The 107,933-nt window shown below is 41.7% G+C and overlaps 3 protein-coding genes and 1 pseudogene across 4 annotated transcripts; 1 reads left to right on the top strand and 3 right to left on the bottom strand.

Annotated features, from left to right (window-relative positions):
• The first annotated feature begins 10,890 nt into the window (after nt 1-10,890).
• LOC139331997 (THAP domain-containing protein 3-like) lies at nt 10,891-25,673 on the top strand. Its single transcript, XM_070963647.1, has 4 exons — nt 10,891-10,971; nt 23,895-24,092; nt 24,228-24,329; nt 24,741-25,673. Exons 1-4 carry the CDS (start codon nt 10,891-10,893, stop codon nt 24,852-24,854), a joined length of 495 nt encoding a protein of 164 aa, XP_070819748.1. The 3' UTR covers nt 24,855-25,673.
• A 2,581-nt stretch (nt 25,674-28,254) lies between these two features.
• Nucleotides 28,255-30,907, bottom strand: LOC139332542 (uncharacterized; annotated as a pseudogene).
• A 2,489-nt stretch (nt 30,908-33,396) lies between these two features.
• On the bottom strand, nt 33,397-97,202 carry LOC139331993 (dual specificity testis-specific protein kinase 1). 2 transcript variants are annotated; one of them, XM_070963642.1, is made up of 10 exons: nt 96,839-97,071; nt 95,081-95,153; nt 73,583-73,776; nt 72,302-72,423; nt 69,170-69,218; nt 67,167-67,316; nt 45,503-45,676; nt 43,527-43,610; nt 36,327-36,413; nt 33,397-35,316 (listed from the first exon to the last, which is right to left on the bottom strand). In XM_070963642.1, exons 2-10 carry the CDS (start codon nt 95,109-95,111, stop codon nt 35,212-35,214), a joined length of 996 nt encoding a protein of 331 aa, XP_070819743.1. In that variant the 5' UTR covers nt 95,112-95,153; nt 96,839-97,071; the 3' UTR covers nt 33,397-35,211. The 2 variants fall into 2 exon arrangements, with proteins under 2 accessions (XP_070819743.1, XP_070819744.1); XM_070963643.1 differs by lacking the exon at nt 95,081-95,153 and having other exon boundaries at nt 96,839-97,202.
• A 6,371-nt stretch (nt 97,203-103,573) lies between these two features.
• b3galt8 (beta-1,3-galactosyltransferase 8) lies at nt 103,574-106,220 on the bottom strand. The gene has a single exon (XM_070964775.1). The coding sequence runs from the start codon at nt 106,033-106,035 to the stop codon at nt 105,070-105,072; it is 966 nt and encodes a 321-aa protein (XP_070820876.1). The 5' UTR covers nt 106,036-106,220; the 3' UTR covers nt 103,574-105,069.
• Nucleotides 106,221-107,933: the final 1,713 nt, after the last annotated feature.

Here is a 107,933-nt window from a genome sequence, read left to right as displayed (position 1 = left end):
CTTCCAACTCCACAGTGACTGGGGACACAAAGACGTCAACTACTTTTTCACAAGTCTGTTAAAATATTTACTTAAATAAACAGATAAAACTGTACTTTACCGGTCTCCTCTGTGGCCTCTGCCAAATCGGTGTCTCCTTCCTTCTATGAAACTATGCCATACACGCTGGCCGTACCAAGGATCAAGGCTATCTTGGTGTCCAGCGTTGTGGGCTCAGGTGCGCCCTTGCCCCCACCAGGAGCAGATGCATTTCGACAGTGCCATGCCAAATTCTTCTTGGCCTCCACCTTCAAATCCGACCACTTCTTTTTAATTTCTGCCACAGATCGCTCTGTGGCACTGGAACTATTCAATTCAATTCAATTCAATTCAATTCAATTCAATTCAATTCAATTCAATTCAATTCAATTTTATTTGTATAGCGCCAAATCACAACAGAAGTTGTCTCAGGACACTTTCCATATAGAGCTGGTAGAGACCAAGCTCTTTTATCTACAAAGAAACCAACAATTCCCCCATGAGCAAGCACTTGGCGACAGTGGCGAGGAAAAACTTCCTTTTAACAGGCAGAAACCTCGAGCAGAACCAGACTCTGGGTGGGCGGCCATCTGCCTCGACCGGTTGGGTGAGAGAGGAAGAGCAAGAGAGGGAGAGTGAGACAGACAGACACACAGACAGACAGACAGACAGACAGACAGACAGAAAAGCAGTCAGAGAGAGAGAGAGAGAGAGAGAGAGAGAGACAGAGACAGAGACAGAGACAGAGAGACAGACACGCAGTCACAGTAACAGTGACAGTGGATGTAATAATAGCAGTAGCAGTTGCAGTGGATGTCAGGCAGGGCCAAGGCAGGAGATGCAGCTGAAATCCACAATCCAGATTCAGCCACTGTCCATGGGAACCTGCAAGACGACAAAGCACAGAGACTCCGGGGAAGGAGCTAAGTTAGTAACACGCCGTGGTAGGACATGAGAGCGTGCGGATGGAGAGGGACAGAAGGACGGAGGAGCTCGGTGTATCTTTGGATGTCCCCCGACAGTCTAATCCTATAGCAGCATAACTAGGGGCTGGTCCAGGACAAGCCTGAGCCAGCCCTAACTATAAGCTTTATCAAAAAGGAAAGTTTTAAGCCTACTCTTAAATGTAGAGACAGTGTCTGCCTCCCGGACAAAGACTGGAAGATGGTTCCACAGGAGAGGAGCTTGATAGCTAAATGCTCTGACTCCTGTTCTGCTTTTTGAGACTTTAGGAACCGTAAGTAGACCTGCATTCTGGGAACGCAGTGTTCGAGTAGGGCAATAAGGTACTATGAGCTCTTTAAGATAAGAAGGTGCCTGGCCATTTATGGCTTTGTAAGTAAGGAGGAGAATTTTAAACTCTATTCTAAACTTTACAGGGAGCCAGTGCAAAGTGGCGAGTATTGGAGAAATATGATCTCGCTTCCTGGTTTTTGTCAGAACACGTGCTGCAGCGTTCTGGAGCAACTGGAGAATATTCAGCAACGAATTTGGGCAGCCTGATAGTAAAGAATTGCAATAATCCAGCCTGGAAGTTACGAATGCATGGACTAGTTTTTCTGCATCATTTTGAGATAAAATATGCCTGATTTTTGCGATATTACGTAGGTGAAAAAAGGCAGTCCTTGAAATTTGTTTTACATGGGAGTGAAAGGACATGTCTTGGTCAAAGATAACTCCCAGATTCTTTACAGTGGTGCTGGAGGCCAGCGCAATGCCATCCATAACTCCTATGTCATCAGAAAGTGACTTTCTAAGATGTTTAGGGCCTACTACTATAACTTCAGTTTTGTCCGAGTTTAGCATCAGAAAATTGCAGGTCATCCAGGTCTTTATGTCATGAAGACATGCTTGTAGTCTAGTTAACTGACTGGTTTCTTCCGGTTTCATTGATAAATATAGCTGGGTATCATCTGCATAGCAATGAAAATTTTTTTGAGTGCTTCCTGATAATCTTACCTAAAGGAAGCATATATAAGGTGAATAGAATTGGTCCAAGCACAGAACCCTGCGGAACTCCATAGCTGACTTTAGTGAGCACAGAGGAGTCGTCATTAACGCGTACAAACTGAGAGCGATCTGACAAGTAGGATTTAAACCAGCTTAGCGCAGTTCCCTTAATGCCAATGAAATGTTCCAGTGTCTGCAATAGGATGCCATGGTCAATGGTGTCAAATGCAGCACTAAGATCCAGTAAGACTAGTACAGAGACAAATCCTTTATCAGATGCAATTAGAAGGTCATTTGTAACTTTAACCAGTGCTGTCTCTGTGCTATGATGTACTCTAAATCCTGACTGGAAATCCTCGAATAAACTATTATTGTTTAGAAAGTCGCACAGCTGATTGGCAACTGCTTTCTCAAGAGTTTTTGAGAGAAAGAAATTCACTGCGGTGACGACGTGCTGCCACTCATTTCTTTTTATTTTATTTGTGACGCCACTATTGTGACCACCAAACAAAATATCCTGTCTAGCCTCCACCTCACCCACAAGCACCTCGATTTCAGTCTCTGTAAAATGTCTTTTTCTTTTGTCTGCCATGATCGAACGTAAAATGCCATTGATCAGCAGGCATATTTATATGCAAAGACATTCATGAGGTACTTTGCATTGACTATTCATGGTGAAATGTGGGTGTGTCGGGGGCAGGATGTGAGGTGAATCCACCTGCGCAATCTTCCAAGTGGAGTGTGATTTATAAAGGGAAAATTGCGTGCAGGTGTGAGTACGCACGGTTTTATAAATCCGAATATTTATTGGTGTACGCCATTTTCAGCTTTTTGCACACTTTTAGTGTGGATTCTACGCAATGTTTTATAAATGAGGCCCCTGATCTCTCCAGCGGTCTTCTCTGTGATTCCCAGTGTGAGTAGTATTTCCTCGTGAGTGTGTTCTGATTAGATGTTGGATTATTGTTTGATTGCCACTAATGTAAGCTTTGTTTCAGTGCCTGCCAGCCTCGTCTGCACTTTGTGTTTGCTCCTGCCTGTTCCTCTGTGCCCTTTTTGTTTGTTTCATATCCACTCTGTTGTAGTATGTTTTGTTTCCTCTCATTTTCGCCTTTTGTTTGTTTTCCACTCCTTATGAGTATGCCTTTTCTTTCCATTTATTATTTAAATAAATTATTGTTATTAAATCATCTTGCTCTCTGGTCTGCATATTTGGGTCCTGAAAACTTACTAAGCACAAACAGAATAGGTTCATAGTCCCATCTCATTACTCCAAGGTCTAGAAACCTTGGTGTTTTCTTTGATATCAACCTTTCTCTGAAAAGCTATATCAAATCTGTCATATAGTCATTCATTCATTCTAACCCTTTTTCAACAACAGGAATATTTCAATAACAAACAAACCGTTTGCAGCTTTCAGGATAGTATCAGGTACCAGAAAATCAGAGCAAATTACACCAATCCTTTCACCTTTGTACTGCCTGTCAGTTTTGGGGTTCATTTTAAAATTTTTTGTTTTTATTTTCGGTTAAGCCACAAGCTATATTTCTGACCTTTTATCTCCCCATGTACTTCCACAGGCCCTGAGGTTGTCAAATGCTGATCTCCCAGTAGTCTCGAATTCCAGAGTACAAAACAAAGGTAACAGTGTAGATGGACTTTGCCATTAGGGTGGACATAGTCTTAACGGACACAAAACCTCTACAAAACATAGAGCCCAGGTTTAAAATACTGTAATTACGCTTTAATTCATGTTGTTTCTTACTAACACATTGAGCATGTTTTCATTTATTCACAGTTAGACCAGTGAGGCATTACAAAGATAAAGTAATGCATTTGATGACACTGAAGTTCATCTCAACCTGCCATTAACAGTATGTGTTTTCAGCATTAAGATAGTGTGCTGCAGACACTATTATCGAACTGACATTTCTGTCCCAGCAGCCTCTCACCACAGCAATTGAACTGAACTGAAACTGAACTGAATAACTGGCAGAGAAATCTTGGTTGAGCAAACATTGCCACTCTGTGGACAGTCACTGTAATGTCTGGAAACAGCACAGTATGTGAGTGCTATACTTGCTTTAGAGTCATCAAGTTTGGTCATAGACTTTAACCACTTAACATACAGGGTTTCCCACTTCCCTTTGAGAAGCTCAATGATTGTTACATTAGTAACTAGCCTTAGAGGCATTTTGAAATTCAGTGGAAAACTTGAAGATTCATCCTTTTCAGCTGATGATTGATTGAGATGTTGAGATATTATATATTAGATATTTTGTGATAAGTGTGTATTGAAAAGTTAATTGTAATACTGTTTGTTAATAATGATAAGTTACATCTTCCTTTCTGCTTCCACTAAATATTGTATTTTGTAAAATAAATAAAAAATAATAATAATAAAACAATAAATAATTCTGCTTTTTCAAATACAGTCCATAACACAATTTAGATTATTGCATGTGTAGAGTATAAAGGCTTTTGTCAAATGTTTTCTGTCTAAATATGAACATTTTTGTACAACATCAAGTTCCACTAACACACCACTGCCTGAAAGCAGTCAGGAGAGTGGAAAATAAGATTCTCAAGGGCCCATTTCACCCCCTTCATTGTTCTTGTTAGGTTTCTACACAGGTCACATTATTCTCACAGGCTAGAGGGAACTGTTTTAAAGAACATTTTTATAACCTCTATAAAAGCTCAGCTCTATACCAAGGATACGTCACATCATATAGCAGGACCTGCACCTCACTCTTCTCAAAATGTTTTATTAATTTTGGAATCTGATATTAAAACATACTTTATCAGATATATCTTTGTACACTATAGGGAATTGTGATGTTTTACCATGTATTTATTTCCTGCTTTGAGGCCAAGAGGAAGTTTCTTTTTCTTTTTTTTTAAGAGTGAAGAGTACAGTTAGACCATGAAGCTTACATCAGTATTGTGGTTTGTCACTTTTAACTACAATGTTCTCGTTTTGGTATTTCAAAAGCACCAAAAAGCAGTACACAGGCAGGTAGATCAAACAAAAAACAACCTTTTAATAACCCAAAAGTTTATACCAGAAACACAAACTGTGGGAACAGCGCGAAGAGTGATCTAAAAAACACTGATACTAAACTAATAATACACTGAAGGCAGGAAAGACAATAAGAAACTCTAACCACACAGATGACCTGACAAGTTCAAAAAGGAAAACACACTAATTTAACACACAAGCGAGAGAAGACTAATGAGAGACATGTGAAACCAATCCACAATCACAAGGGTTGGGAAAGAAACAAAGGCACAAAGTTAAACAAAACATGAAAACATGAGGAGAAATTCTCTCAACATGCAATAGGAAATAACTAAACTCAAATCTAACACCATAACAGTTATGTTGAATTAAAGTGATTAACTTGGAACATTTTTGGAATTATTTCTCAATAATTCTGCATAATTCATGCTCATTAGCCTATTCTTTATATTCTGTGTTGTGGGTGGAGGGCAGAAGGAGCATGTTGAGAAAAACCTGAAAGGAGCTGCTGAATCTTTCATGATCTTTTGATGTGTTGTGGTGCTTTTATGTCAAGTAGGCACTACAGGTGCTGGTCATAAAATTAGAATATCATGGAAAAGTTGATTTATTTTAGTAATTCCATTCAAAAAGTGAAACTTGTATATTATATTCATTCATTACACACAGACTGATATATTTCAAATGTTTAGTTCTTTAATTTTGATGATTTTAAACTAACAACTAATGAAAATCCAAATTTCAGTATCTTAGAAAATTAGAATATCACTTAAGACTGATACAAAAAAAGGATTTCTAAAAATGTTGTCCAACTGAAAAGTATAAACATGAAAAGTATGAGCATGTACAGCACTCAATACTTAGTTGGGGCTCCTTTTGCCTGAATTACTGCAGCAATGCGGCGTGGCATGGAGTCGATCAGGCTGTGGCACTGCTCAGGTGTTATGAGAGCCCAGGTTGCTTTGATGGTGGCCTTCAGCTCTTCTGCGTTGTTGAGTCTGGCATCTCGCATCTTCCTCTTCACAATACCCCATAGATTTTCTATGGGGTTAAGGTCTGGGGAGTTTGCTGGCCAATCAAGAACAGGGATACCATGGTCCTTAAACCAGGTACTGATAGCTTTGGCACTGTGAGCAGGTGCCAAGTCCTGTTGAAAAATGAAATCTGCATCTCCATAAAGTTGGTCAGCAGCAGGAAGCATGAAGTGCTCCAAAACTTCCTGATAGACAGCTGCATTGACCTTGGACCTAAGGAAACACAGTGGACCAACACCAGCAGATGACATGGCACCCCAAACCATCGCTGACTGTGGAAACTTGACACTCGACCTCAGGCAACGTGGATTCTGTGCCTCTCCTCTCTTCCTCCAGACTCTGGGACCTCGATTACCAAATGACATGCAAAATTTACTTTCATCCGAGAACATGACTTTGGACCATTCAGCAGCAGTCCAGTCCTTTTTGTCTTTAGCTCGGGTGAGACGCTTCTGACGCTGTCTCTTGTTCAAGAGTGGCTTGACACAAGGAATGCGACAGCTGAAACCCATGTCTTGCATACGTCTGTGAGTGGTGGTTCTTGAAGCACTGACTCCAGCTGCAGTCCACTCTTTGTGAATCTCCCCCGCAGTTTTGAATGGGTTTTGTCTCACTATCCTCTCCAGGGTGCGGTTATCCCTATTGCTTGTACACTTTTTTCTACCACATCTTTTCCTTCCCTTTGCCTTTCTACTAATGTGCTTGGACACAGAGCTCTGTGAACATCCAGCCTCTTTAGCAATGACCTTTTGGGAATTGCCCTCCTTGTGCAAGGTGTCAATGATCGTCTTTTGGACAACTGTCAGGTCAGCAGTCTTGCCCATGATTGTGTAGCTTACAGAACTAGACTGAGAGACCATTTAAAGGCCTTTGCAGGTGTTTTGAGTTAATTAGCTGATTAGAGTGTGGCACCAGATATCTTCAATAATGACCTTTCCCACAATATTCTAATTTTCTGAGATACTCAATTGGGGGTTTTCATTAGTTGTCAGGTATAATCATCAATATTAAAAGAAGTAAATACTTGAAATATGTTGGTCTGTGTGAAATGAATGTATACATTATACAAGTTTCACTTTTTGAATGGAATTACTGAAAATTCAACTTTTCCATGATATTCTAATTTTATGACCAGCACCTGTATAAATAAGCATGTTGGCTGGTGAATGACTGTGTGTGTGAGGGAGGCTGAACAGTCTTGAGAGGTGGGAGAAAATCTGAACAACTCAGTGTTACATAACAACTCAAAGGGACACCTGGTTGTGGTTCATTAATTGGAAATATTTCCATATTGTTTCCACACTGATTATGCCACAGAGCTTTGCTTCAAAGACAGGTAATTAACATGGTCAGCAGCTCGCACAAAGGTACTAAGGGCTCCAGTAACCAGACGTGAAAGCAGTAAGCCCACAGCTGCTGCAAGAGATCCCAATTTCCAAAAGATTAAAGAGCAAACATTGTAGTTAGGGCCACGGGGCAATCACACTGAGGCCTATTGCCCTTACAGCTATGCAATAGCTGTACTGCTCCGGCATACTTTCACCTAGAGATGCTGTTTAAACTTTAAAATGTAGACACAAGTCTTGTGCATTGATGTATTATTCCACGTTTTGATAGGTCATAGTAGTTTTTGATCAGTCACTCTTCAATGACCATGATCATTGTGGGAAATATTGAGATTATAATGGGTGTGTATTGCACAGAATGTTCGCACTAGAGTGGAGGAGACCAACTGCCTCCTCCAGTGGAGTAGAGTGGAGAGATGTTCTGAAAAGTGTCTGAAATTTTTTTCTTTCCACACTCCTCCAACCCACAAATTTCACTACGCGTGTGAAATTTTCCAAGGTTTTAGTGCCGCTTGTGCTGATTCTCACAATGTGCCTGGCTAAACAATAGGACTTAGGATGTTTGACTTCTGTGCCTCTGAGCGAGGAGAGTAACTCTGATCTGGCCCATAGGGTCCAATAAAAATCAAAAACAGGAAAGACAGAAGCCATCCACTTTTTAACTCGCTCTAAAATCCACATTTTTGACCCCAGCAAAAAAAAATTAAGTGACCAGCGTGTACAGCAAAGCCTTGTAGCTTTCATGGTGAAGAAATTTCAGCAATAGGAGTTTTGTTGTTTGTGTGAGAAGCATTTGGTCAAGGGGTGTGCCAAGGCCAAATTCAGACGTTTCTCAGAGCCAAAAGCGCCCATCACCATGGCGACTGCTGGAGATTATAATGGGTGTGTATTGCACGGAAAGTTTGTGTCAGAGTGGGTGATGTCATCGGTCAGAGTGGGAGAGAGCCGAAAAAAAGTCCAGATTTTTTCTCTTTCCACACTCCTCCCAGCCAAAATTTACACTCTACATGCATGATTTTTTCCAAGCTTGTAGACATATTTGTTCTGTCTCTCACAATGTGCTCAATTGGAGAGACTTACAGAATTTGAATTAGCAGCCTCTAAGTGCGGCCACATCTGTCTCTGCTCCTCATTGACTCCAATACAAAGATTTTCAAGATTTTCAATACAAAGAGTTTTAAACTCGCAAGTGTCTGCAAAATATTGACTGTAGAAACACCAAAATTACACTAATCGTTCAGGAAGTCCTGACAGCGATGACGGTCTGTGTTTTTTTCTGATAGGAGCTACCATTTTGTCAGCATAAGTCCAGATGTCAGACCAGTGCAGAGGCAGAGGCACCCATTACTCTCCATGTTTCTGTCTGCCCCTGTCTGTCTGTCTAGGGGCCCCTATCATCAGTGGCAAACAGCTCAAGTTGCCGTGGCAACCTCTGAGCCTCAGTAGTTCTCTCAGCACTCCTCTCCCACACACACACACACACACACACACACACACACACACACACGTAGCTTCAGCTGCAGCTATGCAGCTGATTCAAATGATCAGCTCGTCATTAAGCTCATAGACATACAGGTGCTGGTCATAAAATTAGAATATCATGGAAAAAAAATTTTCAGTAATTCCATTCAAAAAGTGAAACTTGTATAATGTATACATTCATTTCACACAGACCGACATATTTCAAGTATTTACTTCTTTTAATATTGATGATTATACCTGACAACTAATGAAAACCCCCCAATTGAGTATCTCAGAAAATTAGAATATTGTGGGAAAGGTCATTATTGAAGATATCTGGTGCCACACTCTAATCAGCTAATTAACTCAAAACACCTGCAAAGGCCTTTAAATGGTCTCTCAGTCTAGTTCTGTAAGCTACACAATCATGGGCAAGACTGCTGACCTGACAGTTGTCCAAAAGACGATCATTGACACCTTGCACAAGGAGAGCAATTCCCAAAAGGTCATTGCTAAAGAGGCTGGATGTTCACAGAGCTCTGTGTCCAAGCATATTAGTAGAAAGGCAAAGGGAAGGAAAAGATGTGGTAGAAAAAAGTGTACAAGCAATAGGGATAACCGCACCCTGGAGAGGATAGTGAGACAAAACCCATTCAAAACTGCGGGGGAGATTCACAAAGAGTGGACTGCAGCTGGAGTCAGTGCTTCAAGAACCACCACTCACAGACGTATGCAAGACATGGGTTTCAGCTGTCGCATTCCTTGTGTCAAGCCACTCTTGAACAAGAGACAGCGTCAGAAGCGTCTCACCCGGGCTAAAGACAAAAAGGACTGGACTGCTGCTGAGTGGTCCAAAGTCATGTTCTCGGATGAAAGTAAATTTTGCATGTCCTTGGGTAATCAAGGTCCCAGAGTCTGGAGGAAGAGAGGAGAGGCACAGAATCCATGTTGCCTGAGGTCGAGTGTCAAGTTTCCACAGTCAGCGATGGTTTGGGGTGCCATGTCATCTGCTGGTGTTGGTCCACTGTGTTTCCTTAGGTCCAAGGTCAATGCAGCTGTCTATCAGGAAGTTTTGGAGCACTTCATGCTTCCTGCTGCTGACCAACTTTATGGAGATGCAGATTTCATTTTTCAACAGGACTTGGCACCTGCTCACAGTGCCAAAGCTACCAGTACCTAGTTTAAGGACCATGGTATCCCTGTTCTTGACTGGCCAGCAAACTCCCCTGACCTTAACCCCATAGGAAATCTATGGGGTATTGTGAAGAGGAAGATGCGAGATGCCAGACTCAACAACGCAGAAGAGCTGAAGGCCACCATCAAAGCAACCTGGGCTCTCATAACACCTGAGCAGTGCCACAGCCTGATCGACTCCATGCCACGCCGCATTGCTGCAGTAATTCAGGCAAAAGGAGCCCCAACTAAGTATTGAGTGCTGTACATGCTCATACTTTTCATGTCTATACTTTTCAGTTGCCCTCTCTTGCTCTCCCTCTCTCACCCAACCGGTCAAGGCAGATGGCCGCCCACCCAGAGTCTGGTTCTGCCCGAGATTTCTGCCTGTTAAAAGGAAGTTTTTCCTCGTCACTGTCGCCAAGTGCTTGCTCATGGGGGAATTGTTGGTTTTCTGTAGATAAAAGAGCTTGGTCTGTACCAGCTCTATATGGAAAGTGTCCTGAGACAACTTCTGTTGTGATTTGGCACTATACAAATAAAATTGAATTGAATTGAATTAAATTGACAACATTTTTAGAAATCCTTTTTTTGTATCAGTCTTAAGTGATATTATAGTATACTGAAATTTGGATTTTCATTAGTTGTTAGTTTAAAATAATCAAGATTAAAGAACTAAACATTTGAAATATATCAGTCTGTGTGTAATAAATGAATATAATATACAAGTTTCACTTTTTGAATGGAATTACTGAAATAAATCAACTTTTCCACGATATTCTAATTTTATGACCAGCACCTGTATACACGTAGACGCCGCATTGAGCGCTGGAGTCCTACGTCAACATCGCCACCATATTGAATGTGGAAAGAGCTAATAGAAAAGATGCCGCATTCTTGTGCAGCATGGAATTGTACCAACAGGTTTACGCTCCAGACTCGATCGCAAGGGATTACCTTTCACAGGTAAGAGTGAAAAAACAAAAAAACGTTTGATTGTATGTGGTCATTATAACATAACTTTACGTCCAGAAAAAAATGCTGACTTTGTGGCTATAACATGAAGTCCCGCATATAAATAGTAGGGATTCCAGCGCGAAACCAGCCTCCGAACAACGGAGTCTTTCCTGAATAAAGTGGCCCGAAGTAATTACGCTGATTGTTGTTAGTTGGTTAATTTTTCATATTCTCTGTAGGTAGTGACTGCCGGCGCCGCACGAGTGGCAGCCTGTCACAGCAGCTCCCGCTCACTTACAGCATTTTTCTGTTTTAGTTTTGTCTTCTTTTATTATTCTTTAATATATTATCACGTGCGTGTTCGCAATTGATCGGAGCATTATGGAGACCAAAGTCGCCGTGATTGCTCTGGTCTTTCTCTTGCTTTTTTCATTGTTTATGACCGTGTCTGGGGACCCCGTACGCCAGGGCCCTATTGTTTACAGTAGGGATCAGCTGTTGATGCTCTGTAACACCGCGGTCAAGTCAGCCGTCTTTCGCTGCGTCTTGGTCAAGCCAGCCGCTCCTGAATATGCAGTGCGCTCGTATTGCAGCCTTTACCGTAATTTCCCCGTCTTCAGTGAGCGCTACTATCAAGGTAGCTCCGGAGCTAATGCCGAGACTTTCTGCTACAACGATCAAATGGACCGACTTCCGGTTTTCAAAATAAAATATATTGTACGACAAAATGTTGACACAATTCGGGGTTTTATGAGAGGCGTGTCTCAAGCAGCGTGTCTGTTAAAATGATTCAGCATTGATTTGGAGTCATCAAGTCATATAACTTTCAGGGTATTGAGGTAAAATCTCAGTTTATAATAACTATGTTATCTAATTTTGGAGACCATTAAAAGCTTTTTTAAAAGTTGTGTCTGAGCCCATAGATATGTATAGAAAGGCTAGATAGCTTACCGGCGCTGTGAGCCAATGGGGACTGACGTCGTCACACGGCGGCCATCTTGGGACAGGACTGCTCGTCCAGTCACAACATTAAAGTCAATTGTGCATATAGTGCTGAAATAACTATATTTTGCTCAATTTTCAACCGATTTTCAAACGGCTTGGTTTGTCATAAACGTCAGAGATGTGGCTATTTCACTGCATACTTGTGAATAATTATAACCACGGAGTTTACTATGAAAATAGTATAATATTAAGTAGACTAGACAGGTAAAGTAATAGGTATACCCATACACACACAGTAATGATGTTGTCAATATTTATAAGATACATGAAACATGAAATAGTGCAATTTAGTTTATTACTAATATTTACATTATTAAATACATGTGTAAATTTATGTATTTATGTTCTGTAAAATAAGAGAAAAGAGATGGGTCTTTGTTTTTTTTGTTTGTTTTTTACTTAGGTCCAGATGCATTCAATTAGAAAACAGTTCAAAATGTGCAATCAAGCAAATACAAAAAAAAAAAAAAACATTAATTATCTTTCCATCAGTATCAAAGCTCTTCATTGATGAGGTTCTTGGCTTTCAGCTCCTCCAGAAGAGCCTTCATGTTCTTCTTGGCCCTCCTTACCCTTGCCAAGGCATTGCTCTTCTCCCACTGAAGTTTACGCACTGTTGCCATGGCTGCATCAAGTTTGGCCTTAAGAGCCTTTGGAGAGGAAGGGAATGCATACTGGTGGTCAGGGGCCTTCCTCTTCCGACTCCTTTGCCTCTCTCCAGTGGCTGCCTGTGGCTTTGGAAAAAAAAATACAATAAATAATAAATAAATATATAATGAAGTTAATTAGGGTTAGGGTTAGTTCATTTGTTAGTGACATTCCTCATGTGTACAAATACTCACAATATCAGGCGGAGGTTGCTGGGGGGTCCATGGGCAGGTTTTCTCCTGCTCTTCTAGAAGCGGTTGTGCTTCTTGGTGCTACCGGCTGAAAAAAATAGTTAAATATTCAATTGATCTGTAATACACATTATGTATTGCTAAACTTGCAGAGAGTGAGACATTAAATCACATTTAAATATCGATGTATCCATCTTTAACACCTTGTATTCTAGTTGGCCAATTATACACATACCCTCTGAAGATGAACAGGGAAGTTGAAGATAGTTGGAACAGCTCCAGCTTTGAGTCTGACAGTCTGCCCTGTCCTGTCAAAATCTTCATTGCTGAAGTGTTCACTGCAGAGCAGTGATCTATCGTAGGCACAAAACCATCCCTTCTCAGGGCACGCTTCCACTGTCTCCTGCGCTCGCTGCATTTGGGAAACCTTACAAATGGGAGAAATAGTAGTCAGATATAAATGATTGTTAACCTTCCACCTTTATTTCCTTCAACATTGAGGGTATGAACAAAAATACAGTATAAAATATATTATCATTTTGATTCTATGTACTGCATGTATGCAAATATATGTAGCCAATGTAGATATTGAGAATTAGACATAAGAAAATGATCAGAATAAAAAGATGAAGAGTAGGTGGAAGAAAAGCCAGGGCCAATGGCAATCTTGTAATATTGTCTCAGTCACACTGTTCCTGAGTAGCAGAACGTGTATTGTACATAACGAGTATCCTAATAATAGTCATAATATTTTCATATCTTACTTGTGAAAGGTGATCCCACGCGTCCTTGTTTGGAGGCTCCGTGCGTTGGTGCAGCCGTAGGCGGCACAAAAATCAGGCATTTTCATAATATCGTTATCAGAAGTTCTGTAAACAAAAAACCAACAAAGTAATCTAATCTAATCTAATCTAAACCAAACCACTTGGAAATCATGTGTAACTCAAAGCTATGTTGAAACGTAAGACTAATCCTGCCTCTCCCACCAATTTACAATTGCTTGGTGACTCACTTACGACCTCTTCACTGCTAGCCAGCAAATAAATACAACCACGTCCACAAAATGACATTTAGACAAAAGATTAGGTTGTCAAGAAACGTTATTGGTCTTAGGAAACCTGTTAATAATTGAAAATGTCGACTTTGGTATCACTTTTGAGTTGAGGGCAGCCATGAAACACACAGCTACGCTGCAATATTAAGCGTTTCTCAAAACGTGAAGCTACAATTTAAACATCAGCAGCAGCATAAATCATAGCCACGTTAATAAGGTTTGTAATAAACCAAACCGTTTGTAAATCCGTCAAGAATTCAGCGAGCTACGAGCATTTAAGTTTGCATATATCACTCACCTTACGTCCACAGCAACAGGGTGCAGCAGCGCGGTCTCCTGTCCTAAGATGGCCGCCAGTGACGACGCCGCCGACTCCGCCTTGAGACATCTAGCCTTTCTATACATATCTATGTCTGAGCCAGCCTGTCTGTTCAAGTGATCCAGCACTGATTTGGAGTCAACAAATCACATGACCTCGGAGTTATTGAGCCAAGATATATCATTTTTTATGAAATATATGAATATTAATTTTCAAAACCGTTCATTGCTGCTTTCAACGGCTGTGTCTCACACAGTCCAACTAGACAAGTGATTCTGCACTCATTTGGGGTCATTAGGTCACATGACCCCAGAGTTATTGAGCAAAAATAGCGCAATTTTCATATTATATCTGATTATTATTTTTCCAAAACTTTCAATGCTGCTTTCAACGGCTGTGTCTCACACAGCCCAACTAGACAGGTGATTCTGCACTCATTTGGGGTCATTAGGTCACATGACCCCAGAGCTATTGAGCAAAAATAGTGCAATTTTTATATTATATCTGATTATTATTTTTCCAAAACTTTCAATGCTGCTTTCAACGGCTGTGTCTCACACAGCCCAACTAGACAGGTGATTCTGCACTTATCTGGGGTCATTAGGTCACATGAACCCAGAGCTATTGAGCAAAAATAGCGCAATTTTCATATTATATCTGATTATTATTTTTCCAAAACTTTCAATGCTACTTTCAACGGCTGTGTCTAACACAGCCCAACTAGACAGGTGATTCTACACTCATTTGGGGTCATTAGGTCACATGACCTCAGAGCTATTGAGCAAAAATAGCGCAATTTTTATATTATATCTGATTATTATTTTTCCAAAACTTGCAGTGCTGCTTTCTGTTAACAGTACATCAATGCTGAACAAAAGTTGGTGTATCTGATTGATCCCGCACAGAGCGCAACAGAGCAGGCTGACTCAGACGACGCAGCAAAAAAATTCTGGTAATTAAGATGGTTTACCTGTCCAGCACATTTGTAGCTATTTTAAAACTTCATGTTTTTGCAAGATGGGTTTTTTCTCAGAATTCTGATAACCCAGATGTTCAGTCCTGGTTCTGCTGGATCAGAGTGCAGCTTTTGACATGGTTGATCATGGCATTCTTCTTGACAGGCTCAGAGACTTGCAACGTCTTACAACAATTTAACTTCAATTGGAATAACAATTTAATCCCTTTAAAAAACTAGATGGCCTTAGATTGTTAAAGTGTTTGATAAACCTTAATGACAATAACTCCACAGCTGGACCCATCTCTTTGGAATGGATGTTTTAGCACTCCGCCTCTCCACTTAACATCCACCCAGTCACTCATTTTGAAGTACTCACTGCATCCGAAAAGTTATAAGTTAAGTTACTTATTTATTATTATAAGTTACTCATACATTATACATCTAAAAAACTTTTCTGAAAAAGTATGTATGAAACAATCTTCACAGCGGGAGTGCACAAAATGCTTCCCAAAGTCATTTAAATAGTATAAATTAACATGTCAGAAAGACATAAATGCAGACAAAGTGCAAAAGTAAAATCAGCAAAGAAATAAGTGAGTTACTCAGGGGTCCCACGAAGCATGCAGGAAATCTGATAAGAAATATGTTAGTTCATCAGGAGTCTTGCAAAGCATAAAAAAAGTTTGAGAAGAAATAAGATAGTTAGTCAGGAGTCTCACAGCATTAGTCGTGTGTCATCCATGCCAAAGGCCTGGATCACAAAGACTGCCTGAACAGGTGTGTCTTAAGGGGCCCCCTAAAGCTGTCTACAAGAGGATCCTCAACCCTGAGGGACAGAGTTCCACAGATGGGGTGCCACAACCTTAGATGCCTGCTCATCCTTAGTCATCAACCACCAGAGGGCCCTGGTCAGATGATCTAAGGGAATGTTTTGGGGTGTGGTCATTGTCGTGGAGGAGGTCACAAATGGAGCTGGGGCCATTGAGAGCCTCAAAGGTGATCAGGAACAACCTGGACTGGACTCTGAAGGAGACAGGAAGCCAGTGCAGGTCAGCCAAGATGGGGCTCATGAATGAGCATGTAAATAGTGTCTGTGCCAGCACTGAGCCCTGAGGAACCCCACAGAGAAGAGGAGCAGGATCACAGCTGAAAGGAACAACTGTGACAGAAAAACATCTCTCACTAAGATAGGAGGCGAACCACTGCAGGGCCGCTCCTGAAACACCTGCCAAGTCTCTGAGCCTGTCAAGAAGAATGCCATGATCAACTGTGTCAGGCTTCCTAGAGCAGGTGACCAGTCATTAGGCTGTAGACGTGGAAGGGACATGTGTAGAGAGAGGTAAAGTTGTCCATATTGGAGGAGACAAATGCATAAACAGCCATCTCCAGCTAGAGCTTGGGGATGTTAAGGCTTTGCAGCCGCCAAGTGTTAGGACCCAGAGATGCAGAACCAGGAGACAGGAATTGTGTAAAACCAAGGAGAAATTTATTAACAAAACGTAGAACAGAAAACACGCTCAACGAGCGGAATGATGGACAAACAAAAAGCGCACTCAAACGGAGTGGTAGACGAAGCAAACAAAAGACGCACTCAAACAGAGTGGATGAACAAAGGGAGCACCGACGAAGCGGGTATGGATCGAGGCACGCGTGGAAGTGGCAGACAGGCACTGAAACAAAGAAAAACACAGCACAATAAATGGCTGGAGAAAAGGGACAACAAAAAACGAACTTTCTCTGAGGAAGTGAACAGACAACAAGACATGTACTTACAAACCAACTGATCAAACTCGACATGGAGAAGAGGAATAATCCGGCGATGAGGAGCAGGAGCAGGAAGTCCACCAAGTTTCCCCACACTGGGATGGACGTTGCTTATCAGAGACCTCAGATGTTCCGGAACCCTGGCACCTACACTGTCAGGAGAAAGATCAACACCTCAGTTTTAGCCACATTGAGTTGCACGACGTTCTTGGACATCCAACCCTCAATGGTGGCCAGACATTCCAGCAGAATGCCGAGGCTCTGCATGTTGTCAGGACTTAAGGAGAAATGAAGCTGGATGTCATCACGTAACACTGATAGGAGACATCCGGGAAGCTGCTGATGAGATGACCAAGGGTGAGCATGTAAATAGTGTTGGTGCCAGCACTGAACTCTGAGGAACCCCATAGAGAAGAGGAGCAGGATCACAACTGAAAGGAACAACTGTCACAGAGAAACATCTCTCACTGAGATAGGAGGCGAACCACTGCAAGTCTCTGAGCCTGTCAAGAAGAATGCCATGATCAACCATGTCAAAAGCTGCACTCTGATCCAGCAGAACCAGGACTGAACATCTGGGTTATCAGAATTCTGAGAAAAAACCCATCTTGCAAAAACATGAAGTTTTAAAATAGCTACAAATGTGCTGGACAGGTAAACCATCTTAATTACCAGAATTTTTTTTGCTGCGTCTTCTGAGTCAGCCTGCTCTGTTGCGCTCTGTGCGGGATCAATCAGATACACCAACTTTTGTTCAGCATTGATGTACTGTTAACAGAAAGCAGCACTGCAAGTTTTGAAAAAATAGTAATCAGATACAATATGTAAAATGCTCTATTTTTGCTCAATAGCTCTGGGGTCATGTGACCTAGTGACCCCAAATGAGTGCAGAATCACCTGTCTAGTTGGGCTGTGTGAGACACAGCTGTTGAAAGCAGCATTGAAAGTTTTGGAAAAATAATAATCAGATATAATATGGAAATTGCGCTATTTTTGCTCAATAGCTCTGGGGTCATGTGACCTAGTGACCCCAAATGAGTGCAGAATCACCTGTCTAGTTGGACTGTGTGAGACACAGCCATTGAAAGCAGCATTGAAAGTTTTAGAAAAATAATAATCAGATATAATATGAAAATTGCGCTATTTTTGCTCAATAGCTCTGGGGTCATGTGACCTAATGACCCCAAATGAGTGCAGAATCACCTGTCTAGTTGGGCTGTGTGAGACACAACCGTTGAAAGCAGCATTGAAAGTTTTGGAAAAATAATAATCAGATATAATATGAAAATTGCGCTATTTTTGCTCAATAGCTCTGGGGTCATGTGACCTAATGACCCCAAATGAGTGCAGAATCACCTGTCTAGTTGGGCTGTGTGAGACACAGCCGTTGAAAGCGGCATTGAAAGTTTTGGAAAAATAATAATCAGATATAATATGAAAATTGCGTTATTTTTGCTCAATAGCTCTGAGGTCATGTGACCTAATGACCCCAAATGAGTGCAGAATCACCTGTCTAGTTGGGCTGTGTGAGACACAGCCGTTGAAAGCGGCATTGAAAGTTTTGGAAAAATAATAATCAGATATAATATGAAAATTGCGTTATTTTTGCTCAATAGCTCTGAGGTCATGTGACCTAATGACCCCAAATGAGTGCAGAATCACCTGTCTAGTTGGGCTGTGTGAGACACAGCCGTTAAAAGCAGCATTGAAAGTTTTGGAAAAATAATAATGAGATATAATATGAAAAATGCTCTATTTTTGCTCAATAACTCTGGGGTCATGTGACCTAATGACCCCAAATGAGTGCAGAATCACTTGTCTAGTTGGGCTGTGTGAGACACAGCCATTGAAAGCAGCATTGAAAGTTTTGGAAAAATAATAATCAGATATAATATGAAAATTGCGTTATTTATGCTCAATAGCTCTGGGGTCATGTGACCTAGTGACCCCAAATGAGTGCAGAATCACCTGTCTAGTTGGGCTGTGTGAGAAACAGCCGTTGAAAGCAGCATTGAAAGTTTTGGAAAAATAATAATCAGATATCAAATCAAAGAAGCGTACGTCGCCCGGATTGGCGTCACCGGGGCCCCGCCCTGGAGCCAGGCCTGGGGTTGGGGCTTGCAGGCGAGCGCCTGGTGGCCGGGTCTTTGCCCATGGGACCCGGCCGGGCACAGCCCGAAGGAGCAACGTGGGCCCGCCTTCCCGTAGGCCCACCACCCGCAGGAAGGATCAGAAGGGGCCGGTGCTATGTGGAATGGGTAGCAGTCGTGGGCGGGGGCCCCGACGACCCAAACCCTGGACAACGACTCTGGCTATGGGGACATGGAATGTCACCTCACTGTGGGGGAAAGAACCTGAGCTAGTGCGGGAGGTTGAGCGGTACCGGCTAGAGATAGTCGGGCTCACCTCCACGCACAGTCTGGGCTCTGGAACCCAACTCCTTGAGAGAGGCTGGACTCTCTTCTACTCTGGAGTTGCCCGCAGTGAGAGGCGGCGAGCTGGTGTGGGCTTGCTTATAGCCCCCCAGCTCAGCCGCCATGTGTTGGAGTTCTCCCTGCTGAGCGAGAGGGTCGCTTCCCTGCGCCTTCGGGTTGGGGATAGGTCTCTCACTATTGTTTCGTTCTACGGGCCGAACAGTAGCGTAGAGTACCCGGCCTTCTTGGAGTCCCTGGGAGGGGTACTGGAAACTGCTCCAACCGGGGACCCCATTGTTCTGCTGGGAGACTTCAATGCTCACGTGGGCAGCGACAGTGACACCTGGAGGGCTGTGATTGGGAGGAACGGCCTCCCCGATCTGAACCCGAGTGGTGTTTTGTTATTGGATTTCTGTGCTAGTCACAGTTTGTCCATAACGAACACCATGTTCAAGCATAAGGGTGTCCATCAGTGCACGTGGCACCAGGACACCCTAGGCCGGAGGTCAATGATCGACTTTGTAGTCGTATCATCTGACCTTTGGCGGTATGTCTTGGACACTCGGGTAAAGAGAGGGGCTGAGCTGTCAACTGATCACCACCTGGTGGTGAGTTGGATTCGCTGGCAGGGGAAGAAGCAGGACAGACTTGGCAGACCCAAACGTACCGTGAGGTCTGTTGGGAACGTCTGGCGGAACCCGCTGTCAAGGAAGTTTTCAACTCCCACCTCTGGGAGAGCTTCAACCAGATCCCGAGGGAGGTTGGAGACATTGAGTCCGAATGGACCATGTTCTCCACTTCCATTGTTGATGCAGCCGTCCGTAGCTGTGGCCGTAAAGTTGGCGGTGCCTGTCGTGGTGGCAACCCCCGAACCCAGTGGTGGACACCGGAAGTAAGGGATGCCGTCAAGCTGAAGAAGGAGTCCTATCGGGCCTGGTTGGCTCATAGGACTCCTGAGGCAGCTGATGGGTACCGGCAGGCCAAGCGTGCGGCAGCTCGGGCGGTTGTAGAAGCAAAAACTCGGGTCTGGGAGGAGTTCGGGGAGGCCATGGAGGAGGACTACCGGTCGGCCTCGAGGAAATTCTGGCAAACCGTTCGGCGCCTCAGGAGGGGGAAGCAGCTTTCTGTCAACACTGTTTACAGTGGAGGTGGGGAGCTGTTGACCTCGACTGGGGATATTGTCGGGCGGTGGAAGGAATACTTCGAGGATCTCCTCAATCCCTCTGTCATGTCTTCCGTAGAGGAAGCAGAGACTGGGGACTTGGAGGTCGATTCATTCATCACCGGGGCTGAAGTCACTGAGTCAGTTCGCAAGCTCCTCGGTGGCAAAGCGCCGGGAGTGGATGAGATCCGCCCTGAGTACCTCAAGTCTCTGGATGTTGTAGGACTGTCTTGGTTGACACGCCTCTGCAGCATCGCGTGGCAGACGGGGACAGTGCCTAGTGTCCAATAAGTTGGACAAATTAGCGGCGCTGACCTGGCACCAGAGGGACGATAGGGAGTGTAGCCTCATGATGTTCTGGGAAACGTGGCTGACTCCGCTGAATCCAGACACGGACGTGAAGCTGGACGGCTTTAAGCTGCTGCGAGCAGATAGGACGAGAGAGAGCAGTAAGAAGAAAGGAGGAGGGCTGGCAGTGTTTGTGAATGACAGATGGTGTAACTCTGGACACATTACTATTAAAGAACAACTGTGCTGCAAGGACATTGAACTGTTAGCCGTTAGCATGAGGCCTTATTACCTGCCGCGGGAATTCTCGCATGCTATCGCGATAGCTGCGTATATTCCCCCCTCTGCTAAGGCTGAGGCAGCCTGTGATGTTCTCCACTCTGTCACAAGCAGGCTGCAGACAGAGCACCCCCAGGCCCTCCTTCTTATCTCTGGGGACTTTAATCATGCCTCTCTATCCTCCACTCTGCCCACCTTCACCCAGTATGTTACATGCTGCAACTAGAGACAATAAGATACTGGACTTGTGTTATGCCAACACCAAGGAGGCATACACTTCATCACCCCTCCCTCCCCTGGGAAGATCCGACCACAACCTGGTTCATCTCCTGCCTGTGTACAAACCTCTCGTGCACAGGCAACCACCTGTGTCCCGCACAGTGAAGAGATGGTCCGACGAGGCTGACGAGGCTCTGAGGGACTGTTTTGAGACAACTGTGTGGGAGGAATTCTGTGATTCTCATGGAGAGAACATTGAGGGTCTCACACACTGCATTACGGATTATATTAACTTCTGTGTGGAAAACACCATACCCACCAGGACTGTATGGTGTTTTTCCAACAACAAACCGTGGATTAACCCTGGCATAAAGGTTCTCCTTAAGGAGAAGAAGAGGGCCTTTAAGTCAGGAAATAAGGATGAGCTGAAGGCTGTGCAGTAGAAGTTGAGATGGAAGATCCGTGAGGGGAAAAACAACTACAGAAAGAAGATGGAGGTTCAGCTGCAGGAGAAAAATGTCAGTGGAGTCTGGAGAGGCCTAAAAACCATCTCTGGCCACAAGGAACCTGACTCTCAAGCTGCAGGGGACCAAAAGTGGGCGAATGACCTGAACTTATTGTTCAACAGATTTGATCAGATATCTGCCCCTCCCCCAGCCCAGTCTTCCATGCTGCAGCCCCTCTTTTCCCCCTCTGCAACACTCAGCTCACAGCCACCCCCCACTGCTCATCCCATCAACTCAACCCCCTTACCCACACCCTCCAGCACACAGACCCCCCTGCACCAACCTGTCCCTCACAACAACCTAGGTGAGAAACCAGCTCCGGAGGATCAAGGCGAGTAAGGCTGCTGGCCCAGATGGCATCAGCTCCAGGCTCCTTAAGTCCTGTGCAGATCAGCTGTGTGGGATTGTTGAGTGCATGTTCAATCTGAGCCTGAAGCTGGGGACAGTGCCACGGCTATGGAAAACATCCTGCGTGGTACCGGTGCCTAAGACTCCGCACCCCAAGTACCTCAGCAGCTACAGGCCGGTGGCACTAACATCCCACCTAATGAAGACCCTAGAGCGGCTGGTCCTTGTTCATCTCCGCCCCTTGGTGAGCCCATCGCTGGATCCACTTCAGTTTGCCTACCAGCCTGGCATTGGGGTGGACGACGCCGTCATCTTCCTCCAACACCGAGCTCTCTCTCACCTGGAGAAACCTAGGAGTACTGTGAGAATCATGTTTTTTGATTTCTCCAGTGCTTTCAATACCATTCAGCCTGCACTTCTGAGGGACAAGCTGAAGCACACCGGGGTGAACCATCACCTCACACACTGGATTCTGGACTATCTCACCAACCGTCCACAGTACGTGAGGACCCAGGACTCTGTGTCCGACACGGTCGTCTGCAGCACAGGGGCACTGCAAGGAACGGTCCTGACTCTGTTCCTCTTCACCCTCTACACTGCAGACTTCTCATACAACACACCCACCTGTCACCTGCAGAAGTTCTCTGACAACTCTGCAATCGTGGATCGATGGGGATGACAGAGAGTACAGAGAACTGACGCAGGACTTCGTGGACTGGTGCCAGTGGAACTGCCTTCAGATCAACGCAGAGAAAACCAAAGAACTGGTGGTGGATTTCCGCAGACGAACACTCTGCCCCCTGACACCGGTGAACATCCAGGGAACGGACATTGAGATGGTGACATCTTATAAGTACCTGGGTGTTCACCTGAACAATAAACTGGACACACAACTGCACTTTAAAAGAAAGGCCAGAGCAGACTTTATCTGCTCAGGAGACTGTGGTCTTTTGGAGTGCAGGGGGCACTCCTGAAGACCTTTTATGACACTGTGGTGGCATCAGCCATCTTTTATGGAGTGGTCTGCTGGGGGAGCAGCATCTCGACAGCTGACAGGAAGAGACTTGACAAACTGATCAGGAAGGCCAGCTCTGTCCTGGGATGCCCCCTCGACTCAGTGGAGGTTGTAGGAGAGAGGAGGATGATGGCTAAGCTGTCATCCATGATTGAGAATGACTCCCACCCTCTGCAGGACACTTTAACAGCACTGGAGAGCTCCTTCAGCGACAGACTGCTTCACCCAAAGTGTGTGAAGGAACGCTATCGCAGGTCCTTCCTTCCTGCAGCAGTCAGACTTTACAACCAGCAGTGCTCCCAGTAGACCACACACTCACAAGACTTTCAATATGACTGCACTATAATACACATTAACTGTGTTCATTCATACTGTGAAGATATTGTATCTCAACTTGCAATGCAATATATCAATTCCTATGTGCAATATAGGAAACTATTCACTATCATTACTCCAGTCAGGAGTACTATCATTCAATGTGAAATGTCAGTACTTATGGTTCATATTCATATCAATGTGCAATACCAGTATTGTTTGCTCATATTTCATTACTCCTTGTTTATATTGTTTATATTGTTTGGTTGATATTTAATATTTAATGTCCTTTTACTGATGCCCTCTATGTTTGCTATCCACTTTTGCTGCTGTAATACCTGAAATTTCCCCACTGTGGGACTAATAAAGGTATATCTTATCTTATCTTATCTTATCTTATCTTATCTTATCTTATCTTATCTTATCTTATCTTATCTTATCTTATCTCTTTCCCAAAAATAAAGAGCTCAGAAAGAAGTGGGAAACAGCTGTCTGGCGGGATGGGTTTTCTGCTAGTCAGTCATCCATGCTCTGCAATGAACACTTCAGACCAGAGGATTTTGACAGGACAGGTCAGACAGTCAGGATCAGAGATGGAGCTTTTCCTTCTGTCTTCAGTTTCCCAGCTCATCTCCACAGGGTAGGTGTATAGGCTGTAAGGATTAGATCATTCAGTGCCACACTATGCTAACAATGTTTTCCCTTTCTGAATGTGAAGGAGTCAGTGATGTATTTAGTTTTACACTGTGAGACTATTTCTATATTTCATCCTTAACTTTAGTCCTTGGCTACGTCTCAGACCTCAGAGAAGGCACAGAAGACCGTGTCACCGAACTGTACCCAGCTTGTCCAGGAGACCGAACCCCTGCCTGTGCCTAGTGTTGTGAGTAATAAGTGCTAGCTATGCTTCAAACAGCTGCAAGCTGGTTATATTCAAACTTCTTGTCACTCCCCTGTGCCCTTACAACACCTACTACTCTCTGTCACTCTTTCAGACTGACACACATACACATATGCACATATATTGAAACATGCCAGTATTGAATCTGCAATTGAACCTTCACACACACACAAACATGTGTGCAAACACACACACACAAGCATGTGTGCAAACACACACACACACACACACACACACACACACACACACACACACTGCTAGTACAATTGAGCAGAGCTAAAACTAAGAATGTAAGAATGTGAAACATTGGACAGCACATTGTACTAGTAAAGATGTTACGGACTGTCACTGAGTGATGTAATGATGTACCATTTTCATCCTTGTTTGTACTAGGACCTCTCCTATGCTCTGCCTTCATCATATGATGATCTGAGAGCCAGACTCAGGGAAGCCATGAATAGGATGAAGAGTCTGGAAAAAGAGAGGAGGAATGCAAACTGCTTTTGAGTCTTCTCCAGCAGCAGAAGAAATGGAAGAGCTTCCATCCCCTTTTTGTGAACATTCCTGCCTTAGTGTGCGACCATAACTACCTACCTACCCGCTTCAGTGGTCTTGTGGATGATGCATTATGTACATTTCAGGGTTTGTTGTTTTCCAAATTCTGAAAAAGTTGTCCTGTCATGTGTGCCGTGGTAGCTTGGTAACTGATGCGTTACCCGCATCATTTGATCAGAGCTACCACTTGCTCACATTGAAAAACAAAGGAGGGCTGATGGTCCGTGTATGATTCGTTCAATTGATATTCAATTGATAATCAAAAAACAGTAAAATTAAAAATGACTTGATATTCCATAGTTTGTTTTTCAATGTCACACAAAAAACAGATAACGATTCGTTTTTCGAACCTTTGATTTTATGCTCAGGTCAAAAAAAGATTTCAAAAACTTTAAGAATTTGATTTTGATATTCAATCTTTCTGTGGGCCGGAAGTCGACCCGAAGTCGCTCACTTTACCTTGAGGGTTTCGGCAGGTTAGCAGCAGTAGCGGCAAGACCAGGTTGACCCTTAGCTAAACATGGACAGCTACGTGTTATTTCGTGGTAGTAAACGTCTCACCATGAAGGACGAGGATATGGTTATTGAAAAAATCAGCAGGATCTTCCAGATAGTGTAGTTTTGTCATTATGCCGTGTTAAATCATAGCACAGAGGAACCAACCTACCAGCCCACCCGCTTCTCATTTCATCGACCACCGAGTGCAGCTGCTGGCTCGGCGTCATCAGTGAGGACTTCTGCCACTGCAGCTCTTGCAGTGGCATTTCAAAGGTGATTAAATGAACCTTGTTCTTGGTTTTATTTACATTTTATACAGCATCCACTTATTTTTGGAAAGGGGGTTTTAACAAGCAACTGTCAGACAAAGGTAGTTGAATAAACAAAAAAAAAAAGGAATATCTGGAAGGTAGTGGGATAGAAGTAAGGACTATACCTTGACTTTGAGTTCAAGCACAGTAGTAGAGGACATGTATTCCATTTAGTGCCCATTCCCACAAGTATATTTGCATAATTTAACCATATGCACTGTGTCATTGCAATAATGGCAAAAAATGTGAAATGAGTAACAAAGGGCTGTTTTCACATCAAATTTTAGGAACATCTACTTAGCTGAACTCATTGGCGGCAAGCTGGAGACAAGCCAAACCCTTACAGTGCGTTTTTCAGAGATTGAGGCCTCTGTCGAGGGCATCCTTAGTAAAGTCAATGATGCCCTTGGCCAAGAAGAGTCCTTCATACTCACTGATGGCCAGGGGAAAAAGATCATGGATTCCGAGGGAACCAGAGGTACAGTTGAGCACTTCACCTCTAACAGTTTAGTATTTAATACATACATTGAAATCTGATTCTTAAGAAAATCACCACAACACCCCATCTGCTGAAACATTTGCACCAGTAATGAACTACTTTCTGTACAGGATCAGCATTCTGGAAACAGAATGCCAGGAAAGTGTATGCTGTCAAAGAAGAGGACTTCCTGCAGCTGCAAGGGCCTAAAAGAAGGAGATTAAGGTACTTCAACTGTATTTTTTTTTAAATGTATTTATTAATATTTTTTTCATTTGCATTTGCACTCATGGATGGTCTCGCTGAAACTCATATTTGGGGTGTTTCTCAATGTATCTGAAAAATGTTTTGCCAGTATACAGGTCCAAGTGTAAATAGTAATATACCATATTGTCCCAGGTAAAAACTTAATTGGATTAGGTGATGCCCTCAGTTTCTGGGATGTTTTTGGGATGTTGTGCATTCCTAGGTAAATTGAATTACCTGCAAGTGACCTAGTGCATAGAAGAGTGCATTTGAAATACAGTGTCTAAAATTACAGGAGTAATAACTGACAAGGTCGGTTTTAATATGATAAGGAAGCTGTTGAGAACAAGTAGAGATAAAATTAGCTTGTTGTGGGTTTTGTCTGTTTTCCAGTTGACGGGAAGATACTGGCCTCGATGACGTTTATGAGAAGATTGAAGAGGTGGTCCTAGCATCGCAGGGACTGCAAGAGGTGTCCACCAAAATGAGGGAGCCGATCCAGTTGGCAGACTCAGACCAAAGAACAACACTTTCCCTGACAGAGGCCCTAGCAGCAGCGGTGAAAGATGCCTTTAACTGTGTTGTTTGCAAAATTAAGGGTTTTTTTTATACTCTTTCTTTGAATTTAGTCTTTGCAATGTTAAAACAGCAATAAAACAAGCAGCTTGCTTATTCCATAGTGGAATAAATAAACAGACCTCAGAGAAAAGAAGGTCCCCGTGAGCACTGTTTGAACTGTTTGATCTGCCAATTGTAAATAAAGTTCAACAGTATGAAATTGTATTGTCCTTGAATGTCAATCTGTTTATCCAGTCATGAAAATGAAGTTGTTTATTTAGTTTGTGATCTTCTGGTTAAATTTTCTTTTCTTTGAAACATGTATCACCTATATTTGAAAAGTTACAAATATTCAAACCTTACAAATCATTATGTAGCAATCACTGTCAATTGATAACTTGCTGATGGAAAATCTCAGGTCAAACAGCCACAAATGTATAACACAGTAAACTCATGTTGCCATAGAAAAACTTTTGTCTACTTAAAACAGATATCAGCGCAATAAATTCATTTGTCCTTGGTGAAACCCCACATCATCTAGTAGCAAAATACTACACTTTTAAAAACTGTTTTAATCTAATTTCAGGACCAGTGGATGAGCCCATGGTTTCCATGTGCTGCAACAGGATTATTGGCTGCAGGATCTGCATCGAACAGTGTTTGAACACCTCCTCTTCCTGCCCAAAATGCAGAGCAGAGAATTTCAGCCCACATAAGTTAAGTGGACTGTATGCTGTTTACTATGTATGTAATTTCTTTTGATGTAAATAGTTAGACAAAGTTTAAATACTCTGAAAATAGTGTTATTTTAGAAAGTGAACGTTGTATTGTTGATGGAAATCTTGTTGCAACCATGTATCCTGTAGTTTGGTAGTTCGGTTGTGTGACTGATCTTAACTCTTGCTGTTTACTATGTCTACAATTTTTTTTGATATAAAATAATTACAGAATTTTATTTTTTTTAAGACAGTTTAAATACTCTGAAAATATTGTTGTTATTGTAAAAATGTTGTAAATATCTTAGAATTGTTGATGGAAATCTTTTTGTATTTCATGTTACAATTTCATATCACTCTAAAAGTTGAATACAAACCAGTTCAAAGCAAAACAGGTTTAATGGTCAAGTTATTTAATTGACAGTTTGGGGGCAAAAATGTTAACCATACCTATATACAAGAGTTGGTCATGGAGCAAAGCACAGGGTATACTTACAAAATACCACCACAGATTTAAGGATAGAACTGCATTTCCATTACTTTTTTCAGGCATGTCTTTGGGTCACATCAAGAAGATACAACAATGCATCTTGAAAAGGAGTGTAGTTGTTGTTTACAGCTTCATTATAGAGCAGCGAGACATCTGGATACTTGTCTGCAAAGACTTGTTCTGCATTACATCGATCTTCCTCAGATGAAAAGGGGTCCGTTCCAAACACCGATGTCCAAGTCAGCGATGATCCCAACTCTTGTTCATACATGTTTGCAACAACAGAGGCACTGGGCAACAGCCTCTCTGGGATTTTAACAGGACAGCCACCTGCAGCCAGTTCATTGGGTATCGACCACGACCTACAACAAAGAAACATGGTAACGAGCAACAGAGAAAATAGAGTTAACAGTAGTCACCAATACCTCACTACTGCTGTAAAAATGTAACTGAGTAAAAAACTGGAAAAAAAATCACTGCTCTAAAAGAGTTGTACATATTCAGTTTAGCATACATGGGATTCTGTGTGCGTTCCATGCACAGCTCAGTCTGTCTACTCCAATCTCACTTAGTTGGCAGGTAAGGTTTGAGGTGCAGAATTTGTCGTCCTCCATATTGATTACCTCTTGGTCCATCATGTGCACTAGTGCCTGTTTCAATGGGTAGTTAACCCGAATGTTCACTTCTGACCACAACCGCTCCACTCGATGATTCTGTTGACCACAAAACAGGTTTTCAGATGGTATCAACATTAGTGATAGAAGTAACTAATTATCTCTCAAATTATCACTCAAATTTCTGTGATTGTCATTTTTAGAAAGGCCTATTTGTACTTACACAAGTATATTTTAAATCATCACACCATGTAAACTCATTTAGCTTTAAAATCATGAATGAGTGCCAAATACAATTTCATATAATACAATGATCTAAATCTTTCATTTTAGTAGCTAATCGAGCTATGTGGTTGCAAACGGAAAACCCTTGCAGGCAAAAATTGCAAACTGTGCAGCAGGCCCAGGTTTGGAGAGATGAGTACTAAGCAGGACAGAACATGAGTTAGGAGGTGCTTAAACTGAATTTTTGGAGAAACATACAACTTATGAAAAAATATTAATTAGACCTATTATGGATATTGTATTAGGGATGAAGGAGTTGTTAGAGTCATCCTTTAACAGGGGTTGCTCTTCCTTTTGGCTGATTAGCAGTTGAAAACATTGGTGGAGGGTGTGAGAAGAATGAAGTCTGCCTTTCTTTCCATCACTTGTCTGTTGATGTGTGGAAGTTATTTCTGAGATATGCTGGCGATTTTAGGCCGTGGTTTTTTTTTTCTTTGTTCTCCTGCAAGTTTTCTCTTGCTTTTCTTAGTCAGGATGCAATCTTAATTTTCTCACTTACTCTTTCTCTCTGGCTCATGTTTCCTTTCCCCTCTTCTCCTTTTCCCTCTCGCTGGCCCTTATTCTTTTTTTCTGTATCTCACTCCCTTTCTTTTGTTTGATTATATTAGCCTACTGTTCATCTGTGAGAAACTCACCTTTGTAGATGTTGTTTGGAGGTATGGTGGCCTGCTGACATTGTGTCGGTGGCCTGACAGCTTCTCTTGCATGTACAGGCACATGTAAAACTCCCTGCCATGATCGACCCTGAGTTGATCCCACATCCCATGACTGACCACTGCAGATCTGGAATAAAAGAAAGTGAACAAGTACATGGCTTAAATTTAAATGACATTTAATTGTAGCTTACATATAAGCTCATACAAGACTATAATGCAAAACCTTTGCCATGATTTCCCATGGCTGGAAGAGAGTGGAGTTGGTTATTATGTTGTTTGTGGGGGGTGGAGTTACAAACACCTGCACGTGCACACTGGGGACAGAGAAGGCAACACTTACAATAACAAGGAGTCTGAATGTATTCACCTGTAAACTTCCTCATAGATGACAAGGTTGTTTTTCACTGGCATGGTGGAGGTGGCCACAGTTTTATTACTGTAGCCATCCAAGGCCAAGACATGCGTCACCCCAACCATCCCAAGTTTTTCATTCTGATCCATATGTAGTTTATGCCCCATATATGCAGCGTGGTATGGGACAGGATTTAGGTTGCGAGCACCCTGCAAAAATTATATTAATTATAATGTGATTAGGCTTAAATGTCACATTTGTCAACAAAATACACAGAACTATTTCAGCGAACCTTGCATGGTCTGACAATAACCAAAAATATGCCTCCCGGATTTTTTTTTTAATAGGGCTACTAACCTGGCATCGCAATTCGTGGAATGGCTGGTGGATTTCTTTCAGTATTCAGTATTCTTTCAGTATAACTCAATTTTCTCCTGCACGTACTCCCATTGAAGCCAGATACCCCGTCATGAACTTGCGACCAAAGGATGGGCCCGTCTGATGAGAAAAAGATTTCCTTCATTATTACGTTTGAAAGACAGGCAGATATGACATGTAGCCTAAAACTTAAATAAAGACATAGCCTACCTCAGATATTGATCCAATTACAGCTCTCTACAACTCTGAGTCCATAACGAGTCGTTTACGTTTCAGGTTGTGTCTTGCACAAAATCTTCTAACACTCATTTCTGAGCATCTCTCAATTCCCATCTGCTGCAGTGCAGTGGAAATATCTGCATGAGTCTTGCCTGTTTTAAATAACTGCTTGATAAAGTCAGCATGCGACTCCAATGAGGCCATTGTCATTAAGCTGGTACTCACAACAGGTAACTGGTAATCACAACAAACAAAGAAGTCCACACGCCCAATAACTTCCGGGCCACACAAATCAGAAAGGTTGAATATCAAAATCAAATTCGGCCTTGAGCTCGTTTTTAAAATGTTCTTTTTTTGACCTGAGCATAAAATCAAAGGTTCGAAAAACAAATTGTTATCTGTTTTTTGTGTGACGTTGAAAAACAAGCTATGGAGTCATTTTTAATTTTACTGTTTTTTGATTATCAATTGAATATCAATTGAACAAATCATACACGGACCGCTGATGATCCCTTCTAAGGGCACAGTAAAGGTGGTCAGATCAGCTCAGTGGTTTATTCGCCAGTCAGTGCCAGGGCAAGCTGTCAAATTGGCCTTGATCAGTCACTTTGTCCGGGCTGAGATTGATTCTGAGGATGTGTTTTTTCAATTCAATTCAATTCAATTCAATTCAATTCAATTCAATTCAATTCAATTCAATTCAATTCAATTCAATTCAATTCAATTCAATTCAATTCAATTCAATTCAATTCAATTCAATTCAATTCAATTCAATTCAATTCAGTATTTCTTTATTCGTCCCGTGAGGGGAAATTCCAATTCCAATTCCATTTCCATTTCAAGATACACAGTTTGGGATTGATAACCACCTTTTTGCGCTGATGTCATTAGTTGTGTCTGTCTTGCATAAAGTAAGGCTGCACCACATTGCCAAAATGAACACTCTTCAGTTGCAGAAAGGCAACACACGGAAAAAGCTTTGCAAGACCATTCTTTTCCAAGGCTTTTAGCTTACGGACACACACACACGCTGTATACACAGAGATTGTTGTATAAATGTATAGATTGATAGATATATGTATATATGTTCATCAATGCTCCCGAGTGTTCCTGTGGTACAATCTTATATTGCTATAGTAAAATGTTGCAAAATACTATAAGATTATAGCCATGATCACATCACATTAAAAGTTACATATGATGTTTTTGATGCCTATTTACTGATAGTTCTAATAGACTCTGTCTAGGCTAGATTACTTATCTGGCACAGGTGGGCAACTGCACGGGGCCCCCAGGACCTCAGGAGCCATAAAAACACAAGGCTGACCGTGTGTTATCTGGTCTTTGGGAATTTAATAGTCAGGGACTTTGCAACACTAAAGTTATCCTTTTGTTGTAGTCTTGTTGCCAGCTGAGGCCAAAATAAAGGAAGTCATGATACATTAGACATGATGTGTGGTGTGGGTTTGTGCTGAAAAAAAAAAAAAAATGCTAGTTCTGCCTAGAGTAGAGTACACATAGAGGTATTTGGTTATTGCATCATTTATCACACATGGTAAGCATTTTACTCTTTGGTTTAATGTCTATTGTTACTTCTCTGGTGTCGAGCCTCATTAGTTAGTATATTCACTATATCTGCCACTGTGAGGTCCACACCTGCTCCAATGATTTGAATGTTGGAAACCCTCATGCACTCACACATCATTAGAATCCCTGAAAAACACGTCAACCTGAGGTTGTTTAAAAGTTTAGCCCCACAGTGCCCTGCTGCCTGCGAGGCGGGAAGTCCCACAGGGCCCTGCCTTTCAACAATGCATAATACTACAAATAATCCTGTATAAAAGATATTAGAATAAAATATGGCACACATTATGATATTATTAATATAAATAATAATAACTAATATATAAAAAAAGATAACTTAAATGAACAAAAAGAAGGCAATACGATGCACGCTGACAGCTTCTTCCCCAGAGTTTCTGTGCTTTGTTGTCTCACAGATTCCCATGGATAGTGGCTGAATCTGGATTGTGGGTTACAGCTATGTCTCTTGCCATGGCCCAGCCTGACATCCACTGCAACTGCTACTACTATTATTACATCCACTGTCACTGTTGCTGTGATTGCATTTCTGTCTGTCTGTCTGTCTGTCTGTCTGTCTGTCTGTCTGTCTGTCTGTCTGTCGCTCTCTCTCTATTGCTCTCTCCGAATTGAACTATTCTGCTAATCTAACAATGTTGCTTTGCAACTTAATTTGATGAGTTGTAAGTGAATAACTGAATGATCAGGTGGACATACAGCAAACACATTATATAAGTTTTGAAATGCCTCTCCAACTGAAACACAGGTCAACTGAACTTTGTCACTTTCTGATGAATCACAGCTAAAGATTGTACAGTCTTAATCACTCATATTGAAGAAAGAGACAGGCTTAGTTTGCTGCCACAACTGAAATTTTAACTTTAAATGCAGATGTTCACTGAATCTGAAGAAACTAGCTAACAATGGCAAACATGTTTGGCTGATGATGCGATGTTTGTGTGGTGATGTTAAAATGTAAAAATTGAAATGATGTATTTTTATTTTAATTTCTCATTTATGTGAATTCTTGAGAACATTTAGATAAAGCATTACTTTGCAATTGAACCCATTTATTTTTTTCTTTTATTATTTTTATTTATTTATTCATTTTTCATTCTAATGCAACCATTTTTCAGTACCACTGAAAAAGGCCAAGGCACAGTGGTTGTGAATGGCCCATGTAGAGATTTCCAGTATCTGCTCAACTGGATTAACAGCATCATGAGAAAAATAAAATACGAAACCCACCAAACTCATTAAAGGTCTTTCAGTGCAGCTCCTACAGCTTTTTGGTTATATTGTGGTTGCTCGTTGCAATTTGACAAATCCCTGGACTAGTGGGTTGTATCTAAAAACTGAATACTAATATGGAATGTGATTGAAGAACAGTTTACAGTAAATTATACATTGGTATTCATATGAAATGGGACTGAATCTCTATTTTTCAAATTTTATTTAAGCAATCGAAAATGGTTTTATTAGTTTTCCATTGGCCCTGCAATCGGCTCAGGGCCAATGGAACCTGTTCAGGGTGTACCCCACCTCTCGCCCATTGTAGCTGGGATAGGCTCCAGCCCCCCGCAACCCCGAAAGGGATAGGCGGCATAGATAATGGATGGATGGATAGTTTTCCATTGTGGAATGTGATAACTACAACAGTGACTTCAGAAAAGCACTCTGAACAAACATTCATATTTACACAGTCACTCTGAGCAGGTGATATACCTTGACTGGTAAAAACTACAAGCCTTAATTGGAAATTAAGATTGTATTTCTGTATGTAAAAACCTGCCAGTGTCTGTGCCACCTATATTTCATTATTATTTGGTTTTATCATTTGTGTGTCTGTGCAAGAAAACTAAACCTGTATCCCTGAAATTTGAAAACTAATTTAACTGTTTCCTTCAAAAAATATCAATTATCTATCCTCCATTAGCTATACCTGCTAATCCTTTAGAGTGTCCTGGGCTGGAGCAGATCACAGCAGACATAGGACCTTAAATTTAATTGGATAGAAACCAAATGTGGCTATTGTGAGAATTAATTTTGTATTGTAGTTGCCTGAAAAATTAATGAGACAGCACACAAAAGAATGTGGACCCTTTCAATTCCAAAAAAAAGTGGCAGAATAAAAAAAATGTATCAAGCAAAAGAGAAAATCATAAATATTTACACATATTTAGATCAAAGTAACTCAATAAACACAAACACAACAAAATATGATAACGCAAACAGAGGGGGGAACATAATTGTACATATCACTATCGAAAACAACCACGTATTATTGAGAATTTGGTTCTTTTAAGCAAAACCTCCCACACAACTCAAAAATTCTAAATCACTGTCATGATATATAATATTTTAGGCTAAAGGCCTCAAATATTCCTGTTCTGGTGATGTGTTTGTAAAAGTTCTTTCTCAGTCAATAAATGCAATTTCCTGTTGGAGAAGCATCAAGTCAGTACAGGTCTAGGTTTGCAGAATCAAACGGGACATGTGAGCAGATAAGAGAGGCAGAAATTACATCAACAGACTTGATTATCCCTGTTGCTGGTTACAAATAAATGACTCACACAGAAGAGAATGAGGTGAAGATAAGACTTTCAGTCAAATTAAAAAAAAAAAACAGACCACACTGTAAATTCAAACTACTATTCATCTATAGACAAACATGTCAAGGTAAAGTGTCTGTGAGAAGTCAGGAGGGTTTCCACTGTCTTCCAAAAACAGATCCGGTATGTCTGGTCCACCTCTGTTAAGAGAAGTTCAGCCATGTTCATGTGCTGTGCAGCAGAGGAGAGTGATGCCACAGGGGGCTGAAATATTCAGGTTTTTGTTTTTACTCAGTTTCAGTACAGTTTCCTGTCCAGACAGCGACGAATAATTGCAGACACTATGGTCCTGTTGCTGGATCTCAGACTGACGAATCAGCTTGTGGTCATATCAGATTTTGCTGGAGGCTCCAGACTCTCAGCGACTTCTCCCAGCTCATCCAGCAACTCTGTGAATGCTGGTCGTCTGAAGGATTCCACCTTAGATTGAACAAGAGGTTACGTATATATGTATATATACGTATATATGTACACACACGCACACATATATATTTACTCATGATGATGAACACATGATGCAGACTGTCTGATGTACTGTATTTAAACAAGGCTGTTTTAAGCTTGCTACAATAAGCAGAATTTGATTTTCCCAACTATTAGGTCCACCTGGCTAAAACCAATGCTACACTAGCATAACTAAAATCAGAAAGTAATCATTTGCAAATTAATTGTTTAACAGCAATGATTTTTAAGCAATATCTTTTATACAATCATGTGTTCACGAAGTGGTGAACCTCGACTGAGCCTTTTGAGGATGACCCGTTCATACCCAATCATGACACTATCGCCTATTACCAGTGATCCTGTTTACCTGTCTAATGTTCCAAACTTTCCCAGGCTTTGGTTGCTCCTGTCCCAACTTTTTTGAAATGTGTTGCTGACATCAAATCCAGAATAAGCATATATTTACAAAAATCAACGAAGTTCAAGAGGTAAAACTTTAAATATATTGTCTTTGTACTGTTATCAATTGACAATATGTAAAAAAGGATTAGCAAATTATCATATTCTGTTTTATTTATCCTGCAATCGGCTGGCGACCGGTTCAGGGTGTACCCCGCCTCTCGCCCATTGTAGCTGGGATAGGCTCCAGCCCCCTGCAACCCCGAAAGGGATAGGCGGTATAGATAATGGATGGATGGATGTTTTATTTATGTTTTACACAGTGTCACAACAAATAAAGTTGGGCTTGTAAGAAAGAGACTTTATGACTGTTGAGGATAAAACACTTGCTGCTTACAGCAAATACATTAGTACTTAATAGCAGTTTTCTTCATTTAGTTTCACACATACAGACATAGCAATCTCATACCTTTTGATTAATCCATCATTCAACAACATTCCGTCTTCAACAAAGCAAGAACAATGCTGTAATCTTGTTTTTGTACTGCTACTGTATTTTTTATATGTAAACTCTTCTGTCTACCTACCATACAGCAGCTGGCTGATAACTCCAGGAGACGCTGAGGACAGTCAGTTACCAGCTCCCGAAATGCATTCACATCAAGTCCATAGTCCTGAAATGCATCAACATCAATAGTCACCATAGCTCTGTACACATTTCACTCAGACTTCGGCCCAATCTCCTCTGTTTTGCATGTGGGTAGTCTGTCCTGTTTCTTTTGGGGATCAAGGGCCATTTGGAGCGCCCAAGCAGAGATGCAGATGAAGTATTTGACTCCGCAGTGTTTATAGGTCAATCCCAAATCAATTAATGAATTAAAACTTACTATTGGCTAGCGCTTTTTGCCAATACAAAATATTCATACATGTTCACGTTTCCATTTTTCAGTCAATAGATTGACATTTTAAGAAATACATTTATTTTTCTGGAGAGTCATGAGAGTGGAATGTATCTTCTCATCTGACACCCGGCAACAAACCAAATGATGTATTTCCCATAATTGTAAACAGTTCCTTTCAGACTTCCCCTGGGCAACAAGCACATTTATCATCTACACATTAAATACAGACTATAATCTTTTAAAAGATCTCCTATCAGTAGCAGACAACATTGCATTAAATATATTTATTTTCTAAGAAAAAGGAAGGGAACTACAAACTAACTTAGACACGCACTGGCTTGCTTTTTTACCTCAACAAAAAAAAAGCCATTTGTCAATTTCTCTTGGAAAGCACAATGCTCCACATTTACTTCTGTTTTGCTAATAGCCAGCATGATGCATTGACGTAATGTCAATTCCTACATGTATGTCACGTCGAGCAATAAAGTGTTAGTCTACTATTTAATTTAATTTTCTTTCATCACTGCAAAAGTAATTTCTTTTTTGTATCTATGAACTGTTCAAAGATGGCCCAAAGCCTAGATGGTTCCACATCCATGCTCTAAAATGTAATGACTTGCTGATTATCTCAATTTTATATTACGGTTTAGGTTTTAAACAGTAGCAAGGAATGTCTTTCACCTTCAGGTCTGAGAAACTGTGACATGGTAATATGAGTTTATTATCCCAAGTTGTGATGCGAAAAGATGTAACCTGTTCAGCTTTAATACCAAGCCAATATATTGCTTAACAGTTGGAATAACTAGAAAATTTTGAGAGTGATACAGTGAACAAACACCGGGGTGTGTGGCTAGCGCTATAGAGGTCAGTGTCCAGTACTAAAGACAGAACACTGACCTCTATAGCACTGCAGTAAATTATGATGAGATTTCATCAGAGATTTCAAACAATTAATGCAAAGATAACATTAGCATGTCAAACAACACATTAAAAAGACCTCAAATACCATGAGAATGCATTTAAGAGTCATTTTAACGTAGGTTAGCATGTTAGCATTAGCATGCTAATTATTAGCCTATGAGCTAAACAACCTGATATGAAAGTCAAACCTGTTCATAGGGCCTCATGTTAGCATTACCCACAATGCTAACTGCAGCTAATGCTAAGCTAACATTAGCATGTCAAATAACAAATTGAAAAGATCTCAAACACCATTAGAATGCATTTAAGAATCATTTTACATAGGTTATCATGTTAGCATTATCATGCTAATCATTAACATATTAGCACAACAACCTGACATCAAAAGACAAGTTCATAGGACCTCATGTTAGCATTAGCATGTTAGCATTGTGGCTAATGTTAACAGGCTAATATCACTAATTACATTACTAACATTTTATACTCACCAGTAATAGTAAGTAAGACAAGTGGCTTGTTACCAAGCTTGATGACGAGCTGATCATTTGAATCAGCTACACAGCTGAAGCTACATATGTGTGTTTGTGTGTGTGGGAGAGGAGTGGTCAGAGAAGTACTGAGGCTCAGTGGTTGCCACGGCAACTTGAGGTGGTTGGCATTGACAATAGGGGCCCCCAGGCAGACAGACGGGCAGACAGAAACGTGGAGAAAAAGAGCCATTTTCTGCCTCTGCACTGCTCTCACATTTGGGCTTATGCTGACAAAACGGTAGCTCCTATCAGAAAAAAACACAGACCGTCATCGCTGTCAGGACATCCTGAACAATTGGTGTGATTTCGGTGTGTCTACACAAAATATTTTGGAGACACTTGCGAGTTTAAAACAGCGTTCCAGAGGAGCTTCTCTCAGAGGAGTCAATGAGGAGCAGAGACAGACGTGGCCATACTTAGAGGCTGCTAATTCAAATACTGTAAGGCTGTGTTCCCACCAAACGTGATGAAACAAGATCGCGCTGCAAGATTACATACAAAGTCAATGCAAAGACGCGATTTGAAGCGTCATTTTGCCGGGCGACGCGATGGACGTGATTGCGCGGCGCGGTGGGCGCAGTGGACGCGTTGGCCATGAAAATCGCTCTCATCGCGTCGCCCCATCGTGTGATCGCTTCATCGCTCGAGTTGAAATAATTGAACTTTTGTGACGGATTTGTGTGAAGACGCGCCGCGACAGCCTATCAGCGTTGAGATCTTCATCGACGTGCTGACATATAGACGTCCTGGTGTTCCCTCGCAAAATGAAACTGCCAGAAACAACGGAGGAGCTGCTCATCGTTGCCGTCACCGCTCACCTAGAGCTTTATGACAGTTCAGCGTAGCATAGCCCCAGTTAGCATAGCTTGCTTTACTAGCATACTTGTCTGGTTCATTCAACAATAGCTGCACTACTTTGTGCAGTACAGGTACAGTGCAGCGATGGTGGTTATTTCAGCCATGAGCCGTTTCTCAATACCAAGTACGGACTTACGAACTTTGCAGTTCGGACTGAGCAAGTTCGACTTAGGAGTACAGTCTCTCCAGGACGGGAGAGCGCAGGACTGTCATTGCATGCAATTGGGACGGCAGCGTACGTCATCATCTCAGCTCGTCCGTTAGCAGGACGACACATCTCCGAAAACTTTGGAGCAAATTTTAAACTACGCGCAATCGTGATGAATCAACCACAGATTTTAAATTTTAACATCCACTTTCTCTCACAAAATAATCTTAAAACCACATTCCGGTCGACGAGAGAATGAAATGGCGGAAGAAATGTTGCTGTTGGACGGGCTCGACGCGCAACGCGATGCCAGGTCAAGGGGTTTTTGTACCAGCATCAAAACTGGAGCGTCTGGCGCGACGCGATTTCATTTGAGGCGCGATTAAATAATTTTCATCGCGTTTGGTGGGAACGCAGGGTAAGTCTCTCTGATTTCTTGAGCACATTGTGAGAGACAGAACAAATATGTCTACAAATGTGGAAATATTCATGCATGTAGAGTGTAAATTGTGGCTGGGAGGAGTGTGGAAAGAGAAAAAATCTAGAGTAATTTTAGGCTCTCTCCCACTCTGACCGATGATGTCACCCACTCAGACACAGGTGCACACGCACACACGCCCACTCTCAGCACAGCAGACACACGCATTAAGATGGAGAAAAAGCGATTGTCTGCCTCTGCACTGGTCTCACATTTAGGCTAATACGGAGAGAACAGTAGCTCCTATCAGAAAAAAACACAGACCGTCATTGCGGTAAGGGCTTCCTGAACGATTTGGTGTGATTTCTGTGTTTCTAAAGTCAATATTTTGCAGACACTTGCGAGTTTAAAACAGGGGTCCGTTCTGCTTCTCTCAGAAAATCTTTGTATTGGAGTCAATGAGAAGCAGAGACAGATGTGGCCGCACTTAGAAATAAATTCTGTAAGTCTCTCTGATTTCTTGAACGCATTGTGAGAGCCAGAACAAATTTGTCTACAAATGTGGAAAAAATCATGTGTGTAGAGTGTAAATTGTGGCTGGGAGGAGTGTGGAAAGAGAAAAAATCTGGACTTTTTTTCAGCTCTCTCCCACTCTGACCAATGACATCACCCACTCTGACATGAACATTCGGTGCAATACACACCCATTATAATCTCAACATGTCTCCAGCAGTCACCGTGGTGATGGGCCCATTTGGCTCTGTGAGGGTCGGAGAAACGTCTGAATTTGGCCTCGGCGCACCCCTCGACCAAACGCTTCTCACACAAACAACAAAACTCCTATTGCCGAAATTTCTTCACCATCACTTTATTTAGTGATAAAGCGAAGCCCCTGCTGTGTTCAGTGCAAAGCACTGAACCACTATTGTTCTTCTGCATGTTTCTTCTTCTTCTTCTTATTTTTCTTCTGTATAAATTTCGGTTCGCTACTAGTCAAAAACGATAGCGAGCATCCAGGCAAATTATATATCAAAATGTGCGGCTTGATCGGACTCGGTGTGCTATTATTTTTCATGCAGAATATGCGTCGTAAGACGCGAATAACGCACGACGATTTCCCATAAGAAATGAATGGGACAAGGCAAAAAAAGTGACAAAATCTTCCCCTTTTTCAAAGAACTATTGCTCTGGCATACGTTGACCTAGAGATGCCATTCCAAGACTACAACGTACACACAAGTCTCGTGTATTAGTGTCTTTAGTCTCGTTTTGATAGGTCATATAGTTTTTGAGCAGTCACCATTCAATGACCGAGAGTGTTTTGGGAGAAATTGTGAGTTTATAATGGGTGTGTATTGCATGGAATGTTCGCGCTAGAGTGGAGGGGATTAACTGCCAGAGTGGAGAGACACCCTGAAAAAATGTCTGAAATTTTCTCTTTCCATGCTCCTCCAAAGTACAAACTTCACTGTACATGCATGAAATTTTCTAGAGTTGTAGTGCCGCTTGCGCTGATTCTCACAATGTGCCTGGCTAAGCGATAGGACTTACGATTTCTGAGTTCTCAGCCTCTGAGCGAGGAGAACGCCTCTGACCTCGCCCATAAGGTCCAATACAAATCAAAAACAGGAGAGACAGAAACCAACCTTTTTTCTTAACCCGCTGTAAAATCCGTATTTTTGAGCCCAGCAAAAAAAGAAAGGGATCAACGTGTACAGCAAAGCCTTGTACTGTAGCTCTCGTGGTGAAGAAATTTCGGCAATAGCAGTTTCGGTCTTCGCGTGAGAAGCGTTTGTTCGAGGGGCGACCGCTGGAGATTATAATGGGTGTGTATTGCACGGAATGTTCGGGAGGGAGCAAATGCCAGAGTGGGAGAGAGCCGGAAAAAACTCCAGATTTTGTCTCTTTCCACACTCCTCCCAGCCACAATTTAGTCTACACGCATGATTTTTTTCCAAGTTTGTAGACAAATTTGTTCTGTCTCTCACAATGTGCTTAAACACTCTGAGGGGCTTACAGAATTTGAATTAGCAGCCTCCAAATGCGGCCACGTCTGTCTCTGCTCCTCATTGACTCCAATACAAAGATTTTCTGAGAGAAGCAGAACAGACCCCCGTTTTAAACTTGCAAGCATCTGCGAAATATCGACTTAAGAAACACTGAAATCACACCGAACCGTTCAGGAAGTCCTGATAACGATGACGGTCTGTGTTTTGTTCTGATAGGAGCTACCGTTTTGTCAGCAAAAGCCCAAATGTCAGAACAATGCAGAGGCAGACAATCACTTTTTCTCCCTCTGAATGCATAAGTGTCTGCTGCCCTAGTAGCAGGTGTCTGTGTGTGTGCACCTGTGTCTGAGTGGATAACATCATGGATCAGGCCACCTCAAATTGCTGCGGCAACCTCTGAGCCTCAGTAATTCTGTGAGCACTACTCTCCCACATACACGCACATATGAAGCTTCAGCTGCAGCTATGCAGTGGCTTGCTAACCAGCCACAACCTAGCCTACTACTGGTGAGTTGTATGTGTTAGTGAGGTAATGAGTGATGCTAATGCTAATATGCGGTCCTATGACCTTGTTGGTGCATGGAGGTTTGACTGTTGATGTGGGGTTGTTGTGCTAACATGCTAATGATTATCATGCTAATGCTGATTCTTGAAAGCGTTCTAGTGGTGGTTCAGATGTTTTTAATGTGTTATTTGACATGCTAATGTTAGCATGCTAATGCTAACATGCTAACCTTGGCTAAAATGATTATTAATGGCATTTTAATGGTGGTTCAGATGTTTTTAATGTGCTATTTGACATGCTAATGATTAGCATGCTAATGCTAACATGCTAACCTACGTTAAAATGATTGTTAAAGGCATTCTAATGGTGTTTGAGACCTTCTCAATGTGTTTTTTGACATGCTAATGTCAGCTTAGCATTGTTGCTGATGTTGAAATTGGGTCCTATGAACGGGTTTGACTTTTGATATCGGGCTGCCGTGCTAATACCCACGCGCACGGCCCGGTGTTTGCGCACTATATCACTCAGTATCACAAATTTCCCCGAGGGGAATTTGTCTAGTTTTTTTTTTGCTGGGGTCAAAAATGTGGATTTTAGAGTGAGTTAAAAAATGGGTGGCTGACCCTACAGGCCAGGTCAGAGTTACTTTCCTTGTTCAGAGGCGCTAAAGTCAAACATCGTAAGTCCTATTGTTTAGCCAGGCACATTGTGAGAATCAACACAAGCGGCACTACAACTTTCACATGCGAGTGAAATTTGTGGTTTGGAGGAGCATGGAAAGAAAAAATTTCAGACATTTTTCAGAACGTCTCTCCACTCTAGCAGTTGGTCTCCTCCACTCTAGTGCGAACATTCCGTGCAATGCACACCCATTATAATCTCCAAATTTCTCCAAAATTGATCATGGTCATTGAACAGCGATTGATCAAAAACTATACGACCTATCAAAACGTGGAATAATACACCAATACACAAGACTTGTGTCTACGTTTTAAAGTCTCTAGGTGAACATATGCCGGAGCAGTAGTCCTTTGAAAAAGGTAGAATTTTTTTCACTTTTTTCGCCTCTCCCCATTCATTTCTTATGGCAAATCGTCGTGCATTATTCCCTATTTCCCGTCGTGCAATAGGCCTCAGGCGATTGCCCCATGGCCCTAATAAGAAACACGCAGTATAACAGGAGTGTTCAGTGCTCAGCACTGTATCACTAATAAGAAAAAAACACGCAGTATAACAATAATTGCCCCTACAGCTGTTTCATAGCTATAGCTATGTAGGGGCTATTGCCCCTACAACAGGCAATAGGCCTCAGTGCGATTGCCCCATGGCTCTAATAGGAAGAAGAAGCGCACAGAAGAACAAGAGTGTTCAGTGCTCAGCACTCTATCACTAATAAGAAGAAGAAGAAGAAGAAGAAGAAGAAACACACAGAAGAACAAGAGTGTTCAGTGCTCAGCACTGTATCACTAATGATAATGATTCTTTCTGAGCTCTACCTGTGTTCTGGGTAGTATCTCTGGGTCAGCAGGGATCCTGGCAAGAATTTCACATAGCACAATGCCAAAGGAGAAAACATCCACCTGGAACAAAACAGATATGATGCAATAATTCAGGGTGATACTAAACAAATCCCAGACATACAGGAAACAGACTGTGTTTCCACCCCCCCCCAAAAAAAAGACTTGTGTATATATATTTACACAAGCTCCTTCCCCGGAGTCTCTGTGCTTTGTCGTCTTGCAGGTTCCCATGGACAGTGGCTGAATCTGGATTGTGGATTTCAGCTGCATCTCCTGCCTTGGCCCTGCCTGACATCCACTGCAACTGCTACTACTGTTATTACATCCACTGTCACTGTTACTGTGACTGCATGTCTGTCTCTCTGTCTCTGTCTCTGTCTCTCTCTCTCTCTCTCTGACTGCATTTCTGTCTGTCTGTCTGTCTGTCTCACTCTCCCTCTCTTGCTCTTCCTCTCTCACCCAACCGGTCGAGGCAGATGGCCGCCCACCCAGAGTCTGGTTCTGCTCAAGGTTTCTGCCTGTTAAAAGGAAGTTTTTCCTCGCCACTGTCACCAAGTGCTTGCTCATGGGGGAATTGTTGGTTTCTTTGTAGATAAAAGAGCTTGGTCTGTACCAGCTCTATATGGAAAGTGTCCTGAGACAACTTCTGTTGTGATTTGGCGCTATACAAATAAAATTGAATTGAATTGAATTGAATTGAATTGAATTGAATTGAATTGAATTGAATTGAATTGAATTGAATATTTATATTGTTATATTTTTTTTTACTACTTTAATAGCTTATTTTTTACTGGATGTGTCATGCACCAACTTCACCAAAGCAAATTCCTTGTATGTGTAAAATCGTACTTGGCAATAAAGGCTTTTCTGATTCTGATTCTGATTCTGATTCTGATTCTGATTCTGATTCTGATACTGGTTATTCTGAAATGCAACAATCCAAAAGTATATTTTCAAGCAGTAACATAGCTAATAAGATGGGTAATACTCAGTCTTAGGGTTTCTTAGAACTGAAATGACTCATTGATTTTAGAAAAAGTGGACAAAGACGTACACCCCTGTCTACATCAGTGGTGCAGAGGTGAAGCAGGTGAACAGATTTAGGTCCCTAGGAATCAACATAACAGAAAACCTGACATCATCCATCTCCACCTAGTGAAGATGGCTCAGAAATGGCTGTATTTCTTAAGGAAACTTGAGATGGCAAAGGCTGTGTCAAGTTCTTTTTAACTTTCACTGAGGAGCGATAGAAAGCATCCTGACTGGAAACATTACAAATTAGCATGGTTTGCACAAGACCCATGCACTGCAGCTGGTGATTACAACTACCCACAACATCATTGATACCCATTTACTCAGTATAAGTGACATCAGTGAGGTGAAGTTGTTATGTTATTATTTCATTTTCAAAATGTTTTTTTTTTATTTAACTTTTCTTAGTATGAATTTATCCATTTCTATCATTGTTTTTTTCTATGAGTAGTAAAAGAGAACTACACTGAGCATTCCCTTGTATATCCCTGTGTTATAGAATAACAAATAAATTAGACTTGGCCCTCAGAAAAACAAGCTTGACACGCAACGTTGGGCCTCAGGAAATTGTTTTGTTTTGGTGGTGTTTGGTTTTTACTGTTTTCTGACATCTAATAGACCAAATGATTAATATATTAATTGAGAAAGTAATTGGTAGATTAATGGATACTGAAAATGATCTGATCCCAAGCAGGATTTTTATATATATTTTATGACTTGATACCTGCTTATATTTGTATTTAAGAATTATATTTTAAATGCATGGAATCTGAAATTATTCTTGAAGTACATTTAACTTTCTGCCCAACTCTTGTGGAATATATGAAATGTTACTGCAATCACGAGATTTGTTTCCATAGTTTGCAGCAGTCATACATGTGGTAGAAACAGGAGTATATGTACAAACAGGACTCTGTAACCTTGCGGTCGTAAGGTTCTCCTCGGAGCATTTCAGGGGCCATCCAAAAGGCTGACCCCACCAGTGACAGCTTCCTGCCAGGGTCTTTGACTGGGAGCTCCACCACTTCTCTGGCTAGGCCAAAGTCAGTCACCAGGCCCTCCCGACCCCGAGACGTCATCCGGATCAGACAGTTCTAGAGAAATAAAAATAGGGGATCCAAGAAAAGAATCACAGTAATAGAGGTTAATACAGCTGCACCATAGTATTTTACCAGCAGAGGGAAGTGTAAGCCAGCTATCTGAAGAAGCAGGCACCATCAACACTTTCTTCTGTCCACTTTGTCTTTAATTCAAAAAAATTCTTGATCTTTGAATGTGCTTCCTTTCAGTAGGCATGTGTTCCCTGGAATGTGAACATCCAGCTGCCAGAAAAATTCTCTCTCTTTAGTCCCTATACTTATCAATTGAAGGATCTGTTGTCAGCACCTTTCCAGTACACTAAATTATCACGCAGACCTCATGCAAAGAGACTATATAGGAGCCTAAATTACTAAAAAGTTAGTAATCTCTGCAGAAAAAGACAGATGCTTCAAAGTGATGGTTAACGGAGAGCTGGAGGTGTAATTAGAAGCAGACAGTGGATGAGCTGTAGTTGCATAACAACAGCAGATGGTCTTACCTGTGTGTTTTGGTGCATATGTGCATAATGTATATGTGTGTATGTATAATATGTATATGTCTGATAGAAAATGCAAATTTGAAAATGCAATTTGTGTGTTTGCATGCATATAAAGTTGTGAGTTTCCCTCTCTGTTTGTAACGGTCTGTGTGTGTGTGTGTGTGTGTGTGCGTGCGTGCGTGCGTGCGTGCGTGCGTGCGTGCGTGCGTGCGTGTGTGTGTGTGAAAGTGACGTCTCAGCATCTGGCTCCTATTGTACCAGAGGCCTTTTCAATCCAGTAGCCTGTCATTATGAGACTCTCAGGGGAAAAACTTCAGTCCCAGACTTCACCTCTAAATTTAGTCTTGCTTCTATGCCAAGGAAAGCAACAGTTTTTGAGGAAAAGCATTCGTAGATGCAGAAAGGAGGAAAAAGCAGCTTGTAATTATTAATTAAAGGGGCCTCAACTTTTCCAGGATCTTAAATCTTCCTTCAAGTTAACGTGCAGGATTACTAAAGCATATTCACGATAACTGCCTTGGTCCAGGAGGCTTTGGAATTTAATTTGCCCTTTGGATGTTCTAAAATGTTGGCGTCAAAAGCTTCACATGCTCAGCCACTTAACTGGATTTGCAGGGGATGACTTCATCCCAGTTAAACTTTCTTCACCAAAGCATTAAGTCCAAAACAGTTCTCCCAACTTGTAGGCTGAGATCTGACATGGTTGTTAAAAGAAACATAGTACAACTTTTCGGATCAAAATCCTGTTAATTTAAGTGGGTGTTTGCCCACTTTTTTGATTGACGACTTCATATGTTGGTGTAAATCTTACCAATATAGCTAATTATTTTACTGTGACAAATTCTTGCCAAATCTTGTAACAAGCAATCCTTAAGAGGTAGGTGTTGCTAGCGTGAGGCTGCCTCACTGTACCAAACACAGTGAGATCAGTGAGGGATCAGGGAAGCAACAAGCCAATTGTATTTTATGCTACTAAAATTAATTTTATTCACACAGCAGCCATATTCAATGTACATGTCCATATGTTCAATGTTGTTACAGCTGCATTAATTGATTTTTGGAGTGAGGCTTGTTCAGCATTTGAAACCTGAATGTCCATGACTCGGATCATGACTTTCAGTCAGTGATTGTTTAGCAAGTTGTGTCTTGCTAATCAATCACTTTTTCAGACATAAACATTCATACTTAGTTGATTTCAGAACCAGTAACCATGGCCAGATTACAGAAGAGGCCGCCTTTAAAAGTTTTCATACCAATGCTGAACTGGGGAAGACTGGATGTTCGTTTTTTTACGCTGTCAAACGAGATGAGATCCCCATTCCCTCTATTACACATAAGAACTGTGAGAAAAAAATGTACTTTTATCACCTAGTCCTACTATGATGATGTAATGCACATCAGGTTTTGCCAAATATCAGATTATGATGATGATTATTGCAAGCTGCTGTTTTTGGTATTAATGATGCAATGGGTGGCACAAGTGGTAACACTGTCGCCTCACAGCTAGAAGGTCCCGGTTTGAATCCTGCTGTGGGTGCTGGTGGTATGTCCTCCACCATGCCTTCGGTGCCTGCTGCTCGAGGAAAGAGGGGGCCTTTCTGTGTGGAGTTTGCATGTTTTCCCCATGTTCACCCGGGGTTTCCTCCTTAAATAACCCCCACTAAAAACATACAAGAAGATCACCACCTGACCAATGGTGACGAAAGGATGGGTCCCCGGGCACCGCTGTCAGCTGGCATCCCACCGCTCCTGGTCTGTCATGGAGGAACGACGGACCAAGATGGGTCAAAAGCGGAAAATTAATATCACAAAAGCATGGCGTGTGCATGTAGTGTGTGCATGTAATGTGTGTTAAATAAAGTACAGTTCTTCTTCTTCTTTCTTCTAATCATAAGGAATGAGAATAGATTAAATTAAAATGTGGGCATCTGCAGTCTCCCCTTCCTGTTATCTCTTGCTTGTCTCTTCCCTGTCTGTCTAGTCTGTGTCTCTGTTCCTCCATGGCGTGGCTGGCAGGTTGGGGCCGGCCTTCTGAACTCACCTACACGCAATCACCAATCAAAACCCACCTGGTCACTGTATATAACTGTATATAACCACACAGATTACTGCCAGTATTCGCCGTATTGCCTGCCTGGTGGCGTCCTATCTAAAGTTCATGTTAAGTACCCAGTCACTTTTTGCCTTGTCTACTTTATGTATCCCTAATCGGTTGTGTTCTCCCTGTTGTGCTCAGGTGCCTTGTCCACACCTGCTTTGTTTGTGTCCTGCCAGTCTGCTCTTATGGAAGAACTTGGATCAGTAAGTTTGCTCTCACAGAGGACTTGGACCTGTCTGCCTACACCCACCAAAGGGTGTAGGCATCTACCCTTCAGCTTTGTGAAAGGACTCGGCTTTACTTGAAATCTATCATTACCCCTGTTATTAAAATACCTAAACTGTTTTCCCGCCTCCTGCCTCATTTGTCCAAGCCTGACACTTTGGGTCATGTGAATTCAATCAAAACCTAATAGAACTATATGACCATTATAGACCCAGCTGGCTCCAGCGGAAAGATAAAGGACATTTCATGCATGTTTTTATCTCGTCAGCCAGCAGAGGGCATACAGCCATGTGTAATGGTCAATCGAGAGAGCCTTGAAGTGGTGGAGCAATTGAAGTACCTTGGTGTTGTCACAAATCTAACATGTAAGGAACATGTAAAAAAATTCAAATATCATGAAATTGAGCCTGTCAAATTTTAATCATAAAGGACCTTTTCTCACTGCTCAGTCAGCCAAAGCCTATATGCGCACAATGATATTTTCACACATAACTTATTGCTATACAATTAGAATTGCAATTTGTCATTTGGGAGATGCTTTCATCCAAAGCGACGTACATATGAGATACATCACAAGCAAGGTTCTAGAGTGGAGAGAACAACAAACAACATTGAGCTGTTGACTGTTAGTCTGAGGCCATATTATCTGCCGCGGGAGTTCTCACACGCAATAGTGGTGGCTGTGTATATTCCTCCCTCCGCTAACGCCAAAGCAGCCTGTGACGTCATCAACTCCGTGATCAGCAGGCTGCAGACTCAGAAACCACAGGCCCTCTTACTGATCTCTGGGGATTTTAATCATGCCTCTGTGTCCTCCACTCTGCCCAAATTCATCCAGTATGTCACATGTGCCACCAGAGACAATAAAACACTGGACTTATTCTATGCCAACACCAAGGAGGCATACGAATCATCACCCCTCCCTCCTCTGGGAAGAGCTGATCACAACCTGGTTCCTTCTACAAGTCCCTTGTTAACAGGCAACCAGCTGTGTCCCGCAGAGTGAAGAGGTGGTCTGAGGAGGCTGAAGAGGCTCTGAAGGACTGCTTCGAGGAAACCGTGTGGGATATATTCAGTGACTCTCATGAGGAGGACATCGACAGTTTGACAGACAGCATCACGGACTACATAAACTTTTGTGTGGAGACCACTGTACCCACCAGGACTGTACGGTGTCACTCCAACAAACAAACCCTGGATTAATCCTGACATTAAGGCTCTTTTAAAGGAGAAGAAGAGGGCCTTCAAGTCAGGAAACAAAGAGAAGCTGAAAACTGTTCAGGGGGAGCTCAGAAGGAAAATCAGGGAGGGGAAGACCAGATACAGGAGGAGAATGGAGGAACAGCTGCAGAAGAACAACACCAGGGGAGTCTGGAGAGGCCTGAAAACCATTTCAGGCCACCAGAAGCCAAACTCTCAGGCAGCCGGGGATTCAAAGTGGGCAGATGAGCTGAACACCTACTTCTGCAGGTTTGAGGAAACATCTGCCCCTCCCCCAGCTGTACCAGCACAGCAGCAGCCCTCCTTTGATCTGCCAGCACTCTGCCCACAGTATGTGAGGACACGGGACTGTGTGTCAGGGACTGTCCTCTGCAGTGTGGGGCCCCCCCAGGGACCCTCTACATAGCTGACTTTTCCCACCTGTCACCCACCTGCCACCTGCAGAAGTTCTCTGATGACTCTGCCATTGTCGGCCTCATCACAGATGGGGACGATAGGTCATACAGAGGACTCATTCAGGATTTTGTGGACTGGTGTCAGCAGAACCACCTGCTGATTAATACGGATAAAACCAAGGAGCTAGTTGTGGACTTCCGCCACCGCCGCCCGCACTCTCCCCCATCACCAGTGAACATCCAGGGAAGGGACATTGAGATGGTCACATCTTATAAGTACCTGGGTGTTCATCTGAACAACAAACTGGACTGAACACCACTGCACTTTATAAAAAAGGACAGAGCAGACTCTATCTGCTCAGGAGGCTGAGGTCTTTTGGGAAGCGGGGGGCACTCCTGAAGACCTTCTATGCCTCTGTTGTGGCCTCTGCCTTGTTCTATGGTGTAGTCTGCTGGGGGAGCAGCATCACAGAAGCTGACAGGAAGAGGCTGGACAAACTCATCAGGAAGGCCAGCTCTGTCCTGGAATGCCCTCTGGAACAGGTGGAGGAGGTGGGGGAGAGGAGGATGACAGCCAAGCTGTCCTCCATGACAGACAATGACTCCCACCCCCTCCAACACACACTCACTGACGTGAGGAGCTCCATCAGTGATGGGATGCTACATCCAAAGTGTGTGAAGGAGCGGTATCGCAGGTCATTCCTTCCTGCAGCCGTCAGACTGTACAACAGAAACTGCTCCAAGTAATCAGTACAATAATATGTATAACAATCTGTGCAATAACCTGTGCAATAATCAGTGCATAACAATCTGTAAATACTATTTACAATTTCTTAGGATGACGTTATTCTTTTATCCCACTCTTTTGTATATATACTTGTTTTGAATTTGAATTGCACTTGTTCAATACTTTATGCACTTTATTGATGCTGCTCTAAATTGGAATTTCCCCTAGTGGGACTAATAAAGGAATATTGAATTGAACTGAAAAGTGCCCTAATGCAACTTTCTGGTCCAACTGGAAATAGGTGCTACAAGACAGTGCTATGAAGTAATGCAAAAAGTGCATAGAGTCGGCTGAGAGGTTTTGGGTTTTTTTTTTATATAAAACAAGGTGTTCAGTAAACAGCTTTGTCTTTAGTCTTTTTCTAAAGTTCGAGGGGGACTCTGCAGAATGAATGGAATTTGGTAACTCATTCCACTACCGGGAAACCACAGAAGAAAAGAGTCTAGCTAGCGACTTGGGGCATTTTGGAGGTGGCAGCACCAGGTGCTGTTCCTGGGCAAAGCGTAGTGAGCGGAAAGGAGCATAAGCCTGAGTGAGGGAGTTCAGGTATGTAGCAACGATTTTGGTGGCAATTTTGTAGGCAAGCATCAAGGACTTATACTTGATGCGGGTAGCAACTGGGAGCCAGTGAACAGACATGAATAGCAAAGAGACATGCACTCATTTGGGCTGGTTAAATACCAGATGGGCTGCTGCATTCTGTATCATCTGCAAAGGTTTTAATGAGCGTGCCAGGAGCCCCGCCAGTAAGGAATTACAATAGTTGAGGTGTGACAGTACCAGCACTTGCACTAGGAGTGGCATTGCATGCTCAGACAGGTAGAGTCTGATCTTCCTGATGTACAGGGCAAATCGGCATGACCGAGCAACAGAGGTGACATGCTCTTTAAAAGTTAATTGGTCATCAATCATGACACCCAAGTTTCTGGCAGATTTCGTGGGAGTCAGCAGAGCTGAGTCAAGCTGGATACTGATCTGTTGTTGTATAGAGGCAGAGACAGTGGGGTCATCTGGCGGGAACGAAAGGAGGAGCTAGCAACAGATAGAGGGCGTGACCCGCGTCAGCCGACCCTACTATTGAAACTCAGAGAGAAGAATCAGAAGAAAAATCAGAATCAGAAAAGCCTTTATTGCCAAGTACGATTTTACACATATGAGGAATTTGCTTTGGTGAAGTTGGAGCATGACACATCTAGTAAAAAATTAGATATTAAGGTAGTAAAAATCTAACAATATAAATACATATATACACAAGTTTTTTTTGGTGGTATTGAAGGCAGAGCTGAATTCCACAAACAGGTTGACTGCATCGTCTACAGAGCTGTCGGCTCTGTAGGCAAACTGCAGGGGGTCCAGGAGAGAGTCAATGATGTCTTTGAGTGAGACTGACACAATAACAACCATAACAAAGTCTGCTAACAGCCTAACTCCTAGTGTGAGCCAGAAATAACGACAGAAAAAAAATTAATGATCAATTGCCAACTCCTATCATCCACAACCTGGTCACACACAACAGCAAGCACGGTAAAACTCATTAAGACTTTCTTCAAGAAGAAAGTTCTAGATATATAACCTCCTCACTTCCATTATTGCAATATTACAAGAAGTATAACTTTCTCAACATGGACAGTTACCAAACCTTCATGGATGTTTGTCTTGTTTTAAAAGTTCTAAAGGGGCTTGCACCGCCACCATTGAATGATTTCATAAGGAAAAAAAAACAACAATTGGATAAATACTAGAGCGCTAACTAGGGGAGACTGTAATGTATCTAGGCATAGGACTAAATTCAGTGAAATGGTGGTGTCTATAAGAGGTACACAATCCTGGAACAAGCTACCAGTACACATCAGTGACAGTGACAACTATCTGACATTAAAAAAAAATGTCAAAAAATGGTAAAAAGAAACCAGTTATGCACTCACACATAATACAGGTTTCCTTTCTGGTGTCCGTTCCCTGCCTTTTAACATAATACTGCATCATGTCCGTGATCTTAACTTTTTGTTTATACTGTATGTATGTAGACATTTTAACTCATGGACTGTATCTTGTCTGTGATCTTAATTTCTCGTTTATATTGTATGTAATGTCTCTGATCTTGTTTTTATTTAGGTTTGTTTTATCTTGTTTGTGACAACCTGCCTTGGGACTACAGATGAAATTTAGCTATTGTGCTAATTCCGGCACATTTACATTGTTGCCTAGTGCTGATATGTTGATTAAAGTAAATATATAGTAAATATATCTGATCAATGATTTTAAATGTTAATTATTGTCTTTCACTGGCTTCTGTTTTCCTTTAAATGTATTTTATTTTTGTTTTTCTATTCTCTTCTAATTTCTTTCTTTCTTTCTCTATTTCTTTGAAATGTATGATTTTAATGTATTTTTATGCTTCTGTAAAGCACTTTGAATTGCCTGGTGTATGAATTGTGCTATACAAGTAAATTTGCCTTGCCTTGCCTTAATGTGCACTGTCCCAATTCAATAAATATATAAATGAAATGATATGAATTCAGCAAGCCCTACACCACCAAGGACAGCTTTTGGGCCAACATGGAAAAATGTTGGAAGCAATTCATGGCCAGCAACAAGCCAAGTGGAATCACATTAACGCACAAACTAATGTATCTTCTTCCAATCTAGCCCCACTGCCACTAAATCCGCAAACCCCAGTCCAGGCAGCCGCAGCCCCTGCATAGTCTGTCATCCGAGAGTTCCACGCCACAGAACCAGAGCCTTTTTCCGGGGATCTAGGTAAATGTCCAGTTTTTCTTCTCCAATGCATCATGATGTTCAAACTGTTAACTTTTGCCTCAGCTATCTCAAAGATTGCTTACGGGGTTGGGTTATTAAGACATTCAGCGCTTGAGTGGGCAGAGGCGCGGTAAGATGAAGAGTCGTTGAGAAATCTGTCATTTGAGGGCTTTATGTCAGAGGTTAGAGACATCTTTGATATTCCTTGCAGTGCAAGCAAAGTAGCTAGCAGGATACTTGCCCTAAAACAGGGGAATCGCAGCATGGTCGAATACACAGTGAGGTTCCGGGTGTTGGCAGTGGAGTGCACTTGGAACAAGGCAGCCCTCAGCGAACGATTGAAAGACGAGCTTGGCACGTACAACATCCCCACAGACCTGCAGTCTGTTGTTTTGTTGGTAGCCAGGCTAGATAATCGCATCCGGGAGAGATGTAGAGACAAGTCAACACACCGCATAACACCTGTGACTATTACTCTGTCTGGCAACCACAATGAGAAAATCAGTTTATGTGTTATGTCGACTCCCTATAATCCACTGGTATTGGGCTATCCATGGCTAAAACTCCACAATCCACACATCGACTGGATAAATCATAACATTGCCACCTGGAGTTCCTTTTGCCTCTCCCATTGCCTCCAATTGGCTCCTTTCCCTTTTAGAGACTACCCTGTTCGTAAGGCTCTGTCTCCTCCAGATTTGTCCAGTGCGCCGCCAAATATCATAAATTGCTGGAGCTGCTCAGCAAGGAGCTGGCCATTTCCCTTCCTCCTCATCGTCCATATAATTGTTCTTGCGACATCCTACCTGGAGCTCCCCTTCCTACCAGTTGTCTAAACAATGGGCTCTATTTTTGACTCCGCCGTCGGCGCGGTGCAGGCTGCGCCGCCAACGCAGTAGTATTTTCGAGCGGCGCAGGCAGTCGCATAGCGCACTTGGTATTTTGGTAAACCAAGGCGTTCAGAGGTGTGCCAGGATGGGCGTTGCAGCACAGTAGGGGGGAGGTGTCAGCATAATGAGCTGGCGCATTGGAATTTTCAACCATTTCGGTCTGTGCCGGAGGTGTAAAAGTGCGCTGAAAGCTCGCCACCCCAGACCTGGTCAACTCTCTGCGCCAGCGGGACAAGTAGATTTTCGTAAACCGGCGGAGTCGTGTGCTCACGTCACCAACACCTCATAGTCAGGTTTCCACAGTGTCTGGCATTTCACTGCGATCAATTATTAGCAACAGCCACAATTCAATGCAACTATCTGAGTCAGCACATACAGTCAGACCTGAATTTATATATTTTGATCAGTATCTCATCTGACCACATCGCAAGCACGTTCGGCACGTGTAATGGTCACTCAACCTGACCGAATGTACACAGGTGAAACAGGGATGTCTGGTGATCTGTGACTCAAATTGCCTGATGACAAATGTATATGCCACTTTCCCTGGGTTGGCACATGACTCATTCATCCCTACAGTCTTACAGGGGGACACCCCTCTGGATAGGTGGCTGCTAGGTGATAACGGCTATCCACTGAAAACATGGTTGATGACACCATATATCACACCGTCAACAAGAGGGCAGCGTGGTTTTAACAGTGTTTTCAGCAGTGCTCGCTCAGTCATCGAACGCACACTGCGATCAATAATTAGTATCAGCGACGATTCAATGCAACTGTCTGAGTCAGCACATACAGTCAGACCTATATTTTGATCAGCATCTCATCTGACGACATCGCAAGCGCGTTCGGCACACGTAATGGTCACTCACCCTGACCGAATGTACACAGGTGATACAGGGATGCGAACTCATTGATTAATGTCGCTGTGCCAACCAGAAACAGCCGTGGCATCCTACAGAGCATATATACTGCATCTATTTCAGAGCACTCGAGAGACAGAGAGAGACAGACACATGGAAAATGTAAGTGATGATCGTTGTCCGCTATTACCCACGTCATTTCATTCCAAATACAAATGTTATCATTGTAATGCTTAGTGTTATCTACAAAGATGGAGTACATCATTGCTTTGAGGAGGAGGAGGAGGAGGCCGAGGATTTATCATCTAAGGACCTCATATTTAGACATCAGAATCAGAATCAGAAATCCTTTATTTATCCCCAAGGGGAAATTGTTTTTGTTGCAGTGCTCCTTACAAGAATAGAATTAGAAAAAAATTAGAAAAGAAAGAAAAGAGAGAGAACTATATATATATAAAAAGCAAATAAAAAACAAAATATTTATATTGAGAATATATATTTATATAAACAAAATATACCACAAAATATAGAACAGAATATAAAATAATATATATATATACTGAGAAAAAATAAACAGTATATACAAACGGGTGTGCAAAGTAATACAAACAGATGTCAGGAGACATGAGTGACATCAGTCTCCTTGAAAATTGCCATGCGCCTGGCCAGCGGCGTTCTTAAAGGTGAGGCGAGGAGCTGCTGGTGAAGATTTGACTTGGCTGTGCCAAACCCGCTCCACGCCTTCTCTCCCCCCTCTTTCCGAGTTGCGCCACTGGGTGGGAAAATACCAAAGTCTGCGCCGACTTTGCACCCCATTGGCGCAGTGGACCTGACTTTGCACCGCACCTGCGCTGCGCCGGCGGCGGCGGAGTCTAAAATAGAGCCCAATGTGTCTTCCCCCGAGAGGGAGGCTATGGAGACATACATCAGGGACTCCCCCGCTGCAGTATAATCCATCCAACTACCTCTCCTGTCGGTGCTGGGTTTTTCTTCGTCATCAAGAAAGATAAGTCACGAGACTTCCGGTGAGGCACGCAGTGAGATGGTCGCATCACACTGAGCTCCTGCCTACGACCCTTCTTTTGTTTAAATTTGTTCTTTATTTCCAGCCTCAGCTTGTTATATTATTTAGATTAGTCCTCATGAACAATGGCAACAACCAAAAAAGCAGCAAATTTGCCTCAAAAACAGCACGATAACAGCAAACAATTCAAGGCTAATGTTGGCTCACTTGACCACAATAGCGTAGCTATGCTAATCCAACAAACTGCGAATGATCACAGAGATTCACTGAGTGGAATGGGTGCTAGCATGCTAGCAGGAGCACTAGACATGGCATTGGGGCTGCTTGAAAAGACTCTCTCTAAAACGTTGATTTTCTTCGATTACGCAAACTTGAGATAGGCACACACGCTAAAAACATGGAAAATCTAACATCTAAGGTGGAAGCTCTGCAGGGCAATGTACAACAAGCCAAAAAAGACATTAACCACTGCCTGTCAGAGCTGGAGAAGCTACAAAAAACCCCCCAACAAACATGATGACAGAGGACAAAGGAACAATGCCAGGTTAGTTAACCTACCACCAGAGATGGAAGGAGACACTGCCACTGGAGACTGATCGAGCGCACTGAACCAACCTAATCTAGCTCCCGCTCAAATATTTATATATAACTTAAGGTTGAACAAGCAGAACTGAAAAATTTGCTGAAACATAGGGTGGAACACTTAATGCATATAACCGAACACAAAAACTACTCAGAAGGGAGAAGACCAAGTCGCCTCCTTGCTCTCACTCTTTGGCAGCAGGAGAGCAGGTTGTCTATAACTTCAATAAAATGCCCTAGGAAGGGCCTGATCTCAACCACCACAGAGATTAATGAAACATTTAAAAATTTCTTTGCCATCATGCCCCCGTTGACGGACACAACAGCCTTCCCTCCACTCACAGCTAGCTGCCCTTCAGGAGAGGGGTGCCCTGCATCAAGTGGATGTCCAACAAGGGGCCGTTCACCTCCACCATCCCGCTCCTCATCCTCATCCCAGTGCAGGTGGCTGGTTAAGGATGCAGTGCACTGGCACTCCTCACATTCCCTCCACCAGGCGAGAGATCACACACGGGGTCCTGGTGTGGGTGGCAGGGTGGCTGAGCTGGCTTGCCCCCCTGAAGATCGAGCAGATGCTCCCACATCCCTCATCATCAGGGACTCCATCGTGAGGCAAATCCGCATGAGGGGGGCATCCACCCTGTCCTTCCCTGGCACCACCATTATGGATATAATGGGGAAAATCCCAGACATCCTGAGTTTGCATCCATGGGTGAAAAGGATTATTACTTTAACTTTAAAACTTTTAACCTTTAAACCAGGACTTCACCCACCTTTTCAACACCATGTCACAGTCCCAGGTGAGTGTTTTCATCTCCGGCCCTACCCCCACCTGTGGCAGAGGGATAGGCAGCTTCAGCAGGTTGCTTTTAACAGTTTCACATCATTTGAGTACCACACCTTTGTCTTTAGCAGCCCTCCAATTCTCTGCATAATTCTATATAGACCACCCCATCACTCTAGCTCTTTTATCAGTGAATTTTCAGATCTTTTATCAATCATTCACACCTCTTACAACAGGATTTCAATAACTGGTGATTTTAATCTACATGTTGATGACACCTCGGATCCAATATCCAGAGAATTTTTAAATCTTTTAAACTGTCTAGACTTTAAGCAGCACGTCACGCACCCAACTCACAACAAGGGACACACCCTGGACTTGGTCATAACCAATGGCCTGTCCATTGGTGTGTCCTCTGTTGTCGATCTGGCTGTGTCTGACCACCATTGTGTGTTTTTTAACATCACCAGTTTTAACCAGCGCGAGGCCCTGGTGAGAACAGTGAGGAGACGCTACCTAACTTCTGAAGTGGCTGCAAATTTTATTGAGATTTTACAGAGTACTCGTGCCGAAATTTTACCTGCACCCTGTGATTTTATCATTGACAATTTTAACAGCAAACTGCAGTCCACTCTCAACTCAGTAGCGCCACTTTTAACTAAAACAATCACAAGAAAACCTACACCCCCGTGAAGAAACAATTGTTGTGGCTGTGGTTTAGCGATCTGCTCTGATTTGTTCTGTGTATTCTTTCAGGGCTGGAGCGAGGCAGGGGCGGGGCTGATCGTTGCCAGGGTTTGAGCGTCTACCTGACACACCTGTCACTAATTGCCGCTAATCAGGACTCCCCTTCTTAAGCAGGCTTCTCCCACACTCTGGTGCCAGATGATACCCGTGCTTACGCTCGTGTCCACATCTCTGTGCCGATTACCTGACCCCTGCCTCGTGTTCTCCAGCCGTTTGCCTTTGTGCACACTGAGTGACTTTTGTGAGTTTTTGTTCCTGCCTGAGTGCTATCCCCTTGTGGAGATTTCTGTTTAAGTGTCTGTCGAGTTGTTCTCCAGCGCTTGTTGTTTCTTTTGTGTACTGTGTGCTTTTTTTCCCCGCTGAGTTTTTTCCCGTCCTCCCTGAGTTCTTACCTGAGGCTGTCGAGTTTCTCCAGCACCTGAGTTTCTTCTTACCAGTGAGTTTTTTCCCCGAGTGGTGATTTTGAGTTTTTTGTAGTGGCTGTTGAGTTTTCCCTCCAGCGTTTGTTTTTGGACCTTTTGCCCGTGTGCATTCTTTAACAGAGTTTTGTGTTTTTTTCATTAGCAGCTGTCGAGTGTCCTCCAGCAGAGACTGTCATCTCCGTTCCCGTTTATCGGCGCCCTCAGTTGTTTCCTTCTTTTGTTGTTACTTTGAAATAAACTGTGATTTCTGCCGCTCTGCATCTGAGTCCTGTTTCAGAGTCCGTCACAACAATGATGAAATACGTAAACTGAAAAGATCATGCAGGAGTACCAAAAGGAATTGGAGGAAGTCTAAGCAGTCCACCTCGAGACTCTACGACAACAACTCAAAATCTACAATAACGCAGTTAAACAGGCAAGAATTTCTCATGTTTCACAACTTGTCATAGACCACAAAAATAACCCCCGGTTCCTCTTCTCCACCTTTGATATTTTAACTAGCACAAATTTTAATCTAATGTTTTTAACATGCCATCTGATGCTCATTGTGAGAACTTTGCAGACCACTTCAGAACTAAAATCAAGGACATCAGATCCAGCCTTTTATCCCAACAAGTTTTATCTGTTAACACACTGGAATTGTTATCCTTGCCTGAGGAAATGCTGGAGAGTTTTGCCCTGGTTGATGCGAGGACACTTGGTTGAGTTTTCTCCCAAGTAAACACAATAACCTGCAAGATCCAATTCCCACATCACTTTTAAAATCATTTTATGGATTCTTCGAGGAACAGTTTTTAAACATTATGAATTGTTCCCTTCAGATGGGTGTCTTCCCCACCGCTTTTAAAACAGCTGTGGTGAAGCCCCTTCTAAAGGAGAGCACTAGACCCAAACGTTCTTAATAAGTACTGACATGTATCGAATGTACCCTTTTTAAGCAAAATTTTAGAAAAACTGGTTTTTAACCAAGTCAATGACTTTTTAAACAGAAACAACATCTTTGGGAGACATCAGTCTGGTTTTAGGATGAACCACAGTAACGAGACAGCACTTTTTTAAACAACATCAGGTGGAACTTAGATAACAAGAAACTCACAGTCTTGGTTCTACTGGATCTAAGCACCGCCTTTGATACAGTAGACCATCATATTTTATTAAATAGACTCAGACAACTGGTTGGCCTCTCTGATACAGTTTTTTTTAATGGTTCCACTCCAATCTCACAGGCCGGTGTTTTTATGTAAGTATGGATACTTGTTCCTCAGGAACCCATGAAATTAAGTGTTGGGTTCCCCAAGGCTCAATTTTAGGTCCAATTCTTTTTAATCTTTACATGCTTCCTTTTGGAGACGTAATCAGCAGACATGGCATCAGTTTCCATAGCTACGCTGATGATACACAGCTGTACATTGCCGTGTCTCCTGATGACACAGGGTCAATACATACCCTTTTTAACTGTAATAGATGGCAGGGATTTTTCTACAGCTCACTTACTGTAATGCCTTGCTCTCTGGTCTTCCTAAAAAGAGTATTTCATGCCTCCAATTACTGCAAAACAAAACCAGAGGGCGGGCCCACATTACACCAGTCTTACAGTCGCTGCATTGGCTCCCTGTCCACTTCAGGATCGATTTTAAGGTTCTTTTACTGGTTTTTAAATGTCGTAACGGCCTTGTGCCCTCTTACTTATCCGACCTGCTTTTACCATATCAACCCTCGCAGACCCTGAGGTCCTCCAGCACCAGCCTTTTATCCATACCAAAAGCCAGAACAAAAACCCATGGTGAGGTGGCATTTAGCCACTATGCCCCACACTGGTCTGCTGCCAGGGGTGCTGTCCTCAGGCCCCTTCGGCCCAGCTGGTGGGGGGGCTCCCTATCTTGGTGTGGGGATCCGCCGGTCTGTCAGGGTCGAGGGGGCCTGGGTGCCGGTGCCCCCTGTGCCCATAGTCTGTGATGACTCCTCTTGATGTGGGCGGCCCCAAAGGAGGCATTCTCCTCAATCCTCAGTGCCTTGCCATGTCTCGTTACTCCTGCTACTGTCCGTGGTGAGAATGTCTGTGTGTGTGTGCGTGTGTGTGTGTGTGTGTGTGTGTGTGTGTGTGTGTGTGTGTGTGTGTATGTATGCATGTAGTTGAGGGTGTGTGTTAGTACACACACCCTCAACTCCCAGGGTGGGAGGGTTGGATTTTTAGTGCTGTTCTGTTTTGATTTATATTGTTTTTAACTCTTGTAAAGCACTTTGTATTGCATTATATTATGTGTGAAAAGTGCTATGTAAATAAAGTTTGATTGATTGATTGATTGATTGATTGATTGATTGATTGATTGATTGATTGATTGATTGATTGATATTATCCCTCAGTAGTTGGTAGAAACTAAAAACCAAGGGAAAAGAGTGAATATTGGACTTACACTTATCGAGTAGACACAAACACAACTGAAATAAATGAATGATCGTGTTGCTCTGTGACTGCTGGATGTGTCTATAAGCAATGGTGATGTCAGAATGTTGAATATTACAAACATTACATTTTCAGTTTTTCAATAAATAGGATTTCAATTTTAAAAAAAAAAGGGTGGTTGAGGCTTATCACGCCCCAGTGGTGGTTCCAGGGGCGGGGCCACAGGGGCATTGGCCCCATCTGAAATCTAATTGGCCCCCCTGAAGTGCCCCTGTCCTGTCACTCATCTGTTGTTTTGTTAAATAATGCATCAGATTATAGGTGAATGCAATTCCATGCCCAAATATTGATGGCAGTGGTGTGCCAAATAGAAAGGTCCACCGTCAATAAAGCCGACAGAAGAAGACTATCATCTGAATGAACGCAACAATAGCTATGTTTACATGGACACGAATAATCGGAATAAAGGCCTAACCAGATTAAAAATGCTTCATGTAAACACGTCAATCGGAAGATTCTGATCCGATACGGTCCATTCGGAAAGAAATTTCATTCCAAAAGAGAGAGGTGGTTTATGCCGATCATTATTCCGAACAGTGCTCATGTACACACCCATTTGGATCCTGTCTTCCTGGTTGGAGTAAAATTATCTCCTGCTGCAGATGTGTGCACGTCAGCGTGATGCGTTTCCGCCTTTGCGGCCGCCGGTTGCTTTTCGGCAAGCAGCAAAACTGGTCTGTTGCTGACACAACTTTCTTGCTGGAAACTTTAAGAGATCTCAGGATTGTTGAACGTCTTGATGGTCGAAAGGCGAGAAACACCGAGTTGTACAAACAAGTTCATGAAAAGCTGCAGGAAGCCGGAATTCACCGGATAATTTTATTTAGTGTCCATGTAAACAGTGGATTTGGAATTTCCGATCAACCAAGGTTTAGATCAGATTGGAGAAATTTGTGCATGTAAACATAGCTAATGATCATCCGTGACTACGATACCACAGGCGGGCTGGAGACGACACGGAGAACCGTATCAGATCAAGAGAGTTTTGGAGAGGAAAGAAAAAGATGGGATGCAGAGGTTCACTACACTTCTTGAGTTTTTAGCATTCCTAGAACCTTTCAAGGAGGTGTTTCATGAGCTGTTAAGGTTAGGAAGGATTGCCATTGTTAAACCCGTGAGCAGTGCCTCATGTAAGCGGAGCTTTTCAGCCCAAAGTTTAATTAAAAATAAACTCAGAACAACAATGGCAGATAGTTGTTTGAATCACCTTGGGGTCCTGAGCTTTGAGTCCCAATGGGCAAAGTCTTTAGATATGACTGAATTTGTGAGACGTTTCAGTTCCCGTCATAAAAACTGCATAATTATGCTTTTTTGAGATGAGCCAAATGTACAGTAGTTACTTGTATAGTCAGTTTAGAGCAGCACTGTCTGGATCTTGCCTCTAACTTAAGTCACTCACATGGTACTGTGTGTGAGAGAGATGTTCTCAAATTGACAGTGTTGGTGATTTCTCAGATCAACAAAAAGTAAGAACAGGTTATACTGTACTTGTCCAATGTAAGATTAAAAAAAAAAAGTGCATGTTTTTGAATACTAAATTGTGAAACATGTTTGTGAATACTATTTTATTTCCTTTCCTCCCACAGACCAAAAACATGCTCATTAGGTTAATTGATGACTCTAAAATTGTCCGTAGGTGTGAGTGTGACTGTTTGTTTGTCCTTGCATGTGGCCCTGCAATCGGCTGGCGACTGGTTCAGGGTGTACCCCGCCTCTCGCCCATTGGAGCTGAGATAGGCTCCAGTCCCCCACAACCCCGAAAGGGATAGGCGGTATAGATAATGGATGGATTTTATTTCCTATGAAGTTGCTCACATCCTCAAATGTGAAATTGAAAATGAGTTTTCCTGTGTACACTTTTTGAATTAAAATGTTTGAAAAAGGAGTGACTGGATGTGCTTTATCATAAATATGACTGCATGCATGTTGGACAAAGTACATATGCAGAGAAAGACTCAAGTGAGAGCCCTGTGCTGTCTCAACCCCTTCTTCTAGATGTGTAGGCTCCTAAATCAGCCTTCCCTCATGCTGCCCCTTTAGTGTCACAGAATTGGTGCAAGACCAAATGCAGGAACTCCATGCAGGACCTGGTTTGATGTTGTCCGGCATGAAGTCAAATCCAGCAAGCAACGAAATATGAGAGCACCAACGCTCATCCCACAACTTGAACTCTCATTGTAAAACAGGTGTGACGCACTGACTCTGAGTAATGAAAAGTGTGATAATACTATGTAGAACACAAGGAAACAAATTACATCACACGCATTAAGGCTGACCCAAACCCAAAACCACTGCTAGGCAGAGGGACAGAAGAAATATTGCTAACTCCACAGCTGATAAGCCGAGGACCAGAAGAAGTACCGGTAACCCCCACACCTGTGATGTGATTGGGGATAAACAAGCATGTAAGAATGGCAAAGAAAAAAGTCTAACTGACTGACACATCTATCAGGGAGCTAACATGGCTGTTACCAGTTAATCTCTCTACACATCCATGTGACAGAAAGATTATCTTTCACACTAGGTCTTGTGACATTGTATGAAGGGAAACTGGCTTACGAGTCTACCTGCTACCCAAGAAACTGAGCAACTTTCAGTCACAACATGCATTCATATCAGGCCCCATTCCAATCTTGGGGAAAGGAATGAAATCTTTCACCAGAGCAGGCTCCTCACCCTGAATAAATGGCTGACATCAGCATCCCTCAGAGACATAATAGAATTTATTGACAATGTCAACATCTTTTTGGAACTGTAAAGACTGCTTTAAGCCTGACGGAATATATTGAAAAATTATTGATTTCTTCCAAGTGCTGAAAGCTGGAGCTGTTAAAATGGCACACATTTCCCTGTTATGCCATGCTGGACTGTGTAGCTTCTAAAATTTTCTGTTTTATATTCAAAATACACATCCAATCCAAAATGTTGCTTTGTAACATTAGTGGTTCCACGATAGTGATTGTAATGTGCATGTTCAGAACAGGGTGGTTTATGTTGGTAACTGTCAATGTTGGGAATTTTTTTTTTGTCCTGTTTTAAAGTTTTAACCATTAGTGAGGTGGCTGGTACCTTTCTTGACACCTGTATAGACTATCAGTCTTTTTGAGTTCTTGTCCCCTTTATTGAATATTATTAAATGGTTAACATCACTATTAACTGCTGAATCATTATTGGCAAGGGGTAATATATTACTGTACCAAGTTACTTGTGTAATGCAGTGTCCCCAACACTGTTGACATGCCATACCAAAACAAGAATGCTCACATATGCACCAAGGCCAGCACACACAGGCAGACAGCCTGTATCTCTCACCCCTCACCTGACCCTTTGCTTGTCATCACCAAGGCATTCAGACAATGTCACTGCCCCAATCAGGGATCCAATGCTCCCCTTCACCAGGACCCAACATTGCCCCTCCTGACATCCACAACAATCACAAATCAAGGAGTTAGTTGAAGCTGCCATATTGAAGCTCAGTCAAAGTGATGAATTATTAAACAATAACCACAGACATCATTACTCAGGTATCTATCAGAAATGAGACAAACCCCGTGCCACTGCCTTAAAACGGGTCATCTTAAACAGCCAATGACTTGGTCAAATACATAACAGACCATCTAGTACCTGTTTCGCTAATCCTAAATTTGTCAATATTCAGCCACAACCAGTCTCCTTTCCTGTCATTGAATCCTGATAGCTGTAATTAGCTCTTTTTAATGTCAGATCATTGGCTTACAAATCATTTTTGGTTAATAAATCTGATCATTAAAAAGAATTTGTATTTTATGGTTTTAGTTGAGACCTGGCTAAACAGCACTACTGGTGTAGCAACACTGATAAAAGCCTGTTTGACAGATTAATCCTGAATGGAGACATGGATATTCATATCAACAAAAAGAATGACTCCAAAGCTATGGAGCTTGTAAATTTACAGGACAGCTTTGAAATTACACAACATGTAAATAAAGCTATTCATCAGGATGGTAACATTCTGGACTTACAGTACCAGTCAAAAGTATGGACCCAGCTTCTCATTAAATGTTTTTTTTTTTTTCTTTTTTTTTTAAATTTTCTAAATTGTAGGTTAATACTGAAGACGTCCAAACTATGAAGAAACACATATGGAATTAAGTAGTAAACAAAAAAGTGTCAAATAAAGTAGAATATGTTTTATATTTTAGATTACTCAAAGTAGCCACCATTTGCTTTGATGACAGCTTTGCACACTCTTGGCATTCTCTCACTCAGCTTCATGAAGTAGTCACCAGGAATGGTTTTCAGTTAACAGGTGCGCCTTGTCAAGAGTTAAGAGTTCTGGAATTTCTTGCCTTCTTAATGTGTTTGAGACCATTAGTTGAATGAGAAAGTGCATCCAAACTTTTGACTGGTACTGTATGTATAATAACAACAGGGTGAAACAATGACATGGGGCAATGAGACAATGTTTAAGTATCAGATTTACCCATTTCTAACCATTTGTTTGTCACTCTTAACAAAGACTAAAAGTGAACTTTTGGTTCAAGAGATTCATAGATGGCTTCATGTCTGACTCCCTGTCATGCTATCTCTGCTTTTAAGGTGACATTACTTCATTCATTTGTTCCCCTAAACTGACTGACCAACTTAAAAAAAAAACAGTCAGATTACAGTAACACTGTAGAATGATGTCAGGTACAGAGCCCTGGACCTGACATGGAGAAAAAAAAAATTAATTTGTGCGAACGAAATACTAATTCGTGGGAACGAAATAGTAATTTGTGCGAACGAAATACTAATTTGTGGGAACAAAATACTAATTCGTGGGAACAAAATAATTAATTCATGGGAACAAAATAATTAATTCGTGCGAACGAAATACTAATTCCTTCCCACAAATTATTCACAGGGTTATGCTGCTGCCGATCGCACGTGGCACAATGCTTATTGTCAACAAAGCGGCGACACACAGCCACATACGCAAGCACAGTCTTTGATATGTCATCAGATACGGTGGGACAATCAATAAAGATAATTTAATGTAGTAAATAGTGTTTGTTGTGGTTATTTTGCACAGAAATGCGCCTGACATCTTCTTTGAAGTCTGTGTGTGTGGGCGTGTTTACACATGGCTGCTGACGCTGCTGACAGACAGGAGCGAGGAATCAGACGAGAGTCACAGAGTTGCACAGCTGATCATAGCTTTTATATAACTGTGTCTCTGGTGAAATTCATAACTTAAACTATAGCATTGGATCTCACGTTTTGGTGCCATGTGTTTTTATCACATTGTAGAGGAGATCGTCCTGTTTACTTTGATATGCATATCGCCGACCTCCGCTGTAAAGAGACCTATTTAACACGAACTCAAACATGAGCGTAATTTTGATGTTATGGTATGTTATGTTTGATGATGTTATGGTCAGTGCAGTGTGCATCCACTTGTTCCAAAACTACACACAGCTGTTCATCGCTGGATCTGCAGACCATTTCCGTACGGATTGGTGGAGTCTAACGATCCGTTTGGAGTGGAGTCCCATTTTGTCACCTCTGGATTGATTGGTGATGAGACACCGGTGTGTATCCGTTCCCACGAATTAGTATTTCGTTCGCACGAACTAATTTTTTTTTTTCCATGTCAGGTCCAGGGCTCCGTAGTCAGGTGATGGGAACACCAGAATATTGGATTCTGAGCTTCTTTAGCAAACATTAATAGCCACAACAACATGCTAAATCAGGCAAGCAAGTTTTGTGAGATGGGTCTTACCTTCGAGTTGAGGTCTCTGTGGTAAATGTTTTTGTAGTGCAGGTAGATCATTCCTCTGCTTATATCACAGGCCAGGTCCACCTTCTCTCTCCAGCACAGGGGAATGTCTTTCTTGGCCAGAAGCTCTTCCAGACAGCCACCATTTACATACTGAAACAGCCAACATATAAAAGGGTATATACAGCATCAAAATATAAAACTCATAGGAGCAAGAAGAAATTAATTGGTTTAAATTTAGCAGTAGAATAGTAATGTGTTTGTTGAATTTAATATAGTAATTTGAAGTGTATACAGGTGTACAAACAAATATATTAGTTCATGTGAAAGTGTAAATTCCTCTCATATACAGTATGACATTACTCTGAAGCACAGAAGAAGAAGAAGAAGAAGAAGAAGAAGAAGAAGAAGAAGTGCACGTTGTGTTTTGTTTTGTATTCTGTCGAGTTGTGTGGGGCTTGTTTTCTGTTTGTCCTCTTTCGGCAGAGGTTGGGCATGGTTTGGGAGCTGGCTCTGACACCGCAGGTGCCAATCACAATCTTGGATGGGATAAAGACTGTGAGCCAGATTATTTCCACCACTCAGTGGTATAGTCCGCTGATTCACTAGTGTTACTAGAGACACTAAATAGTTTGCAAGCCAACGTTTTGTCTTCCATTTGTTTTTTATCACGTGTCCTTTTTCCTCATCTCCTCAGAGAGAGTCTGCCTGTTCTAGCCTCCAGCACTAGCGTCCCTGCCACCTCGCCACCCAGCCTCGCTCCACCACCTACCTCAAGCCCGCAACAACCACTACCGTGCCCTGCATGTATTCATCCACCAGAACACCGATCGCAGCTACACACTACAGATCCACTCACCACCTCTGGACCCCGTGCCTTGCCAGTGGCTCACAGAAACTCTCACATAACCATTCATCAGTGCATCTGGAAACTCTAGTTGTCTGCAGTATTATGTTAACTTTTCACTCTGCCTCTGAGTCTGCTTTTGAGCCCTAAAACAGCCACAGATATTAACAGGACATTCCCCTCCTGTAGACCAGGTGGCAGTATGTAGAACATTAGCTGTAACATCTGGTGACAAGTGCCAAATGCCACCCACCAATAAAACAAGGGGCAGAAGAAGAACAAGAAGCACAAAAAGGATGAACATAGGAGGGATGGACCTGCCAAAAAGGCTGAAAGTTTGTGCTACTATTTCACCAAATGGGAGGAAGTTTACCCATACTTAATGAAGAGCAACAGCATGGTCAAAGTCATGCTTTTTATTTTAGTGTATCACATGAAGGGAAAAGCAATAGACCTGCCAAACATAAACGCAGGAGGCACAGAGACTAATGCTCCATTAATAATTGTATTTATAGTATCTCTACCATCTATTTTCATAATCACCCTTTCTGACCCATTGTCTCTCTTGCCAGTAGCTTCTCACAAAATCACAACTAATAATGTGTAAGTGATGTGTACATTACTATATAACTGCAGTTACTTAATGTAGGAACTTGTTTTCCCAATCCTAGTTGCTCTGGTATTTTAAAGCAGCTGGTTGCCTCATGGTGACTTTAGAATTCACGGTGTATACCCTTGTCTAAATGAAGGGGTATGTGGACAGTGTAAAGATGGTGAGACAACCCAGACAGGGCACTCGAAAATTTTGCTTATTTTCAAATCCCATTGTAGATAGGTATAAAATACGGTCACTTCTGTCTCCAAAAAACAAGACAGCCATAATGCCAAACATGAGGCTTCAAATTGGTGGTCCATACACCAGTGGGTGACGTCATGGTGGCTACGTCCACTTCTTTCATACAGTCTATTCTCTGAAGCTATGACCAGGCCTGGTTACACAATAAGCACCTGACTCAGCTTGCTCACCATTTCATCACCATCAGGTCATATCAGTGTAATCTGTGTTTTTATTCACAATCAGAACAAACCCAGCCTGTGAACATGCACAGTAACAATGACTCACAAGGTGCTAAAAGGAAAAAAAAAAAGTAGGACTCACCTCTAGGATCGGATAGAGTTTGTCTTCCTTGACACAGATTCCTAGATATCTAGAATAAGACGCAATATGTTTATTGATTGTTCCTTGTTCATCCCTATTAGCTGAGTTTTACAAGGAAATATATTATGTCGTATCATTATTGATATATTTTTTTAATTAATGTTTTCTGGGGATTCCACATATTACCACACATAGCACTTTTAGCCATGTTGGTAGCACGACGCTGGGAAAGGCAGTGTTAGTCTGTCGGTTGGTCAGTCCATCACTCTGGCCCAGAGTGAAATATCTCAACAACTGTTGGACGGATTGGCACATTTGTACATATACCCATGATCCCAGGGGATGAATCCTAAAGACTTTGGTGATCCCCTGACTTTTCATCTAGCACCACAAGGAGGATGACATCTTTAGTCATTGTTATTTTTATTGCTTTAGTAGTCAAGAATGAAATGAAGGATTGGCATGAAATTTGGTGTAGACTTTCATGTTTCGCTCAGGGTAAATTAGTGAAACATGGCAGTGCAACGTGGAATAGGACCTTCTCTCTCTGCAGATAAAAAGGGCTCATTCTTAGATAAACAAATGCAGCAGTTCTTATTTTCAGGTCATTATACAGTAATAAAAACAATTAGGGTTAGGGTTAAAATTCTTTTCAATTTCAGGCAGAAGATACCCCTAACTCCTACATATTGGACCTTTAAAGGATAAGGCTAATACAGCTGGATACTGTAGTTGTTATCCACTGTTACACAAACAAGAGGAAAAAGTGCACTTGTAGGAGACTAGGAGACTTTTCAGCAGTGGATTAACACACATTTAGTGCTCTCATCATTATTTGTGACAGCAAGACAGTGTGTGTGGGATTGAGTCAAAATTAATTACCACGTGTGTTCATGGAAATGAATGTCACCCAGTGCAATGTTCAAGTATCATGAGACTTACCCTTTAAACTAATATGATATGATCACGTGTGATGTGTGATGTGGGATGTGATACAATACAAAACATTATTGCTGAAATTTGCCTTTGTTTTCACCATAAGACGACACAACAAACCTGGACCCATAGTATACACACACGAATAACATGCATTCAAATGCATAAGTGGGATTTCACTAAAAATTTTGGGAAATATATAGCTTTACTATCAAATTTAAAAATGCTTAAACTACTGAGTGACCTGTCCCTCTTCTATTCTATTGTGTATTTTAACCCATTTAATTACATCAGACACCTGATCAGTTAGTCATCAGAGCTGATTAGCCAAAGAAGAACAGTGTAACAGTATTGCTTGGTTCCTGGGAACAATGATTTCAAAAAGGCACAAACAATATGCATACTGTTTTCGTCAAAGCCTGAGCAGGTAAGCTACACTCTGATAACCTTACCACTTTGACCTTGCTAAATGGCTAAAATAAGATTGCTTAGGCAAACATTACTGTATGTCTGCCTAACTTCACATATTATGTAACTGCTGTAGATGACAGGACCAGTGTTATATAGTACCAAGGACTCATTTAATTTGTGCTGACTGCAGTGGCAGCGCTGACTGCCAGCCACAGCAAGGCTGTGCTTCAGTCCTGTTACAACTATCAATTTAATAGAGTAAGCAACATTGTACATGCAAGTTAATTGAGTCTTTGGTACCACTTTCCATGGAATTTTCATTCGTAGTTATGAACTCAATGTAGTTTCTCACAGCTGTACAGAGCATTTTTTCTTTTCCTCCTTTCTTTTCTCTCCTTTCTTCGCCTCTTTCAGCTCATTGTTTTGGATTTGTGACATTCAACTTTCCTTTTTTTGTTTGTTTGTTTGTTTTCAGTTTCAAAACTCTCATCAAGCTCATTTTCATCAGGGATGTTTTTACCACAAACGTGCTGATAAATACCAAACACCAGACACGTCACTGAACATAGAGCATTTAGCAGCTCAAACGTCAGATATTGCCTCAGGAGAAATACATTTTGAAAACCGAAATATAATTAAAAGGAGAGTATTTGACATATTCATCACAGGGATGCAAACATGACTGCAAATGAGAGGCAATATTGATCTGTGTCTGCTGGATATGTAAATAAGCAACTGTTTGAAAACTTTGCCAAGTGATAATAATATTTCCAATTAGTTCAGCTGTCCACATTTAGCGAAATTAACCAACACATACCGCATGCAAGATATTATTGGAGTTTTTTTATATATATATATATATTATGTAAACACATGCATACACATTTTCTTCTACATTTTTTACCTACTATTCTTGGCAGCATTGGGTTTCTATTACATTTCCATCTGGCATGAAAATTAAACCATCATTTAGGAGTCTCCTAATAGATTTTCATGGTAGTAGTACAATACAGTAGCAGTACAATAGTACATTAAGGAATGGCTGCCTGTAAAGGTGTGAAAAATTCATCCATATGGTTTGCAAAATGAATATAATAGTATACCTGGAACAAAACAAACAAACAAACAAACAAACAAACAAAAACAAGCACTGGTATGTCCCTTGGGACTTCACTACAAACCCTTTTGTGAAACTGTAACCATTGTTGGTTACTGGTCCCTTTAGCACTTCTTTATTACTAATGAATTTTTATAATTTTATTGATATTAATACAGTTACTGATATAGATAACTATCCTTACTATCTGCTAATAACCAAACCTGCTCTAAAAAGATCCCAACAACCTAAAGTAAATTTAAATCTTTTAAACATTATACTCTAAGTGAAATATATTTAGAGGGTTGTGTGGATTTGGCAGAAATATGCATACATTGTTTAAAGTCAGTTTCAGTATTATCAGCATGTAAGTATGAACCGTAGTACATTTATTTAGTATAGCAGTAAGTAATATGAATGAGTTTAGAGGGTATTGCCATTATACTGTTCTAAAACTATGGTAGCCATAAATGCTCCTACCAAAATACAGATTGTGAAGTTAATACGTAGAGGAAGAAAAGGAGTGTCAGGGAGAGTGTGATGTGAGGGAGGGCCTAGAGCCTGTTGAGATAGAGAGGAGAGACTGAATGTGTTGTGAGGGGAAAACCTCAAGTTTCTTTTGCTTTAGTAGAATTGAACCCATTAGACAAATCACAAAGGTAAGAAGTGGGAAATGAGTGGACTTTTACCTGACAATATTGGGGTGAGAGAGCTTCTGCAGCAGGCTGATCTCTCGTACAATGCTGTCTTGGTCCACATCATTTTTATATATCTTCACCACCATCACTTTCCGACTGGTGCTGTGAATCACCTGAAGGACATTGGTTTCTGTTAGTAGCAGAGATGGTGGAAGTAAAAGGGGCAATAGCACTTTCTAACAGTAGTGATGGTGATGGTGATGCCAGTAGATTTACAGTGGAGACAATGTGGCAGAGGATTTTAAAGCAAGATTCTGAAAGTGTATGTATGAAATCAAGGACCAATAGCTCAGTTGGTAGGGTGTTCGCCCCATGTATTGAGGCTGTCACTCCTCTGCAGTGGCCACACATTGGACTCCCACCTGCGATTCATTTGCTGCGTGTCATCCGCTCTCTCTTTGGCCCCTTTCCTGTCGTACCTTCAGCTGTTTCTAGCATAAAGGCTAAAATGCCCAAAAACAGAAAAAGAAAAAAAAAAAAAACGATTTGTGGTTTGTATGTTGATTCTATGATGATTTCCATGTTGTGGTGGCACGGTGGCACAGGTGGTAACACTGTCGCCTCACAGCTAGAAGGTCCCCGACTCAATTCCCGCTGTGGGCGCCGGGGGTGTGTCCTCCACCATGCCTTTGGTGCCTGCTGCTCGAGGAAAAAAGGGGCCTTTCTGTGTGGAGTTTGCATGTTCTCCCCGTGTTCACCAGGGGGATCCTCCATAAAATAAAATAAAAAACCCTCTAAAAACATGCATGAAGATCACCACCTGACCAATGGTGACAACGAAGAAAACTGGGTCCCAGGGCGCCAGTCCGATGGCAGCCCACCGCTCCTGGTCTGCCGCAGAGGAAATTTTTCACCAGTGCATTGCGTGTGTGTGCATTTGCATGTAATGTGTGACGAATAAAGTGGATTGTCCCTCTGATGTTGAGCAAAAACATGCTTTCAAAATCTCATTCAATTTGAACACATCAAAGCTCTAACTTCCGAATCACTCATCCATACTGTCCATGCCTCTCTCTACCTCATTTCATCAGGGACAAAAGCCTAAATGCATGAAAATCATTTCTTAGGTTGACTCCAGCACTGGTGTCACATTAGGAGTTATGTAAGGTCTCAGCTGGAGATGAGTATTGCACGTCCATAGTCTCGAAAGCTGGTGGGCCAATCATGGAATGGCAAGAATGTCCCAATTAATGGCTGGAACAAAGCAAGCTTTGATGACAGCTCACATGAAGGCCTGCAACAAGGCCAAATGGGGGAGGACAGAAGGAATACCTTATAGACTTTGGAGAAGAAGCCACTCCCGATTAGCTCAGCGGTGAAGTTTTCCCAGAACTCCAGTTTGCGGACAGCAGTGCGGAGTTTCTGCCAGCGGTCCACATGATAGTACTTGTCTGAAGACTCACCATACAGGGTGGGACTAGTGGGCTCAGAGGACATATCCACATCACACATCCTGGAGATGTCCGCTGGGAAGGTAAAGACACAGAGACAGAGGTTAAGCTGAAGCTACTAAAAGGTTATATTTAGGTTATGAGCTGGAATTGTTCATTTAGTAAAAAAAAAAAATACAAGCTGTGGAAAAGAATCACCCAAAAAAGCACAGGTAGAGGCACAATCTTCAACACATGCATGTTAGTTTATATTGCCATTAAAAAGTGACAGTCCCTGTACGTAGCCCTGCAGATCATGTTGGACTTATTTTCCCTTTTTCTATTTCAACCTTGACCAGAATATAATGGAAGTGAAAAGAATTTTTAAAATTCTATTAAAAAAATCCAAAGAAATCTCTTTCCAAAAACCATGACCTGGTGATGATAGAAAGCTTGCAAGCTACTTCAATCAGTCAAATGGAGCCCATACTACTGCATTACATTCTTTTCACTGCAACATATAGCAAATGCATTCTTTTCATAATGGCAGCGTCATTACGCTGCCATTTCTACCATGCGTGCTTACATAAACTCACCTGAGAGCTGTGACGTCACCTACTTATATAAAACTACTTTGTCAAAGTCAGAATTTATTTGTATCCAGACAAATGTACTATGTTTTTAGTCTGGCCGCACTACTTTCAAGATAACTGTGGACTCTTTGATACGAGATATTTTCACTTGTTTTAAAATTTGATTTTGTTGTTCCGTTGATAGATATTTTTGCTAATTGTAAGCGAAATTTCCCACATTTTACTGCTTTTTCTGTTTTTTAGAGTTGAGTTTTTGCAGTGGCAGGGTTGTGTTTTAATTAATTCAAGCAAATTGCATGTTAGTTAGAGTTAGTTACAACTTGATTTTTTGAAAGAATGACAAGCCTGCTAGGTGTGTTACCAGTAGAGGCAAGAAAATGTTTTGTTTTGTTTTTTGTAACTTTGTGAACATACCTTTAAGATTGACAGGTTCACACAATGATGATGGTGTATCATTGAGTAAAAAATATATCAAATTCAACCTGAAAGCGGTGACTGGAACACAACATTATGCATGAATGACACAGGCTTTTATTCACTCAAAGTTTAAGATCCTGCAGCTCGTAATTCTACCAAAAAAAAAAAAAGATGGCCATTGAACTCAAGTTGTCAAGATGGAAAAGCCATTGGATACACTATACACACTATATTCATATTTATATCTATATTCCATACCTACATTTATATCAGTATACTGGTCAGCCCAACAAAATGTAAAATAATCGAATTGCACACTGATGCTGAAAAGATAATAGCAACGCAAAAGATTATGACAACCAAAGGGGCAACTTATACATTTAACTGTATTAAAGCAACCCTGGATGAAAGAGCGATGCACAAAAGGTCTAATTTAATTTTCCTACTTATTAGCTGCATGGATGAAGGGAAAGTGCTTCCACTTTACAGAGCAAAACAAAGACGAATTAATAATGTGCGTCATCACTGAACACAGACACTTTCCAGAGTGGTCAAGCGAGCATGTAAAAGTGTGTACTCAAGAGACAATATAAGGTAATTTCTGTCAAGGGATAATAATAATAAACACAATAATTATAGTTTTTATTTTTTTATCAATGAACAATGTGCATCGTGCAGTAAACGGAAAAATCGTAAATCTAATCAATATTTGGCATGATCACCCACTGCCTTTAAAACAGCACCAATTTTCCAAGGTACACTTTCGCACAGCTTGTCATGCATGCATGCAGGGTACAGGAAAACAAGGGTTAGGACCCAAACACACACGTCAGGGACAGAGCTAGTGTTGATGATGATTTATTGTGACACTCTGAGGAGGACGCACAGGAAGATAGACTGCGAAACAGTTTTTATGGTACTCAGCGGGTACTTTGTTTCAAGCATCTTGGAAAACTTGCCAAAATTCTTCTGTGTCTCAATTGCTTATGTCTCTTTACATAAGCCCAGACTGAATTGTTGATGTTGAGATCAGGGCTCTGGGGGGATCATGCCATCTATTGCAGGACATCTTTTCTCTTCTTCTTCTATTACTCGGCTGTATGTTTTAGGTCATTGTCAAGCATTGCATGACATCTCCCTAATGGTATTGCATGATGAATGAGAATTTGCCTGTACTTCTCAACATTGAGGACATCACTAATTGTGACTGAATACCCAACTCTCTTTGCAGAAATGCAACTCCAAACCTGCAAGGAGCCTCCACGATACTTCATTTTTGCCAACAGACACATCCTTGTAGTGCAACTGCCTTCCGTGTGAGCCCAATATTGCACAATTTGGCTCATCAGTCCAGAGCACCTGTTGCCATTTTTCTGCACTCTAGTTCTTGTGTTTTCGTGCATAGATGTGTAGCTTGGCTTTGCTTTGACATTAAAGGAATAGATTTAAGGCTGAAACAATTTTCCTAACTGTGGATGGATGTGCCAGGGTCCCACTGGTTTCTGCCAGTTCTGAGCTGACGGCACTGCTAGACATGTTCCAATTGTGAAGCTAAGTCAGCTTGATGTGTCCTTGATCTGCTGCCCTCACTTTTCTTGGCTGACCACTGTAATTTTTCTGTAAACAACCTTGCTTGTTTCTCCATGCTTCTTTAGTAGTGCTTTGAGAGCACATCTCAAAACACCCTTCTGCCTGTGAGAGACCTTGTTGATTCAGGATGACCACCTTGGTTCTTATTGCTATGCTTACTCTTGCCATGGTGTTCTCTTGCCATCCTTTTAGGATGGCTGTTCCTCAACCATTTAGTTCCCCCCTACACAGACGTTTGTGTTTCAGATAATGATTTTGGTTTAACCTACACATTATTGTTGACATCTCATTACATGGATCAACAAAGACAGGCCTGCATGTAAAACCAAAAGCCTGCACGAAGGCCCACAGGTCAAAACAGTAGCCTGATTTTTTATTTATTTATTTATTTTAAGTGAACAAACTGAAACACTTGTTAAATGTTCCTGAAGTGATTTCAAGTATTAGACTTTTGTCTGGGCAGAGACGGATTAATGATAGTGTGTTACTGTAAGCTTTACTGTATTATCAAATTAACAGACCACCAAGTCCTGTTGTTGATGTTTGAGATCACTGTGCTTGCTGCCTGTTTTCATGTACTTAGCACATAACATTGATTGTGTGGCCTGTGTCATCAGGCTTTGCTTGTTTTGTTTTAGTTTTCTGCTACTGCCATAATGCCAGTAAGCTGCACTTTATCAGTTAAAAGACCAATGCCACAGCTGACAAACTCTGAGCTGAGCTCATTTCTGTGTGATAAAGAGACAGTTATTGTGTCTTTCCATGGCAATTAGGATCCCCTCTGCCTTGCAGTGAGTACCTTTCCCCCTCTCTCTGTACACATCCAGACACCTTCACAGGCATTCACACTCACACACACACATATACCTGTTAATTTTACTGATATTAATGCAGTTATTGGTATCAATAACTATCTGTAGTATCTGCTAATAACCAAACCTGCTCCTATCAGATTCCAACATTATGTTGTTCAACAACACCTGTTGTGCATAAAGAGCATAAATAGATGGAAAAGTGTAAAAGGTATGATGGATGCAAAATACAGTGTAAGCAGGAAGCTAAACTGCATTACTGGCTAGAATTTGAATGAAGAAGTGGCAGAAGAATAAGAATAAATCTCATAATGTATGAAAGACGATTATTATTTGAATGGAGTTTCTGTCTTAAAGTAAACTTGAAAAAAGGAAAGTGTCTAGGACGTGTGTGTGTGTGTGTGTGTGTGTGTGTGTGTGTGTGTGTGTGTGTGTGTGTGTGTGAGAGAGAGAGAGAGAGAGAGAGAGAGAGAGAGAGAGAGAAAACTGCACTATTTTGCTAATCTATATCAGCTTTCTTTTCCCAGCTGTAATCAAAGTTTGAGGATGAGTAGTTTGAAGGACTTTCTAATTGACTTTGTCTGTAACTAAGATTCAAAGAAAGCTAAATATTAAGATTTTAATGAGATTTGAAAGTTGAATAGTATCAAAGATGTATGAAAGCTGGTTAACAGTTGAAAGTCTGAATGGTCTTTCTAGCTCAAAGTAAGAAGATAGAAGACTTGAAAATGGATGAAAACTACACAGTACAGTATATTCAACAAAGAATTGTGTAAACAATTGACACAGAATGATCTCAGGGAAGTCTGAACCTGCAAAAGAGTTTTATCCATCAACTAAAAAAAGTAAAATTATGACCAGTCTATTATCCTTTCACAAAATGTACATACAGTACATGCACCAATCCTTTACATATATTACAGATGGGGTAAAACTTGCAGGTTTAACATCCCACAGTGAGACCGGTTATTTGCTCTCCATTCCTCACAAAGGGGGTAGTCCTGACCTAACATCAGCCACAGAGGACTGGGGTGACAATACTGAAGGTCAGACTTTATTTTTTCTGCAACAACAGCCTCTCTGGCCTTTACGATGATGGCGGTGGAAAGCACATGCTAACATATGAACCCAACTGGCAGGGTTTTCTCAATCAAGCCAGGGGAATCAACCCTGGCCATTCATGCAGCTTTTGTTCATTTGGATTTGGTCTAAACAATCACTACACTTTCAGCTCCAACAGTGCTTACAGTGCATCCCTATGATCTATCATGTCACTCTCTCAGTCTCTCTACTTGCTCAATCCTTCATCTGTCTTCAATAGGCTTATACATATTTTAAAGATGTGGCTCCCAAACATTTTTTTTTGTCACAACCCACCTTGGAAACTGAAAAAGTGTCTTGCCCAAAAATGTTACATTTATGTTTACATTTTTCCATCAACTTCTACTAGGGAAATGCATAACAGATATCTCAATAGCCATCACCTGTTATTCTTTTCTTTACTCTCATATCTTGTTTGATTGCTAAGTTGCAACTTGAATCTTGCAAGCCTTGCTAGCATCAGAGGACCCCTGTTTCTTTATCTCTTCCAAATTAATTAAATTACAATTTGACATGTCATTGTAGGAAAAGCACAGTTGTAATAGGTAACATGAACAATGGCTTGTCCAAGCAATCAATTCAATGCAGCAATTTATGTTATTAGTTATATCTGCATTGGATAAGTGTCTACCAAGTACATTCACCTTTAGTTTCACTTCACAATGTCTCCCCTCATCATGTGCCTCTCAAACAAACAAACAAACAAACAAACAAACAAATAAATAAATAAATAAATAAATAAATAAATAAATAAATAAATAAATAAATAAATAAATAAATTTAAATAAATCAAAGAAATATTTTAACCTGTTCATTCTTACTTATATGATGAAGATATTTTAAAACTTGTTTGTTCTTATTCATATGCAAATGATCTTATTCATATTTAAGATTAAGATTTTACTTTATTGATCACAGCACACATGTTACAGGAGGGAGACTGCACACACGCCATGCTTAGTGAAATTATTTCTCCGCATTTGCCCATCCTGGAAAGTCCTTCCTCCACGGCAGACGAGGAGCGGTGGGCTGCCAGCCGACAGCGGCACCTGGGGACCCAGTTCCTTTCGTCACCATTGGTCAGGTGGTGATCTTCTTGCATGTTTTTAGTGGGGGTATATTTATGGAGGATATCTCAGGTGAGCACGGGGAGAACATGCAATATACGAGAAGAACATATACATGCATAAGAACATATATGTGCATGGCTAAGCTCAATCACTTGTTTTTTAGTACTGGGAGTGTGCCTTAGAACACAATGGTGTCTGGAACTGAGTGGTGCAGAGAATTGTTTGATGTCCACTCCCATGAAGATATCAGTCATTTAGGAGTGTTTGCACAATTCATTTTCAGAGCAGTGGAAAGCGCTTAATGGTTTTACTAGCTCAGCCAGGCCAAAGACAATTACTGATGGGAGTGTGCCGTATTTGAGCTCCACACTGGGAGGAGTTCAGAGTTAGTGTTACTGTGTGTGATTGTTGATTCTGGTTCAGTTGCTTCTTGGGATCTTCTCTTGTGTCAAACAAATCAATGACCCACTCATAAACATTGCTCTTTTGCAGGACTAGTGGTCAACAATCTTTAATCTACCACTGAATATAGTTACCAATAACTTTTGTTTCAATAATCTTTGACAAAAACCATAGTGCCCAGTTTAGGAGATGACTTGCCCTTTTTTACGGTCTGCAGTTTGTCTACTTTCCTGCTTCTTAGTCTCCATTTCTCAATTCCACAGTCAATTTCCCATTTTTCTCTTCTCTATCTTGTTTTCCAATCCACTGTTAGTTCCATCCAAAACAGCACACAGGTCCCATAATGACCACAAACTTGAAAACTAATAGATAGATAGATAGATAGATAGATAGATAGATAGATAGATAGATAGATAGATAGATAGATAGATAGATAGATAGATAGATAGGGTGGCACGGTGGAGCAGCAGGTAGTGCATGTGCCTCACAGCAAGAAGGTTGCCGGTTCGATCCCCGGGTCAGGCCTTTCTGTGTGAAGTTTGCATGTTCTGCATGCATGGGTTCTCTCCAGGTACCCTGGCTTCCTCCCACAGACCAAAAACATGCTCGTTAGGTTAATTGGTGACTTTAAATTGCCCTTAGGTGTGAGTGTGAGCGTGACTGCTTGTTTGTGTATATATGTTGCCCTGTGATCGACTGGCAACCGGTCCAGGGTGTACCCCACCTCTCGCCTATTGACAGCTGGGATAGGCTCCGCAACCCCGAAAGGGATAGGCGGTATAGAAAATGGATGGAAGAGAACACCATATATATATATATATATATATATATATATATATATATACACACACACACAGAATATACTTATCTTTCACAAGCAAGAAAATCAACACTTAGACAACATAATAAGAATTTGTTCAAACACATCAACTCTACTCCTCCTTGAACCGACACCTTATCGTGGTGGAGGAGTTTGAGCACCCGAATGATCCTAGAGGCTATGTTGTCTGGGGCTTAATGCCCCTGGTAGGGTCTCCCAAGGCAAACAGGTTCTAGGTGACGGGTCAGACTAAGAACGGTTCAAAAGCCCCTTATGAAAGAGAAACAACCAAGGAAGCGTACGTCGCCCAGATTGGCGTCACCCGGGCCCCACCCTTGAGCCAGGCCTGGGGTTGGGGTTCGCTGATGAGCGCCTGATGGCCGGGTCTTTGCCCACGGGACCCCGCCAGGCACAGCCCGAAGGAGCGACGTGGGCCCGCCTTCCCGTAGGCCCACCACCCGCAGGAAGGATCAGAAGGGGCCGGTGCTTTGTGATATGGGTGGCAGTCGTGGGCGGGGGCCCCGACGACCCAAACCCTGGTCAACGACTCTGGCTATGGGGACATGGAATGTCACCTCACTGTGGGGGAAAGAGCCTGAGCTAGTGCGGGAGGTTGAGCGGTACCGGCTAGAGATAGTTGGGCTCACCTCCACGCACAGTCTGGGCTCTGGAACCCAACTCCTTGAGAGAGGCTGGACTCTCTTATACTCTGGAGTTGCCCGCGGTGAGAGGCGGCAAGCTGGTGTGGGCTTGCTTATAGCCCCCCAGCTCAGCCACCATGTGTTGGAGTTCTCCCCGCTGAGCGAGAGGGTCGCTTTCCTGCGCCTTCAGGTCGGGGATAGGTCTCTCACTGTTGTTTCAGCCTATCGATCCAGATCGATACAGTTATTAGTGGTACGAGTGTGCCCATATCAGATTTCTTATAGCACAACTCTGCTTTACTCTCTGTATCAATTTGAGAGATGCACGTAATATTTGGTTTGTTTTTACTGAGCAAACCAATAAATCCTATTTTTAAAAAAGACATAATTCAGTATGTATAGACAGAGCATTAAATTTCATTTATAATAAGCAATCCTTACTCTGAATTATGTTCTCCGTCTCTGAAATTTTACAAAACGTATAAAACTTCACAGTTTCAGAAAGCACAGTATTAAGAACGTGCATAGTCAGGTTCCTTGTGCTACTGACATAATTGATAGCTCTGCTCGGCATTGTTCGCAGATTGCGTGCGTTTTGTCCGGTTTACCTTCTCGCTTGAAAAACCCGAAATATTGCCACACATTTGATTTGTGTGTCTTTTTTGGTGCACTGAATATCTCCCGGCTGCACGGTGGCGCAGCAGGTAGTGCGCGTGCCTCACAGCAAGAAGGTTGCCGGTTCGATTTGTGTGAAGTTTGCATGTTCTTCCCGTGCATGCGTGGGTTCTCTCCGGGTACTCCGGCTTCCTCCCACAGACCGTTAGGTTAATTGGTGACTCCAAATTGTCCTTAGGTGTGAGCGTGAGCGTGAATGGTTGTCTGTCTTGTGTGTTGCCCTGCGATCGACTGGCGACCGGTCCAGGGTGTACCCCGCCTCCCGCCCGTCGGCTCCGGCCCCCCCGCAACCCCGAAAGGGATAAGCGGCATAGAAAATGGATGGATGGATGGATGGATGGATGGATGGATGGATGGATGGATGGATGGATGGATGGATGGATGAATATCTCCTCACTGCTAACGTCATTCTCGTTTCCCTCCGTGTTGTGAACAACGCTTGCGTCACTGAAGGAGGAGCGATGGTGCATTCAGGTTGCCTCGGAAAACATGTCTAGGCAGGGAATAGTACTAGAACATTAAATAATCGATTTAACCATGGAATTTACCAATGCAGACAGGCTAGAAGAGATGCACCGTAAATTATATCCGATGTACCTTGAATCTACCGATCCAGTCGCATCGCAAACGTTTGTATCAGATCACCAATATGAATCTCATCATCCCTACTGCACACAGCATTACTGTGTGGCCATACATGTGCATTTTAACAAGTTCTTAATTGGTTATACCTAAAGGTGAAGGTTATTCTTAGTCCCCAACAGGATAATAGTCTGAATAATCATAATAATATTAAGCTAATGTATTTTTGTGTTTATTTATACAAAAATCATTATCATTAGAATTATTATAATGCATATTGACAAACATATTTATTCAAGATAGACCAAATTAGCTTGGCTTGGCAAAAACAAAGATTGTTAACCTCTCATCCATCACTACGTAATCACAGAGCGGGTTTATGTTTAAATCCTAATGCAATGTATTGAAAAAGCTCTCAGTAAAATATCACCTAAATTCACACTTCCATTTTCCTGTATTGCCAACTTGGAGCATCAGTTCTCAGTCTCACCACCTGTGGAATTATGCACATTCAGAAACCTGGGTGGAAATTTGCTGTACACTCTCTGTGCATGGTTTATACATTGATCCAGTAAACAGGATGCAATGATTTCAGTGTACATGTTAACCACAGCAGCTGTTCAGACAGAGGCTCGCAGTCTGCAAGCAATAGTTTCGGCCTGTCCTGTTTTCCTCATGTGCTGCAAGCCTATCTGGCAAAAAAACCAAACTTATAATCTATTTACAATTTCAATGACATATTATGATATAATGTTCTGATGATAAATGATGAAATATGCATCCCCTAACTGAACACATATTGCAGTCTATGAGTCTTTGCAAGAGCCACTTTAGAAAAGAGACAAACAGACACCTTGGAACAATTTTTCCCACAGCTCCACAGCAGCAACAAAGCAATACTTTATAAATTCTTCCTCTGAATGAGTTTTCAGCTCACCGCAAAACTTGCCTGCATAACACTGTCAGAATGTGGTCTTGTGAAAGCTGATTGTTGGGCATCTGAACTCTGAAGACTGTTAATTCTATCCAAGTACATTTGTCCTTGCAGCTAATCCAGTTTAGTTTCAAGCTGTAATAATTGTCATGGTCTTGGGTTTTGTTCTGGCACTTTAATTTCTACCTTCTTTCCTCTCTGCTTCAGCAGGCTCGGTGCGGAGAGGCGGGGCCACCGGCTCGGGGGCGAGGCACACGAGTCACACCTGCAGCTCATCAGCATTTAGCCGGCTTCATATGCTCCACTCACGCTCACTCCTGTGCCACACTATTCCTCAGTCCAGCCGTGTTCTCCCGTGTCTCTAGCCCTCGAGCCTACTTCTAACCTGCTTTATATTAGTGTGTGATTTGAACGTATTTGTGCCATCCGCCAGTTTTTGTATAGGGCGTGTTTTCTGTTGTAAGCAACTGTAAGTCTTGTCTCTCCCTTTTGGAGTTTTTCTATTTATTTGCATACTGGTAGAAGTTAATCATCCGCCAGTTTTTGTATTGGGCGTGTTTTATTTTTGCAAGCGAGTGTATTGCCGTATTTCCATTAGCGCGGCTCAACTCGACTCGACTCTACTCTACCCGGTTGTTTTGTGTTTCCATTAGGGATAGTACCTGGTACCCGATACTATTTTTAGTACCTGCTCTGGCGAGGTTCCAAGCGAGTAGAAGCGATACTATATGTGTGACGTCAACAGCCTGTCAGCCACTGATTGGCCGGAGAGTGTCGTCACTGGTCTGTGACGTCCAACACCAGAAAAACAGTCCCGCCCCCCTCCATTGTAACGCCGGGCATCAGCAACCGCGGACTTTATTCTTTATTCACACTCGAGGGAAATGGCTGCTCGTAAAATATCACCGTAGTCCGTCGACAAAAAGCCACAAACCGAGCAGCAAATACAACATCACCTCAATGTCCTCCATTGTTTGTCAGCTCTGTTTGCGTCGCGTACAAATTGACGTCATGGCAGTTTCGCGCAGCCGTGGTATGACGACCCCGCCTATGTTGAGGAGGTACTATGAAGTACTCAATTGTAATGGAAACACAACCAAACCAAGTAGAGTAGAACTGAGTCGAGTAGAACTGGAACTGTGTAATGGAAATGCACCATAAGTCTTGCCTCTCCCTTTTGGAGATTTTTCTGTTTTATTTTTTGCACTTTGAGTTTCCTGTTATGGTGATTTTTGGTTGTACTTTGTATTCAAATAAATCCCTGATTTGAGACTCTGCATCCTTGGGTTCAGGCCTTGATTAATCGCACGTAACAATAATGCTCTAGATTGGCTTTTTTTCCATCGCTGCAAGTTTGTCCCCACAAACTAGTGTAAGAGTGAATGTACTGAGCCAGGATGTGTTCAGTAAAACCAGCACAGACCTGGTAACACTGATATTGTTAAACACAGAATCCACACAAACAATGCACCCCCAGTTAGGAAGCGTGCATATCGCACTTCCCCAAAAATGCAAACACTGATTGAGTCACATGTGGACGAGATGCTGGAAAAGGGAATAGTGGAAGTGAGTCACAGCCCCTGAGCAGCACCTGTGGTGATGTAGCGTTTTTGTGTGGATTATAGAGGCCTGAACGCAGTCACGGTTAAAGATGCTCACCCTTTGCCCAGAACAGATGACACTTTGGATGCACTCAGAGGCTCATCAGTCTTCAGCACCATGGGCCTTTCATCAGGTTACTGGCAAGTGCAGCTTGAGGAGCAAGACAAAGCCAAAACAGCTTTCACCACAGGCAGAGGACTCTACCAGTTGTGATGCCCATGGGCATGCAGTTGGTGTTACAGGGTCTCTCCTGGAAAACATGCCTGGTATATCTTGATGACATAATTGTCTACAGCCCCAGCTTCTCTGTCCACCTTCAGCACCTGAGAGAGGTGTTCGACTGCCTCAGAGCTGCCAACCTAAAACTCTAGCCTTCTAAATGCAGCTTTGCACGGCAGGAGGTGGCATTCCTGGGACATATTGTCTCATCTGCAGGAATAAAACTTGACCAAAAAAACATTCAAAAGGTGAGAGACTGGCCTACACCAAAGAACCCCACTGAAGTCAGAGCATTCCTCGGGCTGTGTTCCTACTACAGGCGCTTCATTTATCAGTTTGCAAAGATGTCTGAGCCCCTGCATGCCCTCACTCGGAAAGTAAAAACATTTTTATGGACAGAGGTTGAACAGACAGCTTTTGAAAGCCTCCGCAATGCACACCCATGACACACCCATTCTCTCCTACCCAGATTTTTCAAAGGAGTTTCTGCTTTTCACCGATGCATCCAGCACTGCTATTGGATGTGTGCTGTCACAGAAAAATGCTGACAGCATGGAAAATGTTATTGTGTATGGCAGCTGCATTTTGACAAAAACAGAGAAACGTTGGCCCACATATGACAGGGAATTGTGGGCTATCTTATGGGCCATCCGTCACTTTCGCAAGTATCTGACAGGCCACCCCTTTCGCATCATCACAGACCACAAACCCCTTCTTTCCCTCAGGAAGATGGCTCTGGATTGTGGCCCTACAGGTCGCAGAGCAAGATGGGCTCTGGAGATTGATCCCTTTGACTGGACAATTGAGTATAAACAAGGCAAAAAACATGCAAATGCTGACTCTATGTCCCTGAAGAAGCTGCCCCAGTGGTTACAGCCATTCAGGTGAGATGTGTTTCCAGTCACACTCAGACAGACTCAGAGTCATTCACATGTACTCCAGCCACTGAACTGGCAACCTGCTCAGAGACTCCACCCATTGCTTTACCTGCTGCAGACTTAATATCACATGTGCAGTCTGTTTCACCAGTTACTCCAGCTGAAACCATAGACAGTTCATGAACAGACTGTGTTTCATCCAAGCTCAAGAAGCTGACCCTGAGCTGCAAACAATCATAAACTGGGTGTTGACTGACAGCAGGCCGCCATTCTCAAACATTAAAGCAGCTTCACCAGAAATGAGACAGTACTGGAGAGAGTTTCCTAAACTCACCCTCATTGATGGTCTCTTGTGTCGCAAAGTTAGGCCCCCACCAGATGATCCTGTTTTACAGATTGTAGTCCCCAGTGGTTTGCACACTGACCAAGGTCGTCAGTTCGACTCAGATCTTGTCAAAGAACTGTGTTCCCGGCTGGGAATACACAAAACAAGGACATCTCCCTATCATGCTATGTCAGATGGCATTGTGGAACAGGCAAACAGGACCATAAAGGATCAGTTAGCAAAATATCTGTACACCAGAGGAGGTGAATGGGATGACCACCTACGACAAGTTCAATTTGCATACAACACAAGTGTTCATTCCTCCACCTTCTCTACACTCCTTTCTTCCTGGTCCATGGTCAAGAGGCCCGCCTGCCTGTTGATCTCCTGTTAGGGGACTCCCCAGGAGTTTCACATGCTACTCCAGGTACTCCAAGTGAATATGCCAACTCTGTATTAAAGAGACTGTGTGCTGCTTTTCATTCAGTTGCACATAACATTGAAGTAGCAGCTGCTCAACAAAAACACTACTATGATTGCCGGATGAAACACACAGCCTATGAGCCAGGTGATTTGGTGTGGGTTGACCTTCCTGCCCTTTCCAGGCAAAAGCTGTCACCTAAGTGGACTGGCCCCTTCAAAGTGTAATGGTGGTTGGACTCAGGCCCTGGTGAAATCGGAGTGGACTATGAACTTTTGGACCAGCGGGACCCAAGAGCTAAGCCTAAAGTCATTCACTACAACCGCCTAAAACCATATTGTCTGCCTGGTCCACTGAAGGGAATCCACCCTCATCACCGGGACTGGCTTCATCAGCAAACAGCCCAGGTCCTCCACCACTTACTGCATTCTCTGGCTCCAGACCTTGGGCTCTATTTTCGACTCCGCCACGGGTGCGGTTTGGCACAGCCGAGTCAAATTTTCACCAATCACAGCAGCTCCTCGCCTCACCTTTAAGAACACCGCTGGCGAGGCGCATGGCAAGTTTCCAGGAGACTGACGTCACTCATGTCTCCTGACATATATATATATATACTCAATATAAATATTTTGTTTTTATATTTGCTTTTTATGTATATAGTTCTCTCTATTTTCTTTATTTTCTAATTTTATTCTAATTCTATTCTTGTAAGGAGCACTGCAACAAAAACAATTTCCCCTCGGGGATAAATAAAGGATTTCTGATTCTGATTCTGATGTCTAAATATGAGGTCCTTAGATGGTAAATCTTCCTCCTCCTACTCATCTTCCTCAAAGCAATGATGCACTCCATCTTTGTAGATAACATTATGCATTACAATGATAACATTTGTATTTGGAATGAAATGACGTGGGTAATAGCAGACAACGATCATCACTTACGTTTTTTCCATGTGTCTGTCTCTCTCTGTCTCTCAGTGCTCTGAGATAGATGCAGTATATATGCTCTGTAGGATGCCACGACTGTTTCTGGTTGGCACAGCGACGTTAACCGATTAGTTCGCATCCCTGTTTCACCTGTGTACATTTGGTCAGGGTGAGTGACCATTACGCATGCCGAACGCGCTTGCGATGTCGTCAGATGAGATACTGATCAAAATATATAAATATAGGTCTGACTGTATGTGCTGACTCAGACAGCTGCATTAAATCATTGCTGTTGCTAATTATTGATCACAGCGTGCATGCGATGACTGACCAAACACCACTGAAAACACTGTTAAAACCACGCTGCCCTCTTGTTGACGGTGTGATATATGGCGTCATCAACCACATTTTCAGTGGATAGCCGTTATTACCTAGCAGCCACACATCCAGAGGGGTGTCCCCTTGAAAGACTGTAGGGATGCTAGAATTCGCCGGATGAACGAGTCATGTGCCGACCCGGGGAAAGTGGCATATACGTTTGTCACCAGGCAATTTGAGTCACAGATCACCAGACATCCCTGTTTCACCTGTGTACATTCAGTCAGGTTGAGTGACCATTACGCATGCCGAACGCACTTTCGATGTAGTCACATGAGATACTGATCAAAATATATAAATTTAGGTCTGACTGTATGTGCTGACTCAGATAGTTGCATTGAATCGCGGCTGTTGCTAATAATTGATCGCAGTGAAATGCCAGACACTGTGGAAACCTGACTGTGAGGTATTGGTGACGTGAGCGCAGGACTCCGCTGGTTTAAGAAAATCCACTTGCGCACAGAGTTGACCAGGACTGAGGTGGCGAGCTTTCAGCGCACTTTTTGAAAATTCCAATGCGCTGGCACCTCCCCCCTACTGCGCCGCAACGCCCATCCTGGCGCACCTCTGTACGCCTCGGTCTACCAAAATACCAAATGCGCCATGCGTCCTGCCTGCGCCACTCGAAAATACCACTGCGCCGGCGGCGCAGCCGAAAATAGAGCCCCTTATGTTTACTGGGGCCCATCCACACAGAGGCACTCTCCTGTTAGGACTCAGACAGATGTTTGTCCTTTGCCTCAGAGGGCTCCTACTACCTCAACACAGGAGGGAGAACCTGCTGCAACAGGGTCTTCCAGTGACCCATCTCCTGTGGTCCAGCCTTTTGTAGGAGTAAGGACTAAGTCAGGACGTTGTGTGCGACCCCCAGAGCGCTATATGCCTGATCAGTGAACTGATGAATGGACTGTTGCTTGTCTCTGATGTCTGAGTGATGTCTGCAAGCATGGCAAGAGACTCTGTGACTGTTATGGAACCCCCCCCCCCCCAAAAAAAAAAAAAAAAACTAAAGGAAATGCCTTTACACCGCTAGTCGGCGCTGTTGTAGTGTTGTTGTAGTGTTTTTCAGCTGTTGTTTTTGGTTGAGGGAGAGAGAGAGAGGAGAGACAGGGATGAAAGCAGGAAAAACGTGTGGATTGAGCTGAATACAGACTTCATTAAAGTTATGAGTAAAACCCAGAAGTTAAGACAAAAAAAAAGCAACAAAGCTTTTTTCAGGCACTAAAAGCCTTTATTAAATTAGGGCATATTGATATAAAATATTCTAAACGCCGACTGGTTTCGACCACGGCGGGTCTTCGTCAGGGCGTAAAAAACAGGTAAGGACCTGAGTCAGGTGCATGGATTGCTTATATCGTGCCAATGTCAACAGCAATTAGACCAGTTAATTCTCACATAACACAAGATGAAATGTTTCATACAGCCAATCATCAGACAGAACAGGAGTTCCAATTACAAAGGTAAGTTATGATGATTTTTCAAAGAATATATCAACTTTTCAAATGGCCACCGACCTGTGAGATGAGACAAACAATTTCAATATCAGTCATGATTAAACAATTATATAAAAAGGTTACATCAACAGTGATAAACCCATAATGAAAATATATATGTTTCAATCACGGAGTAAAGAGAAAGGGCTAATCCTCAACTGCCTACAAAATAATTATAGAAATGGTCTAAAATCCATCTCTTCATTAAGACCAGGATATATACAGGTATTTAATTTGAAAATCCAAAAAGTTTCCCTTTGTAATAATTTGTTGAGACAGTCTCCTCCTCTGATTGATGGTTCTACTTTTTCTATGCCCTCCACTTTTAGTATGTTATCATTATTATTGTGGGCTATATGGAAGTGACGTGCCATAGGGTAGTCATCATTGTTAGTTCTTATCGCATATTTATGCTCCGCCACTCTGTCTTTCAGACGTCTTTTTGTGCGTCCTATATAAAAGCAGCCACATGGGCAACTAAGACGGTACACTACATACAGTAAGTTGAATTGCAGTTGATGAAATGTATATTTTTATATGTTTTCTTAGTTTTTAAATCTATGAATTCTTCCTGTTGTATGATATTGGAACAGTGTTTACAGTTGGTTTGCAGACATTTGTAGGTACCCTTAGGCCTCTTTAGGCAGCTGTCTCCTTTCTTTACTGGGAGGTAGCTGTGCATAAGTCTGTCTTTTAAGGTGGGGGCTCTCTTATGGCAGAAAATAGGAGGAGATTGGAAAACTTCAGAGAGCGAGGGGTCGCTTTTAATTATGTCCCAGTTGGACAAGATAATGTTTTTAATCTGCTGGGCTTGTTTACTATACCGTGTGCCAAAGTGAATACCTGGTGTATTCTTTTTCTGTCTCTTTGATTGTTTTAGGAGATGGTCTCACCTAATAGAGGCTGCCTTGGTCTGAGCAGTAGAGATATCAGTCCTATTATATGATCTATCCAGAAAGCGTTTTGACATATGTTGAGACTGTGTCTCAAAATCAGAATCCCGATCACATATTCTTCTTAGTCTTTGAAACTGACCAAATGGAATATTGTTTTTAAGGTGAAAGGGATGAAATGACCCGTAATGCAATAAAGAATTGCGATCGGTCGGTTTTCTAAATAGAGTGGTGTGTAATTTATTGTCAATGTTAGTATAAAGTGCTTCAACATCTAACGTGATCATAAAGTCCCATATAACATTATCAACCTGGCTCAGTTTATTTAAAACATCAGTAGTGTCCTTCACATATGAAGGTAACTTATGAACATACGGTTTTAAACAATCAATAAATTGTGAGGCCGGTTCAGTAAGAGTGCCATTTGCAGATATAATTGGCCTGCCAGGAGGGTTGTCTTCAGGTTTCTTATGCACTTTTGGTAACATGTAGAAAGTCGCAAGCCTTGGATGTTCACATGATAGGAAGCCATGTTCATTGGTGTTGATCCAACCACAGTCTTTACCTCTATTTAAAAGAGCTGTGAGTTCCTCCTTCATGTGTATGAGAGGATTCGAATTCAGTTCAGTGTAATACTGGGTGGCTGCACGGTGGCGCAGCAGGTAGTGCGGGTGCCTCACAGCAAGAAGGTTGCCGGTTCGATCCCCGGGTCAGGCGGGGCCTTTCTGTGTGAAGTTTGCATGTTCTTCCCGTGCATGCGTGGGTTCTCTCCGGGTACTCCGGCTTCCTCCCACAGACCAAAAACGTGCTCATTAGGTTAATTGATGACTCTAAATTGTCCGTAGGTGTGAGTGTGAATGTTTGTCTGTCTTTGCATGTGGCCCTGCAATCGGCTGGCGACCGGTTCAGGGTGTACCCCGCCTCTCGCCCATTGTAGCTGGGATAGGCTCCAGCCCCCCACAACCCCGAAAGGGATAGGCGGTATAGATAATGGATGGATGGATGGTAATACTGGGTGTTTTGCAGTTGGCGGTTTGCTTCACTCCCATATTTATCATAACACCACACAACCACTGCCCCACCTTTGTCTGCTCGTTTTATAATTATGTCTTTATTGTTTTGAAGTTCATTTAAAGCTGTACGTTCAGGGAGTGTCAGATTGTGTTTACATGGAGGTGGGAGGGGTTTGTCAAATAGTCTTTTAATATCATAGTCAACTTTTTTAGTGAACGTCACCAAACTGGGGTTGTTGCTTAAAGGGAAAAATTGAGACTTCGGTTTGAAGGTTTTTCCAGAGGTAAGGGAAGGGGGCTGAGATGTATGTCCACCAGGTGGCCTTTGTGAATACCACACTTTGAGATGTAAACTCCTATAGAATCTGAATAGATCGATTTTAGTATCAAAGTGGCTGGCATGATAAGTGGGGGCAAAAGATAAACCTTTAGACAATACCTTAATCTGATATGTGGTCAGTTCTACTGGTGAGAGGTTGATCACAGTGTTTTGTGCCTCAGGGTCCCGCTCCGCAGACCCATCCTGCGTAAGGACCGCTCCGGCGAGGGGCCTCTTTTTCTTTCTTCTGAGCCGCATCTTGCGCATAGGGGTTATACTTGTAGACTTGGCCACTCGTCTTCCAAAAAAGATGATCTGGTAGGCTGAGGAGGTGATCGTATAGCAGGCTGGTGAAGTTCATCCTCACTGCTGGTCAGATTAAAGGAGACCCTTCTGTCGCGTGTCGGAGTTTGAGAACGCTGGTGAGGGCGCTGATGAGAGCGTGCACGTCTGGGTCGCTTGTCCCAGAGGTAGACCTGATCCTGGCTGTAATCTTCTTGATCTCTCTTGAATTTACGCAGTTTCATCTGCTTGATTGTGGTCTCAAGTTTCTTTAAATCACTGTTTAGTTTGTCTTCAAACGGGAGTTGATTGCTGTTCTCATGGGTCATAGATGTTTTTAAATCCTGTATTTGCTTTTTTTAAAATGTCTCTTTCGGTTTTGGCCTCTTCGATCAGTAACAGGATTAAGTCCATGGAACATTTGTTTAATATGCTTTCCCATTTTTTCTTGAAGACTGTGTCTTCACTGCCAAATGCAGGGAATTTAGCAATGCGTAATCCCCTGGGAATCCCCCAGTAATTCCCTCCTTTGTTTGCTGAAAACCCAGAAGTTGTTGGATCTTTTTTTTTCCTGCTCACACACCCACGTCGCTTACACTAACTCAGGTGCACTAGCTTGCCTTTTACTTAAAAAAACAAACAAAAAAAAAAAAACACAACTTCGTCCATTTGTCCATTTGTCTTGAAAAACATGCCAACAACAGTCACCATGATACATTGATGTAATATCCACCACTATGCACATGTTACATTTAGGGACCACTGGTAGGAACGTGTTATACTATTACATGTTACTTTCATCACTGGAAAAAGTAACTGCTTTTTTGTACTCATGAATTCCGCCACAGGCTGGTGTTTCCCCACCCTTGCACTACATTATTTGAAATAGCATCACTTCTGTTTTGTTTGTGATTGTGTTTTTTAAATAATGAGCCAGACCAAGACAGAGACAGAGAGCAAGAGAGGCGAACAAACACAGACACACACACACACACACACACACACACACACACACACACACACACACACACACACACACACACACACACACATACACACACACACACAGATGTACAAACTGATAACAGCTCAAAAAGGTGACATTTTTTTTGCCTGGAAACAAAAGAAATTATCAGTACACAGCCCCCAGGTCTGTCTGTTGAAGCTCTGTTCAAGTGACATAAAACCTGGCCAGTAATATTCAGTCCTACCAGGGTCTATGAAGCAGTACTAAGTTCTACCCCTAAATTACACCCTGACAAGATTTAAATGATAAGAGAGAAATATTTGTAAAATAGCGTGTAATATAAAGTATCAGCTACTGGAAGCTTTCTCAGAATTATCCACAAGTTCCAACGAGAAATAATTTTGCCATTTAACTTCCTCTAAAACCCCCATTTTTTTTTTTTTTTTTTTTTTTTTCTGTTTATTTATTGGTTCAACGAACTGGATGTTAGCTAGTGAGATTTAGTCGTCCTGGTCAGTCTGTTTTTGTACTTTGGATGAAGCAATGCTACCCCAGCTGAGGTGCAGAATGGTTAAGGCAACACTTTTCATAGATTGTCCATGAGTGCACAGATCATCATCTGAGTATCTACAACAAACCACTGCGATGCATGTTCTGGTGGAGAAGTAAATCACAAAGATTTTGTGGTCGAGCAACTAACTCGCTGAGAGTAAGGAGAGCAAGGCTGGATAGACTGCTAGCAGGTTTGAAAACACCAGACACAGGTTGAAAAATGCTGATCATCCTTTAATTCATAGATATCAGCTTTAATATTCATCTTCTGATCTCACCCTCAGAAAGAAAGTTGATAAATGTATTGAAATACTGCTTTAAAGCTACAGTATAAGTGTGCTTAATGAGTGTGGTTTGTAGGTAGAAAGGCACTGCCCTATAGCAGCATATTGTCAACCACCACACTACTAAGGGGGGTGATATTGTGTCTGTAGTGGGTTGTACCCAAACACCTCATGGGAAAAAAGCAGAAAACAGACGGTGCATAGTGAGACATCACAAAGATGCCAAATGTGAACTTCACATGATTAATCTATATTTCATGGTGAAATTTTTCTCAGAATATACCATCTGTGACGTGAGACCTAAGGGCTGAGAGGACACAACAGTGGTGATGAACAGTGTGATCCCAGCCAGAGGAAATCACTGTCAAATTCGCATCAAAAGCAGAAGTGCAGAAGTGAGGTAAACCCTGACATGAAATACAAGTGTAATTATGACTTTTGGAAAAAAGTATCTTGAAATGCAAATGTCTATAGTGACCTAAAATTATATAATACATAGTTTTTATGAAAATAAATGCTGAAATAATAATTGCTTAAGTTTAAATAATTTCTTCAAGTAGTTGGTTCATTAAATGTATACAATTATTAATCTGATTATTCATTTCATAATGTCTTTCTGCTCTATTTAATATTGAAGACTTTGGGTTCTATATTAATCTACAACTTATATATTTTTACTGAAATGAAATATTCTCTGACAAGAGGAAAAAAGAAAAAAAATCTATAGCGTGTACGGGCAGTGTTCAACATTGAGGGCAGGTAACAGGATACTTTTCTGACAAACCACCTTTGAACACATTTAGAAAGGCAGGATGCTGAGCAAAGGTTTTTTTTGTTTGAGAACAATGCAGAGATAAACACAATTACTGTACAGCAGGTTCACCTGCCTAAAGTCCCAGTTCATCTAAGACACAATAACATACAGGAGACACAATATTTTAACACATGCTGTAACTGCTGTAATGGATAGGAGACATGACACCAAACAATGCAGCCACACACAGATCACAGACCAAGACAGATGATGAAGAAGATGTGGTTTCTTATTCAGTATCAGAAAACATAACTGTGTCATCTACTTATTTTTTGGGAGTGGTCATAAAAATTGCCTCCTCTTATACAATCCATAAAATGTATGCATTTACTATCAGAAATTCAATGTTAAGACTATAAAGAAGAGTTAAAAGGTATTTGAATCTCTTAATACTTACTCCAATGATTTGATAAGCTACTCATATGCATCTTGAGGATTGTAGAACAAATCCAGATGTCTCTGTGCAGAAACTGAGGAGGAACCACATACATGCAACAGCAAATGAGCAAAAGCACAGACACAGGACAACACATATGAGCTGTCAAGCAAGCAACATTGAAATCTAACATGAAGACCAATTGGTAGAAGACATGAATTTCAGACATCAGACAATGTTTATTTCAAATAACAATAAACTAACCCTACAGGGAATGCACTTTTTTTTACAGCCCTGTGGCAGTTGTTCTCGACCTTGGCAGTTCAACCAAAGGGACATTTTTCAGATTTACATTATTTTCAGAGGAATCTTAGAGGTCTGAAGACACAAAGTATCCATTACTTTTACAAGAAAAAGGCCCAAAGTCAGGGCCATATTCACCCAATGGAGGGCTCCCAGCCAAAAATTAGGTGTGAGCCTCCCTTTCAGTCTACCCCAAATGTTCCCATAACCGATTTAGCCAGAAACCTACCCTACTATATTTCTATGCTAGAATACTACCCACGTCTATTTATTGATTAGCTAACACATACTTGTTAAATTATGCAGAAATTAACTTTTTTGGCCACTTTGGTGCAATACAACACTGACCTGCTGTGATGCTGGCCTTCATGTGGCAAATGTGTGGCAGTTGCCTATTTACACATCCAGGCAATCGAAAACAACATCAGAATTCATTTGAAGCTGTGATTCTGGTCACCTGATGAATGCAAGTCCAATATTCACTCTCTCTCCTTTGTAACTCTAGTCTCTATCAGGTCATGAGAGGACATAACTGCCTCTATGTTTCAAAACCCATCACTAACTTGTCAGCTGTTTTATGCTAGCCAGTTAATATAAGTGAATTCTGAATGCTTTTTCACAAGGTTGATTACAGATTGACCAACAAAACAAAGACAGATGCTTAAAAAGGTCAATTGTCCACTGAAACTGAGGGGCTGGGTTGGGTGGTTGCCTAGGTGATGATTCCCTGTGGGCTTGTCAGGGCAAGCAACGTCTCACATAACACTTTGATATTTGAATCATTATACATTGATATGAATACACGTATTAGCGTAGCTTTAAGGATATGTATCAAAAGTGTAATATTTACTGAAAATTAAAGGTTTTCTAACTAGATTTTGAATTAAGGCCTTCTACAGGACAAAGTCTCGGGATGTGATAAAACTTCAGGAGCCACCTTAGAGTCCTTTGGAATTTCAGCTTTTTGTTGGGTTTTAGTAGCGCATTGGCAAACAAATTCATAATAAATCAAATTAGCAAAGAGTAATTACAACACAGACAGCTGTCTGGGCCCACTTCTAACACACACACACACACACACACACACACACACACACACACACACACACACACACACACACACATATATATATATATATATATATATATATATATATATATATATATATATATATATATATATATATATATATATATATATATATATATATATATTTGTCCCTATATATCCCCAAATGGATCCAGATCCGTACTTAGGGATGGTATCATGACAATATGTGTGTCTCTCTTAAATTCGTAAATTCTGAAATTATGGGGAATAAAAGCAGCCGATTTGAGATTTTGTTCTCATAAAAGCCGACAGTTTTCTATAAAGTCGGATTATGGGTTTATGAGTTTGTGGTAGTCAGCTTTAAACTTTCTAGAAGCACAGAAGACAATGAAGACGAGAATATCGTCTTCACTGTGTGTACTTACATAGATTCAGTCCGGTCGTCGTCGGTAAAAAGGCAGTCCAGGATTATATTCTCGGTGAAGTGTTACGCTTCATCGTTTCGTTCTCGTAGTACTGGTGTGTCCTGGTTCTCCTCTCACTACTAACGCGTCTCCTGCTGGGTCCAGGCGGGTCAGTTTCCAGCAGCTCACTTCACTGTGGAAGCGGTGGGGAAACAAGCCTTTCTAATGCAAATGCATGTTTTATGGGTTGTCTTAGGAACCACGCCAGCCTGACCAGCACAGGCGGTGAATGTAACTCCACCCACGGGCAGAGGAGGCCGGAGCGGAGAGGTTGGCAGATGAGTGTTGACCGTACAGAAGCGTCGAGCTCATGAAGATTTCATATAGTCACTGACACTGTTGTTTTTTTTTTTTTTTTTTGTTTTTTTTTTTTGTTTGTTTGTTTGTTTTTTGATAGCAGATGTTATGTATTTATTTATTCATAGTTAATTTTGAACCTTTTGAACCAAAGACACATAGTCTTCACTTTTGTCAAAAAAATGGTGTATTATGCCTTAGGATGACTACTGTACATGAAATGAAATAGGCCTACAGTCTCTGAAAGCTGTTTGTGCTGATCAGAAGTATCTAGATACAGCACAGAGAGGTGGGAGTATTTTGAACAATGTCGAGTGCTGGCCCAGAACATAAACTCCCACTCAGTCAATGTGGGAAAAGAATAGACACGACAGAAGGCACACAAATAACAGACAAATGGACACTCTATGGAAAATGGAGGACAGCTTTACACAGTGAAATAGAAAGAGGAGCACAATACAGGCTCATACAGGCTGTTGAGATGGTTTCTTTACTTGACTATGTAAATCAGCTGTCAGTTTTCAAGTTTACCAACAAATTTTGCATATTGTATATGAAAATTGCATTGAATATGCATTTATCATTCTCAATGGCAGTGATTCCTGCACTTTTTTTTGGCTTGTGACCTGTTAAAGTTATTTCAACTTATGACACAATATAACAAGTTTATGGCTTTATATGATTGTGAGCAGCTCAACCAAATAATGATTGTTTCCTTTGGAGGATTTTTAAAAAGAACATTTGTGACCCTTCAAACATTTGCTGCCTGGAAGGATCCTAGCATCCAGATTGGCTACAATACCTTAAGGAAATCCTTGCAAATAGTACACTGTAATTTGAAACATAAGTCTAGATTTAAAGAACGCAAGGGACATGGCTCTGTCTGTTATTTTGATGAACCACTCGAAGGTGACTCAGATGCAACAATGCCTCAGGTAAAGAGGGTGATAGAAGCATGCAACTTCACAAACAATAGTTGCAATCTGCCATAAAACGGAAAGAATAAGAAACTATGCACAGCTGATGACCATGGAGGAGCCAAAAGAAAAATAGAGGAAAACCGATATTAGGACATTTTTTCTCAGAGAAAAAAAAAAGTAAGTTTCACATTCCTTTTCAGCACAACTATTTTAGCTAATGGCTCAAAGTTCTGGGCAGTTTTGTTCTATTAACACAAAGCACTGATATACTTTCAAAAGCACTTAAGTGAGCACCTTTGCTCTATATGGGGCCTGAAAGAGTCATCTTTCATGTTAAAGATGGAATTTCCTGTGATTTTGACTAGCATGGCTTGTTTGGAGACTAAGCTTATTATTTTCAAGAATTATTTTGAGCATTTAACCAAATATCATTCTCTAATAGATCTGATCAATGTCTTAATCAGATAGGACCAAAATGTGTTGTATTCTTGTTTTCAGTGAGTTTCAGTAACGTATTTGAGATGTGCATCATTTCTAAAAATCTTTCTTCAAAAGCATAGATATGTGGGATATGTTTTGAATGTGCACAAAGTCACAAGTACACAATACCCCATAACGACAAAGTGAAAAATGTTTTTTCTTGACATTTTTGCAAATTTATTAAAAATAAAAATCTGAAATATCACATGCACATATGTATTCACAGCCTTTTCTCAGTATTTTGTTAAGGCACCCTTGGCAGCAAATACAACCTCAAGTCTTCTTGGGTATGACGCTACAAGTATTCACACCGCTACAAGTATTCACACCCTTTGCTATGACACTCAAATTTGAGCTCAGGCACCTGTTTCCACTGATTATCCTTTAGATGTTTTTACAACTTGATTGGAGTCCACCTGTAAATTCAATTGATTGGACATGATTTGGAAAGGCACACACCTGTCTATATAAGGTCTCACTGTTGACAGTGCATGTCAGAGCAGAAACCAGTCCATGAAGTCAAAGGAATTGTCTGTAGACCTCCAAGACAGGATTGTATCAAGGCACAGATCTGGGAAAGGGTGCAAAAAAATTACTGCTGTATTGAAGGTCCCTAAGAGCGCAGTGGTGGAAGAAGTTTGGAAGTTAAAGAGCTCATAGTACCTTATTGCCCCACTCGAACACTGCGTTCCCAGAATGCAGGTCTACTTATGGTTCCTAAAGTCTCAAAAAGCAGAACAGGAGTCAGAGCATTTAGCTATCAAGCTCCTCTCCTGTGGAACCATCTTCCAGTCTTTGTCCGGGAGGCAGACACTGTCTCTACATTTAAGAGTAGGCTTAAAACTTTCCTCTTTGATAAAGCTTATAGTTAGGGCTGGCTCAGGCTTGTCTTGGACCAGCCCCTAGTTATGCTGCTATAGGATTAGACTGTCGGGGGACCTCCAAAAATACACCGAGCTCCTCTGTCCTTCTGTCCCTCTCCATCTGCACACTTTCATGTCCTACCACCACGTGTTACTAACTTAGCTCCTTCCCCGGAGTCTCTGTGCTTGGTCGTCTTGCAGGTCTTGCAGCTGCATCTCCTGCCTTGGCCCTGCCTGACATCCACTGCAACTGCTACTGCTGTTATTACATCCACTGTCACTGTTACTGTGACTGCATGTCTGTCTCTCTGTCTCTGTCTCTCTCTCTCTCTCTCTCTCTCTCTCTCCCTCTCTCTGACTGTATTTCTGTCTGTCTGTCTGTCTGTCTGTCTGTCTGTCTCACTCTCCCTCTCTTGCTCTTCCTCTCTCACCCAACCGGTCGAGGCAGATGGCCGCCCACCCAGAGTCTGGTTCTGCTCGAGGTTTCTGCCTGTTAAAAGGAAGTTTTTCCTCGCCACTGTCGCCAAGTGCTTGCTCATGGGGGAATTGTTGGTTTCTTTGTAGATAAAAGAGCTTGGTCTGTACCAGCTCTATATGGAAAGTGTCCTGAGACAACTTCTGTTGTGATTTGGCGCTATACAAATAAAATTGAAAATTGAAATTCAGATAATAGTGAAGAGACAGGAAATGTGTGTGTGTGTGTGTGTGTGTACATTCCAGTGCTAGTAGAAATGTCCAAATTAGTTCATTTTAATGCCACAAACTTGAACTTGTATTTAGCTATTTAGTCAGTACTTTTTTCAAAAATTTCAAAAATGATAGAACATACTGTCGCAAGTCAAGTTCAGTGAGTTAAAGTGGCAGAAGGTAGGAATTCTAAAGATAAAACGTGATATAACATAAGGTAATACGTTTTTAATCCCACAGCAGGGAAGTTTACAGTGTTACAGCAGCAGAGGGAATAGCACCATAGAAAGAAGCTTCAATAATCAAGATATAATAAGTAAGTAAACGGACTCAATGGTTGAATTCCCATTATTGCACACAGGAAATATTGATATTGCACATCAGTGTATTTGTCAATTGTGTGAGTGTGGTATGCTGGGAGCAGTGCTGACAGGAGGAAGGAAGGCGCTGCAGTATCTCTCCTTCATACAACGCGGGTGAAGCAGTCTGTCCCTGAAGGAGCTGCCCAGTGCTGTAAAGGTCTCATTCCTCTAACTTTTCATGACTTTTTCTCCAGGCTCCTCTGATCAGTTTTATCGGTTTATTGTGGCAATGCCCTTCTCTAAATCGACTTTCACCTTCTTAAGGCAAAGCAGATACATAGGGGGCCATAATCATTTTCTTCTGAGTCTGCTGGATGTGTAAATGGTCAACTGTTTGCTAACAAAGCCATAAGCGCTTTATGTCAATACTGTGTTTACAGATTGTTATGCTGCTCCCAAATAGCCAAAAACTTGGTTAATGCTGCTTTTTAAATAAAATAACAAAACTAAAATATTTCATTTTTTTTTCAACTGTTTGGACATTTCAGTTTAAAATCTAGTGACAAAAATAGTGTTTATGAAAAACTAAAGACACTTAAAAGGCCTTTTAAAATGTTTTCACATTAAAGCTACAAACTCAGCTTGCTCACAGTCTTGTTGATCAATAGCTGAGAAATATCAACATTGGTTATTGACACAACATATCGTTATCAGTCTTCTCCTCCCTGTGGTAAAGACATAATGAATAATGTTTGGTTTACTGCAGACCCAGAAGAAGAAAAATACTTGCAGACCTTACCTGTGATTTGATTTGGAGTGTTGTGGAGCTGTGAGACTGCTGTTGGTGGAAAAAGTTTGCTGTGAGGCAGCCATCTGCTGACGTTCAGCCACACTGCTGAATCATGAAGCAGCTGTCATCTATTTCAGGGCCCACTCACTGGCTCTAATGCAGGCATCAGCCAGCAGGCCAGTCATTGTACAGCATCTAATGCGACTACCTTCTGCTCTCTCTAGTTCATCATGATCCTGTCTGTTTCATATGCAACAGGCCTTTTTTAAAATCAGCAATCAGTATTAACTGATCATTTACAGATGGTCCATTACTGCTGGGAAACATCCAAAGATTTTTCCACGTGGTCTTATCATATCTTATGCATTCAACAAAAAGCAGAGGCAAGCTGAACGGAAGTAGGTCATAAAATCCAAACTTGAGAAAGACTATGTTAAAAATACACTCTTAATGAAGCTTAAGAAGCAAAAACATTTCAGCACTCCGCTTTGCATTGGAAAGTGTTGTTTTATTCTGAAAAATCATAAAAACTCTATCAATTAGGAATGGAAATATAAGGCTAGATACTGTATATAGATAGATATAATAACAGTGTATCACCAATTAACAAACATAATTCTCAGAGCTTCTTTCATTACAATTTACACTCAATTCTATCATATAATTATATCATTTTTAAAATGTCCATAATTTTTTAATGTCCATGAGGATGAGATAAAATGTCTCATCATCATCCTGTCAGTCTGCATCCTCATGCCCCATATTGCTCCATAGTCCAGTACTGCAAAGTACTGTGACAAAATAAATTTGTTCAAGTGCTGCACTTAAATACAAATTCAACATATTTTGAGGTAATTGTACTTCACTACATGTACTTTTAGCATTTAAAACGTATGAAATATGATGGCATTGTGTTAAAGGCCCTGCACACCCACACAGGTGTTGGCAGTTTTCATGGCTGTTTAGAGCTGGTCAGGCTAGAGCTGGGAACGGTTACACTGGGATTTGTGTGCACTAATGTTTGTTTGTACGCTTTATTCTATTCTACTTTCTAATTTTATTTACTAATATTGTCCCATTCTTTACAATGCAACCAGACAAAACAGGTTAGCTTTTCAGCAACAATGTGTACAGTATTTTCTTTTTTTTTTTTTACTTACAGGGTGCAGTTAGTTAGGACCAAACTGGATTTTTGATTCAAAAGAATAAAAGTTGACAGTGATAATATGATGAAGTTATAACTTGTCCTGTGAAAAAACTAGCAAGTGAGTCAGAGAGCTTTCAATAATACCTAGTGTGTACATTCCCACACTGTTCTGACAAAAGATCTAATAAGGCACAAGACGCAAAGACACCTGTAGGGCTTGACCGTGGCTGTGCAGGGTCTTTGAATTACACATCATTTTATAACCTGCTCAAATTTGAATGTATCAATAAAAAGAATCTACTAATGTCATATTGTATCAAAGTCCCAAAAATGCATTTATTCTTTTATTTCTCTCTCACTCACAAGGTAATATGTTGTGCAGATAAGGCTTTATCTTGAAATCATCTTTCAGGACTTTGAGGCTCTTGAACACTATAAAAAGGAGTCATTTTGTATAAAAAGCACTTTAATTTTTGATACTTGAAGTACATTTTGCTCATACTACTGCAATGTTACTGAAATATTAATGAAACAGTAGGACATTTACTTGTAACTGCATGTTTTTAATATTTTCTTATTGCTATTTATTATTACTCAAGTAACTTTTACAAAATAATTCTATCACTTTATATTCAGCATTCACTCAAGCATGATACACTAAAACTCTAAAACCAACAGCAGCAGTAACAAACAGTGTTTGAAAATTTACTGGAATGACTGAAATACACCTATTAAGTAGAACTGACTCGATGACAACCACACTGCATCCAGTTATCCATGTGTTCTACTTAATATGCAGTTACAGTGTATCCATTGACGGTTGTAAATCTATGAGCCATTTTGGTGTACAGCATATCACAGTCAGCCGTGTCACACTGTTGTAATTTAAAAGGAAATGGATAACAGAAAAAAGAGAGCAAAAACCATTAATAATTATCACTGTCTAGAGGTCATAGTCTATCTGCATTAGGCACTGATCCAACATCATTATCAAACATAACCTTTGTGTCATCTGCTGACACATACTGCCACCAGCTTGTTGTCATGTGAAACTACAACATATATTTAAAAGGGCAGACTGTCAAATAAAATACATACTGTAAATAAATAGACACGCTAACCTGACAACTTGACAAATAAGGTGCAGATTATTCTGTTTACATTACACGAAGCTCATTGTATTACATTGTAGCAATGCAATGTAGCAAGTAGATTTTTTGCATTTGTTTTTTAACAGAATGTTTGCTGGGTGATGGGATTCCATGTAATTTACTGTATATGTCCTGTAAATGTACATGGGTCTGACAATCCATCAGGCACTAACTGAAGAATGAGAGCAATGGCAGTAAAATTCATCTATTATCAAATAGCCTTTGGCATAAACTGCAAATTCATAGAATACATTATGTCATCTTGCCTCCTATAGGACAGACCTACAGGGGTTAAAATTAAAAGACTTTTTCCAGCACTTTGGATATAGAAGTTAAAGCACTGTGACTGCCAGCAGTAAATATCTTGTCTCTTTAAAGGACTGAAAGAAAGAATGTTGCTTCCTGACTAGTCAGCTTTGTGGCTTGTCTCTGTCTTATTAGACCGGGAACTGAATGATCTGGTGTTTGTTGCATTGGTTAGACAAAACAAGACATTTGAAGATGTCAGCTTGGGTGGGAATTTTTCCAAAATTCATCAAATAATAAACAAAATAATCAGGAGTTCGTTACATCCTTAGTTTTCATTATCGTTTAAAGTGTCAAATGTTTTTTCAAGTATTAATTTAGTCTCTGTAGTATATCAGAAATTAGTTGTTTATGCCCACAATTAACCAGAGCCTGTGGTTTCTTGTTTTATCCAACCAACTGTCCAAAATCCGAACATATTCCTTTTATGATGACATAAAAGAGAGAAAAGCTGCAAATTCTTAAGAAGCAACATGAGGACTGACTTGGTCCCCCACCTTTTTGGCTTGTGGCCCTTAAAAACAAAGCTGTGTCTGCCTGCAGCCCCATTTAGCATGTTGTATATTCTAGGAATTGTGAGCAGTTTAATTTAACAGTAATGTTACCTTCTCCAATTGTTTCATTTGAATGGCTTTAGAGGTGTGGAGAGGTAAAACTGGTATTTTACAATAGAAAAGATTAGAGAAAGGGAAAGAGTTACTAATATCTTTATCAATGGCACTGTTCCATACAGAGAGCCAATATGTACAACACTGTGACCCTGAAATTGATGAAGCAAAACAGAATCCAGCCATTAATGATTTAATTAATTATACATGTGCTTTTCTTATCGTCACATGTGAAAATGTCCTCTGTGAAAAAGGCCAATTACCTGTCTCATGACTCGTTGTATGGTCTGGACCCCCACGTTGGGAGCTACTGACGTAAATGACTAATCGATTAGCAAAACTGTTTGTCAATTGATTTTTTTTCCCTATTGACTAATTGACAACATTGTTTCAGAAGTACATTCTTTTACATCACTAGAAAGTGTCCCATGTGTTAAATTCCCTGATAATTCTAATAATTTCCTTCCCAGATTTTTTTTTTATGTTTGCCAATACACCTACACTCACTACCCCACCCCCCTTTAACCTGAACACCCCCACCCCTATGGCTGTGTCTCATGGCTTACTCTCCCTTAAAACAGGCTACATATTTCATTATCTGGAACCTTATTTTAGGCTCTCATGCTTGGTAATCTTTGTTGTCAGCAGCTACTATGTCCTGTGGAGAAGTCTTGCCAAATGTGTACCAGTTGTGATGGCTTAAATCGGTTGACAATGACCAGTTTGGCAAAAGTGCACGTGTCATACTCCAATGTTCTGATTTCAAACAGGTTCCTGAGGGTCAGCAGGCTGCGGGAATACACTGGCTGGACTCCTAGCATGCGCAGACACAACCCTACGTAGACATCCTCTAGGGGTATCATCCGGACGAACCTGGATGCCCAGGAGATCCTGGCAGCCAGGTCTGCAGAAAAGACATACCCAGCTCCAGACACATACCTGGGGAAGCTGTCCTCGGGGTACAGCTCCTTTGACACATGCCATTTGCTGTTAATGTCCCTCCTCGGTCTGCCATCACTTATGACAGAACCTGTGATGAAACCCTGCCTCGGGGAGCTCCTAAGCCGTCTGATAAGGTAGAACACGTTCACAAAGATGTCAGCATCCACCTTCATGGCGTAGGAGGCATTTGGACAGTGGGTCGCCAGCCAGTTCATCATCATCATGATCTTGATGGTCAGGTTCTGGTAGCTGTCCTGGAAGTTCATCTGGATGATGTCTGCCTGTTTCCTACTCTCCTCCTCCAGCATGTCTTGAATGCTTGACACTTGCCCTCCCTCGGGGAGCCCCATATAGAACAGAGTGAGGGTATCCTGGCTTGGTGCACCCCATGTTTTTCTGACAGCCTCCCTTGCTGCAACTTCCACAGGAGCAACCGGGACCATAAACACCAGGAAGGGGCTTGTGTCTTTGCATACAGCAGGCTGGTTGAATATATACTGGTAGGTTTCAGGGGAAATGACCCTGTATTCCTCCACAGGAAGGGGGCTTGGCTTTGACGGATGTTTACCCAGTGTAACTCTACTCACCAAGATCTGAGCACACAGCACAAACACAGCTGAAACGGTGAGTAACTTCACTAACCTCCAGGCACAGGTTATCCTCATTGCATCTAAGTCTCCCGTTCACTCTGCAGTCCTGGTGAGAGTCCGAAATGAAACCGTCAAAACCGGGAACTCACACGACATTTCTGTCGTGCGGCCACTCCCAGCAGGGCGAACCAGGAAATGGATATCTTCCAAAGACGAGTGGGGTGATATGATTGAAGCAAAGAGAGGGCCAAGAGAAACAGGTAGCGCAACATTCTGACATATGCCGACAGCGACTTTTTTTTTCTTTTCCATAATAGATTTTAAAGTGAATTGAAACAATACATCAAGTTATTATTACTACTACGACTACTACTACTACTACTAATACAACAACTACTACTAATAATAGTGTGGTTTCAGGTTTATTTAAAAAGTAAACATTAGTTTGTGCCCCCTAAGTGAATGAAAAACAGACACGGGTCAGAATTTTGTTTTTTTGTGGGCATCAAATAAGGAAAACGACTATGTGTTTTTCTGTTTTCGTGCCGAAATCTCAACCGAATAAAGAAGAAAAGCGAAAACGAAAGTCTTACTATTGTTTTCCCGTTTTGTGTTGTCCTGTTTGTCTGCTCTGCGCATGAGTAGTCCGGTCTGCACATGCACACCGCAGAAGCATGAAAATTCAAAAGTTTGTGATGCATTCTTGAAATTGAAAATCAATGTAAATTTTAACGAATTTGGAAAATGACTGCTTAATGCTAATTTTGGAAAATGACTGCTACTCAGAGGTAAAAACCAGGACAATTGCCTTGTCATACACAGACATACACACAGTTTTGTAAATTGCGTAAGGTTTCCTGTATTAAATCCAATCCATGAAATAATATTTCGTTCCCACTGATCTGTTTTTAAGCATGAGACATTTTGTGACAGAAGACCGTAATACTCTTGTTCCCCTAACTGACTCTTTGATTTGACATAATCACATTCTACAGCGCCATCTAGTGGCCACGTTCGTCAAAGCAGATATGTTTCAGTTTCATCATCAAAGCCCCAGTTGTCATCCTCATCCTCATCAGTGCTGGAGGGGGTCAAATAGGCAGCATCATGATAAGATACAGATGTGTAAATTACACACACTGGTGTTTGTCAGTATTGGGACTATTTAAGGAAGGGAAACATAACGTGAAACGTGAAAATCTTACTTATTCCCAACTAAGAAGAAGAAGAAATAAGAAGAAGAAATCCCAACTAAATGTTCAAACATGACAAATAGATATGGCCTCCCCTTCAAAAAAACATGCAACATTGTTTTTCTAGTCTTTCTGACCACTCAACTTACTTATTATTGATTCATCAACTATTAGGTTAGGGTAAGGGTTCCTGATTTATTCATGAGTAACTCCTCACAACTTTGTGTGCCATATTGTAAAGTGTCACAGGTAAATCAACAGGGACCAGCAGAAGCATTTCCAGTCCTATGACACGAATGTGGGTCATAGCGCTGCGTGAAGGAAGATGACGACACTACGAATTTAGCTTTGAATGCTCTGGTTTTGCAGGGCATGCTGTCACATGCTGTATGACATGTACAATGATCCTTGACTCATGAAGCTTTTCATTTTTTGCCTTTGAAAAGTTTTAATATATTTTACTGTGACAACAATCAGCCAAAAAATTAAAATAAAATAAAACTAGAAAGAAGACTTTGAGTCAAGATTTGTTGTGAGCTTTTCTGTATCATCAGCATCAACAAATCAAGTCCTGAACATGTTCCTTTTAAACGAACTGTTTTATTGTAATACAGCTTAAAGAGAAAGACCTGTTGTTCACCCAGTTATAAACAAACAAAGCAATAAAAACAAACTTAATTTACACAAGAATTCTTTAGATGATCAGTGGTTTAGTATGCTGCTGTAGCAGGGGATGTGGGTAGGGGAGGGGGGTGGGAGGGTAGAAACAGTAACTAGTTT

Source organism: Chaetodon trifascialis, chromosome 6 (assembly GCF_039877785.1).
Source record: "Chaetodon trifascialis isolate fChaTrf1 chromosome 6, fChaTrf1.hap1, whole genome shotgun sequence".
Taxonomy (NCBI): domain Eukaryota; kingdom Metazoa; phylum Chordata; class Actinopteri; order Chaetodontiformes; family Chaetodontidae; genus Chaetodon; species Chaetodon trifascialis.
This window is presented reverse-complemented; position numbering and strand designations above follow the sequence as displayed.

Coding starts and splice junctions, on each gene's coding strand:
- LOC139331997 (XM_070963647.1), top strand. CDS start 10,891: ATGCCGCATTCTTGTGCAGCATGGAATTGTACCAACAGGTTTACGCTC. Junction 10,972..23,894: donor AAGGGATTACCTTTCACAGG/TAAGAGTGAAAA, acceptor TTATCTTATCTC/TTTCCCAAAAATAAAGAGCT. Junction 24,330..24,740: donor CCCTGCCTGTGCCTAGTGTT/GTGAGTAATAAG, acceptor TGTTTGTACTAG/GACCTCTCCTATGCTCTGCC.
- LOC139331993 (XM_070963642.1), bottom strand. CDS start 95,111: ATGCATATGAGTAGCTTATCAAATCATTGGA. Junction 45,677..67,166: donor ACAGAGACCTCAACTCGAAG/GTAAGACCCATC, acceptor TTATTTCTCTAG/AACTGTCTGATCCGGATGAC. Junction 43,611..45,502: donor GAGAACCTTACGACCGCAAG/GTTACAGAGTCC, acceptor GTTTTGTTCCAG/GTGGATGTTTTCTCCTTTGG.
- b3galt8 (XM_070964775.1), bottom strand. CDS start 106,035: ATGAGGATAACCTGTGCCTGGAGGTTAGTGAAGTTACTCACCGTTTCA.